This window comes from Cyprinus carpio, chromosome B22 (genome assembly GCF_018340385.1).
Source record: "Cyprinus carpio isolate SPL01 chromosome B22, ASM1834038v1, whole genome shotgun sequence".
Classification (NCBI taxonomy): domain Eukaryota; kingdom Metazoa; phylum Chordata; class Actinopteri; order Cypriniformes; family Cyprinidae; genus Cyprinus; species Cyprinus carpio.
This window is the reverse complement of record NC_056618.1, coordinates 26,595,465-26,739,643: the sequence shown is the minus strand read 5'-3', so window position 1 is coordinate 26,739,643 and position 144,179 is coordinate 26,595,465. Positions and strand designations below refer to the sequence as shown.

The 144,179-nt window shown below is 37.8% G+C and overlaps 1 protein-coding gene and 3 long non-coding RNA genes across 11 annotated transcripts; 2 read left to right on the top strand and 2 right to left on the bottom strand.

The window, feature by feature from the left end:
* Positions 1-27,412: 27,412 nt before the first annotated feature.
* On the top strand, positions 27,413-141,272 carry cfhl4 (complement factor H like 4). Of its 6 annotated transcripts, none has more exons than XM_042748770.1 (13): positions 27,413-27,569; positions 27,653-27,832; positions 28,012-28,117; positions 28,187-28,263; positions 28,590-28,784; positions 29,546-29,743; positions 30,822-31,013; positions 35,340-35,513; positions 36,611-36,784; positions 123,044-123,238; positions 123,318-123,491; positions 140,646-140,846; positions 140,994-141,272. In XM_042748770.1, the coding sequence occupies exons 1-13, from the start codon at positions 27,503-27,505 to the stop codon at positions 141,182-141,184; spliced, it is 2,124 nt and encodes a 707-aa protein (XP_042604704.1). In that variant the 5' UTR covers positions 27,413-27,502; the 3' UTR covers positions 141,185-141,272. The 6 variants fall into 6 exon arrangements, with proteins under 6 accessions (XP_042604704.1, XP_042604703.1, XP_042604705.1 ...); XM_042748769.1 differs by lacking the exon at positions 123,044-123,238 and adding an exon at positions 38,538-38,732; XM_042748771.1 differs by lacking the exons at positions 123,044-123,238; positions 140,646-140,846 and adding exons at positions 38,538-38,732; positions 123,698-123,889.
* LOC122141423 lies at positions 59,656-79,041 on the top strand. 2 transcript variants are annotated; one of them, XR_006157800.1, is made up of 4 exons: positions 59,656-59,815; positions 77,712-77,807; positions 77,901-77,983; positions 78,846-79,041. It is a non-coding gene; the product is annotated as an uncharacterized LOC122141423 (long non-coding RNA). The 2 variants fall into 2 exon arrangements; XR_006157801.1 differs by lacking the exon at positions 77,901-77,983 and having other exon boundaries at positions 59,657-59,815.
* On the bottom strand, positions 60,724-68,017 carry LOC122141422. Of its 2 annotated transcripts, XR_006157799.1 has the most exons (4): positions 66,083-68,017; positions 64,982-65,104; positions 64,781-64,881; positions 60,724-61,709 (listed from the first exon to the last, which is right to left on the bottom strand). It is a non-coding gene; the product is annotated as an uncharacterized LOC122141422 (long non-coding RNA). The 2 variants fall into 2 exon arrangements; XR_006157798.1 differs by having other exon boundaries at positions 64,982-68,017.
* On the bottom strand, positions 72,150-73,228 carry LOC109076670. The gene is made up of 2 exons (XR_006157797.1): positions 73,057-73,228; positions 72,150-72,977 (listed from the first exon to the last, which is right to left on the bottom strand). It is a non-coding gene; the product is annotated as an uncharacterized LOC109076670 (long non-coding RNA).
* Positions 141,273-144,179: the final 2,907 nt, after the last annotated feature.

Genomic DNA, 144,179 nt, shown 5'->3' with positions numbered 1-144,179 from the left:
TATCGTTGTTTATTTTCAAATGCTCTCTGTGTCATTTTAGCAACTGGTTCACTAAAGGAATTATGCAAATCAGGCAATGACAAAAACAGCCCCCCCCCCCAACCCTCACCAAATATCTGTGCTGAATGCAATTGGCATGCTGCAGAACCCCATCATTATTTGATAAATATTTGCTCCGTCAACACTAGAAAATGTACACAAATACTCTTTTAAATAAATTTTGTTTATCGCCTACTTTCTTTGAATTTCAAATAAAACGCAATAAATGATATGGCTAATTTACACAAATTAAAAAATGCCTATTTGCGCTCAAAAGAATAAGAGTTATTTATTTTAAATGGCTAAGCACTACAGCAGTGGTTGGTCTATAAAGTGCAAAGTTTTGAGCTGAAATAGGTGTGCAAGTGACGCAAACGTTGCGTGAGCTTGCCTCACAATTTTGTCATTGATGTCTTCAAAGGAAAGCTATTTATTCTCTCATTCTGAGGGTATGTTGTAAGCTAAATTTAATTTGCATTTCTCTCCAGTTGCCACAAGTCGTGTCTCCATTCAGTCCTAAGATAAGTCGAAAAATATTTAATTTCACGCCTTTTATGATGGCAAGAATAGAGCCGAGGACATGTTTCATCATTTTACGGCTTCACATCTCCGCTTTTGAATTTCTGTCGGAGTTCATTGTAGCGTTTCTCAGCTGAGTGTTTGTTCATTTCGAATGCACTCACTTCAGGCAGACGTCTGGATGCTTGAACGCTGCCATCTGTTGAGTCAGCAGCACGGAAACGTTCAAAATGCAGAGGCTGCAGCACACAGCTTGTCAACTGGAAAGCTCAGCTACGTTACGTCAATATGATTAGTTTAGAATCATTTCCTTTGGTAAATGTGGGACACCCTGAATGATTTACCTTTCGATTGCTCTATAATGAGAAAACAAGGTCTTCGCTGCCTGAATGACAATTGAAGTGGACCTCACTGAAAATCAGCACTACAGTAACCAACAACAATCAAAAAATGACTAAAGCACAATTAAATAATAATAATAAAAAAAAGATCACACATACATTTGATCAACACACTTTTCAAATTGATTAATACAGTATCAATACACTCCACTAGAAAAGGGTGTAAAGTCAGGTTAATTGTGACTATTTTCCCAGTCCTCTAAATGGCAAAAAGGGTCCCAATAAATCTGAATTAACCCTACATTGCTTAAATATCAATTTTACATTTATTTTCAATTTTAATTTTAACTTTAACTATAATTGTTTTTATAGCAAAAAAAAGACGTATGTGTTTAGTTTAGTTTCATATTTCACATCAGTTGTAAGCTATTGGTCTTATTTTTCCTCAAAAATTAACATGTCAGGCACACAGAATCAATCACAAGTAGAGATTAAAAAAAAAAAAACTGACTTTTTACAAGAAAAATCCTTCAAGAAATACTTTCTTCCATCAAACTCTGTTGAAATTTAATTAATAATTTTTTTTCATCCATAATTAACAGTTATCTTTGCATTTTTCTCTCAACAAGATGGCCACCAAAGGAATGCATCAGGGCTACTGTACAACAACATCAACAAAAACATCGCCATCTAGAGGAAAATAGGGTTACTGCATTCCTCCTACAGTCTCTGTAGACCCTGTCAAATTAAAGGTGCTACAAGTTCATATATATATATATATATATATATATATATATATATATATATATATATATATATATATATATATATATATATATATATATATATACACACTTTTTGAAGCATTTTTTCATGAGTTGAAATTGCACATACTGCTGTCGGTAAGCCACCTCCCCAGTGTTTGAATGCAGGCTATTAATAATGCATTGAATAAGACACCTTTGTTCATTAATTTATATGTTGTTGTCATGTCCTTTGGGATCAAGATTTTGATATTTTCTCAAGGTAACTCCATGTACCATGGACATGTGCAGTTAAACTGATCATTTTAGATGTGCAATTATAATCAAAATCAAAACCCTTATATGAAAATAATATTGAAGAGCACACCTCCATTTAGGCAGTCAAAAACAAATAAAGAGCAAACAGGTTTTTAACAAAATTTTTAGATACAAACAGTATTACCCTATAAAAAATAAATATACTAAAATTTATTTGAAAAACATTTATTTCATGCTAAGTATATTACAAATACATTTACATATTTATGTACTTAATAAAAATACCCTGCAATTGTACTTTTAGTAAACTAAACTGGTATACTTAAATTTACTGATATATTTTGGAAGCTAATTTTGTACTTTATGCACTTTAATTGTGCTGAAGTAGTGCCAAAGTCCAAATAAAGATATAATGAAGTATATTTGCTTGTGCTAAAATGGAACTATTGCAAGTATAATCTTGCATTTAAAGACTGACATTATTCAAAGATCATACAATCTTCATCAATAGTGACATTAAAACAGGTGTAATATTAAGAAATGTGTATCGTGCACAAGTGATAATCCAAATAAAATGCAATTATAATTTAAATATAATTATTACCAGGCTATTTTTAGATATTGATCCATTTGTTCAGATTGTTTGCTTTTATATTGTTGATTCCTTTTGTATTTTAAAGTTATTTAATTACTAAGCAGGCTTGAGTGATGTGCAGGATTTTTTTTTTTTTTTTTTTTTTTTTATGCAAATCGAAACAAAATCAAAAATGTTTTGCCTTGGAAACTAAATAGGTTATTCTTACGTTGATGCAATTCATTTAAATGGTTTTACTTCAGTGTAATAAGATTTGTTGTTTAAAGCTCCTGTTCTAAAGAAATTAAATCTCTTTCTGCAGGCATTTTCTCTTTTTGAATTTCCCTGCTGCTTTCATTATAGATTGCTTTAAAAAGAAAGTATTAAATGTCTTACTGCAATTATTCATATTAAAATCATAATTAGACAACTGTCTATTCAAAAGAAAAGAAAAGTGACACCACATAGAGAATCAATTAAAATAGTGGTTTAGGTATGGTTAGTTTCAATCTTAATAAAGTCATAAAAAAATTAAAAAATAACTTAAGTTAAAGTTAAAACTTAAGAAGCAAAATATTTGTAAAATAAACTTCTGTTTACAGTTTGCTTTAGGTACTAATAAACAATGTTAAAATGCAAATCATGAATTAAGCACAAGCTATAATGTTACGTGCAAAAATGCTGCACCATGTAGTGTATTTGCAACTGTGTGTCTTATTGATTTTCATTGATTTCAGTTTGCCACTTAACACATACCCCACACCCAGGCAAAACAAATATCCTGGACTAAACCCTTCTACAGCTGAGTCCTAGACTTCTTATTTGCAGTAAAGAGTCATGGTTCATAACGGGACCTTGTGCTAAACCATTCTTTGCAATGAGTCCCCCAGGGATTTGTACTAAGTCCAGTGTTGTTCACCTTCTGACCCTAGACTGCATTGCTCAACATTAAAAGTATAACAATCATTAAGTTTTCATTTCCAGAAGTATTGGATTCATCGCCCAGAGTTAAATGATGTCTGATGCAAGAAAAACTGCTGGTATCTTAATGAAAACAAAACAATAGAGATGATTGTTGACTGCACTACTACTGAATTTCAGCAGCGTGGTACTGGATGTGCACATAATGCATAGGGCACCAAAAGAAAAAAAAAACAATTTCTTTCAAAATAACAAAAGCTGCCAGGAAACCATCTCCTAACTAGAATATAATAACATTTCTGTAATTTATGTTGCTTGAAAAAAAAAAAAATACATGGATACTTTTTAATTACGATCAACAGAGAAAGATGCTTTTTGTCAGCATGGTGGCTTAGTGGCCCATACTAACTTTATACAGCAATTTACACTTGAAAAGACTCCTAGTGTGTTTTATAAATACACAATCATTTAAATGTACATTTTAAAGGTAGCGACAGAAAACACAGGCAACAGCAAACATAATTCCCAAGTGTCATTCATTGGTCAGATAAACAATAGCCCCACCCCTTAAGTCACGCCATTGGTTAAGCCAATGTCGCTGGGTTAAGTTGCTCCTAACACACAGAACAACTCAAATACCACAGTGTTTAAATTCAACTTAAAATCTGCTTACACTATTTACAATTAACTCTGCATATGAAATTGCCATAAGCATAAGTATTTTCTTTAAAATTATAGACTTCACCTTTTAAATGCTTGCGTTTAGGGCATTTTATCCTAAAAAGTAAACTAATTTGTCAATTAATTGTTTTGAACTTGCTGTGTCTTTTTGTGACAATAAAATGACAGAGATGCAGTATCTGAATCAAATAATATAACATATTTTGCACTAATTGTATCTTGGGAATATATTTCTTCTTCTTGGAGAATGCAATGATTTTTTGCTGACCTTCATTCCTCGTTTCCCTGAGCGTGACCTGTGATAATTAACAGCTACACGCAGCCCTCCAGAGACGTACAGATGTACGCTGTTGATTTCATGCTCTTGTTTTTTGCTTGTTCTATTGGTAGTGTGGAACAGGCTGTAGGCGGCCAGCAAATTAGAAATCCTATGGAAGCTCAATAATTAGCTGCACACCCTTGAACCTGAGGAAAACTCCTCTGTGACACAAATGAATTGAAGCTTTTTCCAGATATCTTACCCGGAGAGTGTGGTGCACTGCGAAGGAGAACCAAGAGATGTCAGTCAAAACTGAGCTCACAAAACATTTTAAGGACATCTGGACACAGCGGTATGTGCTGCAAATATGCAATATGGAACACATTGTTTTATTCAGAAGAATGAAACTGAAAATATAACCTTTAGTTAAAGCTTTAGAAGGATGCATTAGAAATAATCCAATCCTTTACTCTGTCAGAATGCTAAAGAGGGGATTTACAAAGCATTTGGCAACAATTTACACAATGTGTACATGAGAAATAAATGTCAAAATATAAGATTACACTAAAGGAGACATACTCAGAGTGGAAACACAAGTGGATTCCAATATAGAATTACATGAGGGAATGTAATGAGGGAATTTGTGTTAGGCCTACAGTACTGCAAGCTAATAAACTCAGATAAATTTTTTAAGTTTAATTTATTTGGTAGTAATCTGTGGGATAATTGATCAGATTGATAATTTTTTTGTTAGCCTAATTTAAACAGTCAGGCTGTTTAAACAGCAACCCTGTTCGCACCAACAATAACTATAAATGCTACTTTAACGGTAAACATATTAGCATCCAAAAACTAAATATTAAAAGTGCATTTGCAGCTTTAACTGCTTGGGGGCTTTTAAAATAGGGTGGATTCTGATTGGTTGTCATTGGCTGAGTTCATAATCGCCAATTATAATTGGTCAGTGTCATTTTATTTCACTGAATTTTAGCCAGTCTTTTGCTACCCAGTTGGTGGTCCATGTATTCCCTTAAAGCTTCCCCAGATTTCCTCAAGTAAGGTTGTTACAAATCACTTTTCCTGGCTTACCAAAATGCCACTGAGGCTTGCTTAGGGTTTTATTGTAGCTCTTCATCAATGCTGTCACTTTCAGATAGGTTCCTCTCTAGGTACTCGACACGCGTGGGAAGTGCACTACAGATACGTTTCCACAAGTTTAGGACTATGGAGTCTTTGGGTTGTTGATGGACAGGCCAATTCTGAAGTAGCTGCATGTGGTGGCAGAGAGATTATACTCTAACTGGTTCAGATCTTTACCAGGCAGCTGCCTGCTGAGGTCCACTGATCCCATACTAGTGAGGTCATCAGTTGCTATGTGTGTCCCTATCATTTATTTTTAGCTAAATTACAAATAATAGCATAGAACTCAAGAACATCAGTTTTGCCTTTCAGTGACGCACAAGAAACTCTTTGGATAATTCTCAAATCATGAAGGAAGACAAACTTGTTGAGTTTATGCAGCTCAAGTGTTCCTGTAATTAATAATAAAAAAGTAGCAAAACAAATACATTTAAAAATGCATGTAACATTTTCAATTCAATGATATCATTTGCATGAAATCATTTGTGTTAAATTAAAAAAAAGAATGCAAAGCAGTAGCATTTTGACTTGACTTTTGGATCCCACTGTAAATAAAAACACATCAATATGCTAAAAATATAAAAGATCCCGACCTCATGAATCTCTTTACTGCTGGAGATAAAGGAGCAGCTCGGCATCTGCGGCGGTGCTTTAGCTCTGGCTCTGCTGGGCCTTTTCATCTGATGCCATCACTTTCTAAATTGCACTGGCGATAATGGAAGCGGATCCAGTCATTTTCAAACGGACTTGCACTTATCATCGATAGTTTCGTTTGCTAGGGATGTTACTTCCTGCATTGTCATTCACCTCACGCGTCAGTCTGGTGGGCTTTTGATCACTAGGCTGTGGGCCGGGTCAGAGTGTGATTTAAGGTTTCTTTCATAGTTTAAGAACTCCCAGTACATTGGATTGTAGTGTGCCGAGTTCTTCTGGAGGTCATCCGTGTGAAAAACGTGGTGCATGTGTGCAGATGTATTTATGCCAGCTAACACATCATTAGAAATGCATTTCACACAAATGAACTTTGATAGATGGGTTTAATAAGCAATAAGCCACTTTAGGCCGTGCATTACAATGAATTTTACCACAGTTTAGTGTTGTTAAAAAGGCCCCTTAATTATGGTAAAAATCAATGTAACATACGGGTTCCAGTGTTTTATGGATTTCATTAAACGGAAGCAATGGCAGCATGATTAAAGACACCAATGTTCAATAAGCCATTCAATTTATTAATAATGGCAATAAACAATTTTTTTTTCTGCCAAAACGTTTGTTGGCATAACTCAAGGCTGCTTTTGCTTTCTACAGTATTACAATTTAATTTAATTTAATTTAATTTATTTTACAATAATTGTGTCAGTGATGAGGAGATTTTGATTATGATAAAAAAAATTATGCAATTATATAACAACAATAATAATAAACAAAATTGTTAACTTAACTTGATGGTTTGTGGTGAGATATATCTGCATCCAATTCCTTCTGGTAAATCATAGTATCATGTATATATACATATATATATAAATTATTATATATATATATATATATATATATATATATATATATATATATATATATATATATACCTATATACAGGTCCTTCTCCAAAAATTAGCATATTGTGACAAAAGTTCATTATTTTCCATAATGTAATGATAAAAATTAAACTTTCATATATTTTAGATTCATTGGACACCAACTGAAATATTTCAGGTCTTTTATTGTTTTAATACTGATGATTTTGGCATACAGCTCATGAAAACCCAAAATTCCTATCTCAAAAAATTAGCATATCATGAAAAGGTTCTCTAAACGAGCTATAAACCTAATCATTTGAATCAACTAATTAACTCTAAACACCTGCAAAAGATTCCTGAGGCTTTTAAAAACTCCCAGCCTGGTTCATTACTCAAAACCGCAATCATGGGTAAGACTGCCGACCTGACTGCTGTCCAGAAGGCCATCATTGACACCCTCAAGCGAGAGGGTAAGACACAGAAAGAAATTTCTGAACGAATAGGCTGTTCCCAGAGTGCTGTATCAAGGCACCTCAGTGGGAAGTCTGTGGGAAGGAAAAAGTGTGGCAAAAAACGCTGCACAACGAGAAGAGGTGACCGGACCCTGAGGAAGATTGTGGAGAAGGACCGATTCCAGACCTTGGGGGACATGCGGAAGCAGTGGACTGAGTCTGGAGTAGAAACATCCAGAGCCACCGTGCACAGGCGTGTGCTTTTGAACCAGAAACAGCGGCAGAAGCGCCTGACCTGGGCTACAGAGAAGCAGCACTGGACTGTTGCTCAGTGGTCCAAAGTACTTTTTTCGGATGAAAGCAAATTTTGCATGTCATTCGGAAATCAAGGTGCCAGAGTCTGGAGGAAGACTGGGGAGAAGGAAATGCCAAAATGCCTGAAGTCCAGTGTCAAGTACCCACAGTCAGTGCCATGTCAGCTGCAGGTGTTGGTCCACTGTGTTTTATCAAGGGCAGGGTCAATGCAGCTAGCTATCAGGAGATTTTGGAGCACTTCATGCTTCCATCTGCTGAAAAGCTTTATGGAGATGAAGATTTCATTTTTCAGCACGACCTGGCACCTACTCACAGTGCCAAAACCACTGGTAAATGGTTTACTGACCATGGTATCACTGTGCTCAATTGGCCTGCCAACTCTCCTGACCTGAACCCCATAGAGAATCTGTGGGATATTGTGAAAAGAAAGTTGAGAGACGCAAGACCCAATACTCTGGATGAGCTTAAGGCCGCTATCGAAGCATCCTGGGCCTCCATAACACCTCAGCAGTGCCACAGGCTGATTGCCTCCATGCCACGCCGCATTGAAGCAGTCATTTCTGCAAAAGGATTCCCGACCAAGTATTGAGTGCATAACTGAACATAATTTGAAGGTTGACTTTTTTTGTATTAAAAAACACTTTTCTTTTATTGGTCGGATGAAATATGCTAATTTTTTTAGATAGGAATTTTGGGTTTTCATGAGCTGTATGCCAAAATCATCAGTATTAAAACAATAAAAGACCTGAAATATTTCAGTTGGTGTGCAATGAATCTAAAATATATGAAAGTTTAATTTTAATCATTACATTATGGAAAATAATGAACTTTTATCACAATATGCTATTTTTTTTTAGAAGGACCTGTATATGTATATATACACACATATATATATATATTAAATTTTTATATTTATAAAAATTAAATTTTTAAATATATATATATATATATATATATATATATATATATATATATATATATATACATACACACACACACACACACACACACACACACACACACACACACACACACACACACACACACACACACATTGTGTTGGGAAATTGCATGTTTATTTCTCTCTTTTATTTTTCAAGGAACTATTTTTCAAAGGAGACACATTAGTTGTGTAAATGATATAGTTGTATATTTTATCCTTTTCATTCAGCCAGAGCATGATGGGAAATGTGGTTTAGTCTCAAACTCACAAGCTTGTCAAGATTATAAACAAGCTAAATTAGTATATTCCGGCAAGCTTTATGCCTATTCTTCATCAACAGTATACAAAATGTGTGCAAAATTATTCACAGTAAAACAATTTCTAATACCAGTTTACTTGACATTGCACACCCCCAACTCAGAGCAGCAATATGGTTACATGTGTCCTCAATTCATTTATAATATCATTCCAGTATTACTTAACCCGGACAGTTTTTAAAGAGATTCACTGAAATGTGTCCAGACTTCCTAATGGCAGGTCCAGAAGTAGAGAGTCTCTTTAAAGACAGCGATAAACAAAAATGTGAAGCAGCTTGGAGTAGGTTCATCTCAAGATGAAGTTTTTGTCATGCTACAGTCCATAAAGCTTCAGGGACGGGAAGCCCGATGAACTGCTCAGCAGGCCAGCATCACGTTCAAAGAGGAGTTATCTCACTTATGCTCTGTAACATGCTGTAAGTAGACACACAGCTGTCATCTGCTCTGACAGTAATCCCTTATAAGAGCCACTGTGTGCGTGTGTATCAGGAGCTACATATGTCAAATGGTAGAAACTCCCACTGTGCGTGTTTATGTTGCTGCAGCTCATGGACTCCACTATCACATCAAGAATTAAACCAATGCCCCTGGGCATAAATACTTGGAGCACCTCAAATTTTAATGCCAGCCAAACCTGCACGTGCTCAGTTAATCACATCAACAAAATGTTGTAAAGTTTTTAGACTTTTAGAAAAGGAAAAATCTGGATCAAATATGTTTTAAATGATTTTTTTATAGCAGTCAATGGGAGACAACAGCAAATATAATATTTGTGTTGCAAATAAATCCATGGTTTTTAAAAAAAAAAAGACAAAAAAAAACACCTTCGCACAGTGTTAACTCGTGTTTTGTAATTAATGATAATTCCTCATTTGTAATTAGTGTTTTGTAATTAATTAAGTTAATGTAAAATAAAATATAGTTTGTTAAATGTACAATATTTTACAACATCTAAAATACTACATTTACAGTGTTAGTAACTTTGGAAATGCATCCTAACAGTCCATGAATGAACAAAACTAAATTGAAGCGTTTTGCTGCTTCGCTTTGCCCCCTTGCGGGGCCCATGCTGGCTATTGGCAGGCACATTGGGCTAGGGCCAGCCCACACCAAACCTAAACAGGCCCAGTGCAGGCTTGCTCAGGCGAGGCCCACAGCATTTGGCTCACCCGGGCTCTCTGTGAGTAGCCCACGCTAGTGGACTGTCCACATTAATCCCATGATGGCCCAGTGTGGGCCAGCCCGTTCGGGCCCAGAGCAACTTTTGTATCCTTTGGGCCCATGCAGGTTTTGTGTAGGCAGCCCTGTAATGTAAAACTAGGAGAAAACTAACATTGACTGACCATTCTTTAGTCACTCAATTGAACTGGAATGGTTCAAACCAAAAGAGACCTTTTCAGAACCTGTTGTCTCATATAGGCCAGGGATCCTGAAATCTTTTTTATACACAAAGAATACTTTTTGTACACAAAGAAAACAAAAATAACAACATTATTCAACAATTCCTCCCCAAGGATATATTCTTTATGTGTATTTACGCTTTGGTTTGAATGAAAACAGCACATCGGCACAGCGCTACTAGCACAGAAGAGTTTAAGCCAAAAAATGGCGCTATACTGATTTGGAGAGACAAAGAGGAGATGAATTGTTGAATAAAGTTGTTATTTTTGTTTTCTTTGTGTACAAAAAGTATTCTTGTTGCTTCATAATGTTACGATTGAATCACTGATGCCTTGTTATTGTGACATGAAATTTAATTTTGAAAGTATTTTAGGCAAGAATGTAATTGTTTAAAACTCAAATCTGCGGTTTATTTATAAAGACAGCGCCCATTTGAAAATGTGCTTCGCCGATTTCGGACACGTGAGCTCCACATGATCAGCGGGAGCTCAATGCTCATGTTTCCCGACGAAAGCAGCATCAACTCGGCTAGTCCTTCTGACAGTTGCCGCTGGCTCTGATGTCTCTGTAGTGGTTAAACAAGATATAATTAGTTTTGGGTAAATCTAACAGGTAATCTTTGGAGAAATGTATGCAGACCTATTCTTCACAGTATTTTAGACCGCAATGGAGATGCAGGCAGCAACAGATCTGGGGGGAAAAGTTCCTGGGACAGATTGTTCCAGGTAATTTTGGTGGAAAAGCAGATTTTGTCCGACAAATAAACCAGACAGGAGAGTACATTAAAGCTGGTTGACTTGAACTTGAAAATGGTGTGTATTGATATCTTTCCACAGTTGAAAGATACCTTCTGATGTTCATTCATGTTTATTGCGCTATAACTAGTAGATGTAAAAAGATGATCGGTTCACATGCTACTTTAGCTGAGGTGCTACAGACATCTGTAACGACACACAGAAGAGCCACAAAATGGTATTTATTGTTTCAATTTCACAAAATGACACAATTTGAAAGCTGAGACTTGGTTTCATACATACAATAACCTGCTTTGACGTGTCTGTCGGCACATTGTCAGGTTTCTCTGTGCACTGCAATGTATTTTTCACTGCTGAGAACATGTGTTGCGTGAGAGCGGCAAGGGTTGTCGGACAGAGCAACAGTAACGAAAGGGGGCGGGTCTTTGCGAAGGGTCAATTCCCAACATTTCAATAGTGTACACATTAGAAAATGTTATATCAGGAGATCAGATTTTCATAGTAATAATGATTTTTCATGTTTCTATGTGTTTATCCTAGGGCTGCCCTCGACTAAAGCTTTTTCTGGTCGACTAGTAGTTGTTCATTTTAAGCATTAGTCGACTAATTGTTGTGTTTATTAATAAACCATTAAAATAAAATAATGATATAATAATAATAATGAGCTTTTAATTGCCTAAAGAGTAATAAGCGCACAAGCGCAAACATAAAGCTTGCCACAGCACACTGCAGAACTGATGATTATGAATGTGTCAGGAAAAACAGTAAGCATGCTGCATTAACATTTTAATAATGCATTGATACACTCGTGCTTTCTTTGTTTTCGACTTAAATGATGAAGTCGGCGACACCGACTCGTCATCTCCACAATAGTGGACGCGCTTGTAGTATGCATGTTTCATACGGATTACATAATCTGTGAATATTTGTTTTCTATTTGAGCTGGTTCATTTGAACCATTGACTCTTTATAGATATATTTTTCATATACACTATAAGAATACACTGAGTTTTCGTGCTCAAGTACACAGAGACCAAGACTGCAGAAAGCGCATCCTTCATAAACATAAATGTTTGGTTTTTCAATCATGATTTTCATCAACTAAAACAAGTAAATCTGACAAAATGTTAAGAATTTTGAAAATTGTATTGACTTTTTTTTTTCTTTGGTCCACTTACTAAGAAACTAAAAATAAACAGTTCCAACATGCTGTCATAGCAACTATTTTACATTTTGGTGAATTAGTGGCTAATTCATATGAATTTGAATCTCATATGTATGTTTTCACAGGATCTGTTTATGTCTTGGCGTTCGTTTTTGGACTGTTTCTCATTTTACTTAGATGTTTTTTGCTTGTCATAAAAAGCAAGGTTTTACTCAGAAGTAGTCTAAGTACTAAGTACCAGCAGATCTCTGTGCATTGTTTATAGCATTTTTTCATGCTCTCTGATGATTTTCCCATTACTGGTGAAAAGTACATCAGTGTTAAGCTGCAGTGGCATTTCTCCTGTACCTAGAATCAAAGGCTAAAACCATCCACAGAGGCCAATTCAACAGCAGGATGCAATGAGAGGATGGAAAGTGTCTTTTTTGAGCTTCAAGTCTGTGGTGTGTCAGATGGCCCTCTATGAGATCTGTACAAATGAAGCTGCTGGTAGTAGTTTTAGCATAAAAAAAAATGTGAATAAATGACAAAAAAGATGGATATTGTTCTGCTCATAGGTGCTGCTGATCTTATGCTCTTGAATATCACTGCAGCATTTACAGGAAAGGGTTTTAGATTAAGCCGAACACACTTTCAATGCCTACATGCTCATCAAACAACCTGAATCAAACTAGGTCATTTGCACAATATTTCAATTTCAGCGGTGCATGGGAAGTGTAGGAATAATGGTGGAATGCAAATGGACTGAATGGGACAGATTGAATTCAAATTGAACTTCTGTTTTAATGGTTGGTTAGAGCAACTCTTTCGGTTGCGTTCGAGCTTTAGACACGCACCGCAGAAGGAAATGAAAAGAGGTTGAACACAGCTGCTATGTCGTAGTTTATTGTTCCACATCCGTTTGAACAATTTGATCACATTAAGCTCAGTAGGTTGACCGAGGAGTTTTTAGTGAGCCCACATGAATAAAATTTCCTTTTTATGTGACCTAATAATTGAGTTTATGGCACAGACAGAAAAAGCACACGAAAGACTGTGAGGAAAAATTGAGAACTTTTATTATTACCTTATGCATCAGCAATCAAATGTGAACTTGAAAGAAGCCACACTTGCAAGTTTGAAGCAATCTTTCATTTTGATTCAAGTCTATTTCCAAGACATTTGTTGCATATTTAATGCATGTCCTCATTCTGAATGAGGGGAATAGCTAATCAGGATATGAATATTTAATTCCTTCAGTTTATTCACCTTGAATTACAATTTACAGGGCATGGGGGCATGGGAAGACACTGACACTGTAATAATTCATATAATTCCTGATTTTCTTTTTTAAAAGCACTTTGTTATATGACTAGGATGGGAAAATGAACAATAACAAAAAGCTATCAGGATACGTTTGTGCAAAACAGCCAGGTTACAAGCAGCTTTTCTCGTGCACCTGCTGTTTCCATGGTGATTGTGATTGGATAGGTAGTGGGTAGTTAGCACCAGGCCCAATCAGGGTCTATTGGCGGGGAGGGGTGCTGGAAGACAGTTAGCCAACACGGGGATGACACTCCGATAAATCAAACGGCGGGCAATCAGAAAACGATCTGGAACTAATTGCTCTTGGTGAGAAAGAGACGTGGAGGATCAATGATTTCGAGCCGTTGATGCAAAAAACCATGTTAGATCTAAGTGACATTAGCTTTGCATGATACATCTGACTTTACCATATACTTCATGTATATGCATTTAGCAGACGCTTTTATCCAAAGTGACTTACAGTGCATTCAGGCTATACATTTTATTTTTTATTTTTTACCAGTATGTGTGTTCCCTGGGAATTGAAGACTTTTTGAATTATATGATTTTGTTTTGTTTTATGTCATAATTATTCAACCCCTATTCAACTATGCATGATAGGATAAAAAAAAAAAAAAAATCACAAGTAGGATTTTGAATAATTTTGTACATGAACATTTAGAGGCAATTTGATTATTATTATATTTGATTATTATTATATTTGATTATTATTATTATTATATTATTTTTATTATTTTTTTTATTTTTTTATCAACTCAAATGTTTATTAATAAACTTTTATAATAGTTTACTGATGCCTTGGCTCCTTGGTTGAATTGTTTTCAGAAAATGTGGTTCATATCAGCAGAATGTCATTCAGATATTGTATATTTTTGAGATATATTTTTAGCGAATATATATATATATATATATATATATATATATATATATATATATATATATATATATATATATATATATATATATGTGTGTGTGTGTGTGTGTGTGTGTATGTGTGTATATATATATATATATATATATATATATATATGTGTGTGTGTGTGTGTGTGTGTGTGTGTGTGTGTGTGTGTGTGTGTGTGTGTACGCATAGTTATTATTATTAATAAAATTCATGTATTAACAATTCATTTTTATTATTTTTTGCCAGTATGTGTGTTTAATTTCATTTTTACGTTTTTAGTCTTACATGAAATGAACTTTATTGTAACTTTAATCTACATCATCTGATTTGATCATTTTAGGTAATGAGCAATAATGTTAGATGTAAAAAAAAAAAAAAAAAAAATGCAATGGTTCCAGTGACCATCCCTGATCAATTTAAAACCTGAAATCTAGTTGTTCCCCCATATCTCAAGAAAACATGATCAAATTATCCAGAGATCACTCCTGACAACAATTTCAGAAATGGGATGGAAATTATAGCTCTTATATAGTGGATATATTCATTGGCAGCCCCAAACAACTGATCTATCTCTCTCTCTCGATTCTTAATAAAAGAACACAAAACATTCTTTTATAAGCCTACAAATAAAACAGTAATAAAATGCAAAAATAGCTGCTATGGGTTTATCAGATCTGCAAAATCAGATGGTAGAGAGGCTCCTCTCAGCACAGAGAGACCGCTGAGCCATAGTGGACTCTGATATCACTATAATGACAAGCCTCCATGTCAACAGCGCTGGAGAGCACTTGACTGTGAGGGTGACCAAGAGATGGCCTCGAGGCCCGTGCCAGCACTGTTTTTCATTTATCTAAATGAACGGAGGATGCATTGCGCTCTCCGAATTTGCATTCCTGCCTCTCTCTGCTGTTCATTAATGGCTGATGAATGCAGCTGTGTACGAAAAAGGTTTGTTAAGTCCTTTAGCGTGGCTCATGAATACTTTCTGGGTTTCATTTTCTCTCTCCTCCTCCTCCTCCTCCTCTCCGTGATCTTGGCGGCATCTAATGTAGGTCATCTGTCAACCACCCACCCATTATTCTCTGTTACCTTTATGGCAGAGAGTGAAGCAGGAGTTTTCACTTTGCCTCCAGCCAAAGGAAACCTTTAGACCAGGTCTGGCTCCGAGGACCACTGTAGTCCAAACCTGCACAAATACCTCCCACGTCCACAGCTGCCTGGACTTTGAGGGAGCCATTAATCTTACCATGCATTTAGCATTTGGCCTTACCTTGCACTACTTGAGCCTCTGTTTGTTGGGCCAAATGTAAATTCATATAGACAAATATAACATAATCTTGGATTTGATTTTAAGTCAACATGATAGCAACCATAAAACAGGATATTCAGCAATAAAAATGTAGGGTGGAACTACATTTTATACTTTGAGAACTGGTTGGATCTTCAGTTGGTTTTCAGTCTGACAAAAATATTTCACTTACAATTAGTGCCTGAAAGAGTTGTTTTTTCTTTTTTCTGTCTCTATTATATCACAGATAATTTGCACACTCACACAGTAAGATACATCCACAATATAGCTGTATAAACTGTGGCGCATTTCATGACATGCTACTTTCTGTGGCACAGATACACTTCTTGTGGCATCTGGTGAATTTTTGTGAAACTGATTCCAAGTGTCACTTCTGCCTTCTAGTGGTGAATATAAAGTACTACAACAACAGAGATGGGGAATACATATAATTTAGAATTCCACATAGTGAATTCACAACAAATAAACATTGTATTTTGGATCCTTTATAATTGAAACATATGGAGAGAGAAGACTTTTCTTTAGGGGTCTTTTGGTGTGTCCAAAAGTCACTGAAAATGAGAGTACAAGTGAAAATGAGAGTACAAGTCATGTGCAATTTGAGGTGAGTTTCTGAATTTTAAAATGTAGAACATTATACGCTATATGCACTTGCAATACTTTTACATTACCCTAAGGGGTTTTAGAAGCTGTTGACTAGCACATCTTTTTGTGCGTTTGTTTGTGCTTCACAGCATGTCTTGGAGAGGATATTATATATGAAAACACAGAACCAGTTGCGAACATTTCATACACAGATGGTGAAACAGTAAAAGTGAACTGCATGGTTATACCGGCTTTTATAGGTTAATGTGTAAAAATGGACAATGGCTGACATTCATTGCCAACTGTCAATATGATAAGCAAGCACATATTTTTTTGTTACTAAATTAAAATTTGCACTTGAGCAGATTTGCACTTGTCATACTAACACTTGCTTGATTTCTGTAGAGAAAAGATGTGGTCACCCAGGGGAAACCATAAAAAATTGTGTTTTTAAACTTATTGAGATTTTTGTTTTTTCTGGTTAAAAATGACAGGTTTGTTTTTGCGGGTTCAATGTGGAATGAAAGGGTAGTATATTTATGTTTATGTGTTTGGATAATTCTGTCCATGTCTGTGAGGGTAGGCTTTCTTGAAAGTCTGTTTGCACTGTTGTCATTTCATAAATGAAGGTGCTGTAAGTGATTTTTATAGCATTATACACAAACACAATTCTAATCTCTGAAAGATATCACTGAAATAACAGTCTAGAGAGATTGTGCCATCTCTGCAACAGCCAAGTCTATGTAAAACAAACACATTGTTTAGCCATCCAGAAGGTTTTTGAGGCACTTTGTGCCTTACACATTCACAGCTGGCACTCTATATCCTATGAGTGCTCTTCATGACTTTGAACGTTACAAAATCTTCACAAACAACAGACATTCAGCATTGTGAGACAAAAGCTCTTAACTTGACAGTTAAATATAGGCTGTAGTCTACCTTGGTTGCGCCAAAATGGCAGGGTTGTAGAAGTAAGGGGCATATCTAAAACCGTGACAAAAGAGCTGCTATCATCACTTACAGCACCACAAGGGATGCCAGGTTTCCCAAAGCACAGCATAGCATGTTAGCAACATGCTTGTTGTATATAGGAATGTTTACACAACACCGTTTTCAACTAAAAACTGAAATTTTTAATGCGTTTTGGCCATTCATTTACATGACCACAGTATTTTGGGACCTGACAGCTCCCGTTAACAATGCGCTTGGGTTGTACTTAATAGTGAGTGGTCTACATGCTGGTTTGGGAAACATGCATTGCTCTAATGTTAAAATAACGACAGAGAGTGATTTATCAGGAAACCCAACCTAAATCAGTTTATTTATTTCACAGAGGTGAGATGGACTGTGTTTGATTCAGATGGGTGTGTGATTTGGTTGGGTAGGGAATTATTTATATGTTATTCACTTTGAGTGTGTATCTTCTGACAAAAAAGCTAGACGGAAGTAGTGTCATTTATTGTAAAGAGAATGGTGTTTGGAGTGGGCCTGTTCCACAGTGCATAGGTTAATACCACAGTTGATTTATTTAAGGGTCAGTTGAAATGCTCATGGAAACACATGCATAAATACAATCCGAGCTTACACAAAGCAGTAGGTCAGATGAATAGTCTGAATATGCAGTATTCATAAAACTGTAGGCAAAATTTTATTACAGTTTGACAATAATTTTTGACATACTTGACATTTATTTAAACTTAGTTTTGTGTTTCTGTCTTTACAGTAACTTGTCAGCTGGAGGTAACTGAACCTGAAGTAATAAGAACCATTCCATGGGGACAAACAGTTTTCAAAGCTGGAGAAACAGTGGAAATTATCTGCTCTGAAAAAAAAAAAAACAGATCTATAATAAACAGGAAACATTTACTTGCACAGATATTGGGAAGTGGGATTGCAAGCCTACTTGTGAGGGTAAGATAGTAGAGAAACACTTCCGGATTTACTGCTGAATTCTTTAAGTTTTTTGAGAAGCATTTGAGTATTTTTTGATGGATTATGTGTGAAGCTCCACTGAACCAGCATGTGTATCTCCCAAAATATTACTTTAGTGGAGATCTGAATTTAGGAGTAAAAAGATCTTACAGTTGTGAATTTGGACATCGTAAAACAGCATCAGAGGCCACATGTACGCGAGAAGGATGGACACCAAAACCACTGTGTGCTGGTATGTATTAAAATCTTCACACAATTGTAAATTATAAATTCTATGATTATGTGGGTGTTTGTTTTCTGGAAATGATGTGTGACCCACCAAAAATCCTAAATGCACAGATTCTAGGAGGTCAGAAACTGAAGTACAAAATCTCTTCAAGAATATAATATAAATGTCGTCCTGGATTTGAACCAGAGGAGCCTGTTCAAATCACTAGTGTTTCCCAGGGCCAGTGGACAGGCATACGGCAATGCACTGGTATGTTACAGCTTGATTTTATTTTATTGCATTGTAAATAAATACATTCTGATTGAATGATACATGTTTCAAGTCATAGTAGTTTAATTATTGACGTACAGTATTTGTGCAACTATAACCACACATCAATTGAATTTTATATTAGCATAATACCAGTAAAAAATACTATTGTTAATGTTGAGTATTAAAAAATAAATAAATTATCTTCTTCTATTAGAAATGTCCAACTTCCCACTTCTGAAGTTGCAATTATGAGTATGCTGTGTTTAAGTGCTTTATTGTTGGAAAGAATGGTGGACAGCCTATTCATGAGTATATTCTAGCCTGTTTCTTAAGTCCTAGGCCAAAATGTATAGAAGATATTTAGTCGATATACAACAGGTTTTAATAAAAAACATTCATTGGTAACCATATTAACATATAAATATTCATCCTGCTGGCATTTCTGCAATTTCAGTCAAATAAATGCTGTTTTCACTGAGTTACATACATACAATATGCATCAAATGTTTATTTATAGTAGCAAATATACATGACTGCAATGGCAAGAGAAAGCAATGTAGATGTTGTGGGGAAAGTGAATAAAACTTTGAGGTGGTAATGTAGTTTTTTTGGTGTATGTGATTTTTAATTTTTGTATATTTGTTATCTTGGGTATTGTTTTATTTTTTTGGTTTGCCAGTATTGGATACGACTTGAGAGGCCACTCATTTCCAATTTCTGACTAGAAAACTTGTATTTATGATAATTCCAAAATCACATGAAGGCAACATTAATCCTACTTTATAGGCTATTTCCTGATGTGAGGAAGCCTGATGTGTGTCGGTATATTAAGTCTGTGCATTAGCTCTTAAAGTGACAGCACCCTAGTATCCAGTACCTTCTGCTGTCTGTCATTTACGACGACAAAAAGAAAAATCACTCACAGCTCTTGGTTGAATAACCTTTGTAGAATTAACAAATATTGATATACATTTCATTTATAGAGTGAAGACTACATGTAGGGATGAAATTTAATCGCAAAGGCAATAAATCGAGAGGCAGATTAGGCAGAATCTGCGGTTGTCATACGTATCTTTCAGTGAAGCACAGTTCTGTGATCAGTAGTAAATCTCCATCCAAAGGCCAAAGGGCACTGTAGCACTGAAAATCCAAATATGCCCCGAAGAAGAAATCATTATCGTGAATGATTTTGTCGATTTCATAATCCTACGATTATATCATCTGTGATTATAAACGCAATTTTGCTTAGCTTGTCAGAGAACTACGGCTGTGTGTAATGCAGCTCCACCTGAAAGCCGGTGATGGAGATTTACTGCTAATCACAGAACTGGCTTTACTGAAAAAAAAAAAAAAAATTTACATGACAATTGCGATTAATCACGTTTGATTAATTGTGCAGCCCTACTAAACAGTGTTATATTATATCTGATTATTTGATTTCTGCATCTGAATACTACTATGAGACATACTTAAAAAATAAAAAATAAAAAAATAAAAAAAAAACTTAAAGGGTTAGTTCACCCAAAAATGAAAATTCTGTCTTCCAAACCCGTAAGACCTTCGTTCATCTTCAGAACACAAATTAAGATATGTTTGATGGAATCTGAGAGCTCTCTGAAAGTCCCATAGACAGTAAGGGTCCTTACACGATCAAGGTCCAAAAACATAGCAAGGAGATCGGTAAAATAATCCATGTGACATCGGGGGTTCAAACGTAATTTTACGAAGCTACAAGGATGATTTTTTTGAAAAAAATAAAATAATAAAACATTTCTAATTTGTCTCCGCGGCATTTTGGAGACTATCCAATGAACGCAAACAGTGTATGTTGTTCTGTGTCAGCTGTGGCACGCAGATATATAATATAATATAATATAATATAGTATAATATAATATAATATAATATAATATAATATAATATAATAAGACATCAATTTAAATCTATCCTTTAATGATTTATAATGTCTAATTTACAAAACCTTGGCAGATGCATAGTCACAATGGGCAGAACTGATTAGGAACGTTGACTTCTTTAATCAGGTAAATCATTACATGCAGTGTACAAAAAGGACTGAAAATGTGAAACTGGTTCTGATCTGTAATTGTCTCACTTTTTTCACCTCTCATGGGTTTTATATATATTTTATTATTACATATATCAATACACACTTCTCATAGGGACCACTTGGTGGTGCAGTTGTTTCATTTAGGGATTGGGGAACACTCAAACATTTTGACCCTATTCACTGAATGTGCCAAAACTCAGCAAACACATGAAAGCTATTTATATACAAAGTTAAAGACCTTTGAGTTTAACATATCAGTGTTTACCAAATGCCCACAATGTAAGATCCAGTAAATGATGTCCAGCTTTTACGAAAAAAACAAACAAACAACAACAAAAAAATAAAAAATAAATCAGTGCAAGATAAAGACAAAGTCTCTCTATCTCTGCCTCCTCCACTGCAGTAATGCAGTTGCAGTTAAAGATATATTTTAAGCTTGTACAGTATATTATGAAATTTCTGTCTTCTAACTAATTTCTGTAGTTTCTTTCTTTACAATGCCTTGTGGGATAGATTCATTTTTCATATACTGTTCTTCTTGAACTATAAAGTACACTAACTAGTGAAAAATATCTAACTGGTTTAACCTGTAGAGCACAGCAATGAAAACATCAATTATTTTGGAACTTACATTTTACTTCCTGTTTAGTATGTTACATAAATGTGATTTTTAGAAGTTTGACCTCTCAAACTTGTCTTTTAGGTTTGTCTAATGTGAATTGGAGGAAATATTATTTGTACGCAGAGAGGTCTGGGTTAAAAGAGATGTCTTTTTGCAGATCCGCAAGCATGGAAGCGTTTCAGAGACAAAGACCAAAAGTACTTCTTAACTGAACTCAAAAGTAGAGTTTTTGTAAAAATTGTTAGCTTTGTATTTAAGTTGTTTTTATTAAGTTGTCCACAGAATCAAGTCATTTTTTTAATTTTGTATGTCATTGTTCTTTTCAATTTGATTTTATTAATTTGAGTTGAAATGTTAAACATACTATAATGCACTTCCCAAAATGTAGACCCACTTGTGAAATACACTAAAAATTAATCTGTGAAAATGAAATACTATATACAGGAGGTTATCAGTGTACTTTGGTGTGTTCAGTTGATAAATGTAAACACCAAATTAATATAATCAAAATATCATTGTGAACGTTCATGGAGTGGTCTGATTTAAAAGCATCATCCTTTTGACTTAGAGAGTGTGGAGTGTAGATGGCAACATTATTTCATTAACAAATCAATGTTATTGTCACATGTATGTTTCTGTTTAGTTTCTGTTAAGTCTCGTTGTGTTCCAAACGGGATATATCACCCTCCGAAGGGCACTTCGGAGTGAAAACAATCATGGCCACCATATTGAAGGGTCGTTCCAAAATGAAGTGCTCAAAACTGGCCACTTCAAAGGGCCCTTTGGAATGAAGGATTTCGAAGGGTACAACTGATGGACACTTTGGGCTCCCATGATACTTTGCGCAGATTCTTTGCATGATGATGGCATTTGGACACGTGATGATGATGCAGAAGGGCACTTTTGCATCAAGAAACAGTTGTTTGGTCCTCTACAACCTTCAACCCTTCGAAGCTCTCACTCCGGAGGGTAAACCCTTTGAAGGGATTAGGGCATAGGGATGAGCCCTTCCGAATGGAACACAGGGACTGTCTGCCCTAATTAGGTTTAATTCCTGTTTCCTGTTCTCATTATTAGTTAATCATCATTTATTCTGATCACCTGTGTTGTATCAATCTTGTTTGCTTCTTAGTTTGCCTGTCTTTATAAGCCTTCAGTTTCTGTGCATTCTTTGTCCTGGATTAATGTTATTTTGACCTGCTGTAGCAAGAGTGGTCGTGGGGGAATTCCTTGCTCTTACCAACTTAGTGAGCTGGCATGACTCGTCACTTGGAGCGTGTTTCCAGCTGGGGCTGGACGAAGATATAATCCGCTGCGATCTCCCCATGTGTTAATTTCTCCTGATCGATCTGATTAATCTCATCCCCTATTTAAATAATTTCGACTTTGAGGTGGAAGAAATTCAAAAAAAATTCCAAGTCTCCTCGTCCAGCCCCCTCTGGGATGAGCCGTGTCTCCCCAGCGCACCTCAAGCCAGGAACCCCCACATACCTAGCCAATGGCTCCGACCACCTGCCCAAACAGAGGCATCCCCATGTTCTCCTAAGATCCTCCCTAGTCCTCAGCCCAGGATCGCCCAGGATCATCACTCAGGCCTGCCAGCTGCTGCGGGCTCAACACTGTTGGACATGGCACTTCCCCCGGAGTTAACAGCCCCTATCCTCTCTCCAGAATCCACTCTAGAAAGCTCCCCTGAGTCTCCTTCGTCTCCGCTGGTCCCATCCAGCTTTCCATTGTCCCCTGAGTCTCCTTCACCTTCGCTGGTTGTTGTCCAGTCCTTCATCTTCAGAGTGCCCCCCAGAGCAAAAAAAAAATCCTTTACTTCTACTCCTTCGTGCGCAATTATTACAACCACGACCACATGACAGTTATCATGTAAATTAAAATTGATTTGATTTCTGTAGGGGAAAAAATTTAGTCATCCAGGTGACACACCAAATCGTGGTTTTAAACTTACAGAGGGAACAGAGTTTGTTTTTGGAGCAACAGTGGTGTATACTTGCAAGAAAGGGTAAAAGTGCCTTGTGCTTTTTTTTTAATTCTTTTTATTTTTATTATTGAATGTAATGTATACTATCCTCTTGAGTTTGGCAATCCTTTTACTTGTAAAGAGTGGAAAACATTATGTTCACAGGTATGAAATGACAAGCGAAATCAACTATCGTACCTGCACAGCTTGAGGATGGAACAATACCGTCCCTGTCTGTGAGGGTATGGTTTGTCTTTTAATTTCTCTTATACCTTACACAGACTGTGATTTTAGCATTGATATAAGATCATTACAAATCAAACTGTGCAACATGAATCTAATAATCTTGGGTACGACATATATGTAGACTGAACGATGATGACACCTATTGAATTGCAGGCTACGATGCAAGTATAGAAGAATGCATTTTTATTGGCTAGTCAGTAGGCACAGATAACAGCAGCAAACTGTGAGACGGTTATCTTAAATTTCTAACACTGTCAGAAAAATATCACAGGCTATCTTTGGTCACAACAATGGCTGTCTTTGAAACTCTCTCACAATACGATGCAGGGCCAACATTTAGGAGCCACAATCAAAGATATCACAAACATTGTTTCACGTTAGTCATCTTTCATCTAGGACAGCCCTAAATCATACAATATACCGGACATTAGTCATACCATTTTTGTACTTATTGTAAAACTAATCATACATTTATAAAAGACAATCACAACTAAAATCTGTAGATTTATTAAAAAACACTGCATAAAATGGACTGAATGTGTCTGATACAGTTATTTGTTTAGGTAAAATCTGCCCACCTCCTCCTTATGTTGAAAATGGAGATTATATTATCAGGGATCAGGATGGTAAAGTTATTACAGAGATTTATTACATTTGCCAGACTAACTATGTGCTGAATGAGTGAAAGAAATATTATAAGTTTGAGTATGGGAAATGGAAATGGAAACTCCTCCAAAATGTCTGAACAAGTCATTCTTTTCCAAATGATTTTCTTGAATCACTCCCATCATGTAGTGTTTTGAACTCTGTGTGCAATCAGTTGTATTTTGTCTCTGTTAAAGAGCCATGTGCAATTACACTCGAGATTCTTGAAGCACACAATATTAAACCCCTCTGAGAAATGGACTATTTACTAAATGGTGACAATCATCAGGTTTACTGCAAGTCTAGATGGATTACTGGTGGTATTAGACAATCACATACTTTATATCATGTTCTGATAGGAAGCTATTGAACCATATGAGTTCATGTGTTTGTGCATTTTTATTCTCAAATGAATTAGCTGAGGTCATCAGATGTGCCTTCAGCGGATCTGGAGTCATCTTTACCATCCTGCTAATAATCACTCTTGTGTTACATACCTAATTTGCTGAGGTTTGAATTCATGTAGGTTTAGTTACAGGTAGTAGGTGTGTGTGTGTGTGTGTGTGTGTGTGTGTGTGTGTGTGTGTGTGTGTGTGTGTGTGTGTGTGTGTGTGTGTGTGTGTGTGTAAAAGTGTGTGTATGTGAGTGGATGTGTTGGTTTTGCACTCTTGATGTTTTAGAGTTTCACCCCATCATTGTTGTGTAGTTTTTTTCTGCATTGTGGCAGATTTGTGGATTGTACACACAAAAATTATCTGAATGTTTGTGTTTGTGTTTTTGTTGATTTCCCATTCATTTTCTATGGTCGTCATTTTTGACCAAAGTGTGACTATCTTTTTTATGAACATTTAGCCTGCTCGAATCATGTCCTCAATTGTTTTGAGTGTTCAAATTCCAAATGCTATAAAAGTCACCAAGTTTAATACCATTCTGATGAAGCTGTGATTTTTAAAAATTCAAAACAGGTCAAAGGTGACCGAAGAGCACCAGAGGTTTTATTGATTATTTTTAGCTCAATAAGAAATTGAAAACAAGTTGGAGTGAAACACTTAGGTGTGAAAATTAAACATGTTAACAGAAATTAAACAATGAAATTAAACATCTTGCTTATGTAACTAACTTTTTAAAATCACATTCAGAATTTATTTAGCATATTTGGATACAGATCCTGTATTATTTGTTGATAAGCATATATATATTTTTTTAATTACAACATTAACATCCACCAGCCTGCAACTCTGCATTTATTATTGTCATCTGTATTAACATTCCTCTGATGGATGACAATAAAGAGACACACTGCTGCACGAGCAACACACACACACACACACACACACAAGTTTGATGATTTGATCTATGTTACAGTAATATGACATTGTGTCAACATTGCTTAAAAATAAAGGTTGATATTCAAACACTATTACACTGAGTTTGATTTTACATTTGATTATTTCCATTTTGTTTACATATAGGAGTTTTACTAACTTAAGAGGGGGCTAAAAATAAAAAGCATACTACTTACGGTAATAAAAAGATCATGTGATCATCATAACTTTGATTATTTTATTCTATTGAGTCACAGTATTTAACATTTGTTTAAAAAAAAAAACGAATCTGCATTAGTGGAAAACAAATGCTTAAATAATGTATAGCTGTGTTTGTATTTTACAGCAATTCAGTTTTTCAACAATTCCACACAATCAGCCTCATGTGATTTGCTGATATGCAATATCTATAAATTGTGAAACAGCAGAACGTCTTAGCAAATGATTTTATTTGGTCCACAGCTTTGCCTCATCTACCTTCAAAAACATCAATTCCAGTATTTTTGTATTTGATCTTTTGTACAAATACAAAAGAGCATTCATGTTTGCACAGATTATTTGCTTTGCAGTGGTTCAGTTTGCTTAGTATGCAACATGGGTTACAACAGCAGTTCCAAGCTCACAATCATCAATGTTTTCAAGCTGGACTAGATCACATACAGGAAAAAAGCATTACAACTCCCTCATGTGTTGTTATTGCAAATTTTTTTTGTGATCTCAGACCTTAATTTTATTTATTTTTATTTATTTATTTTTGCATGGTACAAAAAAAAAATCTTAGATTGATTGTATACTGTCATTTAAGCAGTAAATCGTGCATTTGCATTTTTGAGGTGTGTATGCAGATGTCTACTGCTAACACATTTTATTTGTTCAAGTTTTTGCAGTACTTAATCTAAAGTTGAAACTATTTATCATTTGGAAATGTGTATAAACGTTTACCAAACATTTGCTGCTGTAACAAAGCGTGAGTAAAAGTTGATTAGTTGAGTGTATTTATATTATTACTTTAGACATAAAAACAACAAATAGTAACAACAAGAACTGTATTTTAAAGGAAAAAACTTTTACTAATGACAGATTTATGATACAATATGAAGTTACACTTTATTTCAGAAGTCCACTTTAGACACACATCTAGAATAAGATGACATACTTGCAAGGTTACCTATAGTCAGTAGAATGTCTAGAAAGTTATTTATAGTTTGTAGAATGTCTGAAATGAACACAATATGAAGTGTTACCAAATATGCCCAAACATTTACAAGCACATTATCTCATATTTGTAGCTATTTGAATATTTATTAACTAATGATCTGTTAAACATTACATGATATCTGTTACTGATTTAAACTGATTGAAAGTTATTAGAAAGTGTTACACTGTTCCTTTTTTCCCTGTTTGTTATTCCCCCAGTTCACTGTCCACTCAAATTGTTGATAATTACTGATAATTTACTTTGTGAAGAATTCCAAAAAAGGGGAAATATTCACTTGTTTTTACTAGAATTTTCACTAGATCAGACTTTTAAATCTCAATATACTGTATATTACTTTATGATCCATCATTTATTATTATTATTTAGACAAATCAAACATATTTTTTAACATACAATACAAATAGCCCTATGTGATCCCAAATAAACATCATGCAACACACAAATGTCCTGCCCAGAACTGTCAAATATTAACCGAGTTAAAGACTTTGTTTGACAAGCTTCTTCATATCCCATTGTGAACAAACAGACTGGGGAAAATGGAATCAAGTCTTGCTTTTTTGTGTCTTTGGATATGCTTCATTGTTTTTGCTTCTACATCAAATGGTGAGGCATTTCTTTTTGAAAAGATTTAGTAAATTATTACATAGAAAATTACAGCAAAGATGTCGTTTTCTAATGTCAAACAGGTTGCTCTGAGATCCCAGTGGTAGAGAATGCAGAGGTTTCTGAAAGCTCAAAAAAACCTCAATACTCTGATGATGATACACTTGACTACAGTTGCGTATCTGGCCACGTCTCTCCGAGAAAAATAATTTACAAGTGTAGCAATAATGAATGGATTAAATTGCGTGGGGATAAATGTACACGTGAGTATACAAGACACACACACACAATTTATAAATCTCTGAACTGATGTACAATACTTTTAAATCTAATTGTATGCATCTGAAGTAACCTGAGTAACTTTTTTGTCAAGTAATAATTTCCTTGGCCTTTAAAGGCTGAATTCTAAGAATTATATCTTTTGCTTCTGATTCATCGTAAGTCAAACCCTGTGAGTCACCTGAAGATATTCCAAATGGTCGTTACATTGTTGAAAGTGGAAGAAACTTTGTTTTTGGAACCACCATCAAGTATATCTGCAACGATGGGTAAGTATGTAAGTTCATATATAGACAGAGTTATTTGAAAAAGTAATCTTATGAGATGTATTTTTCAAGCTACCAGATTATGAGTCGATATGACACCAGAACATGTCGGGAGGGTGGATGGGACAATCAATTACCTGCATGTGAAGGTACTGAGAAAAATCGCCCAAACTCTTAAAAACAAAGATTTCACAGTTTTCACAGCGATGCCATAGAATGAACCATTCAGCTCTTAAAAGAAACTTTTTTTTTTTTCTCAATGTGAAGAATATTTTAATAATTGTAAGAATAACATAAAGAACGTTTTGTGTAATGGAAAGGTTCTTCATGGAACCAAAGTTTCTAATTGAAAAAAATCATTATATTTTCGACAAAATGCAGGTGACATCAAATATTTCTTTACATTATGAATATCCTGGGTGGACTGAAATAACCATAATAGCCATTTGAGCTCCTGAAACTTTTTTCTCTTTAGAGGTATCATGTGAACGAATAGCCCCAGATGGAAACATCAGAGTGGAGGGACTCCCTGACCACTCTGAGGACTTGATCCGAAGTGGACACAGGTTGACATTTTCATGTGTTGATAAAGGACTGATTGTACGAGGACAGAAAGAAATCATCTGCCAGTCAAATGGAGAATGGAGCAGCCCAATTCCTACATGTGTTGGTAAGTTCACAGATGGTAAACAACTCTCTACATTGCGAGTAAATCACACTGATGAAAGACTAAATTTCACGCTAGATGACAAAAAGTCTCTCTTTAGCCACAGAGTAATAAAACATTAGATTTGGCTCGCCAGGGACTGAGTTAGAGGCTAAGAATAAGTTTAGCAACCTGAATGCTCTAAGCATTTTAGAGGATGGTTTCTTAAGTAGTGGGCGGGAATACTGAATGACCAATAAAATGTCACGCATCACTACAATATAAAAATATATGCTTGACTGACTGATGCTTTCAGTTTTATACTTTGTAAATAATATTTTGCAATTGAATAATGTTCAATTTTATATAATTTTATGACATATTTCTAGAAAATATTGTTGTGGGATATTGTTTCTATTTTATAAGATTATGCATCCTGTTTTATAAGATTTCATATTTTTGTGGAATTTGTTTATTATATTGTATACATCATTTTCTAATACTATTTTGTATAATGCTACATAAAATGCAGTGCAGTAATCAGTTATGTAGCTGTGTTCTGATTAAATAAAACCACAGATTTTTACATGAGGTTATTAGGGAAAGATAAATACTTTATCTTTAACTCATCAAAAAAAAAAAAAAAAAAAAAAAAAAAAAAAACGTGATTATTATGCTAAATCACACTGGAAGTTGGTAGCACAGTTGCTCCCAAACACTGGAACACATAAAATTGTAAAAGCTTCTGAGTGGATAAAATGTGACCAATTGTCTGCTTTCTCTAGAGGCAACATGTCTTCCACAGTGGAGCACAACAGTGGGACACTTAAAAATTGAGGGACTTCCTGATATTGAGGGTCCCGTAAAACCTGGACACAGGCTAACATTTTCATGCACTGGAGAAGGGATGAAATTAAACGGACAGAGGGACATCACCTGCCAGTCAAATGGAGAATGGAGCAGCCCTTTTCCTAAATGTCAAGGTAAGCACACAGAAAATAAAAGCTTCTGATTGGCTAAAGATAGATCTGTGGTACACATGCAATATGCATGCTTCTTACACCAGATCACCAAATACACTGACTTTAAGTCAACTTTTTTATTGAAGAAAGAGACGTTATTAAGGAGCAATAATTTCAGGGTGACCCAAGGCCAAAATAACAAAAAAAAAATTTATATAAATAACCTAAGCAATGGAAACCAAATTACAGAAAGACTTCCCTGCCTCCCTAAAAATAAGGACAACAAAATAAATGGCAGGTCACCCCTACACTCCAAAAGCAATGAAATAATACACAACAAATGAAAGTGGTCAGTTCAAAGTTGACACTAAGCACAGAATATTTAAGGATCACAAATTAACACAATTATGAATAGCAAGTCACTTCTACAACATGATCTCTTGAGTGGAATATATATAGTAGCCTATAATGCAAAAAAGGGAAACCAATCTTTAAACCATCACAAAAAAATAGCGTGTTAGGGATCTGTCGCCGAGAGAAGGAATCAGGAGCTCTTCCTCGCCAAGGTTTTATTAGCAGCATTTGCAAGGATTATTATTGCTAACATAAAGTAGATGCTAAACTTTGGTAGGCTATTCATCAGCACCCAAGTCTCTTTTGATTTGGGCCATTGCTAGGTGAAACAATCACCTAGCAATGACCCAGAACAAACTAGCAACAACATAGATACACACTACCACCACGGTGACAAGTTGGCAGTGATAAAAGCAACTCAATTTTTCTTCAGAAAGTCTCTTTTGGATCTCTTATATAATATATATACACACACATACACAAGGTAACACAATGATACACAACATAGCTGAAGGATAAACATCCAATATGTTGCACAATATGTAATATCATGTTTGTATATCACATTTATTTTTAAAGCCTTTCTGAATTTTTTCATGAAAGTTCATTGACCATAAAACAGAAATGTGGTTCTAAATTTGAAGTAAAGTTAGCTGTCATTAAACTGCTCTGCTCTGATTTAATTCCAGTAAAACTATAACAGTTTTCTTTTAATACTGAATTAATTTTATTTCTTCATCTACAGAAATTGCCTGTGAGGAGGAACCACTCACCAATGTTGAAATTTTATTTGGACATCCAGTTATTGATTCACCTTATAAACCTGGACATATTTTACTTTTTCGCTGCATTGATGTGAACCTGAAGCTTAACGGACGTCGAGCAATTGAATGTCAGTCAAATGGAGAATGGGATTACCCATATCCGACATGTAGAGGTATGAAACACATATATATATATTATAATAATGTATATATATATATATATATACATATATATATATATATATATGTATGTATATATATGCAAAAAAAAAAAAAACTATGACAAGCTGGTACAGTTGGCCATTAATCAGTCATTGTAGCGGCTGCACAAAATTAACCTGCAAAGCTACAGTACTGTTAAAATTTTAGGCACTTGGATAAAATGCTGTAAAAAAGGATGATGTCAGAAATAATGTCAAAAACTAATTTTCTTTATCAGTTAACTTCTATTAAATAAATTAAATCATCATTTGGTGTGACCTTCCAACCCAGTCTTACAGCATTTTGTGACAGTCACAAATTTTTAATCTATTGATTTGTGTTCATGGACATGAATTTCTCTTTTTTTCATGCCGATATTGTGTGAATGCTCTCTGCACATAATATAAATTCTTTAAATTAATTTCAAACCAGCTGAATCTCAGCCAATTCAGAAGGACAGTACTTAGATATAAACCTACACATAGACTAGGAGTCTGATAAAAAATGTTAGAAAGATGTCAGATGAACTTCTTAAGATTTCTTGGGTGTATGCATATCATTCGCTCTCATTAAATGTTTTAAAATCATGCTTGTTTGTAGGACAAGTATACAAAAGCCTTACTACTATTAGTGCAGCAGGGAGGCCGTGCCAAATTAGACAACTTAAAGCTGCTGTGGTCACGCTGCGATAGCAGTCGTGTCCGTTGTAGACATTACTATCCATCAAGCAGGTAACATTATTATTACAAACATAGAGGACTCATCGAAAAATACATTGGCATCATCTGTATTAAAGAGAAAATTATCACTTCATCCGATGTTTAAGTGAATAAAATAGCCTTGACAGCCGAGTTCCACAACTATTTACTTTGTTCTCGTTCTCGTTTTTGACTCGTGTGTGTGTGTAGGTGATGCAGGGTTGCCAGGTTTTCCCAATAAAACCCAGCCAATTGCTACATAAAACTAGCCCAATCGTGTTTCGAGGGGGTTCCCCGGTAAAAATCACATTTTGGGGGTAAAATACACGTTTTTTCACATCAGCTTCACAATATTTCAAAATCTGCAGTAAAGCAGCTCTAACAAGACAATAGTGTCATTATACATCTCAAGTTAGTCAGTACTGTTTCCGTTCTGATTCCGTTCAGTGTACAACTGTGTAAAATTCATCAACTGTTTAGGGCTGTCAAAAAAAAAAAAAAAAATCTAAATTTGAATATTCTAATTTTAATTAACAGTCCGCATTTGCATGCAAAAACGTTGCATTTGAATTTTAGGTGTGCATCAGTGAGTGTTATAAGTTTGAATTTGGATTTTAGGACGATGTAACGGTAGGTGTCAATGCATTTTCATGCTTTTTTTTAGCCTATCAAGTTGAACCCACTGGATGTGGTACTGCTACATTGTTCATTCAAAATATTGGGGAAATACAGTGGCTGGGAGGAGACATGTTCAATTGACTTAGTTTTGTTGTGGCCACGACATATTAACTCATGGGAACATGATAATATGTCTTGGCCACAAAATATTAATTTGTGGGAACGTCATATTAACTCGTGGGAATGTGACATTAGGCCTATGTCGTGGCCACAAGATCATTTTGTGGAGGTAACGACATCCTTATGTCATGGCCATGAGATCCTATGTTTAGGGAACAATATCCATTTCTCATGGCCATGACTTATTTTGTTGAGGAAACAACATATATTTTCCGTGGCCATGAGTTTAATGCGTAAACAAACCTGTGTGGCCATAGCATAGCAGACCTATACCCGGGATTATCACAGATGGATAAAACATTTTTATGATTCATTCCTCAACGAAACACTACACATGGTATTTATAATTAAAGTCTATTAATTAGCCAAATTAAAATGAAATATGTTAAATTTAAACTGCATTCCAGTAAAAATTCCAGTCAGCATAATCAAACCTTTAATGACATGTTGAGAATTTACAGTAGGCTATTTACGAAACTATCCAGAATGTTAAGAGATCGAAATGAAGGGGAAAAATATAAACGAAAACAAAAATATAACCAATAATAATAGGCTAATAATAATAATAATAAAACAGATATTACGGGGGAAAAAGATCAGTTAATGGACTTAAAAGACTGTGGGATGGATAAAAATGTTTTCTTGTAGGCATTTTATTTTATGTACTTAATATAGCCTAACATTTATTCATGATAAACTTCATTCGAATGCTGTCTATTTCGTCTAAATACAGTCTGGTAGCCAAGGCCTATACTTAATGTACTAATTTAATAATGTAATAATTACTATAATGATGAATATAATAATTTCTTAATTCAAAATAAAATATTAATAAATAAATCTCTGATAATCCTGGGTTATGGAAAAAATCTGTAAATTCGAATATAATTTGAATATTCAGAACAAAAGAACAAAATTTGAATTTAGTTTAGTTTTTCAGCCATTTTGACAGCCCTACTGTATATGTGTATATGCATGTACAGTCATGGCCAAAAATGTCGGCACCCTTGGTAAATATGATCAAAGAAGGCTGTGAAAATTAATCTGCATTGTTAATCCTTTAAAAAAAAATTCACAAAAATCTAACCTTTCATTGGATAATAAGAATTTAAAATGGGGGGAAATATCATTATGTAATTAATGTTTTTCTCAAATACACATTGGACACAATTATTGGCACCCCTAGAAATTATTATGAGTAAAATATCTCAGAAAGTATATTCCCATTCATATTCACAATTTGGGGCACTCCAGGGTGATTATGAACATGAAATTATCCATCCAAGGCTTCCTGTTTTACAAAAATATAAATATGAGGGAAAACAAAGCCCAAATTCCCTTAATCATCAATCATAATGAGAAACACCAAATAATATATTTCTGATGTGCAGCAAAAGATAATTGAGCTTCACAAATTAGTGAAGTGGCTTTAAGAAAAGAGCTAGAGCAGTGAAAATTCCCATTTCCACCATCAGGGCAATAATTAAGAATTTCCGATCAACAGAAAATGTTATAAATCTGCGTGGAAGAGGACGTGTGTCTATATCGTCCTAATGCACAGTGAAAAGGAGAGTTTGAGTGGCTAAAGACTCTACAAAAACCACAGCTGGAGAACTGCAGAAAATGGTCTCGGGGTCAGAAAACCTTAAAAAATATTGTCAAACAGCACCTACATCACCACATGTTGTTTGGGAGGGCTTCAAGAAAAATCAGATGTAACTAAAAAATTACCTTTTTAGCAGCAAACACTCAAGATGGGTTTGGTGCACACAGGGATAAAAAGTACCCCATGTGTACAATGAAATATACTGCTGTATTTTTGATGTTGTGGGCCTATATTTCTGCTGGAGGTCCTGGACATCTTGTTTAGATACATGGCATCATGGATTCTATCAAATACCAACAGATAAAAAAATCAATAAGTGACTGACTTTGTTAGAAATCTTATAATGGGCCATGTTTGGATCTTCCAACCATATAATTATCCAAACACAAACCTCAAAAACAACACAAAAATGGGTCACTGAGCTCAAAACCAAGCTTCTGCTTGCTATAGCCATTCCAGTCCTCTGACCTGAACCCTACGGAATATGAGAGGAGTGAACTGAAGAGGAGAAGCACCAACATGGAGCTGGGAATCTGATGGATCTGGAGAGATTCTGGATGAAGGAATGGTCTCTGATCTCTTGTCAGGTGTTCTCTAACCTCATCAGGCATTATAGGAGAAAATTTAAAGCTGTTAAACTGGCAAATGGAGGTTTAAAAAAGTATTGAATAAAAGGGTGCCGTTAATTGTGGCCAATGTGTATTAGAGAAAAACAAATAGTTCATAATGATATTTCCCCCCATTTTAAATTCTTATTATCCAATGAAAGGTTAGATTTTTGTGAATTTTTTAAAATGAAAGATCAAAAGGACAATGCAGATTAATTTTCACAGCCTTCTTTGATCATATTTACCACGGGTGCCGATATTTTTGGCCATGACTGTATGTGCAAGTGGTATGACAAACTCCTGTGCTTCACTGCACTCTTAACAAGCAAAACACACACACAAGTGTTTTACATTTTTCACGTCTGTGTGTAGTTTGATGTGTATATGGCTAATTATTTTATGTTTGTGTGTAGAGTTACTATGCAAATATACCAGTTTAAATAGTTTTGAAAGAATTGTTTGCTTTTGCAAGATATGTGTGACGTTTTGCATGTTGTGTATGTTTTGTGTGTAGAGTTTAGAGAATGGAGCCATAAATTAAAAAAATGTGTATAAATTATTTATTTATTTATTACTATCTTGTTTCAGAGATTACATGTGAAGTTCCACGTGACCAGCATGTGTCTAGACCAAACTATTACTTCAGTGAAGACATGAAATTGGGAACAAAAACACCTTACCGTTGTGAGCCTGGATATCGTGAAACAGCAGCAGAGGCCACATGTACACGAGACGGATGGACACCAAATCCACTGTGTGCTGGTATGTTTTGCTACTAAATGTTAGTTTTTTTTGTCTGATTGATTCGTCTCCCGCAAAAGACAAAGCATTTACAGTAATAGTATTAACATTTTTCACGCTTCATGATGCAATCATTTACAACATTTGTCAAATTACATGAATTCTTTTATCACTTCAACACAAAAATTTTTAAATTTTATTGATTAATTAATTTAATTTGTTTGTTTACATACTATTTTCAAAACTGTAAAACTTAAGTTCAAAACATAGCACAGTACAAAAATGTAAAAGACAAAATTTTGCAATTTCTAAAGTAATATCATAAAGAAAAATATTCTAAATATAAAAAATCAAAGCAGTTGCATGTAGCTAAACATCTTGTGTTAGTGTTAGTCTTTCATACTTTTATTACCACATATACAAAAGTGGAAAAATTACAAATAATTTTGTACTGTAATGTGTAATGTTAGAATGACTTGATTTGAGACATTAAGAAAGTGTTTGGGTAGTTTTAGTGCATTTTGAATATGAAATGAACTGCTGTGTCAAGTTGAAAAATTATTAGGAGAACTGTGTGAAGAGTTTTGAAAAAGTGACTTTAGTATTTAGAAATGTGTCTTAGTGACTGTAACAAAAAAAACTGTAAATACCACACTTATTCACCCAGTGACATAATTTGTTCACTTAGACATCAAAACTTCGTGTTTTGAGAAGGAAATGATTTTAACCCCCTGCATTTCAGTGTATATAGTTATGATTACACTGTGTGTGTGTGTGTGTGTGTGTGTGTGTGTGTCCCCTGCATTTCAGTGTATATAGTTATGATTACACTGTGTGTTTTTTATATATATATATATATATATATATATATATATGTATGTATGTATGTATGTATGTGTTTTACATTATTCACATCTGTGTGTAATTTGACGTGTATGTGGCTAATTATTTAATGTTACTACACACACACACACACACACAAATTAGAAGAGTTAAAATTGTTTTGAAAGAAATGTTTGCTTTTGCAAGACTATATATATATATATATATATATATATATATATATATATATATAAACATATTTTTTTTTTTCAAAGATTACATTTTTTTTGTTTCAGAGATTACATGTGATGTTCCACGTGACCAGCATGTGTCTACACCAAACTATTACTTCAGTGGAGACATGAAATTGGGAACAAAAACATCTTACCGTTGTGAGTCCGGATATCGGAAAACAGCAGAAAAGGCCACATGTACACGAGACGGATGGACACCAAAACCACTGTGTGCTGGTATGTTCTGCTACTAAAAAATTTTACTTTTTTAAATTGATACATTTTTTATCTGATTGATTTTTCTCCCATAAAAGACAGTAATAGTTCCCACTTTTTCATGCTGCATCTCTTCTTGCCCTTAGTTCTGTATTATTATGTCTTGAACAGAAGTAACTTGTGAGCTGAAGTCAATCAAATTTTGAGCAGAAAAATAATGTTGCAGTTTTTTTTTTAAATTGTTTAGACACTAAAAAGTGGTATTTGACGCCCACTCAGTGAGGCATTCACTCATATACCAAAACTTTAGACCAAGTCTGCAAAACAACAAGCACATTGCATGCTTTAAACTCTGTTTGATATTGTAACTTAGTAACTTTTTGCAAAACTCTAAAAACAGTTCTCTACATTACACACATCATTCGAAACTAACAGCTCTTTTGTTTAATTTGGGAAACACTGCCATTTTAACACCACACTCATTTACTGATGACCTACACAGTGATCATGTGTGAAAACACTTCTACATATTTTGTTCATTTAGTAATGAAAACTGTTTTTTTTAGAAAGAAATAATTTTTACCTCCTTGCATTTCTGTTTTTTTTTTATTTTTTTATTTTTTTTAATCTATTTTGAACAATGCGCTTTAAATGTAAACTTTCAGAAATTAATTTTTTTATGTTATTTTTAAGTGTTTGTTTTTTTTTTATATGTATTTTTTTTGCTTTATACAGTATAGATTGTTTCACAGCAGATTCACATTAACGCCTGTGCTCCACTGCACTCTGAATAAGCAAAAGACACATGAGAGTAGTGTTTTACATTTTTTACATTTAATGGCTAATTCTTTTATATTTGTGTGTAGAATTATTATGCAAAAATAAACATTTTAGAATAGTTAAAATAAGTGTTTAAAGAAATTAAAAAAGAAGTGTTTGCTTTAGCAAGATGTGTGCATGTTGCGTGTAGAATTTTGAGAAATATAGCCATAGTTTCAAAAACTGTGTAACCATTAAAAAAAAATAAATAAATAAATAAATAAATAAATAAATGTCCAATGGACAAATGACAACTTCTTATGAGTATATATGAAGAGTTCAGATGCAAAACCCTCTAAAAGCCATCTGAAATTTTCCTTTAAAATTAGCATTTTTTTTCGGTTGCTGTGTTTATGTTCAGTAAATTCACTTTAATGTCATTGAATAGTTTCTCCTCATTGCCATTAAAGTGAAATAACTTAACATACTGTAAACACAGGAGCTTGATAAAAATGCTAATTTCTGAAGAAAATTTCAGATGGCTTTTAGAGGGTTTTGCATCTGAGCTCTTCATATATATATATATATATATATATATATATATATATATATATATATATATATATATATATATAAATAGTCCAGCTGGAGAATACCGCAATGACTGGTATTTGTTCTCTCTCTAGATGTTGCATGTTCTTTTTTCTCTTTTTTTCTTTTTTTAACAATCTCTCAGACTTGTTCTTAAAAGGTGATGTTATGTCTTCATTATTATTAATCAAGGGGTAACACACAGGTCTGTTGATATTCAAAACAGCAAAAGAAATTGATTTGTTAAAATAACAGAAAACACATTTTAGTTGTTTCAGTTCAAAATAAAAAGCTCTTATCTAAACACTGTTCTCTGACATGAAACGTCATACAAAAGTAAATGTAATAAAGTGTGTAATAAAGTAAAAAAATAAAAGTAGTCTGGGTTTAACATTTAAATACAACATAATTATGTATTTTGCAGAAATAACTTGTGAGCTTCAGTCAACCATATCTGGAGTAAAAAAGATCAACCCAGAGGGAAAGACTATTTTCAGAGCTGGAGAAAGTGTGGAGATCACCTGCTCTGAAAAAGGAAGGTCCTATGATACAAAAGAAACCAGCAAAACATGTACATGCCAAGAGAACGGGAAGTGGGATCATAAGCCTGTTTGTGAAGGTAAGATTATAGAGAAACACTTCTGGATTTGGTGATGAACTCACTGCATGTTATTAAAAGGATGTTGGTATTGTTTGAGTGTTTGTGTGTGAAGTTTTATATGGAAAGAATTTTTGTCGGCCATCTGATTACTTTAGAGGAGATATGAAACTAGGAGTAAGAAGAACTTACTATTGTGAGCATGGATATCAACAAAAAGCAGCAGAGGCCACATGTACACAAGACGGATGGACACCAAATCCACTGTGTGCCGGTATATTCTGTTATAAAATCTCACAATATGTAAATGAAAGAAATCGGGAGCAATAAATAAATAAATAAATAAATTGTATAGTTTTTATTGTATTTTTATATATATTTTAGAATATTTATTTATTTTTCTTAAACTTTTTCTTAAAATTGCTTTTTTATTGTATCAGAGATTTACTAATGCCACATTTTCTTGGTGATAACAGTCCCAGGAAAGTGTGGGCCACCACCACCAGTGAACGATGCAGATACAATAGAAATTCCGAAAAAGGAATACAATACAGGAGAGAGAGTTGAATACATGTGTTTTAATAAATACACACTGGATCTGCGTCACACTTTCTCCAGATACTTGACCTGTCAGCAAGGCGAATGGAGAGGGAATATTAAGTGTTTAAGTAAGTATGAACACGCTACACCATATATATATATATATATATATATATATATATATATCATGCATATACATCATGATGTATTCTTGTAGTTTGAGTTGTATGTTGTGATGATTAGTTAATAAATGTATACTGTGACACTGATGGGGACATGTTGGGTTTATTTCAGAGCCCTGTACAGTGACAGTGGAGGAAATGAATGAAAGAGGTATACAGTTGGCCTACCGTGATAAACAAAAGATGTTCGCACCACATGATGATTACCTCTCCTTTGTGTGTCAGAGGGGCAAATATTCAGTAGGTGCTGACTTCAGACAACAGTGTAATGATGGAGTGATGACTTTGCCTAGGTGTGTGCAACAGTGGAAATAAAACATAGATGAAGCATCAGCTGTACTATTAAGCAAAAACCAAATGAGCAGATCAAAATAAATATTTTCCCCCCCAAATCAGTTTGTCTGTTTTGGATTTCTTGAAAGAAAAAAAAAAAAAACTAAAGAAATACTAAATATAAAACTCTTTAGATGTGCATGTATGAAAATGATATTAACCCTTTTAAACCTTACATTTGTCCTAAATACCAAGGTGGAAAAAGTCATCTTAAATGTATTAAAATGCACTTGAAAATCAGATAATCAGTATATTTATAGTACAGTTGTACTCCTAACATGCTTACTTGAAGTGCATTAAAAATGTACTGTATTGCATTTTAATATATTTTTTAAAAAGTATAGTGCTTAGTTAAGAAATACATTTTTAAGAAATATGCTAAAACACAAGCATATTTATTGTGACATTTTAGTGCACTTACAGAAATCATACTTACTTAACTCTTACTTAAAGTATATTTTATGTTTACTTTGTGTAAGAACGTACTAAAATGATACAGCTTTTAGTGAATTTAAAGTATATGTATCTTATTTATAAACCACATATATACCTACTGCAATATGTTTTTGATTTTTATGTATTTATGATGTGATTATGTGTTTTTTAATGATTTAAAAAAAAACATTTTGAAAAGCATTTTTTAATTTTTTTTTTTTTTTTAATTTATTTTATCACACATGAATACATTATAGCTATTAAATATGCAAATGCATTATTATATTGTACCAACTTATGTATTATAAATACACTTAGTCAACAATACCTTAGTAGTAAGCATACTTAAAATTATTGTTGTTCAGTTTTACTTGTTTGTGAAAAATACTGTTTTGTAAAACAACTCAAATACATTTTAATTTCAGTTTAAAATTTCACTTCGTAACATGAAACATTACTTGTTACACTATTTAACTGTACTTTCCACAAGCATTTCAACATTGTATTATTTAAAGTGCATCATAAATCGTTTTTACCAAAGATATACTTAAAAACCCTGTTTATTTACTTTTTTATATATCTAAATTCCAACAAGCTCAAAGTACTGAGTGATGTGTGAAAACAAACCTCACTGGCTTTTGTGGTATGAGCGGTGAATTGTGCCTTTAAGGCTTAGCAAGAGAAAGAGAAGAAGCAGTCTACCCTTCCGTCAGTCCATGTCGATTTTTGAATGAGATTAGGCTTGTTTGAGATTAGCAAAATCTGAGCAGAACCTCTGCGAGATGCATGCCGGTTAGAAAAGTGTCTGAAGGTGCGATCGACTTCATTTTTTTTTTTTTTTTTTTTTTTTTTTTTATTGACAAAAGTAAAATAAACCAACAACAACATACAAAAACTCTCGTAGGGGAAAGAGAATACACATGCGCATATACAAATGTTGTCAATATACACAATGTACTAACCAAACAGAAAAAAAAGCAAAACTAAAAAAAAAGCCAAAAAAAAAAAAAAAAAAAAAAAACCAAAAAAAAGAGGGGGGAGCTTCTTCGAAATACATAAGTCAAAGGCAAAAAGGCTAAAGAAAGAAAATTACCATTTGGATCAGCACACACACACATACAAGGGGAGATTGATCAAAACAATAGTTTCCTAGATATGTCACTACACATTTTCCTTGCAATTTTAGTAGATTTTATCTTTTTCAGTGAGGTAAAAAACAAATTAAAATCATTTATAAACCCAACAAAGGAAGGCTTAGAACATCTTCACTTACTGCAATGAATATGATATTTACCCATAAGAATAATCATATTGACTAAATCTGATACCGATGAATCTACATTATCCATATAAAAGAGGATGTGTGGCAAGGTGAGAGTAGGGATATTATCAATCTTAAGTGACAGCCAATTATGTAACTCAGACCAAAAACTATTGGCCACGGGGCAAAAGAAAGAGAACATGTGTTCCAGAGTCTCATCAGCCATCTCACAAAAAACACAAGGGTCTACCTCAAATTTGAATCTTTTTCTAAGAAAATCAGAAACCGGATATATCTTATAAATTATTTTAAAGTGAGTCTCTTTGACTTTTGGGGAAATGGGCCATTTGATGAATTTAAAATGTGTTTTTTCTATGGACAATGCAATCATATTCGTAACCTGTACACATAATCCTCTGTTATAATCAAAAAACAATTTAGATTTCAAAACATCATTAATATATTTATTATTACATTTATAGTCAACTAAGCTACAATCATTAATAGCTAAATTTGGTAAAGTTGGTATGGGTCTTATTATTGTATATAACAATGTGCTTTGAATTAACTGTAATAATGGTACAGGTATTGCTTTACAGATCTTGTTATATTCTCTATTCGTACAGTTTAAATTATATTTGTCTATGAAAGCTTTATGATCAAAGAAGTTACCATTATCATCAATAATATCATTCACAAACACAACTCCATTTTCATACCAATCATACCTAAACAATGATTTCCTATTGATTATAATGACCCTATTGTTCCATAAAGTGGATCCATGAGGAGAAAAGTTGTGGGTGAATATCATTTTCCAATATTGGAGAATTTGTTTGTGGAAGTTTGATAATTTAACAGGAATTTTGGTCACCTCAAAATCACACTGCAAAAGAAAATCAAGCCCTCCTACTTTTTTAAATAGATGTCTAGGAATGTGAAACCACAAAGAATCTGGTTGTGATAGATATGTTTTCAACCAGTTGATCTTAAAGGTTCCAAACATTGATTCAAAGTCCAAGGCTTTGATACCACCCTTATCATACTCTTTAACGAGCTGAGATTTTCCTTATATAATGGGTTTTATTTTTCCACAGGAATTGGAAAATAATTGAGTTGATTTTCTTAATATTACTGGAAGAAACATACAGGGAGTGACATGGACCATGGATAAATTACTTTGGAAATACCTTCTGCTTTAGATATAGTAACTCTACCAAAGATAGTGAGGTCTCTGGTAAGCCAACAACTCAAAGATTTCTTCATATCTATTAATCGGTTAGAAAAATTAGCATCTTCCCTTCTGATAGCATTTTTAGATAAAACTATTCCTAGATATTTCACTTCAGATTTAACCTCGATTGAAGAGATGATGGAATCCGTTGATGAGTGAATGGGCAGTAGCTCACATTTTTTAACATTGAGGGTTAATCCTGAAGCTTTAGAGAAAATCGAGACTGAATCAAGGGCAACATCAACCATGAATTTATTCCTTAAAAGGATTGCTGTGTCATCTGCAAATTGACTAATTTTAAATTCCTTGTCAAGTATAGAGATCCCATGCAAATTGGGGTTTTTGATTAATGAGCATGATAAGCGATTGGGTGGCTAGAATAAAGAGTTTGGGAGAAATCGGGCACCCTTGTCTAATACCTCGGGGCACCTCAAACCTAAGAGTAATACCAGGAATCAGGGACACAGAACTATATATGTCAGTATAAAACATCTTAATTATTTTACAAAAATTGTTCCCAAAACCTAAAAAACCTAAGACTTCAAATAGAAAGGCATGTTCAACGGTGTCAAATGCCTTATAAAAATCGAGAAATAAAATAAAGGCATCAGTATCAATAAGATCTCGATAGTCAAGCATGTCTAAAAGCAATCTGGTATGATTATGTATATTTCTACCCCTCATGAAAGCTGATTGACACTCATCAATAATATGTGATAATCCCTCATTCAGACGATTAGCATAGACATGTGCCAATAATTTATAATCATTACATAACAAGGTAATTGGTCTCCAATTATCCAATAACAGAGTATCTTTAGACAAAAGAGAACTGGAGCGCTGCTGGAATCCCTTGTATCCTCTGGTGCTCTTGGAAGGGTAAAATGTAGAAAAAGATTTTGGAAAAAAATCCAAGTCCAGGCACTCAATAGGATGCAAAAATTAAAAAGCCTTTAATAGTTGGGCTAAAGCATTAAAACACCAACGCGTATCGGCCCATTGGCCTTTATCAGGGTGTTGGTAACAAACAGACAGAATCACGCAATACTTATAGTTGCATTGGTTTCAGGTGTGCCACTCTCTGGTACTTGCAACACAATTTTTGGCCACTAGAGGCAATAGTTCAGATAATGGCTAATACCAAAGGTCAAAAACCATACAAATACAAGATAAGGGATCTCCAAGTGGAAAAAAAAAAAAGAGTAACACCAATACAAACATCTTGTGTACTCCACACAATTATATCCCTAAAGTCAATAAATGTGTAGAGGCTAGTTACCCATCTTACTTCTGAATTCATTGTCAAGATAGTTCTAAAACAACAGGAGAAAAATATTATTATGGGCATTACAGTACATTAAAAGAACAGTCAACATTCACGGACAACAATTCACTGTCCCTATTGAGACACAACCTTTACAAAAAAGGTGAGAGATCAAAGTCTTCATTAAGACCTGGATGACTGGTGGCCCTCAAGGAATAGATCCAATATGTCTCCCTTTGTTTAAGGCGTTTGATGATATCCCCACCCCTGGCATCCAGGCGAACAGCCTCAATGCCCACTACTCTTAGGGTCGAATCACTCCCATGTTTTGCGTCTATATAATGTTTGGCCATTGGATAGTTCATATTTCCAGTCCGAATGGCATATCTATGTTCAGCTACCCTGTCTCTTAGTCTCCTTTTAGTAAGGCCTATATAAAAACAGCCACAAGTACACTCTAAACGATAAACAACATGGGTAGAATTGCAATTTATAAAAACTATTAATAGTGTAAGTCTTATTGCTAAAAACATCCATAAATTTGTCAGTTTTAGCAATATTCTCACAATAATTACAATAACCACAAGGAAAGTTACCCTTGGGTTGACGAAGCCAAGTTTCACGTTTAGGAGCAGGGAGGTGACTTCTTACTAGCTTGTCCTTAAGTGTGGGGGCCCTCCTAAAACTGATTCCAGGGGGTTCCGTGAATATTTTCCCGTAAAGTCGGGTCACATTCAATAATGTTCCAGTTTTTCTTTATAATGTGTTTAATCTGGACCGCCTCCTTGCTGTAATGAGTGACAAAATAGGGTTTCTGTGTTAATACTCTATTGGGTCTAGACTGAAGCAAGCTCTTCCTTTCAAGTGATTGGGCTCGATTATGAGCTTGAACAAGAATTTTTGTTTGATAACCTCTTTGTTGAAAACGCCGCTGCATATCCAAAGACTGATACTGGAAATCCTGATCTGAATCACATATACGCCTTAGTCTCTGGATCTGTCCAAAGGGTATGTTATCAATAAGCCATGGGGGATGAAAACTATTAGCATGCAGCAAGGTATTACGATCTGTTGACTTTCTGAAGATAGATGTATGTAAGAATCCCTCATTATCTTTTGAGATCCGTAGATCAAGAAAGTTAATAGTATGTAAATCATAGTCCAGACTAAATTTTAGGTTCTCATTTAAGCTATTAACATATACATGGAAGTCTACAAGTTCTTTTTCTGAACCTGAGAACATCAAAATCACATCGTCAATATATCTACCCCACCACAAGATTTTATCTTTAAAAGGGTTGACGTGGGGAAAATATATAGCGCTCCTCCCATAAGCCTAGAAACAGATTGGCATAGTTGTGAGCAAAACAAGCACCCATTGCAGTCCCCTTTTCTTGTCTATACAATTTGTCTTGAAAGAGAAAGATGTTGTTCTTTAAAGTCCACTCAGTAAGTTGCACTATAAAGTCACTGGGAGGCATCAAATGTTCAGGTCTGGATGAGAGAAAGTGTTTCAAAGCCTCTAAACCCTCGTTGTGTACAATATTGCTGTATAGAGATTCCACATCCATTGTGGCCATAATGCAGGAGCCTATGTTACCTATTTGTTCAATTTTCTTTAAAACCTGTGTAGTATCTTGAATATAAGAAGGTAAATCTGCCACAAATGGCTTAATAAAATAATCCACAAACTTGGAAGCAGGTTCTGTTATTGAATCATTCCCGCTGATTATCGGTCTGCCAGGTGGATTTTCCAGATCCTTGTGGACTTTGGGGAGCATATAAAAAGTAGAATAACGTGGGTGTTGACAAAGCAAAAAACTCATATTCTCTCTTAGTAATCCAATTATGTAATTTTGCCTCATTAAGCAATTGCTCCTGCTCTCTTCTTATAGTGTTCATTGGATTGGATGAGGGCTTTGAGTAAAACTGAGTGTTGTCTAGTTGGCGAAGAGCTTCACTTATATACTTCTTCTTGTCCCACACACAGACAGCACCACCCTTATCAGCACTTTTTATGATTATATCATCTCTCTCCGAAAGCCACTTAAGTGCTTGAGATTCATTTTGTGTAAGATTATGCTGGGTGATCTTTTTTGTTTACTGTAAAGCTTTTCTACTTCATAGGACACCTTTTTGGTGAAAGTAGTCAATATGGGATTTGTGGTACAAGGTGAAAAAGTAGACTTGGGCCGAAAAGAAGAGTTTACCGTGGTGGTTGAGTAGGTAGCTGCACCCTGTGCGTTCTGGGAGTACCAGGCCTTCAAATGTAGACTTCTATAGAATCGATAGAGGTCCACTTTGGTGTCAAATGGTCTACCTGAGTTTGTAGGAGAAAATGAGAGACCCTTGGACAAGACAGAAACGCAGTCATCAGAGAGGGGGAGGTCTGAAATATTGATTACTACCGATGCTTCAACCGGCTCCTTGTGATTGGTGGTTCCTGAGAGTGGGTTCCGCCACTTTCCACCCCTCCGCGTTTTCCTTCTTCCTCTTTTGTAAGGTTGGTTGTGCTGTCTGGGGCGAGATTCCAAAAAAGCATTTCTGTCATACACATCAGCAATTTTGTCACGGTCATTAGTGACATGAGTTTCATCATAGTTCTCATCATCAGTGCTTGGAAGATTAAAAGACACTCTTCTTTTTTGTCAGGTGTCCCTTCTTGCCCCAGCCATATATAGAACAATTACTATAGTCATTACGGTCTCGCTTAAATTTGATTATTTTGCCTTGTTTCAATATTGTTGACAGTTTATCAAGATCTTCTTTTAGTTTATTTTCAAAAGGCAACCTGTGTTCCTCTGATTCTGTCTGAGTGAGCTGAGATTTCAAATCCTCAATCTGAGATTGTACAACTGACTTCTGCTTTCTGGCTTCTTCAATTAACAAGAGGATTAAGTCTAGGGAGCATTTGTTGAGAATTGCTTCCCATTTATCCTTAAAATCCACATTATCATAGCCAAATGAGGGAAATTTATTCAATTTCAAACCTCTTGGGATCATGTCCTGCCTCCAGTAGTCAGATAGGGTAATGATATGAAGATTCAGCTTCACCTCTTTTTCAGAAAGTTTTTGAAGATCAATGTGCAGTTTACGTGTATCTGTCCTCTGTGCATGTTCCTGGTCAAAGTCCAGTTCCAGAAGAGTGTCTTCTACAATGATAGCTTTGCCCTCATCCTTAGTGTAGGAGAAAGATTTGTTGAAGACATGTTGATATTATAGTGGGTCCTCAACGTTCAAAAAGTAAAACGGAACTGCTCCTGTCCAGGGTCACCCAAAATGATCCTCATAAGACTAGACAAAAGAGAACTGGAGCGCTGCTGGAATCCCTTGTATCCTCTGGTGCTCTTGGAAGGGTAAAATGTAGAAAAAGATTTTGGAAAAAAATCCAAGTCCAGGCACTCAATAGGATGCAAAAGTTAAAAAGCCTTTAATAGTTGGGCTAAAGCATTTTCAAGACTTTGATCTCTCACCTTTTTTGTAAAGGTTGTGTCTCAATAGGGACAGTGTATTGTTGTCCGTGAATGTTGACTGTTCTTTTAATGTACTGTAATGCCCATAATAATATTTTTCTCCTGTTGTTTTAGAGAACTATCTTGACAATGAATTCAGAAGTAAGATGGGTAAGTAGCCTCTACACATTTATTGACTTTAGGGATATAATTGTGTGGAGTACACAAGATGTTTGTATTGGTGTTACTCTTTTTTTCCACTTGGAGAGATCCCTTATCTTGTATTTGTATGGTTTGACCTTTGGTATTAGCCATTATCTGAACTATTGCCTCTAGTGGCCAAAAATTGTGTTGCAAGTACCAGAGTGGCACACCTGAAACCAATGCAACTATAAGTATTGCGTGATTCTGTCTGTTTGTTACCAACACCCTGATGAAGGCCAATGGGCCGATACGCGTTGGTGTTTTAATGCTTTAGCCCAACTATTAAAGGCTTTTTAACTTTTGCATCCTATTGAGTGCCTGGACTTGGATTTTTTTCCAAAATCTTTTTCAACAGAGTATCTTTGTTAGGTTTAGGAATCAGAGTGATGAGACCATGTTTCATGGTGGGAGAAAGATTACCTTTTGAGATACAATCTAAATAGGCATTATAGAGCATTTCCCTAATATCACTCCAAAAGAAAAGGAAAAAAACTCCACGGTTAGCCCATCTATTCCAGGTGATTTCCCCGTTAGACATCTGTCGAACTGCCAAGTCTAATTCTTCAATTCTTAGCCCATCTTCCATAGATTCTTTAAAGTTATCATCCATTTTTTTTTTTAAACCCTTGAATCCTATTTAAGAAAAAACAACAATCTTCTTTAGAAAAAAAGGATTTATACAAATTACTATAAAAAACTTTGATTTTTTCGTTTACTTCTTCTTGATTTTCAACAATAACATCATTAATATTTAACTTCCGAATTTTTTTCTTCGTCTGTCTTTGTTTTTCCAGACTAAGAAAATAAGAAGAGTTTTTTTCCCCTTCTTCGATCCAACGAGCCCTTGAACGAATAAATGCTCCCTTGGCCTTTTCCAAATATATATTATCAAGATGGGACTGTAAATTGTCGAGCCCTAGTCTGCTCTTCCAGCGTCAAATCATCTTTACAGCACAACGTATTAATGTGACTAATGATGTCCCTTTGTCTTATCTTTTTAAGTGTTGATGATTGCTTACTTTTCTTAATAGCTATCTGTTTAACTTTGAACTTGAACCATTCCCATTTACTCAGTGAACACATTTCCAATTCACCTACTTCTTTAACCAGTTGTTTAACTACATTACAAAACTCAGTATCTTCCAAGAGGGTATTATTAAATTTCCATATGGGGTTTTTGTTATTCTCTCTTCCACCCGGAGAAAGTGTCAAAAATATTACACAATGATCAGTTAGGGGTGATGCTGAAATTTCACATCTATTTACCTCATTAACTAGATTGTCTGATATTAACCAATAATCCAATCTTGAGCACTGGCCATTATTAGATGAGTTAAACCAGGTAAATTGTTTTCTGGTTGGGTTTTTCATTCTCCAGTAATCTATTAGATTTGCCTTTGTGGTCAATTCAACTATTGTTTCATCAAATGTGTGGCAGTGTCTCTTTGATGGTAGGCGGTCTAACCAAAGATCAGGGGCCAGGTTAAAATCTCCCCCAATTATTACTCTATCCGTTGAAAAAAAGCATTTTCCATTCTTCTAAGCACTTACTTAAGGATGAGAAGATATTTTTGTTCTGTGCTCTTTTGTTATAACCATACACACATAATAAAATGTAGTTTATACCATTCATTTCTGTTGCGATCATTATCCAATAGCCGGTAGGGTCACTTTTATGGTCAATAATTTTCCCAGGAAATCTATTTAACAAAATCATAACTCCTGCCGAGTGTGATGTTCCATGACTGAAAAAGACAGAATCTCCCCATTGCAATTTCCAAAATTTTGAGTCAGCCTCAGCTGAGTGGGTTTCTTGCAAAAAAAACACAATTAGCCCTTTGCTCTTTACAGAAAAGAAAAATAGCCTTACGTTTTACCTTATCTTTCAACCCCCTAGTATTTAAGGAAATAAAGGACAACATTTTAGGTGATAAGTAGAAAACCTATAAACAATGCACAAAAGAGTGTTAACGATGCGCAGGAATGAGTCATTAGTCCTAAATCTACATGTTTAGTGTAACTAATCCTCTACACACTATAGAGGGAGTAAAGGAAAACTACAAACCGAACAACTATTGTAACAAAGGTCTATTTAAATATGGAATAACTTCGTCTACTTTGTTTGTGTTTTTTCCTAATTTTGGCAGCCATAAAGATATTGATAGTAGACTTATCATAACAAAAAAAAAAAAAAAAAAATTATGGGCAGCTTTAAAAACATTTAACACCAGGTAAACAAAAGTAAACATTCAATGTCTGCCATATGCTAGAGTTCATAAAAAAAAAAAAAAAAAAAAAAAATAAAAAAAAAAAAAGGAGGTCATTATCTTATCATTGACCATGCTCCGATCATAACATCAGGTTATTTAACCCCAGATGTTCAGTGATGCATTAACAAACAAAGTTCGGGTAGTGTTGATACTTACATATCGGAGCGTTTATGTCAACCAACAACAACAAAAAAAAAAAAAAAAAAAAAAAAAAATCCTCAGTCAAACATGAGTTCAGGCTGAATTTCTGATAGCAATTCAAATGATAGCAAAACAAGTGATCAATTGGGGTCCACTCTCCGGTTATCGATCAGCGTGTAACCTTCCTTTAAGAATGCCCTTTTACCCGTCTTTCTGGCTTCTTGGACCAGTGGCCACAGCTTTGCACGCGCCTCCCGGTCTTCTTTCGAGAAGTCTTCTTTGAAACGTATGTGCATGTCTCTACACACTCTCGCATCCTTCGACTTCTTCCAAACATCATCCCGCACCGTTCTCATCCCGAACTGAATGATGATTGCTCTCGGTGTGTTATTTGAGGTAGCGGCGTCGCCTTTCCTTCCCAGCCGGTGGACGGTGTCTACGGTGTCTCGCAGCCTCTCCACAGACATTGGAACAACTCTTGTCAGTATCCCGATGACAACTTCTCTCGTGTCCTCTCCATCCTTTTCAGGGAGACCAATTATCCTCAGATTCCACCTTCTTTTATATCGGGTTTGCTCTGCACATGCTTCTTTTAACAAGCTGTTTTCTCTCTGAAGGCCTCCTATTTTTTTTTGAAGCGCGCAAATTTCTTCTCGGTTTTCTTTAGTTGCGGTTGTGTTAGCTTCAATACGTCTGTCGAAAAACTTTTCAAAAGTTCCGTCTGCTTCGTCCTTTTTTTTTTGTCAGAGCTTGTACTGCATGAAGAATTTCAGCGCCAGTGTTCACGTCGTCAATTTCACTTTGGTGTCTCTTTTTCTTTGGATTTGGCTGTTTAATCGGGGTATGTTCTTTGTTAATTTTGTCACCTTTGGATGAATGTTGCTCTGCTTCCATTTCACCCTCAATGTCAAAATCATCACATGCCTTGTGGAGAGCAGCCAAATTGTAGTTGTGGTCTGACATGATTCCAAATAACAAAGAAACAAAAAAAAAAAAAAAATAAATAAAACAAAGAAACAAAACAAACAAAAAAAAAACATATTTTGTCCCTTAATTTTGACACTACGTTAAATATTTGTTTTTTTATCACATTTCAAGGACTAAAAATAAACTTTTTTACCGGAGCCTGCAAAAGTGCTACCACTCACTCCGCCATCTTGAAAAAAGGAGCCTGTATGAGTTATGTCTGACTTGCTCTGATGTCATGCCGACGTGTGCCAAAAAAACTTCTTTTGAAGGTGACTCTCGTGATGGTGAGGCGGGGGTGTGGTGTTGGGTTGGGTTGATTTTTACGTATGGAATTATTTTTGTGTCTCTATTATTCAGTAAAAGATATAACTAATTATTTTGTAATTACAAAATACAAGATCAAAAAAGCAAAAAAAAAAAAAAAGTCTTCTTAAGACTCAAAAATAAAGAAACTTTATAAAAGTCTGTATAAATCTTTTAAAATCTTTTACTTTTTATTGCATAACCACAAATGTTGCTCTCTTTTCTTTTCTGCCGTAAAAAAAAAAGTTTTTTGCGGGTCTAAAACTTTTTTTTGCGAGTTGAAAAGTTTTGCTTGCGAGTTAAGCTGTCTCTCAGTGGGCGGTCTGTATGGGATCAGAATCCCGCCAAATGTATTGCAGTCATAGATCGAAAAATAATAAGCATAAATAAAACATTTAAAAACACATGTAAAATAATAATGCACAAAACTGAAAAACAAATGCATTTTTTTTTTAAATAAAAAAAAACGCGGTCATTGATCGTAAAATAATAAGCGTGAATCAAAAAATTAAACACATTTAAAATTATATTGCACAAAACTGAAACATGAATTCAAAATTTTCCAAATCGCAAACAAAATCAGGTTTCCTTCTCATGTTATTTTTTTGTGTGCTTATGGTCTTTTCCCCTTTGCTCTTGTTTCCACGTTCTGTGCTTGCGTTTCTAAATGTTGCGGTTAGAGTTTCATGTAAATCAGGGCGGGCTTCAGCGTCACCATTGGGCCACAAGTTCTAGATTGACAGCTGCTCCTCTAGCCAATCAGTCCAAGGGGGAGTTGACGTCACTCCGATGCGACTCGTGGCTGCTGTGGCAGGTGTGTGAAGCTGGATAACCAGCGTCAGCAGGCAAATCCCGGACGATCTCAGGTAATTAGCCATAAATATTTTGTTAATGGGTGACAGAAACATTCCCTTTGTGTGTTTTGATATTTTCTGCAAGCTCTGTGTAGTCCGAGTAGGCCGATATGTAGCCCGCTAACACGTGTCTTGTTAGTTTGGTTTAGTGAGCAATACTTTATATTTTAGGCAGTAGGGCTGCACTATAAATCGCACGCTATATTTGATGCGCAGCTTGTCAGTAAAGCCGGTTCTGTAATCAGCGGTAAATCTCCATCACCTGCGCACTTTCATGGAGCAGCATTTACTACACAGAGCCGTTATGCTGCTCCATGTGAAAGCGCGCAGGTGATGGAGAATTACTGCTGATTACAGAACCGGAATGCAATACAGTATTTTATGTGTTATATTTTTGGTTGTAGCTAGAAGGGATACAGCTACAGGAAACCAACATTAAATTTTTTTTCTACCAATTAGATTGTGTTTTTATTAAAGTTAACACCTACCCCAACCCCAAACCTACCCTTACAGTAATGCAGATACATTTAAAATCATTGTTTAGCAGAGAAAAATGACGCGATATTGATGTCCGTAAAACCCTGGTAGGAAATGACAGGACACCGCCTTTACTGACAAGACGCACATTAAATATCGCGTGCAATTTATCGTGCAGCCCTACAGTGCCTAAAATATAAAGTCTTGCTTACTAAACCAAACTAACAAGACACCTGTTAACGAGCTAGATATCGACCTAGTCGGACTACACAGAGCTTGCAGAAAATATCATAACACACAAAGTGAATGTTTCTGTCACCCATTAACAAAAATATTTATGGCTAATTACCTGAGATCGTCCGGGATTTGCCTTCTGACACTGGTTATCCATTCTCACACTAGATCTTCACACTATTAATCACGGGATTGGGGACGGCACAGGAAAAAATGTCAGCGGGAGTGGGCGGGACCGGGAATCGTAATAACACTTTGATCCCCAACTTTGTACAAAAATATAGCCCTACCTTAAAATAAACTATAAACTGTAGGCTTATATTTTAACTTTTAACTCAATTCTACTTCCCCTGTGTCTTATGTCTCTCCTCCTGTCTGCTTTGGTGTGGCTGGTTCAGTGACCTGCGCGTGAAGGACAGATTGTTAGCTGGTCTATGTGGTAATACAGTAGCTACATCGGTCAGGACGAATCCCAAAAGCCCAGCTATCATCATAGACCCTCAATATAGCTTTTCATCTAAAATATGTATGTAGTCACAACTTTACATGGCCGCTCAATCTAATGTTAACCCACAGAAATGTGCGCTATTGAAGTGCTGTGCGCAAACTCTGAAACAGCAGCGCGCGCTCAGCAGGACATCTGGAGGCACCGGTGCACTCCCTGCTCTTAAAATACTCAGTACTCTTTGGTCATACAGATAAAAGTAATAAATCTTTCGAATCACGTATACGTTCATTGTGTGCCTCAGAATACAACGAACGGGTAGGGGTAAAATAAATAAAGCAAACGTGTGGTTTCTGTATGTCTGTCATTTACACTTAGCCTAATTACTTCGCACTTCTTTGTATGAATTTTAAATCTATAACGTGAATGTCTCTTTTTCACTTTGGATTTGGCTGTTTAAATCGGGGTATGTTCTTTTGTTTTTATTTTGTCATCTTTGGATGAATGTTGCTCTGCTTCCATTTCAACCCTCAATGTCAAAAATCATCACATGCCTCGTGGAGAGCAGCCAAATTGTAGTTGTGGTCTGACATGATTCCAAATAACAAAGAAACAAAATAAATAAATAAATAAATAAATAAAACGTATTTTGTCCCTTAATTTTGACACTACGTTAGATATCTGTTTAGTAGAGGGGTTGTTACACTAGTTTATCACATTTCAAGGACTAAAAATAAACTTTTTACCGGAGCCTGCAAAAGTGCTACCACTCACTCCGCCATCTTGAAAAAACCCCCGTCTGAGTTATGTCTGACTTGCTCTGATGTCATGCCGACGTGTGCCAAAAAAACCTCTCGTGACGGTGAGGCGGCGGTGTCAGATTGGGCGAATTATTTTTGTGTCTTTATTATTCAATAAAACATTCTGTGTTTGAAAGTATAACTAATTATTTTGTAATTACAAAATAAAAGATTGCAAAAAAAAAAAAGTCTTCTTAAGACTCAAAAATAAAGAAACTGATACAATTATTTGCAGTCTGTATAAATCTTTTAAAATCTTTTACTTTTTATTGCATAACCACAAATGTTGCTCTCTTTTCTTTTCTGCCGTCTTTTTTTGCGGGTCTAAAACTTTTTTTTGCGAGTTGAAAAGTTTTGCTTGCGAGTTAAGCTGTCTCTCAGTGGGCGGTCTCTATGGGATCAGAATCCCGCCAAATGTATTGCAGTCATAGATCGAAAAATAATAAGCATAAATAAAACATTTAAAAACACATGTAAAATAATAAAGCACAAAACTGAAAAACAAATGCAATTTTTTTTTTAAATAACAAACAACGCGGTCATGGATCGAAAAATAATAAGCGTGAATCAAAAAATTTAAACACATTTAAAATTATATTGCACAAAACTGAAACATGAATTCAAAATTTTCCAAATCGCAAACAAAATCAGGTTTCCTTCTCATGTTATTTTTTTGTGTGCTTATGGTCTTTCCCCTTTGCTCTTGTTTCCACGTTCTGTGCTTGCGTTTCTAAATGTTGCGGTTAGAGTTTCATGTAAATCAGGGCGGGCTTCAGCGTCACCATTGGGCCACAAGTTCTAGATTGACAGCTGCTCCTCTAGCCAATCAGTCCAAGGGGGAGTTGACGTCACTCCAATGCGACTCGTGGCTGCTGTGGCAGGTGTGTGAAGCTGGATAACCAGCCTCAGCAGGCAAATGCCAGACAATCTCAGGTAATAAGCCATAAATATTTTGTTAATGGGTGACAGAAACATTCCCTTTGTGTGTTATGATATTTTCTGCAAGCTCTGTGTAGTCCGAGTAGGCCGATATGTAGCCCGCTAACACGTGTCTTGTTACTTTGGTTTAGTGAGCAATACTTTATATTTTAGGCAGTAGGGCTGCACTATAAATCGCACGCTATATTTGATGCGCAGCTTGTCAGTAAAGCCGGTTCTGTAATCAGCGGTAAATCTCCATCACCTGCGCACTTTCATGGAGCAGCATTTACTACACAGAGCCGTTATGCTGCTCCATGTGAAAGCGCGCAGGTGATGGAGAATTACTGCTGATTACAGAACCGGAATGCAAATACAGTATTTTATGTGTTTATATTTGTGGTGTTGTAGCTAGAAGGGATACAGCTACAGGAAACCAACATTAAATATTTTTTTCTACCAATTAGATTGTGTTTTTATTAAAGTTAACACCTACCCCAACCCCAAACCTACCCTTACAGTAATGCAGATACATTAAAAATCATTGTTTAGCAGAGAAAAATGACGCGATATTGATGTCCGTAAACCCTGGTAGGTAATGACAGGACACCGCCTTTACTGACAAGACGCACATTAAATATCGCGTGCAATTTATCGTGCAGCCCTACAGTGCCTAAAATATAAAGTCTTGCTTACTAAACCAAACTAACAAGACACCTGTTAACGAGCTAGATATCGACCTAGTCGGACTACACAGAGCTTGCAGAAAATATCATAACACACAAAGTGAATGTTTCTGTCACCCATTAACAAAATATTTATGGCTAATTACCTGAGATCGTCCGGGATTTGCCTTCTGACACTGGTTATCCATTCTCACACTAGATCTTCACACTATTAATCATGGGATTGGGACGGCACAGGAAAAAATGTCAGCGGGAGTGGGCGGGACCGGGAATCGTAATAACACTTTGATCCCCAACTTTGTACACAAATATAGCCTACCTTTAAAATAAACTATAAACTGTAGGCTTATATTTTAACTTTTAACTCAATTCTACTTCCCCTGTGTCTTTATGTTCTCCTCCTGTCTGCTTTGGTGTGGCTGGTTCAGTGAATGACCTGCGCGTGAAGGACAGATTGGCTGGTCTATGTGGTAATACAGTAGCCTACATCGGGCAGGACATCCAAAAGCCCAGCTATCATTCATAGACCTCAAATATAGCATTTCATCTAAAATATGTATGTAGTCACAACTTTACATGGCCGCTCAATCTAATGTTAACCCACAGAAATGTGCGCTATTGAAGTGTGTGCGCAAACTGAACAGCAGCGCGCTCACAGCAAGGACAGATAGAGGCACCGGTGCACTCACTGGCTCTTAAAATACTCGTGATCTTTGGTCATACAGATAAAAGTAATAAATCTTTCGAATCCGTATACGTTCATTTGTGTGCACTCAGAATAACAACGAAACGTTGTGCTTCTGTAAAATAATTAAAGCAAACGATGTGGTTTCTGTCGTCTCGGTCATGTGAATTTGAGCGAGAAACTTCGAAACTCTGTATGAAAAATAAATCTATAGACAGTGAAATGTCTACGCTCAAATAAAAAATAAATAAATAACATAGAAAACGTGTGTGTTAGCATGGATGTTTTACATTAAATGTAATGTGTGTGCAATGCACAATGTGCATTAAGATGGCTTTCAGTTCAATGAAATATCAAAAAAACTACATTTTGAATTTTTATTTAACTAAAGTGGGCATGCTGTGATCTGTACTGTATTTTTTTTTTTTTTTTTTTTTGTGACAGATTCCGGCCAAAAAGAAATACACAACATAGTGGGAGGGGGAACGTGAGTCATTCTTCCGGGATTGAAACGGGAAGGGATTTTCTCCCAGTTTTTTGTGTGTTTGGGACGGGATGGGATCTTATTTTGCGGGAGTGGGACGGTAGAGATTTGAAAATCCACTCCCGTGTCGACCTCTACTTCCCACACCTGCCACAGCAGAGTCGCATCGGAGAGACGTCAACTCCCCCTTGGACTGATGTGGCTGCTGTGGTAGGTGTGTGAAGTAGAGGGTGCCACGGGAGTGGATTTTCAAATCTCTACCGTCCCACTCCCGCAAAATAAGATCCCATCCCGTCCCAATCACACAAAAAAACTGGGGGAAAATCCCTTCCTGTTTCAATCCCGGAAGAATGACTCACGTTCCCTCCCTGTATTTCTTTTTGGCGGAATCTGTCACAAAAAAATAAAATACAGTACAGATCACAGCATGCCCACTTTAGTTAAATAAAAATTCAAAATGTAGTTTTTTTGTTATTTTATTGAACTGAAAGCCATCTTAATGCACATTGTGCATTGCACACACATTAAATTTAATGTAAAACATCCATGCTAACACACACGTTTTCTATTTTATTTATTTATTTATTTAGTTATTTTTTCATTTGAGCGTAGACATTTCACTGTCTATAGATTTATTTTTCATACACAGAGTTTCGAAGTTTCTCGCTCAAATTCACATGACCGAGACGACAGAAACCACATCGTTTGCTTTAATTATTTTACAGAAACACATTTCGTTGTTATTCTGAGTGCACATGCACAAATGAACGTATACGGATTCGAAAGATTTATTACTTTTATCTGTATGACCAAAGATTACGAGTATTTTAAGAGCCAGTGAGTGCACCGGTGCCTCTATCTGTCCTGCTGTGAGCGCGCTGCTGTTCAGTTTGCGCACACACTTCAATAGCGCACATTTCTGTGGGTTAACATTATTGAGCGGCCATGTAAAGTTGTGACTACATACATATTTTAGATGAAAAGCTATATTTGAGGTCTATGAATGATAGCTGGGCTTTTGGTTGTCCTGCCCGATGTAGGCTACTGTATTACCACATAGACCTGCCATTAACGGTCTGTCCTTCACGCGCAGGTCATTCACTGAACCAGCCACACCAAAGCAGACAGGAGGAGAACATAAAGACACAGGGGAAGTAGAATTGAGTTCAAAGTTAAAATATAAGCCTACAGTTTTTAGTTTATTTTAAAGGTAGGCTATATTTGTGTACAAAGTTGGGGATCAAAGTGTTATTACGATTCCCGGTCCCGCCCACTCCCGCTGACATTTTTTCCTGTGCCGTCCCAATCCCGTGATTAATAGTGTGAAGATCTAGTGTGAGAATGGATAACCAGTGTCAGAAGGCAAATCCCGGACGTGTCAGAAGGCAAATCCCGGACGATCTCAGGTAATTAGCCATAAATATTTTGTTAATGGGTGACAGAAACATTCACTTTGTGTGTTATGATATTTTCTGCAAGCTCTGTGTAGTCCGACTAGGCCGATATCTAGCTCGTTAACAGGTGTCTTGTTAGTTTGGTTTAGTAAGCAAGACTTTATATTTTAGGCACTGTAGGGCTGCACGATAAATTGCACGCGATATTTAATGCGCGTCTTGTCAGTAAAGGCGGTGTCCTGTCATTTCCTACCAGGGTTTACGCACATCAATATCGCGTCCTTTTTCTCGTGCTAAACAATTATTTTTAATGTATCTGCATTACTGTAAGGGTAGGTTTGGGGTTGGGGTAGGTGTTAACTTTAATAAAAACACAATCTAATTGGTAGAAAAAAAATGTAATGTTGGTTTCCTGTAGCTGTATCCCTTCTATCTACAACCACAAATATAACACATAAAATACTGTATTTGCATTCCGGTTCTGTAATCAGCGGTAATTCTCCATCACCTGCGCGCTTTCACATGGAGCAGCATAACGGCTCTGTGTAGTAAATGCTGCTCCATGAAAGTGCGCAGGTGATGGGAGATTTACCGCTGATTACAGAACCGGCTTTACTGACAAGCTGCGCATCAAATATAGCGTGCGATTTATAGTGCAGCCCTACCGCCTAAAATATAAAGTATTGCTCACTAAACCAAACTAACAAGACATGTGTTAGCGGGCTACATATCGGCCTACTCGGACTACACAGAGCTTGCAGAAAATATCATAACACACAAAGGGAATGTTTCTGTCACCCATTAACAAAATATTTATGGCTAATTACCTGAGATCGTCCGGGATTTGCCTGCTGACGCTGGTTATCCAGCTTCACACACCTGCCACAGCAGCCACGAGTCGCATTGGAGTGACGTCAACTCCCCCTTGGACTGATTGGCTAGAGGAGCAGCTGTCAATCTAGAACTTGTGGCCCAATGGTGACGCTGAAGCCCGCCCTGATTTACATAAAACTCTAACCGCAACATTTAGAAACGCAAGCGCAGAACGTGGAAACAAGAGCAAAGGGGAAAAGACCATAAGCACACAAAAAAAATAACATATGAGAAGGAAACCTGATTTTGTTTGCGATTTGGAAAATTTTGAATTCATGTTTCAGTTTTGTGCAATATAATTTTAAATGTGTTTACATTTTTGATTCACGCTTATTATTTTTCGATCCATGACCGCGTTGTTTGTTATTTAAAAAAAAAAATTGCATTTGTTTTTCAGTTTTGTGCGTTATTATTTTACATGTGTTTTTAAATGTTTTATTTATGCTTATTATTTTTCGATCTATGACTGCAATACATTTGGCGGGATTCTGATCCCATAGGTCTCTACCCACCAGGATGAAAGGCCTTTTCCTATTGGTCACTCTCGATTAAAGTCACAGGTTGACCACGCCCACTCCGTTTCCCCGGAATCCCTGCCACTGGCGCCGCAGTCTGAGAGAAGAGCGAGCGAGGGTGCATCATGATGAGCAACAGGTCGTGTAATGGGTAAGATAACTAACTTAACATCTTAAACTCAGTGACAAGTCAACTTAATTATTATCTCCTCTCATGCTCTCCCATCTAAATACGTAACGTTAGCTAAGCTCGTTGTAGATTTGATTAGCCAACAGTATAGCCAGCTGCAAGAGCCCCCAATAGTAAAGCATCAGGACAATATTTTCAGAGATTGTAGATTATTATAGCTCCAGGGAAGTAAGGTGAGTAACGCACATCAAATAACTAGCTCATTTGGCGGGTTATGATTCATAAATTATGACCGTATGCACACTAAAGCACCCCACAGCTGTAGTCTGCCATCAAGTTTTCTAAAATACAACGATTTGGGACTGATGTCTGTACATTCTGACTTCACCCTAGTCTACAAGACTGTGTATTGTGCATTTTAATAACAGGTTTGTTTTGTTCTCTCTTTAAGACCTGTGCAGTGACAATTGCCAAACTTATTATTTCAATAAGGACTGATATTCAGGACTTGCCAGCCAGTACCACTGTAGCCTTTTAATGAACTAACTTCCACATTTCAATATGCCCCTGACTTCTAAGGGGTGTTTGTGTTTGCACTGTAAAAAAGAATTTGCTGAGTCAACTAAAAATACTTTGTTACCCCGCTGCCTAAATTTTTATTTTTATCTTGACAACATATTTCTCATTGAAACAACTTCCCATTAGAGTGGAATTAGTCCAGGTAACAAATTTCTTTAAGTTGACTTGACCTAAGTCCACCTTAACCTTAGTCAACCTAAATCATGTTCTGTCAACTGGGATTTTTTTTTTTTTTACTTGGATCAATAATCGTAATAAAATGTTACCCCACTGCTTAAATTTTAAAATAAAGATGACAAAACACTTTTCTTTAAATTTCATTTATTTAATGATAGAGAAAATACTTTCATTCACATTTAAATTGAACAAGCAATTTGCTGTCAACACATCAACTGACAATTGAAAAAAAAAAATGCAAAATACAAATACACACACACACACACACACACACACACACACACACACACACACACACACACACGTCTAAAGATCTGAATCGACACCTGAGTGTGATGTATAATAAATAACATTGGCATGGGATTGAGAAACATAAATAGTTGCTTTTCAATTCCTCAGATCAAAACCACAGGGATTATTTTTAATTTCATACCTTAATATGAAAATCAGAAGGTTAAACCCTGCACAAGTTCACATGCACTCCCCCCACCATAATGCAAGTTATTGGTCAAAATGAGAAGCCAAGATATTATATGTATATATAAGGCAAAAGCAATCAAATTTAGTTACAAAAAAATGAGTGTACTGTACTCCTGTATAATAAAATATGAATGGAATGCACATGGAAGTACAAAGATCTAAACCATCAGATTTTACATTTCATACCACAACATAACCATAAATAAGTGTTAACATCAGAAGGATCTTGAAAGTTTCCAAACTCTCCCCCATCATAATGCTATTTAGTGGTCATAAAACAAGAAACAGAAGAAGGAAAGCAAAAGCACTTGTCAATTTGAAGGAAATGTGTACATTACTGTATAGGAAAATAAGACGTGAAACATTTGTTTAAATGAGAACATGCATATTCCAAGTCATAACATGATACAACTTTAATCTGCATTCTAAAAAGTAGTGAAAGGCTCAAAAGAACCTAAAGTTCCTTAAAAAATAAAACCCTACTTTTTATGAAAGAGCTTGCTGTGGAGCCGATGAACACATCATGAACATTGAAAAGTGAAAGTGAAAGTGACGTGACATACAGCCAAGTATAGTGACCCATACTCAGAATTCGTGCTCTGCATTTAACTCATCCAAAGTGCAGAATCAGAATGCCCTCTTCAATTTCTTTCACAACATCCTTAATTTCACCGGATGGCTGGGAAAACACAAAATATTACATTACTTATTAAATTTAAAACAACTGAACACACATATGTATGTACACTATTAAAGTTGTGTGTTACCAACTACCAATAAATTAAAATTGTCATTCACCCTCAAGTGGAAGATATTTTGAAAAATGTTTGTAACCAAACATGAAAGTCAAAACTATATGGTGCTCCTCAACTGTTTCAGTTACAAACATTCAAAATAATTTCCTGTATTAAACTGTTAAAAGCCTGTAAAAAATTCTGTGTTCTGCTGAACACAAAGACTTTAAAATCCCAATGGGAAAATAAGTGGAAAATACACCTCCGGAACCAACTAGGATAAAAATCAAACTTTGCGTGATTGGATTTCTGTTTGATATTTAGTATAATTTTTATAATGATTTTAATATTTATTTTGTAATGTATTGGTGTAAAGAGGTATTCCTTTGTTGCACTGCATGTTCCAGAGTAAAGCATGACTCTTAAAGGGTTAGTTAACCCCAAAACTGCATGTTTTACTCACCCTCATGGCATCGTAGGTGTGTATGACTTTCTTCTTTCAGACGAATCCAATCGGGTTATATTAAAAATTATCCTTGCTCTTCCAAGCTGTATAATGGTTGTTATTAAGTGGTGTATTATGGCGAGTCAATATGTGGTAAAAAAGTATCTCACATGAAGTGTTGCTTTCGTCAACGAAAATTATGACTAAATATCGTCGTCGACGAACCTTTATCATGTGACGAAAACGATACGAGACGCAACGTAAATGCTGATCGTGTGACGATGGCTATAATTAAATGTATAATGCAATATCGTTGATGAATAAAAATGAGACTAAATGTGGTTTACAAAATAAAAACTCACATCCCTTAGGTTCTGCTTACCTCCTTGTGACCCACAATTCCTCTTAGCCCTGCCTGCAGGTGGGGGAGGAGCGCGAGTCGCGACACTAGCCTTCTGTGCCCGTTTTTGATCCTCAGATCGAGACTGGCCAGGAACCCTATGTTGTTCGGGCTCAGACCTGGACCTTCGTGGAACGAAGGATCTGAAAGCAGCTGAGTGCGCCTTCGTCTCCCCGAACTTCTTGATCATCGTCTCAATGGAAATACCGAAAAGTTCAGAAGGCGAAACCTGAGCATCGAGAAGAAAGCCTTATCTTTCTTCCCGACGTCTGCCAGGTTCATCCACAGAAGTCTCTCCGCCACCACCATGGCCGCCATAGTCCTGCGCTTGGCAGAGGTGGCCTGCTTGGTAGCCCGGAGAGAGGCCTGTGGTGCGACGCAGCTCGGCTACCTGATCAGGAAAAAGGCCTTCGCCTTTATCCAGGTCTCTTAGCAGAACAGTCGGATATGCTTGAAGCATTTATTTTGTAATAAAGCCACAGCCTGACCTGCTGCTGCGTATGCCTTGCCATTTAAGCAAGATGCATTGCTTGAAGGGGCTTAGATGGCAAGGAGGGAGATTAAGAGAGGATGTCTCCCCTGCAGAATGAAAGCTCTTTCTACAGGAGCATCCTCTCATAGCCGTTTTTGCGCATCGCCTCGATGTCGGCAAAACTCTTATGCCGAAACCGATAGATGCGAGAAGAAAACGGCCTCTTTCATTTCCTTTCGATCTCTGTATGGAGATCAGGCAGAAATGGAAGACTCACCTGAGCTGGAGGGCTATGGTCGGAAAGATAACGCTCATCGAGGCGCGATCCATAAACTCCAACAGCTCATCGAGGCGCGATCCATAAACTCCAACAGCTCTACATACGCAGGGCAGGAGAATTGAAAAGGCTCAGCCTCAGCTTCTTCACCATCCTCAAATATCTCCTGCTTTTCCTGGGTAAAAACCCAGCAGAGCACTTACCTCATATATCACCTCAGTATCAGAAAGTGTTAAAGATATAACATCATCCTCCCGAGGCTCTCTCTCGTCCGCCGGCATTATGAGCGCGAAAGGGAAAGTTCTCAGCGTTTATTAGGCTGTGACAAAAAGGCTGTGTTTATGATGATATACTGATGTAGTTTTCTATATATTGGTCGACAAATATGAAAGAAGTCAGTTTCCGCTCGGAACAACCTTTTTTACAGTGGAAATACACGGAACGGTCCGAGAATGGATACAAACCGGGAACCCGCAGTGCGACCGCCGACCGCTGCTCTCTGTGCACACGCTTGCGCTTCATGTGCGCTGCACACAAACAAGGCACAAATTCTTTCCGTTCCTGCACTTAATAGTTTTTAATCAAATTGAAATGCGAACGCAGGAATCGTTAAGCAGAATTGAAATGCACGCGTCTTATTGAATACCCGGTTCTTGGAAATTTGGAACCGGTTCTAAAATGGAACCAGTTTTCGATAACCAACCCTATTTAAATATGGATATTTTTCTTACGAAAACGCATCGATTTGCTACAGAAGGCCTTAATTCACCCCCCGGAGCCATGTGAGGCACATTTTATGGATGGGTAGGTGCACTTTATTTGACTACTTTAGGACTGTTGAAAAAAAAAACCTGCCTACTGCCAATAAACAACTTGGAAGAGCCGGGACAATTTTTAATTGAACTCAGATTTGATTTGTCTGAAAGAAGTAAGTCATATACACCTAGGACGCCTTGAGGGTGAGTAAAACATGGCCTACTTTTCATTTTTGGGTGAACTAACCCTTTAAGCAAAGTTGCTAATGGCCAATATGCCAGCACTGCTATGAGCCTGAACATTTTTCAGGATTCACAACAGCATTCAGCAAAATAATAAAAAATGTTGATGTACATAAACAGGGTTTCTGCTGGTTTTATGAAGATAAATTCAAGACTTTATAAAGACCTTATAAATACCAATTATAGAAAATTTAAGGAATATGTTCTCTAAATTTTGAAGCTGTTTTCCAATGCAAATGTCTAAATTTTCTTAAAGGGTTCACTCAAAAAAAGAAAAAAATTAAGAAAATTTAAATTTACTAAACCTCAAGCTGTTCTAAACCTGAATAAGTTTTTTTGACAAGTCCCAGATAGTCTAACACAGTACACAACCCCACAATGTGTTACAGCCCCAGATCACACAGATTTCTTCTTCTTCTATTACCTGGACCACATCACTGCAGAATGATGGTGCTTAGTTTGGACATCCACAACCATAATCCCAACAGTCATGTCCTTGATGAATTCCTGCGCAGAGCCTGTGTGCTTTAATAAAAACAAAAGGAAGCATTAAAATGTGCCTTACAATCGTAAAGCTTATAGACTCCAATAAATGTGCATTTATAAAGTAAATAAATTTACTTACAACTTTGTCCAAGCTCTACAATGTGAATGTCATTTCCATTATGTCTGCATAGCATTTTGATGGATAAAACTGCAAAAGGACTTGCTGTGGTCCATCCACAAGATTATTGAATTCTGCGCTGATCTTCAGCCATTCCAAAATATCATAAACATGAAAAATACAGAAACATGTTAAAACACTGTAAAATAATAAACATAAATATATTAAAAAAATCTTTACAGAGTTTGTTTTTTAATTACCAAAGCCCAACTTTACCATCCAGACGATGCTTCTAAATTACACAACACAGAATTGTAACAGAATAAAAGGAACTTTAACACATTTGTGTCTATGCTTATTGTATGGCTATTTATACAAGATATAGCTATGCTATTATTACTGTTATTCAAAAACCTATAGTTTTGAACGTATGCAATTTACTTATGACCGTATATTCACACAGCATTACACTGGGTCTGGTGAGGCACTTGAATGACTTCAGAAAAAAATTAAAGAAGAGTTTAAAACGTTACCTTCAGAACTTCATCTGAACCAAGCTTATGTCAGCAATATCAAATGTAATTTAAGTTACGTGCTGCAAAAGAACTCTGAGGGAGGTGCTCATCTATGGTGCTTCTTCGTTTCCCTTATAACATGCAGAAAAGAGACAGTTCGAGTAGTCATCTTGTTTTTTCCCGAATTTTTCATCTGTGTATATTCTGACGGATGTCTTTACGCTGTCAGGATTAAAGCAGTTCCTTTTTTAAAAAAAATACCCGCCGTTCTAAATTCATTCAGTGATCCGTTGAGCTCCGTCTCGCGCTCTGTTTGAACGGTCTCTAACGCAGCTATGGGCTCAAGCCTCAAATAATACATACCACACTGTGTTTTTTATCGTTCTCCACGTAAGTTCAGCTCAGTACAGCATGGGAGAACATTTGTTTTAATATTTATATGGAAAATACTGTGGAACCGCCTGTATTTTGAGGCTTTAGAGTGCCGCGAAATGAATATTTGCATTCATACAACTAGAAAATATGACTCTTTAAACCATACTTGCTCTTCTTAGACAAAAAATGCAATTTTACATGTTAAGCCAATAAATACAAATATTTTACTTACCAAAGTTGTATTCTGAGAAAAATTCTTTGTGAAGAAGCTGACCTGGATGGCTGACGACTGTTGTAGCAGTTGATTCTGTTCCCCTCTGGAATTCCTGGGGGGGGGGGGAAATATGAGGATTTGGCAACAATGCAGCATGCAAATACACCAAACACAACTGGATGTAAGGAAGGCAAAAAGGGACAAATGTCTTGCTACACTGCAGCATAGTAAAATGATTATCACACTCCAATTAATGTTCTATGATTTTTTTATTCATCTTCCAATTGTTCCTTTGTTTTGTCTTATGTCCGAGTTTTTGCAGTTTAATTTTTCCATTGCAAATTAGTGTAATCTGTCCGTGGTGACGTCCAAACTCAGGGCATAGTCTATTACTGTTTCCATATAGAGCAACAGTACATTTTAACTAATATTCTGTTTGATTAATCTGTTTACCTTCTTACTGATACAGTGGAATATATTTAATCTGAACACTTATTCAAACGTTATTTATTTTTATTTTTTTCACAAGAAAGCCTTGCATACAAGATGCAAGTGTGGAACATAATGTTGTAATTGTAATTGGCATACAATCTCAGAGTGCACCAGATAAATCAGTCAATCAATCATTCAAAATAGCTCAGTTATAAATTAGTGAGATGACCACAAAATGTTGTAACTTGAATGACTTGTTGGCATATGAAAGCAATGGATCCAAACCTATATGAGAAAATTCTAAATTACAAAACTCAAGGTGTTTATCCATTTTTCATAAAAAAAATGTTCCTCCAGTTTCCAAGTTGATGGTAAGCAAAGTACTTTAAGTGATAACTTTTCCTTTTCAACCTTGCTGTGAGACATATAAACTGATGTTATGGAATGCATTTCTCATGTGCTTATTTCTGAACATTGGGGTTTTGCAGTGTGCCCAGTGCCAGTTTAGCAGACTGTCCATCAAGCAATAGCCCAAGTACATCCCGATATGTGTATGTAAACTTGTCCACAGATGTGCATGGGTTTTAAGATAGGGAAGTCATGAGTTTACAAAATTGAAATGTATTAATGTTGCTATTTTAATTTTAAGGTGGACAAGCCTCTGGAACAGCTGGGGATGAATTTAGTGGGGAAAGTCACCAGGACCGACAATGTAAAAAAGTACATTTATTGACTATTACACAAAATAGCTATTCTGACTAAATATGAAGCAGTTGTGTACTGCATTAATTTATTTCACAGGTTTGGGGAACCAAAAATAATTCTTACTGACCCAGGCACAGAGTCTGTTAACCAGGTTTGTAGTTTCACGAGTTCACACTTACATATAATTAGCTGAAGTATATAATTCATATTTGGCGTGCTGTCCGGGGAAGGGCTCCGAGCTCGGGAATGGCCCGAACCTAGAGTACCCCCCAAAAAGGCAATAGCAAAAGGACAGCCGCCAGACTAGGGACCCCCCCACAATAGCATTGAGATCTGGCGGGGGCTGATATTTGGAAAGTCAGCTGGTTGGCAGGCCGGAAGAGCCTACGTATTCCGACGGGAGTGACTTATACATTTGGAAAGGTAGGCCCTACTGGCTGCTGGTATCGGACTACGTGATTTGGGGCGCCCGGACGGGAGGGCTCGAGCCGTTGCTCAACCGGAGCACCTCACTGCATTGGAACGGATGAGCCCTACCGGCCGATGCAGGTGGAGCAGCATGATTGAATAGCCCGACCAGGAGGGCCCGAGTTGCCTCGACTGGAATAGGTCACAGTGTTGGCGTATGGGCCCTACTGGCTGATGAGCCCCTGCTAATCAGTGGGCAACCAGGTCAGATAACTGACCGAGAGGACCCATGAAGCCTCCAACTGGAGATCGAGACTCAGGACGACGGACGTGTAGGTCCTCTCAGTTGAGCAGATAAACAGGCTTTGGGCCGCCGGCAAAGAGGACTCTAGCGACATCCAGCGGGAGATTAATACTCACGGCATCAGATGGATAAGACCTGTTTGTGGGCAGCAAGTAAAAAAACCCAACTGGGAGCACTCTCGACGACATCCGACATGAGCACAATACTCAACGGCATCAGACGGGTAAGCCTCGCCGGCCGGGGAGTGGGAAAAGGCAAACCCGACTGCGCGGGCTCTCGCGGCATCCGATGGGAGGTCAGGACTCAGGGCATCGAACGGGTAAGCCTCACCAGGCGGGGGGGGGGAGATTTGGACAGCGTTTGGCAGGAGGTCGAGACTATTTACGTTGTACGGCTGAGCATCGCCACCCGTCAAACAGGAACGAAAAGTTAGGTGGCCGTGAGACTCTCGCCGATGTCCGATGGGAGCTCAATACTCAATGCATCGAATGGGTAAGCCTCTCCGACCCTAGCATGGAGAAAGTAAAGTTTATGTGGCTGGGAGACTCTCGCCAACGTCCGATGGGAGCTCAATACTCAAGGCACCGAACGGGTAAGCCTCGCCGACCGTAGAAAGTAAAAGGTATGGTTGTCTAGCCGGGAGGCTCTCGCCAACATCCGATGGGAGCTCAATACTCAAGGCATCGAACGGATAAGCCTCTCCGGATACAAGACGGAAAGGTGAAGTTGTGTTGCCAGGAGGCTCTCGCCGACGTCCGATGGGAGCTCAATACTCAATAGCTCAATACCTCTCCGAACATAAGACGGAAACGTAAAGTTGACTGGCCAGTATTTGGCCAGACAGTGAAGGTTTTTTTATTTTTTTTTAAAGTAAGGGAGTGTAGCCGGGAGGCTCTTGACGGCATCTAGTGGGAGCTAAATACTCACGACACGGTCTGGTCAGGTTCGCCGGTAGTCGGATGGAAAGGCCAAGATCGCTTGACCGGGAGGGCTCTTGCAGCATTCGACGAGAGTTCAATACTCACTGCGCAAACGGCTAAGCAACACCGATAGTTGAAAGAAAAACATTCACTCGACCGGGAAAGCTCTTGCAGCACCTGCCAGGGAGTTCAATACTAAGAACAATTTGGGTTGTCTAAATGGGTAGACGCTATGAGATTTACTTTGTGTAACTGTTTAAAAATCCGATGAGCTGCTTCCGATAACGTGTCAGAAAATCTTGGTGCGGTCTTTGCATTCGAAAGTTAAGCATACAAAAAAATTAAATAAATAGAATTTCCTGTGCCAGTGTACCCAAAATAAGTGCTATGAATCTGGATGCATAGGCATAACTCTGAAATCTGAGGTGATGTCGACTTTTGCCAGCCAAGTGCTAAGAACCATGAAATATATAAGGGTTTTTGTTGTTTTTTTCTCCCAGAATTTCAGAAATCATCAAGAGTAATCGAGGTGATTATGTTTCAAACGGCAAGTTATACGGAGCTGACGGATTGATTAGGAGTTTCTTACCCCAGAATTTTCCAAGTAGCTACTCCAGTGGCTAATGCAAAACTGAGAAGGCGGGGCATCGAAAGGGCTGATCGTCAATGGGTATGGACCGGTATGATAGCCTTAAGCCAAAAATATCACTGTTTTACAGTATTGTTTTTTGTTTTTTTCAATATATATAAATGACTGGGTAAGTCATTTGATTTGTTTCTTTGATTTGTTTCCTAAAAAGGAGAAGGAAAAATAAATAAATGAAGACTGACATCTTTATTTAATCTAAATATGTAATTACAGTTAATTTCAGAGCCGGACAGTAATGGAGTACATTTACTTGAGTACAGTACTTAAGTACAATTTTGAGGGATCTGTACTTTACTCGAGTATCATTTTTGGGGAGTACTCATGACTTTACTGAAGTACATTTGAGAGGCAAATATTGTACTCTTTACTCCGCTACATTTCTATCCATAACCGTAAGTACCCGTTACTTCTTCGGCCCCGTCCACACGGAGCTTACCCCAATCCGATCTTTTTTTTTCTTCGTCTCAAGAAATATCCGCGTCCACACGAAACCGCAAAACCATGTAGTATACATGTCAGACCAGCATGTGGTGCTGTAATTCTGCTGCAGAGATACAGTAAAAACGGAGAAGAAGACTTGGACTATGCTCGTAAACCTTGCGAGTGGTACACAAACGAACGTGGAACAATACATTTATTAATCTGTGTTAATGTTAGTTAATAAAAAGACAATCGTTCAGTGTTTGTTCTTGTTTTTGTTGCTATTACGTGACATAGCGGTGTCTGATTAGGGCGAGACGTGGGCTGATGACTTCATTTCAGAAAATATACGGATTCGCCGTCCAGACGGAAACGCAAAGGCGGAATTTTCAAATTTATCCCATCTGGGACCCCGTTTCAAAAAACATAGTTTCACTCTTCCAAAAAGCCGGATTCTGTGTGGACGAAACGCCTATCCGATAAAAAAAATTGTGCGACGAAAAAAAAAGAAAAAACTCGTAAATTTGTTGTTTCCCTCTCAAACGTGATTGGATTGTGCAGGCGCCACTGATTGGGACACAGCCTATCAGCAATCACATTCAGCTATCTGCCAAAGACTTCATGACATCTGATTGAATTGAAGTACAGTACACACACACACACAGAGTTGTCACACATAGATTGTGTGTGTGAGAATGGTGTTATTCAGCTGAAAGTATTTTCTCCTGCCTTTGCCTGTATGTCAATGTGAGAGAAAGGTGCTCAAATTAGCTGAATTTTATTTTTCCTTCTTTGTACGCTGAAACACAGCTGATTAGCTGATTTTCTTTAATCATTATTATTTTCTCTTCTATGCTGCGTGTATAACACAGTCAGGTTCAGAGGTGTGTCAGAACATTGCTATATTGCCTTCTTTGCTGGTTTAGGTTTATTGATTTGATTGATGAAAAAACAGAGAAACTCACATGTACACACAATTCTTAGCTGAATTTTCTTTTCTGATATTACACATTAATGTAAGCTGAGCATTTTCTTTGATGTTCTTGAGTATGCGGTGTGTTTAACACAGTCAGGTTCAAATGTGGGTGCAAAAAAGTTTGTCAGAGCGTTGCCATTGTGCGCAAGTGAGAAATGTTAAATAAAGCAACATGGTAAAAAGATGAAAATGACTTGATTTTACTTTCAATTCCTTTTAGATTCTCCAAGGTATTAACATTAACATTTTTCATAACTCCATGTAGGACGTTTCTGTACATAAATGTAAGCACTGTGGCAGTAGTAATGCAATATTTAGAAAATGTACTCTTGTACTCTTGATACTCAAGTACTTTTAAAAACAAGTTTACTTAAGTAGACATCTGACTGTAGTACTTTTACTTGTACTTGAGTAAAATTTAGCAAGGGGTATCTGTACTTTTACTCAAGTAATAAAGCTGTGTACTCTGTCCGCCTCTGGTTAATTTTAGTAATATAATTAATGTACATATCATTTCATATCATTTAGTTATATAACAATAATCATACACATAATCTGATTTAATAACCCAATTTGAAGCAAAACCAGAATGTTCTCACAAGCTTTGTGAAATTATACCACGTAAACTTTTTATTAGACAGTCAGCTCCTCTCAGAAACACGTTCATATAAACCCCCAAATTAGTATTTGGGATTTTCCTCCAATAGTTCGCGCATCATGAACAGTGAGTGATCTGCCTGCTACAGTAAGTCAAAAATTATTATTATTTTTTATTTTTATTTATTTATGTTTTATTTTTATTTTTTTAACACATCAGGAGGGCTCGCATGAAAAATGGCAACTTTTGATGTCCACATTCAAGGATTTATGATTGCCGTAGCACCTCTGTTGTAAAGAATTGTTTAAAAATTCAAGATTAAGTGTACATTTGAATTAAATGTTTAGCCAAACGAGGATTAAATTGCACAGTGACATGGAGAAACAATCATCAAGTTGGTGCCCTTTGAAGGCTTTTGACAATGCATGTACATTATATTGTTTAAAATACGTTAAGTTTGTTCAATAGAACAGTATTGTTAATTGCTTTTCATACCTCATGTGGCCAGATGGCAGAGGGAAGGTATGACTTAAGTGAACTTAAAATCGAATTAAGGACCCAAAGGGTTAACAATGCCTGACTACGCCACCCTGGGAATCTCACCCAAGGAATTTATTAAAGATACTATACACAGGTCCCCCACTCTGTGGCAAAATAGACAATGGAGACAGAGGTACTGGTATAAAAATAGAACAATTTATTTTAAATTCAATAACAGAAATTTAAAACACATTCACTGAAAAGAGACTGGGACCACAATTACACAAAAGGTCCAGGAAAGACAACAATGAGGAGCTGCAGCCTGGGCTACATGACCGGCCGTACAGGCCTTTACTCTAAGTACACTGCACACTCACACCAATCCAAAAGCCCCAGTGCACACGGCAAATCACAGCACTCTGTGAGGAAACACCATCACCACCTAAAGGAAGACTTCAGCCCTGCTCTCCATAAAAGGTCTGCAGCTCCTGTAAAACAAAATAGCACACACACACACACACACACACACACTCAAACACAACAAAAATAATTAACACAAGATTTAGGCAGGCAACACAGCTGACACTTAATGCCTGCCAAACACACAATAACAGAATTAACCAAATTAATTCAAAACACAACTGGACCATATAAATGCAAACAAAAGCACTCCCACACTCAACGGATTCACAACCGTATTAACACGAAATTCATGAATGTTCAACCAGGAACAAGACAGCGGTGACGTCACTACGTGCCCCTATCACTCTACAACACAGGGGAAAACTAGTCATGTTAACCAGTCACCATAAAACATTTATGTAATAAAACCCACATGAATTAGACCTACCAGATAACAGGCACAGGGACCCGGGAGTCAGTAGAAGTGAAGATAATACTCCATAGATGCAATGCGAAGTATAGTTTCGGTTTAATCACTCAGCCGGTGGAGCTCAGGATACGCAAGGAAAATAACTCTGCATATACAGTCGTCATCCGCCCATACACAGCATTATATTGACTATAATAAAAGCATGAATTACTAACGAAACGCAAGCAAATCCACACACCATTACAGCCATTAAAACGCATAACGTTACCTGAATGTGGTCGCATATGCAGATGCGAGACACACGCCGCCGCCAACAATAAGTCAAAGCCACAATATCTGCAGCCACGGAGATAACTACAGTTGCCGCAATCGTCCTGCAAAACCAAAATCACAGCAGCCCTCAGTCCATGAACCAGAAGCGAAACGGGATCCCAGGAAGTGACGCTTATCGCAAGCCGTTTTAACATTTAAAACTTGTTTTTGACTATCCATAAATATAATTTCGGATAGTCACAATTGTAATTCCAGATATCTATATTGCAATTATGACTCGTCGTAATTGGAATTAAGATATCTACAATGTGATTATGACTAGCCGTAATATGCATTGAAGATATCTACAATGTCATTTTGACTAGTCACAATACACATTCCAGATATCTACAATGCTATTACGACTAGTCATAATCTTCCATTGGCTTCCATTGAAAAATTTTTTGCAGATATCTTCAAATTAGTTTTGACTAGTCGTAATTCCAATTCAAGATATCTTTAAACATGATTTGCCTAGTCAAAACTCTAATTAAAGATATCTCAAACTACAATTTGACTAGTGATAATTCAATTAGAGATATCTTCAAATGAGTTTTGACGAGTCGTAATCCCAATTCAAGATATCTTTAAATATGGTTTGACTAGTCAAAAACAATTTAAGATATCTTTAATTCAAAAATTGTAAAGAAATCCAAAATACATTTGTAGATATCTGCAATTCATTTATGACTAGTCAAATTACAGTTGTAGATATCTTGAACTGGAATTTTGACTAGGCAAATCATTTTTAAAGATATCTTGAATTGGAATTATGACTATTCAAAACCCATTTAAAGATATCTGCAATTTAATTATGGATATCCAAATCAGATTTTTGACTAGGAAGAACTATATTTAGAGATATCTGCATTTAGCTTTGTGACTAGGCGTAATTGCAATGTAGATATCTGGAATTAACAATTTGACTAGTCAAAATACGTTTATAGATATCTACAATGTGCATGCAAATACACCTTTGTTGAGCTCCACCTTATACGTTTTATTTAACCAATCCAGGCTTGGAAACTGTTGTCATCCGCAGTTTTGTCTAAGAGTTGTATAATAAAAGTCCTGCGTCTTTGGGTGATTTTAAACTGTTTTATACAGTAAAGTAATTCAAAAGTATGGAAATAAAAATGTAGCTGAAGCATGTGTAAAAGTGGTAGGCTATACAGAGAGGACTTAAATAGGCTTTTGAACCTGTTTTATATCGTAATGTTGAGACGTGTGTGCTGTGGATTAAATTTTGTTAGTCTTTATTTACAAACCAACACATGTCAGCCGTTGCAACATTTAATATAATGTTAAAAGAATCAGTGTGTATTTACACTAAGTGCAATCCTGCCTTGTTGTCAGAGGCTAGTTACACTATCGCCCACCAACATGTGATTTGAATGGTCAATACTCATAACGCAGACTCAGTATCAGTTGAAATGGATTAGTAGTTAAAGTGTGTGCTTTTTGACGCAATCGACCCGAGTTCGCGTCCGCCTTTTGCCAAATATTTTTGTCCTTTTTCAAATCTCATATCGTATCGGAAAGGCATTTATTTTCAATAAAAATTAAGGAAATAATTAAAAGGTTGAAAATAAATATTTGGTAGGGTTAGGGGTAGGTGTAGGGAGGGCTTTATTGTCCCAGTAAGGTTGCATCTATTTAAAAAATTGAATTAAAATGATAATTTACACTCACCAAGTTATTATTGTGTACTGTTTTATAATGTACTACAATACTGAGGTGCAGATAATTGCCATTATTTGAAATAAGTAGTATAAATAGCAGAAAATCTTGCTATTTTAACATAGTGTAAATATAATCTATAATTATTTGCACTTAGTGTAAATGGCACATCGTTAAAAAAAATACTGCTATTTTCTAGAATCCATTGCTATTTTCACTTAGTGTAAATAGCATCTATCGCTAAGAAAATATGCTATTTACACCTAGTGCAAATAGCCGCTGCATAAAAGAATACATTGGCGCTCATCACTGAACACACAGCAGAATATCATCATCATGGACCTCTTGCTAAAATACAATACAATACTCCCACCTTGTGGGCTATTTATGGAAGCTCGTTTCCGCCACTACATAAAGAAATTAATTAATAAATTAATTAATAAAGAAATAAAGAAATAGCTACTTTTTATCTCAGTTATATATATATCTGAATGGTAAGATAAAATCTGCAAATTAGGCCTACCTTCATTTTTTTAAAGGTAGGCCTATCTTTCTTTAAATAAATAAATAAATAAATAAATAAACATTGTTTTTCATTGTCTAAATATATAATAAATAAATTCAGACGAGCAGTTTGTGATTTTCTGCCTTTATTGAACATTGTACTGCATTTGGTCTGTTTTGCAACATGATTCAGTTAAAACACAGCGCTACATGCACGCTGGAGACCTTTTACCACACAAGGCTGCATCCAGATTTATTTAATCATCCACGAAGCACTTCATCCGGTATCTTTTCTCTCCGTGACAACAAAAGCAGATTTTTATTATGTTGTTAGCAGTTAGAGGAGTAGGCGGGGAGGAGCTGAGTAAATTTATTCTGACGTCACACAACAGCATTTCGACTAGGAGCAATTGCGATTCAGATATCTTAAACTATAATTGTGACTAGTCGAAACTGAATTAGAGATATCTCTAATTACATTTGTGGATGTATGACGCGTCTATTGAAGATATCTATAAAGTAATTACAGATATCTTAAATGGAGTTTTGACTAGTCATAATGTATTTAGAGATATCTTTAATCCGATTTTTTACTAGTGCAATTATAATTGCAGATATCTCTAATTGTCACTGTGACTAGTCGAATTATAATTATGACTATCCGAATTAGAATTGTGACTATCCGAAATTATATTTATGGATAGTCAAACCAAGTTTTAAATGCTAAAACGGCTTGCGATAGACGCTCATCTAAGTCACACACGCATGTTATTTATATACACATAATCCAACCCCCTCTATCGGCCCCAACCAATGAATAAACTAATGCCTAATGATGAACTTACCGATCTCTACCTGCCACAGTCATTTAAACCGATCACCAAGGTCTCATTGCTATTATATATGCATTTCAGGTAATTTTAAAGGCTATTGTTTGATAAGGGCCAGGTATTTTTTTTTTTTTTCTTTCTTCTTCTTTCTTACTCCTTTCCTTGGCTTCTGTGAAAGCGTTCGCTGCAGCAGTGGAGAAATATAGATAGAGGCTCCTGCAGGAGCAGACACTGCAGCGGCAGTGGAGAAATATAGATAGAGGCTCCTGCGGGAGCGAGAACTGCAGCGGCAGTGGAGCGATATAGAAAGAGGCTCCTGTGGGAGCAGACACTGCAGCGACAGTGGAGAAAATAGGGAAAAGCTCCTGCGGGAGCGGACACTGCAGCGGCAGTGGAGAAATATAGATAGAGGCTCCTGCGGGAGCAGACACTGCAGCGGCAGTGGAGAAAATAGGGAAAAGCTCCTGAGGGAGCAGACACTGCAGCGGCAGTGGAGAAAATAGGGAAAAGCTCCTAAGGGAGCGGACATTGCAGCAGCAGTGGAGAAAATAGGGAAAAGCTCCTGAGGGAGTGGAGACAACTGCAGTGCGTTTTTTTTTTTTTTTTTTTAACCCTGCAACTTTAAGGTTATTAGGTTTGGTTTAAAATGTTTTTATTATTATTATTACGAAGAAAAAAGTATTGAAAAACTAGCCGATGCGCACGTTGGCTAGACTTGAAGAGAGGTGCCTAGTAATACTTATGTCACATGTGCTTCTTGCGCACGCTAGTTCTGATCGTACGTATGGTAACTCGGCAACTACGCTAGAATTGTAGTATGTTTGCACGTACGTATGGTAAATTTGCAAGGGTGAAAGTGTTTGCTGTTAGTATGTTTTCTGTGTGAAAATGCATTTGTTTGAGTGAAGGGATATAGGGATAATTGATGTTGAGAACGTGATATTGCTATTGAATTGATGCCGCATTCCAGGCAACCTGTAACCCGTGTTTTTCCAACCTTCTACCCGTGAAAGTGCACTGGAACCGCAGTCAAACACGTGACTTCCCACCCATGAACTAGTACTAGATCGATGTACTCCCAGTTCCGAGCTCTGACGTCACATAGCCTGCGAAACAACAATATTAACCTATGGATAATATTGCCTACGGATGCAGTGATTATGCAAGTGGTATACGGTAGAAATAGACTTTAGGAAAATATAACGTTGCAATAAAATTAATAATCTAGCTACAATTCCTTGCGCTCAGGCAGTTTGGCGTGACTTGCCTTGAACACTACAAATTTGTGAGTGGTGGTTTGTAGTGGTTAGTTGTTTGATGTCGTGACTTATGGGCTCAAAAACCTGCCTGTAACGCAGGATTAAAGAAGAGAGGACAAATAATCTAGTTCATTCAACTTACAAACGAGTTGAGACAGAGAAAACTTAACATTTTAAGTTGAATGAACAAATCCAGTAACTGCAAGTTGTGTCAACAAAAAAAAAAAAAAAAAAACATTAATTGAATCAACTAAACTGCTAAATAATTTTTTACAGTGTACTCCAAACAGCCTAGAATTCTATCAGTACAACATCACATTTTTCTTTTCTGTTTGCAGGAAGAAGATTTGGTGTTGATGGAGGAGGCAACATCTTCAAGGCAAAACCTTAGACCTGATGCAACATCATCCAATGTCACAGTCACCCTTTAGGAGGTACACAAGCAAAAGCTAAACTGAACATTGTCAATTATCAATCCCTATTTTACAAAATTTGTCCCGCATACCATTTTTATCTTTAATGTGTAGGCACTTGATGCCCAATATGCACAGGAACATTTCCATTGTCAGAACTAGACCTGCCATGACAGCTTTTGTGGAGACAGATAATGGTAACAGTGACTCACATTGAAGCTTAAAAACAATTTAAAGGTGCTCTGAATTGGATCATACCTCACGGTAACCTACCTGACTATGTTCATTATATTAGTTCAAAACAGTACATTGCAAAGGTCATAAAAAAAATCGTATGAAATGTATATATACATATATACACACACAGTTGTTTGGAAACATTACATTTTTTTAAAGTTTCTTTTTATCAAAGCTGCATTAATTTGATCAAATATATAGTAAAACAGTATTATTGTGAAATATTATTACCATAACTGTTTTCTATTTGAATACATTTTAAAAATGTAATTTATTCCTGTGATCAAAGCTGAATTTTCAGCATCATTTCTCCAGTCTTCAGTGTCACATGATCACTCAGAAAGCATTCTAATATGCTGATTTGTTGCTCAAAAAATATTTATTATTGTCAATGTTGAATTATTTTTTTTTTCTTTGATGGATAGAAATTTATCTGAAGAAAAAACTGTTTATAACAGTATAAATGTCTTTTCTGTCACTTTTGATCAATTTAATGCATCCTTGCTGAATAAATGTATTATTTAATTTCTCCCCCCCAACAAAAAAGTCTTACCTACCGCAAACATTTGAACAGTACTGTATATTATTACAAATTCTTTCTATTTCAGATAAATGATGTTCATTTTAACTTTCTAGTCATCAAAGAATCCTGAAATTTTTTTTTTACAAAATTGTTTTCAACATCAATAATGTTTGTTGATCAAAAAAATAAGCATATTGTTATATTGTGACACCTAAGACTGGAGTAATGATGCTGAAAATTTTGCTTTATTGTTTTTTTATACTGTACATGTATATAATTTTATTTATTTATTTTTACAGTGAGGAGGATGTGATTTGTCATGCAGCAGCACAGATAAACACCACAAAGACATCTGAAGTCTGTCACGAGATAACCCGTCTGAAGTTGTGGAAATGTTGAAAAACAGGAATTCCAGTCAATCCCTTGAAAATCACCTTCCTTGAAGAGCCTGTAAAAATAAATCAATAAAATTATATGTATATAAAGCTAAAAACAATAAAGCAAAAATTATAGTTTCATTTCATTTTTTTTTGCACTCTCAAACAGCACTCTCAAACACTTTTGGGTTGAATCTCTCAACATTTTACAACAGTAGCCAGGTGGTGAAGACAAGAAAAAAGAAACTAAATTACGAAGTCACTTACAATCAGCATGTGTACTCTCCGCTACCTGCGACGTCACTTGCAATTGACAAATCGTGCGTGTTGCCAATGAAGACAAGACGCTGTGGTGCTTAAACGATTAAAACTAATCTAGTACTATAAGTACAAAGAACAAAGAACGCCCCCCGCGAAAATATTACTAATCATATTTTTCAAACCACTGCTTTGATCAACAAAAAATTATATCATTTGAAAGCTTAGAGTTTGAGCTTCACAATGCATGTAGCCAAAGTAGTACCAAGTTATTTTTTGATAAATGAAAAAAAAAATCATAATTTACAAAATATCTTTTTTGTGCCATGTACTCTAATATGTCAAAAACATCATACAGCTCAGAAATCATGTGTCATATGCCATTTGAAAGGTCTCATCAAGTAGAATAAAACAAGCATAATTGTTTGGGGCTTTGAATAAACTTGAGCGAATTTTTGTACAACAAGTCACCCCCAGACCCATATGAAAATAATATACTGATATCACCATTTTGCTCGTAACTTTATAAAACATAAAACAAAAATAGACACCATTATTTACAACTTCTGATTAAAAAGAGCCCAAAATCACTATAATCCGTCATTATCTAAAGATATTCCTCATGAATTTATAACACACATAAAACTGCATGTGGTTATTTTGCTCGTAACTTCATGAAACATGCATATATCATAGAAAATGGCACTCATTATTTGTAGAAAATTCTCCCGATTAAAAAGAACCCAAACTCCATAATCCGTCATTTAGATATAAATATCTCTCTCATAAAGCTATAACACATAAAAATTTATCAGGATATGTAGCTTATCAAAAAAAATCCCAAATTTACCATAATCTGTCTATCAGATCCATAGATATTCTTTATATAGCACAACACATTAAACCAGACAGGGGCATGTATGGCGCAGCAAAGAAAAACAGCGCTATGCTTCAAATTGCATTTTTATTCATAATTTCACGAAACATGCATATAATTGCATGTCAATATTTTCAGAATATTCTCCCAATTAAAATGAGCCCTAAGTCACCATAATCCATCAATAAGATCCAAAGATATTGCTATAACACATAAAACCCAACAGGCGCACTTCAGGCACAGCAGGACAAACTGTAGTTCCCTCTCAGTCGGTCACTCTTGACGTCATGTTGGTGACCGACGAATTGGAATCTCACTTTGAGAGACCAATCTACTTTGAGTGTAAACTAAACAAGCCAATGCACATTGGCATGCAATTATTGCATCCAGCTGCAGCTGATCTCAGCATGAGCATAAAAAGGCAGCAGGTGCAATGTATACCAGGTTTTTTGAGCTTCGGAGCCGGGCGACAACATCGTTCTGCTCCATCCAGTGTCTTCGAGTGAGCTACGTGTTCAACGCGTAAGCTTCTGGTGTTGGTGGTACGGCGCATCAGCGGTGGTCGTTCCATGTCAAGTGGGTTGCACACTTCAGGCTGCACGACTCCCTGTTGTGCTGCAAGTGGCCATTTCCCCTGTGCGCCTCAGCGCTAAAAGAGCATTTCCCTGAAAGAGCTCCACGATGCCGATTCACCCATGCGTTTCTGGATGCGGTCGTTACCTGGTGCCAGGTGATGGTCATGATCACTGCCTCACATGTCTGGGCATTAAACACGCTGAGGTGGCGTTCGTGGATGACTCATGTTCCCATTGCAGGAAGATGACCATCTCTGCAGACCAGGCTTCGCTACCTCCAGGGGGGCGGTGTTCTGTTGCCTCTGCCGTGATCTAAGGCTCGTCCTGGTGGCTGCCAGGCGAGAACTGCTTCCGGCAATAGCACAGGTGGTTTGAGGGTCACAGTGGTGGCAAACCCCTCAGGGAACCAACCCTCGGGGGCCCACCACTCCTCTAGCACCTCCGATCCAGTTGAGAAGCTAATGAAATGTGCTGGGCCCTCTTCAAAGAGCATACCAGCGGTACCCTGCGGGGCTCCTCCCGATGACCGGATGTCGATCACTGCATTGGAGGGAGAGCTCTCTGAGGAAGATTCAGCTGTGCTGCTGCCCTCGGGATGGTGGCAATGCCTGAATTGGATCCAGAGATGACAGCTATGCTTTCCTGTGCCGCCGAGAAGGAAGGGGTCAAGTGGAAACCTCCACAGCGTCCTGAGCCTTCCAGGCTGGATGATTGGTTTCTCGGGGTGGCCCATGATGGTTCTCAGTGCCCCGCCCGGTGCCTTTCTTCCTGGAAGTGCATGAGGAGCTCACCAGGTCATGGACGGCACCTTTTACTGCCAGAAACCGGCCTGCTGGTTCCTCCTCCCTCACGACCCTCGACGGTGGTGCAGCGAAGGGGTATTCGGCGATCCCCCCAGTGGAGCGGTCGGTAGCGATGCAGTTGTGTCCTTAGTCTGTCTCTTCCTGGTGGGGAGACCCGTTGCTCCCTTCCCGGGCCTGTAGGCATTCGTTTGGTCTAACCGGCAATGTCTGTACAGCTTGCAGATAAAGCAGCTTCCACCTTACACACTATGGCATTACTGGAGGTGCACCAGGGCAAAGGCACTGAAGGACCTGCATGAGGGTGGTCATGATGTGGAAGTTCTGAAAGAGCTCCGAACCGCCACTGTCCTCGTGCTCTGAGCGACGAGTGATTGTGCGATGTCCAGGCTTGTGGTCCAGGAGTGCCATCTCTGGCTGTGTCTGGCTGACATGAGGGACACCGACAAGGTATGGTTCCTCAATGCCCCTGTGTCCCAGACTGGCCTCTTCGGTGATGCAATCAAGGGCTTTGCCCAGCAGTTCTCAGCTGCACAAAAGCAGACGGAGGCGATCCGACACATCCTGCCCCAGTGGGCTGTTGCTGCCTACACCCGTCCATCAGCCACAGTGCCCAACTCTGCCCGTCGCTCCCGCGCAGCATCCGCAGCAGCCTCCAGCCATGCAACTTCGTGGATGCAGACTTGTTTTGTTTTACGCCTCTGTTGTCTTTTCCGTGGAGGATACGCAGATTCTTGAAGAAAGGGAGGTTTTTTCTCTCTCTGGGTCCCAGGAGGGCATGGAGAGTCGGGGACGGCCCAACACCGGACCTCACTCATCCTCCTCCTTCTCTAGCCGGCAGCAGCGGGTGGTTCGACAGCATCAAAAACGGTCCTACTCACGCACCCTCTGCCAACATGTGGAACCAGGTAAGTGTTGCACCACACATTTAGACCCCTCTCCGGCCCGCTCACAAGCCGCCTGAGTTGGGTACCTGCATTTCACCTTGCTGCCCCACTGCAGGTACAGCAGTAGTTCTGTTTGTCTCGCTTGCACGGTTTCTGGGTGCCTGGCTAGCACTACCCAGCCCATCTCGCTGGCTTCTGTGGACCATCTGCCTCAGCTATGCGATTCAGTTCACCCGGCGTCCCCACAAGTTCAGCAGCATCCGCTTCACTACAGTGAAGGCAGCCGATGCTCCTGTCTTGCGTGCGGAGATTGCAGTCCTATTGGTGAAGAATGCGATAGAGCAGGTTCCTCCAGCCGATATGAGAATGGGGTTTAACAGCTCTTACTTCATTGTACCCAAGAAAGGTGGTGGGTTACGGCCAATCTTGGACCTGCGTGTCTTGAACCAGGCCTACTTTCATGTGTCGATCCTTCCACGCCACAGATCATTTCTGCTGTTTGCGTTCAAAGGACGATCTCGACTACTGGCTTATAATAGCACAGTCTCGGGATCAGTTGTGCAAGCACAGAGACCTGGTGCTTCGGCACCTCAGCCTGTTGGGTCTTCGGGGTCAACTGGGACAAGAACAAACTCTCCCCGACGTAGAGGATCTCTTTTCTCGATATGGAGTTGGATTTGGTCGAACAGACAGCATGCCTCACAGAGGAACGTGCGCAGTCGGTGCTGACCTGCTTGAGTCTGTTCAAGGGCAGGACGGCAGTCCCACTGAAACTATTTCAGAGGCTCCTGGGGCATATGACAGCTGCAGCGGCACTAACACAGCTAGGGCTATTGCATATGAGACCGCTCCAGCACTGGCTTCAGGACGGGATGTGGAGGTTCTTGGTGACCTACACCAAGATGTAGTGGACACCATCACTTCGGCGAGAGCACCGTCTAGGATTTTTTTGGTGGATGTTTTTTGTGTGGTGTTCCTCTCATCAAGAAGACCCTCAGGGATGCCGGATCAGGGTCGTGCTTTTCTTTTTGCAACAAGGGCTGAAGCGAAGGGCTCTCTCCACCCTTAATATCTATGCCGCTGCAATTGCTGCTAACCATGACCCCGTGGAAGGGAAGTCAGTAGGTAAGCATGACCTGGTCATCAGGTTCCTTAGGGGGGCGAGAAGGTTAAATCCTCCCCGGCCCCCCTCCATACCCTCTTGGGACCTGTCTCTAGTGCTTGAAACACTAGAGCAGTGCCCATTTTAGCCGTTACAGTCAGTCAACCTAAAGTTTCCTTCATTGAAAACTCTACTCCTGAGGGTTGGGGACCTGCACACATTTCGGTTGACGATTCGTTCCTAGAGTTTGGGCTGGCTGATTCCCGGCACGGCTTTATGCCCAAGGTTTCCACTACTCCCTTCAGGGATCAGGTGGTGAACCTGCAAGCGCTGCCCCCGGAGGAGATAGACCCAGCCCTAGCTTTGCTCTATCCTGTCCGAGTCCTTAGATGCTACATAGACCGGACACAATGGTTTAGGACCGCAGACTAGCTCTTTGTCTTTTATAGAGGCCAGCAGAAGGAGAATACCATCTCTAAGATGAGGATGGCTCACTGGATTGTGGATGCCATCACACTGGCTTATCAGGCACAGAGTGTGCCCTGCCAACTCAGGTTGTGAGCTCACTCTACTAGACCAGTAGCTCAGTGATCTTCATAGTTGAACTGCGTGCCAGAGGTACCGCAAAGAACACTCAGTAACCGGCAGTCAATCGGCAACCGCATTGAGCATCAACAGTTATAGGTATGCAGGTAGATCAACCAGCGTTCAAAACCCGCAGAATCAGCGTGGATACAGAGGTCAGACTCCTTAAAATGATTTAAAACAGTTCATAGATGCATCCATGCATTCATAAGTGCAGGACGATTTTGAAGCGCTAAAAGTTTTAAAATTCTCTCCCTGAGCAGCGGCAGCTAACAGTGCCAGCGTTCACCCGGAAGTTTGTCGCAAGTGGCAAGGTACGCCATCCAATTACCTCATTCTCATATTAGAGATTCACTAATGACATGCTTTATTAGTGATGAAAGTCTCAAGGACATGTGGGCCAACACCACATGTGAACAATGCAGATACAGTAGAAATGACAAAAAATGAAAACAATAGAGGAGAGAAAGTTGAATACATCGGCTTTAATAAATACACATTGGATCTGCAACGCCCTTTCTTCAAATACTTTATGCATTAGCATTTACACCACCGGCCTCGCTCCATTCCCACAGCTCTCCTCCCCGTCCCTCTCGTCACATACGGTGAATGGCAATGGCTCCTCCGGGTTCGGTGCAGCTGGCAGGAGTCCACCGTTCTCTGCTCCTCCCCATCATGGCGGATGGCAGCAGGCTCTGGCCTCAGGCGAATGGCGGTGACTCCTCCAGTAACTCACGGACAGCAGCCGTCCCTCCACATCCCATCTAAGGATCTGTGGGTCTTGATGATTCCCAGATGTTAAAGCAGACCCTCCCCCTCTAATGACTTGTCTGCTTGGGTTAGTGTCGTTGAGTCTAGTCAAGAAGAGGCCCATCTCTGTATCAGTTCTTGCGTTCCTTTCTAACTCTCTCATTTTATAAATTTATGACACCAGAAGCCCACAGCTTCACAGATGTGTATAAAGATGTGTAAAAGTTTGCAGAGTATACATGTATATAGAATGTCTTAACACTGGCATCAACGTCTACCAAATCCATTCAGATCTAGTTTTGCATGGCCATATTTAGACAAATTACATAACATCTTGCCAGAATGATGCATCCGTAATGTTCAAAGTTGTGCCGAGGCCAGCCAATCAGATTGAAATCACCCATTTTGCAACAATGTTTGGCAGTTTTCTTGTAACATACATCAGACTGTCATTGAATGAACTGTAGGTGGTCCATGAGGTTTGCTGTATTAGGCTGAGACTGTCAATTACTAAACTGCTTTAAACTACTATTTCGGAACCATCAAAGCAGCTCTGCAGGCTTTGCCCAAGGTGGGAGCTTAGGTGTTACATCAATACACCTTACAAATATTTATTTATTCCTGAAAGAATAAGAAAGACCAACAAGCAAGGTTAAAAAAGGGTACTGTGTTTGAGTGTACTGGCAAGTGTGAGTGTACTGTGTACTTATTGTTGTTTGCTATTTTTAGGCTGTATTTTAAATATGTTGTAATCAAAAGCTTTTTTTGTGATTTAAAGAAAACTGCAACAAAGCCATCCATCGAGAAGGATAGCCAGCCACGCCGAGACTGATAATGCTTGATAAAGCAGACTTACCTATGATTTTGAGAAAGGTTTGTGTTTTCCATTTGGGGATATGCCTTTTAATTTGTACTTGTTTTACAGGGAACACATTTCTCTCTCTAACAAAGTGAATGGTGAGCAGTGAGGTAAGGAGAGCCTACATTTTGGAGGAGCACCTGGGTTTTGCCATATTCTTTGGCTGCTTCTATATTTTCAACATAGGATACCAGCCTACCTGTACCAACACAGAAACTCATACACTGGTTTTTCTCCACATATTACTGTTAAATCAAAGTTTATCTTGCATGTTTAGTTGTTAGTTTAACTTAATCACAAAACTATAAATATTATAATATAGTTGCTTTATTTTCTTGTGTTTTACAAGTGTTGTTTTGTTGCACTTTTCCAATTATGAGGTAATTATATATAAATAAATAAATAAATAAATAAATAAATAAAGAGTTCTCTTAATGATCACGGGAGAAAAGGGCACAGCCAACACAAATCTTCAAACCATAGTATACAACATTAATAGCGGACAAAGGAATAAAAGGAGAACACAGACATTAAATAGTGAACGTAATCAGTGGGAAACAGAAACAGGTGTGGGGCTAATTAACTAAACAAGAAAAGGAACATGACATTATCTTATTAAACTAAGGACCGAGGTGGAGTCCAGGGCTCAGAGGCTGGAGGTTGAGACAGGGAATCCTCACGCCAAGGCGGAGCTGGAGACTGGAAGTCTCGCGGCGAATCATCACGCCCAGATGGTGCTGACTGAGGGTGAGCCGAAGGACTGACAGGCACCAGCGGAGATGGAGCAGAGGAACTGACTGGTCTACAAGGAGGCGGGAGAGGGAGGCTGGGAGGGAACACAGGAGGATCAGGGCTGGACAGAACCAGCGGAGACACAGGAGGACTGGGAGTTACCTCCCCAAACCAGTCTATTAAATCCATTTCAAAAATGTCCACAAGTTCCTCTATAATTTTCAGAAACCAGTTGCAGCTCACCCTCAGTCGTAGGAGTGTGGGCAGGGCTTTCCTCCACACCCTCGATCTCCACCAGTAATCCCACAACGTCTGTGTTGCCGGCTCACACACCTGGTCAGTCACACTCTCGAGTCCTAGCTCCCGGAGAATGATTGGCTCCTTTATTATGGACGGCTCGGGCTCTGCGGCTGCGGTGGGCTCTGGCTTTAGCTCCATGTAGCAGGATGACGGCTGGCTGGACTCTGGTTCGGGAGTGGGGCTGGAGATATCCTCTTCAGCGGGACAGACGGTGAACGGGGATCCATTTCTCCAGGACCCACTCCACGAAAGTGGCGAAATCCTCCCTGGGACCCTTCACTGGCAGGCATGCCTTACACCGCTCGCTCAGGCCTGTGTAATAAAAAGTACAGAGTGAGCGGTCTGGGAAATCAGTAAGGCACGCCAGATCAATAAAGTCCCTGGTGTGGTCCTCCAGCGAACGGTCAGACTGCTCCAGGCATAGGAGCTGGACAGCTTTGATATTCATTCCGGGAGAGGGGAAAAAAAAAACAAAAAAAAAAAGAAAGAAAAACGCCACTAAACTCACTTTTTAGGTCCGCTGTTCTGTCACACGTGCTGGTGTGTTAAGCAAAGCGCAGTGTGTATGATTTTTCATGTGTGTGTTTGTGTGTCTGTAAGTGTCACACGAATTGGTGTGTAAAACAAAGCAAGTGTGTATAATACAACATTTATAGCAGACAAAGGAATAAAGGAGAACACAGACTTTAAATAGTGAACGTAATCAGTGGGAAAACAGAAACAGGTGTTGGGCTAATTAACTAAACAAGAAAAGGAACATGATCAAATAAGGATAACACAAAAGGAACAGAAAGTCCATAGCTGTGTCTGAAATCGCTCACTCGTTCAGTCATTCACTAATCCCTATATAGTGTATAGCAGTTGAGTGGACTATAATCAGAAAGGAGTGAACGGAATAAGGTGAACGGATTCGGACGGTGACCTGTTTTATACAGTCTTTTGACGGTGACGTATACACTGCGCGTGAGACTTGGAGCGGTTGCAAAAACATCGTCACATATGCAATTTTATATTACATGTATATACTATTAATACCAATTACACTCAAAATTACTTTATTGTAATTATACATACCTCCATGTCGGCTGTGTGTTTTCATTGATGGTATATTATTTATTTGTTTTGTAATGCTAAAATTTATGTTCATAAACCATATTATTAAAATACTGAGAACAAAAATAAAAACACACATTAACACGTTCATAATTTTATGTAATTATTTTTTTTACTATCCTGAAACTCTCCGGAGTATTTTTTTGGGTTTTTGTGGGTTAGTTGTGGTAGTGGTCGAAGAGGACTCTTCCGAGCAGCTTTTTGAGGCTCAGATAAGATAATGGTCGAAGAGCGCCCTCAGGCGACCCATAATTCTACATTTTTAAAATTTTTGTAAGTTAACAACGATGCCACCTCGGTAAATAAGTAAAATATTAAACTGAGTTATTGCCTACATAACATATTTAATATAAATGATTGTATGAAATAAACGTAACAGAAATGATGTAAATGTCATATCATTCAAACTCGCTCGCTCCCGCTCTCGCTCCCAGCGCGACACTACTCCACGGTTGGATTGTGGGAAATAGTGCTTCAGCGAGTGTACATCGGTTGTACACTCGAAATCAGAATGAATTGTGGGTAATAAGTAGTGAACGAATGTAGGGAATGAAGTCGTTCACTCAGAATTCGGACAGCACTACAAAATGGCTGACACCCGATATAGTGCACTATATAGTGGATAGGGAGCGGTTTCGGACACAGCACATGACTGTGACAATATCTTATTAAACAGTCTTTGTATAATTTCCATAAATTTGTCTAGTAATCGTCTAAACATAGCATAACACAGATGGACTTGCCCTGGAGCCATATAACCACTTTTCTTTAAGGCCATTTTCAACTCATGCGTTGTGAATTCCATGTGTAGTGTTGCTCCAAAGTGTCCTTTTTCCTTAATACATCAGAACATTTCCTAATAATATTGTCTTTTCGTTGCTTATGCACTTCATCTAAGTGACTTCCACTATGAATACTTGCCAACTTCTTACCTAATAAGTCAGGTTTCTCCTTGTTTGTTATTGCCAATTATTCTCCATCTACCAACACAGGGTAATAAGTCAGCTTTCTCCTTGTTTGTTATTGCCAATTATTCTCCATCTACCAACACAGGGACCATACATCATTCATATCTATTTTTCTACCAATAGCTGAACATGACTGTCTCCATACATTCTTCTTTGATGACTTAATTATTTTAAGCTTAACTTAGCTTTCCTTTCTTTGGTAATCAATCAAACTGTCTTGACTCAAATGCTTCTTTAGGACTCTAAATGCATGATTTCTTTCTTTTATTGCATTTTTACATTCATTATTCCACCATTGGAACCATTTTTCTTTTTCCATTCACTATGCTTTTTGGTATACAGGTTGATGCAGAATTAATATTTGAAATCACATCACTGCACTAGTACAGCTATCTGCATCTCCCTCCATTGATATAGTTTCAGCAGATTCCTTGCAGCATACTCTAAATTTCTTCCATTCCACTTTAGAAAAACATTACGCTTTTAAAAAAAATGAATTTTCATTTTTTTGTGGTGAACGATACCTTTAAAGTGACAGACACATCCATGCTTCTAAAAGTACAGGGCTATTGTTTTATTAAAATTTGGATAGTCTGTTAATAATATTTCATGCATAATCAGAGCTTACATTATTATTATATTTTATATATTATAAGACAGATTAATGAATAGATTATAGGCATATTTTATGTTAGACGCTATTTATTAATTTATCATTTATATTAATCATAAATAAATACATAATAAATAATCATGTCATTTGACATTTAAAAATGTTTAAAAAAAATTATTTAGATAAAAATTGGACTGTAAATAAATTCTGTAAATAATTACAGAATAATGTAGTCCTAATTTAAGCAAATGAATAAAAAAATAAATAAAACTTATTTGCTTGTATATGCTTTTATTTTCCTTTAATCCAGATGGTGATGTCTGTTGTTGTCTTTTTTAGGAAATATGTTTTTAATGACTTTTCGCAACAGTTTGGAGATGTAATCGAATCACAGGACCACTTTAAGTGCTGCTTTTTTTCTTAAGGCCAGTTTAGTTATATCTGTACTTTTTTTCTATCTATACCATAATATTACAGACCCATACCAGCCAATACCAGGCCAATTCCAAAGCAACACATACATGTTTGAGGTAGGTTCTTTTAATATATTATGAAAGTGCATGAGATGATGTAATGAAAATTCTGCTGTTGTTATTTAGGTATTGATCTCAGGCATTTTGAATTCAATTCGATTCAAGTTTATAGGTATAGCGCTTTTTACGATACAAATCATTGCAAAGCAACTTTACGGAAAATTAAGTTTCTTCTTCAATATTTAGTAGTAGCTTATCAGTGGTGACTGTCAGTTTATGTGCATACGGCAGAAAATGGTTCGGAAAAATCAATAAAAAGACTTTAAAGACCATACAAGTTAGCACTATTAACAGCAATTATGCAATCAAACTTATAGCAAAATGTGGTAGTTCTGTATGTTGTCTCTGGGTTAGCATCATCTGAGGTCCTCTGAGGGGTTGGCATCATCTCTTCTCAGGTGTTCTGTATCCAGACTGGAGCTTTTGTAAATCCTAGTTACAACAGGATGTAAATCACGTGGCAAAACAGAGAAACAAATAGAGACATAATTAGCATAGCTGCTGTTCCAGCCAAATAAAATTAATTTGTTTAACCCATGCTAAATAACATAATGCTCAATTATAACTTGCAGTCCAAAATTATGAGATGCATGCAATAGTTGAATGCTTGGCCAAAGAGGTGTGTTTTTAATCTAGATTTAAACAGAGAAAGTGTGTCTGAACCCCGAACATTATCAGGAAGGCTATTCCAGATTTTAATCTAGATTCAAATGGAAAAAGCTCTACCACCTTTAGTGGACTTTGCTATCCTAGGTACTATCAAAAGTCCAGCATTTTGTGACCTTAGGGAGCATGATGGATTGTAGCGTGGTAGAAGACTAGTTAGGTACGCAGGAGCTAAACCATTAAAAACCTTATAAGTAAGTAATAATATTGTGTAATTGTTGCAGAACTTAATAGGTAGCCAGTGCAGAGACTGTAAAGTCTAGAGTCTAAAGTCTAGAGGTCATGAATGCATGAACAAGCTTTTCTGCATCAAAACAGGTAACATGTTTTTGTAGCTTGGCAATGTTTCTAAGATGGAAGAATGCTGTTTTTGTAACGTGGGAAATATGATTTTCAAAAGACAATTTACTGTCTAATATAACCCCAAGATTTTTGACAGTAGAGGAAGTAACAGTAAATCCATCTTATTGCAAATTGTAATCTACGAGATTCTGTGTAATGTTTTTTAGTCCAATAAGTAATATCTCTGTCTTATCTGAAATTTAATAGGAGAAAAATTATTGGTCATCCAATCTTTACATTTTTAACACACTCTGTTAGCTTAGATATTTAGAAGTTTCATCTGGTCTCGTTGAGATATATAGTTTGAGTATCATCAGCATAACAGTGGAAACTAATCCCGTATTTTAATGATATTACCAAGGGGCAACATGTATATTGAAAATAGCAGAGGACCTAGGACAGATCCTTGTGGCACTCCATATTTTACTACTGCTAAATGAGATGACTCCCCATTTAAATAAACAAAGTGGTAGCGATCGGACAGGTAGGATCTAAACCATCTTAAAGCCTCCCCTTGGATACCTGTATAGTTTTGTAATCTATCTATGAGTATGTCGTGATCAATGGTGTCAAACACAGCACTAAGATCAAGTAAAACTAGCAATGAGATGCAGCCTTGGTCTGATGCAAGAAGCAAGTCATTTGTAATTTTAACAGAGCAGTTTCTGTGCTATGATTGGGGCCTGAAACCCGACTGAAATTCTTCATACAGATAATTTTTCTTTGCAGGAAGGAGCACAATTGAGCAGAAAACAACTTTTTCTAAAATTTTAGACATAAATGGAAGATTTGAAATGGGTCTGTAATTTGCCATTGTTTGCATACTATAACTAATTCCATTTCTTTTTCTCAAAATCTCTCATAGCCGGAAAAACACACTTCGGAGAAGGTGATGAGCCCTGCAAGTACAGGAAAAAGCAGCCCTTCTTGGCTGAAAAAAAATAAACTTTTTTCTTCTTTCTTTGTTTCTACAGATGGACACAGAGACTTAGTTCAATCAGAAATGAAAAATCTGTGGTTTACTCACCCTCATGTCATTCCAAACCCATAAGACTTTCACTGTGTCTACACTGGATGCGAGCGGCGCGGTGAGGTGTGACGCAACAACTGTCGCACCCGATGTAAACACGGTGTTTGGTTCATCTTTGAAACACAAATTAAGATTTTTTTTTTTATGAAACTTGAGAGAATTCTGTCCATCCATAGAAAATTTAGGTGACAAAAACTAAGAATATCCCAGAATGTCGTAAAGGTATTTTAAAAGTATTCCATATGAATTGAGTGTTGTTGTTTTGATTTTTTCTTGTGATTAGATCCAAGAACTTTATATGATGAAATGATTTAATTTAGGCTTTTATTCACACACATATAAACATACAAACATTTCATATGGAGACATTTTATTACACCTTCATGAGTTTTATGGATCCTCTAACTTTTGGCTACATGGACTGTCACTGGAGGGAAGGAAAGCTTTCAGGTTTCATTAAGAAATATCTTAATTTGTGTTTTGAAGATAACCAAAGTCATTGGCTACATGGACTGTCCTTGAAAAATTAAGCAACAGATGTGTTGTTTTTCTAGGGAACTGATGTTTTAAAAAACACCAAATATCAGAATTGTTGTAAAATCTATTGGAAATCTGTAAGGATTTTACAATGTTGACCTTGCATTCTAATGTATTTTACAAATGTGTCCAAATGTGAGAAACTGTCCTTTTTTTCCTTTTCTTTTTCCTTTTCTTTTTCTTTTCTTTTCTTTTCCTTTTCTTTTCTAAAGTTTAATGCAAGTTCATCTGGAATGTGAGTGTTTTTTTTTCAATGGCACATGGATGTAAAAAATTATTGGATGAACGTTCTATTCTGGAATGTTATGCTTTTATTAAGCCATGCCGTTTTAAATCATTTTCACTATTAAATTGTAAATTCTTCCTCAAATTCCAAAAGTGGAAATTATGTCAAAGAGTGTTGAAGATTTTAATGTGATGTAATAAACATTTTAAAATGTTTGACTCTCGAGTGTAAATTCAGTAAATCAGTGACATTTAACACAGTAAAATCAAATTCTGAAGGTGAAGAAATTGCTTAATATGTAGAGTTTGGATTTGTATTTATCTAGATATTTGATCTGTAAAAATAAATAAATAAATAAATAGGTCGATCCAAATCAATTAATATTGATATTTTGATATATAATTATATAAAAAATATATTGAGTAGAAAATGATTTTTATATTTATTTATTTTTTCATTTGCCTATAAAAAATAGATTTTGTTAAACTGTTTTTTTTTTTCAGTTGAGAAAAAGTGAACCGATTACATGTAACAAGTTGATGTAATTTAAGTTTTTACTTTATAGTAAAGGTAAACCGCATTTTTTGTGTGTTTGTTTGTTTTGGTTTTTAAGAAAGCCCTGTTTTGAAAGTATTCATTGATTGTGCCAAGAGTCAGCTTAGCGACAATCCAACCATTTTGCACATAGAACTAAAGACCTTTGAGTTTTCAACATATCAGTGTTTACCAAGTCTACACTGCAACTCTAGTAAAGGACATCCAACTTAGGAAGGTTCAACTACAAACATTTTCTTATTTAATTGTGAGATAACGAGGATCAGCTAGGTCATCTAGGACCGACAAGATCATTTGAAGCGAAAGACAAACATGTGATCAAACTCTCATCGTGCTCTTCTGTCTTTTGTTTATCAGTTCAAAAGATTGCTCAATTCTAATAAACACATTTCACAGTATAATGGCAGATGACAGATATTTTGCAATGGTTGTACTATTGCAGTGTTTAAAGGCTTGAATGTGTTGTGGATCTTCTCTCGTCTCTCACTCATTTTCTAATGGGACAGATTCAATTCATTACACGAATGTTCTTCTTGAATCAATCACATAAGTACAGTAAACAGTTAAAAACATCGGAGCAGGATTAAACAGGATTAAGCTGTAACATGACACAATTATTTTGAAACCGGCACTTTGCATTCCTGTTCATACAGTATGTTACATACCGTTGACCTGCAGAAAGTTTGATTTCTCTTAAGGTATTTTTTGGTGGGTGGCCCAAAGGACAAACATGAGTTCTGCTGCATCTAAGTTGGAGATTCAGGTTATGGATGTTAGGTATGATGTAGGGGGAAGGGAAATATTGGCTTGGTGCACAGATGAGGTCTAGGTGTAGAGAAAGCCGGCTTCTTTGACATACAGGAGGGAATTAATCTACACGGGTGCATCCCCAAAGCAGGCAAGAGGTTGCAAGGCAGCACCCAAAAAACATAACGAAAAAGAGGTACAGGACTTGGCTCTGAGCGCCAATAAGGTCCTGTAAACCCTCACCTTTACTTCTTTGTTACTTTTCCCGAACATGGTCCCAATGTCAGGCAAGTAGGGTTCGGTTGCTGCGATGTCTTGTGTGAGTGGAATGGGGTTGGATTAACATGGTTGACACTGGAAGGGTAAATGTTATAGTGAGTTGCAAACAGTGAGGCTACCGGAGGGACTTGTGGAGAGTTGGTAATAGTGTGTGTGCGGGAGGAGTGAAGAGACAAACAGGTTTCTGGTGGTGGTTCGTCGCTCAGAATGTCGCTCCAAGGACAGTAAGAGATGAAACACCAACTAGCTGCGAAAGCAGCATACGCGGAGAGTGACAGGGGAACTGAACAACATAAACGGTCGATATCGGCTTGTATAGACAAATAAAGATAGTGAAAAAAAAGGGAGGAATGGAAGACAGCATGAGCGGGACCCGTGTGCAAAGTAAGAAAAAATAGCAACGACAATGGCCGCAGAAGTGTTACGAGTCGAGTAAATACACACATGTAGCATTTAAAATGTAAAACTGCATTGGTGAGTCTACTGGCAGGAGGAAAGAAATGTAGTTGAAGCCGGCGCTATACATAGCACATGGTGAGTTGTAGAAACTTGTCAGAGGGAGACGTGAGGTTTGGTTCGTAGCAACCGTGGTGTAGATTGGCAGAACGGGAAACAGTGGCTGTAGCCTGTGTGACAATTCTCTTTCTTTATTGGAGGAGAATGTAGACTGTCCTCCTCAGAATGGGTTTTTACTCCGTACGTAAAAAACAGTGGTTGTCACAGATATGAAATGACAAGCAGAATCAGCATTCGTACCGGCACAGCTCAAGGATGGGACAACATACTCTTGCCTGTTTGCTGGAGGGGATACGATTTCTGAAAGTCACTGTTCTTTTCCTTTTATATTTATTCTCAGTGGCAATTCGTAGTTTTCTGTCAGAAGAGTGCACACAACTCATAATTTATATATTTATTTATATTTCTGAAATAAAAACTCAATATTATTTTTGAGTGATTGGTTTGTTGGTTCATTTATTTTCAGAGGCCATAGGGGGGCGCGGCTATAAAATGTCCAGCTAGTCGCGACCAGGACGGAGATGTACAGCAGCAGGCAACCAGGAGAGGACGGGGGAGGCGTGAGGGTGATGTTATTCACTGTGAGTGGATATCTAGCTAGGACAAAAAAGATAGACGGAAGTAGTGACCACTTCTCACGGCACAAGAGACTGGAGAATGGAGGACCTTGGTTCCATACTGGCAAAGGTAGCAGTCCCGACTGTTTGAGGCGGGTGTTTATCTGCTATCTCGGCTCATTATATTCCCTGTGCTGTGATGCAAAGCACCATTGGAATTGAGGACCGGTTAGAGATAACATGTACAGGCACCGGGTCATAGCAAGGTGGACACGGGATTTTGCAGCCGAATGCCCAGAAGAACAGAAAGGTGCCAATATTCATATCACAGACAGTCAATCCATGGTCCAAGCTTCAGAGAAGGTATCCCCAGAAGTCCTAAATTTGGGTGGACGCGGGGGGGGGGGGGCGGACCTCGAGAATGTGATGGTAATCCATCAGCTGGTCAATAATTCAGGAAGGGAAATCGCACGCAAATACTGCCTTTAATCTTTCACACTTTGAAAAAAAAGTGTCTACACAGTACCTGAAACTAAAAAAACACTGGAAAAAAAAAAAAAGGTTTCATTCATCCAATTTAAAAAAAAAATTTGGGCAATGATTCACATCTATATTTTTTTTACTTGAGTCACTGAAAATAAATAACTTGGCTCCTCAAGTAATAGTTGTCTATAGGCACCTGAACCCATTTGAGACAAACCTAGGCAAAGTATAGTTCTCTTGTTGAAGAAAGGCAAATTAATTGTCTACCAAATTATCGATGAAAAAAAAAAAAAATGCCATTGAAGAAATGTTTATATAATAACGTTCGCTGCTGTGTCTAGCACAGTATGAGGGGCCTACTAACCGTCCAAGCATCGCAGGAGTCAAGTCCAAAGGATACGTGTTCTTGTCATGCACGCGAACAGCTGAGGCCGCAGTAAACTAGACGCGTTTCTGCCCGCCAAGTGGCTACATAGACAAATGCTCGGTGCAGGAGGGTACAAGTTACTGAAAGGGGTGGGTGTGGGGGCACCGCATGCGTATGGCTGAGGAGTACAGTGATGCAGTTTAAATTGTCTGAGAGAGAGGGAAGGGGGAACCCTGAGGATCTACTACAGCGGGACCGCACGCGTCTGCTGCAGGGGTCGGGGCGAGCTGCGACTGTGCAGGTACAAAACCCAACAGTGATCAGCTCTCCTCGGGATCGCTCTCAATAGTCCCTCTGTAGAATGGTGAGGATGGGGGGTGGGATATATGGCGTTTTGCTATCCTCTAGAATTCGTAGGAAGTACAGACGCTGCTGTGCTTTCGTTGCCTGTTTTTTTTGTTTTGTTGGTGTTGCGAGACCAGGTAAGGATCTCGCTCGGTGCAAACACCAAGGACATTTGTTGCCTGTTCATGACTACCTCAAATGGGGAGCCATCACGTCTTCGTGGGAGGGTATTGTATCTGAGGAAGGATTGTGTTGAATCTTTTGAAACTGAAGTCGATGAACAGCATGTTCTTACATACTTTGTTTTATTTTACAGGTGGATAAGAGCTAAGAGGAATGCGTTCGAGGTGGGTGATGGGCGTCATCAGTAGAGTGTTTGGGGTGGTACGCAAACTGAAAGGGGTCCAGGTGAGGGGGCAGCCGAGACTTGATGTGCCTCATGACCAGCCCTCTCCCAAGCACTTCATTGATGATGGGTGTTAGTGCGACGGGCCAGTAGTAGTATTGAGGGCAGGACAATGATTGACTTCTTAGGCACAGGGGCATGATGGGTCTTGAGACACGTAGGTACACAGTGGAGCTGATCATGGATGAGGTTAACAGTGTCAGTGAAACAATCCGCTAGCTGGTCTGCATACATCCAGTACTCTGCAAGGAATGCATATCTGACCAGTAGCTCCTGTACGTGGGTTAACTCTGCGCAGAGTTTTTCCTCCCAATCATTCGTGACAAGAAGCAGACTGGCATTGGGAGGGTTGGTGATCTTCTTTGCCACTGTGTTGTTCTGGGCAAAACGTGGGCTATATGAAAGTGTTCATGCGGCAGTGCCGGTAGGGATGCATCATTGTCAGCAGTGCAGGTTGGTTGTTTGTTGAGTGTCGTGAATGGCCTGGATCCTGCCCTGTCCACATGGCCCGTGTGTCTCCAGCTGTCCTCTGAAGTTGAGTGTGGAAGTCTTCGGGCCCTTTGCTGCACACGTTTTGCCTCCTCTGGACAGGACAGGACGTTTTGGACATCGCTGTTGTTAGAGCAGCTTTGTTAAATGTGTCTGAAAGGCAGAGTTCCGTGGGTTTGCAGTCTACGCGTGGCATTCACTTCTGTCGGTACGGCATCCAGCGCTTTTGGTTTGAGCCATGTAGTGATGGTGGCTGCAGTTCTGCAGTTCACTAATAGCCTCCGAATATAGCGTCAGCCTGGGGCTTCGTTAGCTCTAGCGTTAGTGGCTCGTGCGTACCTAGGAGGGAATGTACACACGTTGACTTATGAACACTGTTGTGCAATTCTCTCTGGTAAATAAAACAGTACTAAACTGACGGGTCACAAACTCCACTGTGCGGACGCAGGGCTCGAAGAGAATAGCACAAGAACCGAATCATTCACACCATTTCGTGTTGATGTAACAACACAAGCCACCTCCACAAGTCTTACCGCTCAGGGTTTTATCTCTGTCAGCACGAAACGCGGTGAGTTCGTCGAGCCTGAATGGCCAGCGGTGTCCAAAACTCCAATTCGCTGAGCATGGTTCTCCACGTGAAACACGATGCACAGCAATCCCTAAAATCACTCTCGATTACGTTATGTGTTGAGTGAAAAATGTAGTCCCTCTTATCGGTAAAGAGAGCAAACGTTTGAGAGCAGGAGAGATGGGAGAGCCAGCCGGCTAGAGTTTGTTTTTAGCCTAGCATGGACCCCCGCTCTCTTACCTCGCTTATGCTTTCTCTCACACCACTTTCAGGGTCCCCTCCCCCGGTCACTGGCATTGGATGACGCTGGGGACTGGGATTGTCTGATGATGATAGACACGGACAGTAGATGGTTCCATGCTGTTGGCCGCAGTCCAATCTTACCAGAAGGATTTCGGAAAGATTCGCTTCCATTTATGGCGTCCTTCAAAAAAAGATTAGTCTCATTATGATGGGCTTTGGACCTAGATCAGACACAGAAGGTATATTCATCCGTTTTTTTATTTATAACGTTAATTGATTTAAACGTACTCTTTGAAACAACAGCCATGTCTATTAAATGTGGTCGTTAAATTATTGCACTCACCATATTAGCCGTCACCATTGTCTCTCTTGTCTTTTCCGCTGCACTGAATATTCGGCTGGAAAATAGCAAAAAAGTAATAAGTCCAAATATAAGTGAAACAGGGCCTGAACCTGATAAATATGCTACCAATACAATCGACCCTAACGCAGGTCATCCATATATAGAGGCGAGCCGCACTAGTAATTACACTATCATTGTGCTGAAATGTTTACTCATCAGTTGCTCAGTAACGTTATGTCTGTGAGGGTTTTTGTTAAAGGCATGTGGACAATGTGATATGTGCTGAAAACAATAACATCTCCCATAATTTCGTACTCTGAGCAATCATGGTTATCCACACCTCGTCCCACCTTCTGCATGCTGTTTTCAAAAAGAGCAATGAGATCTTTCCTGCTAGGTGTATCTGCCATAAATAAAAGCTGAGAAAACCCATCAAACAACTCCCATCAACATTCAAAAATTCGAGTAGTGATTGTAATTTTACTGGACGTTCTGTAAAATAAAAATAAAAAAGACACATAATAATGGATAATAATTAATTACCCCTACCACAGCTCTATTAATACATTTATCTATAACATTCCCACACATAGTGTTACAATATCTGGTGATCTTTAATATATTATCAGGTTTTTAGATAAAAGAAGTCCTCTTCTGCTCAGCAAGGCTTGTCTTTATTTGTACATGTAAAAATTAACAGGCTAGATTCAAGTCCTCAAAAATGCGCCACAAATAATATTATTTTACTAACTTGATTACGGAATTTTAAGTTTTAATTTGTTGCTAGTTGTTGTTTTATTAAATGTCGCGGTGAATGTAAAAAAAAAAAAATATTATATCTATAGATATATATAAAATATATATTATATATATATATATATGCCATATCTATATATATATATAAGATATATTTAAAGTTGTTGTTGTATGTAATTGATTTTTTCCTTTGGAAAAGCAGGACAAAAAAGTAATGTAAAAAAGCACATTTTGAGCAATTTAATCAAGGCAATGGTGAAAAAACACAAACACATGGCAAATAGGCCTCATGGGGAAAAATGTGAAAAAAAACATGTTCGTTACTTCGGCCTTTGGCCCAGTGTTTCATTTTGTTCGGTTTCGGCCAAGAATTTTCATTTCGGTGCATCCTTATTGAAAAACTTTTTCAGTGTAGATTAAACTTCCATTAAACTTGCATCTAAATTCTACAAATTACAACTACAAATTAGGCCTAAGTTAAGATAAATATATTTGTTTAATCTTACTAATGAATTCTAACTAGTATGATGGTTTGTTTTACAGAAAACATTTGTGCACCACCTTACATCCCAAATGCAGAGATCGTGGGAGGTCAGAGACCAAAGTACACAATCAATTCAGGAATAGAATATAAATGTAGTCCTGGATTTTTGAACCAGAGCAGGCCTGTACAAATCACCTGTGATTCCCAGGGCCACTTGGACAGAAATACAGCAATTGCAACTGGTAAGTTACAGTGGTTGCCCTAAATACGGAGTTGCCAATGTGTGATATTAATTATTTTAGTTTATTTTCAATCAAATTATTAATGCTATATGTGTTCTGAAGAATTCTAACTAGCACGGTTGGATGTTTGTTTTACCAGCAATGTTGTGGCAGCACCTTACATCGCCAAATGCAGAGATTGTAGGAGGTCAGAGACCAAACTAACAAAATCATTCAATAATACAATATAAATGTAGTCCTGGATTTTGAACCAGAGCAGCCTGTACAAATCACCTGTGATTCCCAACGCCAGTGGACAGAAATACAGCAATGCACTGGTGTGTTACAGTGGTTGCCTCTTAATTCCATTGAATGTTGTGATATTATTATTATTTTTATTTTCAATCAAAACATTATCTATATGTGCACTGATTAATTCTAACTAGTATGATGGATATTTGTGTTACAGCAATGTGTGCACCACCTTACATCCCAAATGCAGAGATTGTGGGAGGTCAGAAACCAAGCTACAGAATCAATTCTAAAATACAATATAAATGTAGTCCTGGATTTGAACCAAAGGAGCCTTTACAAACCTCCTGTGATTTCCAACCCCAGTGGATAGACATACAGACCTGCACTGGTGTGTTACAGTGGTTGCCTCTGAATTCCATAGAATTTTGTGATATTATTTTATTTATTTATTTCAATCAAATTATTATCTGTATGTGCTCTGATGAATTCTAACTAGTATGATGGATATTTGTGTTACAGCAATGTGTGCACCACCTTACATCCCAAATGCAGAGATTGTGGGAGGTCAGAGACCAAACTACAAAATCAATTCAACAATAGAATATAAATGTAGTCCTGGATTTAAACCTGAGCAGCCTGTACAAATCACCTGTGATTCCCAACAACAATGGACAGAAATACATCAATGCACTGGTATGTTACAGCCTATTGACAATTTTTAATTCCATTGAATGTCGTGATACAACTTAAACAACATAATTCCCCAGACAATTTTGTGGTACTGAAGACAATAATTACAATATCTATTTGCTTTGAAGACCCAGTGAGATTATCAGTTTTAGCCGTTATCTTTTTTTAAATACTTATTCTCTTATTAGAAAAATCACAGAAATACTGATGATTTATCCTGTGCTACACAAATTTTTGTCCAATCAGATGGTCTCTAGAATCAAAGGCAAATTACTGTTTTAGTGCTACTGTCTTTTCACCTGCTTGAAGCCAATGGGAAGAGGGTTGAGTGATTTTTTATTTTTGTCCAATCAGATGGTTTTAAATGGTCAGAAAACGTGAAATTGCAAAATAAAACAGGGATGATAACACTCAGTCTCTCTCCTCATATGTTTTCTTAAGAAATTATAGGCATTTAAATGTCTTAGCGAGTTGTTCTGTTCCTAATGATTCTCTTGAATCACTCATCACAAAATGTTTTGAACTTTGTGTAATCAGTTGTATTTTGTCTTAGATACGTGAAATTACACCTGAAAATCCAAATGCTAATGATTCTCTTGAATCACTCATCACAAATAAAAATAATTAAAGCTGCAAGCAGCGATGAAAGGGCTCTCACACCAGGGCTCACCGCCACCCGGTAGCCATAGGAGAACAGCGAACATTGGGCAATATGCTTATAAAATGGTAAATATTTGTGCCAAATTTCCTGCTGCCAACAGGTGGCGCTATGATTATAACTGAATATTGGCATGTAGATGTCTTCAAGTTTGGGGCAGATCGGACATTGCACGTTTAAGTTAGTTTAAAACAAGTAATTTTTGTCCTGTTGCCAGCAGTTGGCGGTATGATTATAGCTGAAATATGTGTTTTGGGATTTGTTATGGTCGGGACTTTTTTATGGTGTTTGGATTTTTTTGGGTATAAGTCTTAAGATGTACGTTTGTTTAAGGTTCCGTCGTACCCAAGAGAGACTTTTTTTTAGGTAATGGTTTGTTACACGTGTGTACCGATTTTCGTGCATGTATATAAAACGTAGCTCGAGGCGCACTCTGTTGACATTTTACAGGTGGTGCTATCGAGCCATTTTGCCACACCCACTTCTGAAACCCATACCAGATGTAAATTTTCACCAGTTCTGATGCGTGTGCAAAGTTTTGTGAGTTTTGGAGTATGTTTAGGCCCTCAAAAATGCGAGTCACTTTGGAGAAGAAGACGACGAAGAAACGGAGCAATTCCAAGAGGGTCCTCGCACCGCGGTGCTAGCGCCCTAACTAAATCAAGACATGAACAGAAGCACTTGAACATGAAAACACAGACCTGAAAAAAACTGATAAAATGATCAAATGCTTTTGAATCAAAAGCAAATTACTGTCTTAGTGCCAATATACACTTACTGGCCACTTTATTAGGTACACCTTGCTAGTACCGGGTTGGACCCCTTTTTGCCTTCAGAACTGCCTTAATTCTTCATGGCATAGACTCAACAAGGTGTTGGAAACTAGAAGAAGAAGAATTAATTCTTCGTGGCATAGATTCAGAAGACAGAGTTGCTGCAGATTTGTCGGCTGCACATCCATGATGCAAATCTCCCATTCCACCACATCCCAAAGGTGCTCTATTGGATTGAGATCTGGTGACTGTGGAGGCCATTTGAGTAAAGCGAACTCATTGACATGTTCAAGAAACCAGTCTGAGATGATTTGAGCTTTGTGACATGGTGCATTATCCTGTTGGAAGTAGCCATCAGAAGATGGGTACACTGTAGTCATAAAGGGATGGACATGGTCAGCAACAATACTCAGGTAAGCTGTGGCATTTAAACGATGCTCATTTGGTACTAAGGGGCCCAAAGAGTGCCAAGAAAATGTCCCCCACACCATTACACCACCACAACCAGCCTGAACCGTTGAGACAAGGCAGGATGTATCCATGCTTTCATGTTCTTTACGCCAAATTCTTACCCTACCATCTGAATGTCGCAGCAGAAATCGAGACTCATCAGACCAGGCAACGTTTTCAAATCTTCTGTTGTCCAATTTTGGTGAGCATGTGCGAATTGTGGCCTCCGATTCCTGTTCTTAGCTGACAGGAGGGCACCCGGTGTGGTCTTCTGCTGCTGTAGCCCATCTGCTTCAGGGTTCGACGTGTTGTGCATTCAGAGATGGTATTTTGCATAACTTGATTGTAACAAGTGGTTATTTGAGTTACTGTTGCCTTTCTATCATCTCTAATCAGTCTGCCCATTCTCCTCTGACATCAAAAAGGCCTTTTTTGTCCACACAACTGCCGCTCACTGGATATTTTCTCTTTTTCGGACAATTCACTGTAAACCCTAGAGATGGTTGTGCATGAAAATCCAAGTAGATCAGCAGTTTTTGAGATACTCAGACCAGCTCGTCTGGCACCAACAACTATTCCACTTTCAAAGTCACTTAAATCCCCTTTCTTCCCCATTCTGATACTCAGTCTGAACTTCAGCAAGTCATCTTCACCACATTTAGATGCCTAAATGCATTGAGTTGCTGTCATGTGATTGGCTGATTAGCAATTTGTGTTACCAAGCAATTGAACTTGTGTACCTAATAAAGTGGCCGGTGAGTGTATATATAACAATATAAAAAGAACTAAACCATGACATGAACAGGAGCACTTGAACATGAAGCACAGACCTTAAAAAAAATTGAAATTGACTTATACAATTATAAAATATGTGCTTGTGGCAATGTTTCTTCAGTAGATATATTACGTACCTTACTGCATGTTTTGCGGCAGTGTCAAAGTGAAATGTCCAGTCAGTGGCACTATAACGCATGTTCCTTACGTGACCGTGGCTACATTTGTATAATGTTGGTACAGGCACGTATTGCTATGTTTTTAATATGCTGTTTAGGTACGTATTGAAGCGGTAAATCATACTTTATGTGAAAAGGAATAAAAGTTGTTGTAGTTTTACTGCCTCTAGTGTCCATTTCAACTGGAAACTGCAGCGATTTGTGCATATAGGTACTTTTTTTTTAGTTGAGTTTTCAGTTTTGCAGGTTCAGGCATGTATTACCAATGAGCCTGGGTAGCACACAAAACTAGACCAGAGACTAAAAGTTTGTTTCTTTTTTAATTGGGTGTTTTGTTTTGTGGGCATTTTAAGTGCGATTGCATCACAGCGTCACGATGTAAGCTGTCCCATTTTTTATTTATTTATTTATTTATTTATTTATTTTTATTAAGTACAAACCCTGGATACAACAAACTGGCATTAATTAGTATGGAAGGCTCAATACAACACAGTCATAATAAGCTCCAGAAATATAACATATAAGAAAACATTCCAAGAAACATAACATATAAACTAAAAATAAATAATAAAAAAATATATAATTACAACAAATTAAATAATACAAACTAATTAAACAGTTTTACTGCTTTTGGATTTTTCATTTGACTAAGGGCATCTGAGAAGTATTTTAGATCAATTTTAAATACAACAAACAAAGAAGGGGATTTAAAATATCTACATTTATGTGAAAAGTATGTTGCTAATCATATAATATTATTAATCAAATCATACAAAACAGAGCACTCTTTGGTTATTCCGTGCATTACATCTTGTAAGGTTAGAGTGAAACCATCAGCAACCAAACCGTTATCTACCATCCAGTCCTGCAATGCTTTCCAAAAAGACTGAGACACACTACATGTTAATATGTGTGTGTATATATATATATATATATATATATATATATATATATATATATATATATATATATATATATATTTACATGTATATATATATTCTGCATCTTCAACTAAATGTCTGCATAAAACAAGGCTCATGTTCAAAATTTAATTTTGAATGTAGAAATTTATTGGAGGGCTATATCTCATTTAATATTTTAAATTGTATTTTGGGGAGAACAGGAAATTTTAGATAATTTCTTACATTTATATAGCACTTTTCTGGGCACTCAAAGCGCTTTACATAGAAGGGGGGTGTCTTCTCATCCACCACCAGTGTGCAGCATCCACCTGGATGATGCGACGGCAGCCATAGTGCGCCAGAACGCCCACCACACACCAGCTTATTGGTGGAGAGGAGACAGAGTGATGAAGCCAATCAGTAGATATGGGGATTGTTAGGAGGCCATGATGGTCAGAGGCCAATGGGTGAATTAGGCCAGGATGCCGAGGTCACACCTCTACTCTTTTCGAAAGACATCCTGGGATTTTTAATGACCACAGAGGGTCAGGACCTTGATTTAACGTCTAATCCGAAGGACGGTGCATGTTGACAGTATAGTGTCCCCATCACTACACTGGGGCACTAGGACCCACACAGACTACAGGGTGAGCACCCCCTGCTGGCCTCACTAGCACCTCTTAGATAGACTTCTGAAATATTTAACAGTGTTTTTATTAAATGTATGATCTAATTTATTTCTTAATATTTGACAAGGGTAGCATGACTGGATGATATATTGTCTTATATATTTGTTAGTGCAGAGTTTAATCATCTCAATCTTAATCTCAATATCACCAATATTTAATAAGGAAAGGACTGCAGTAATTTTAGATTAGGATTAGATTTGTCATTTTAGATAAGTGAACATTTCATTAACATTTTTATAACCGAGGTAATTGCATTAATAATAGTAAAGAATTGCTTTGGATGACAAGCAAATCCAGGTTTTAAAGTAAATGAATTTTAATTTAACATATTACCAGTCTCATCCATTAAATCCAACACGACCAAATATTTCTATTTACCCAGAGGGATTTGTCAATTTCTGTGTAGAATATATTTGTTATTCCATATAGGAGTAATGCGGGGTGTAAAATTGTGTGTGTGTTGTGTGTGTGTGTGTGTTGTGTGTTTTGTGTCAATTTCAAGTTTTATAAGGATTGTAATTCATGGTTACATTTGGGTATGATTATTGTATATGGATTTGAAGTTTTAACAAAGTATTCATACTCTCAAATTCAATTATATTCAGACCACCTTCTTCTTACCCTTTGATAATATCAGATTTTCTAATATAGCGAGTTTCGTGCCTCCAAATACAGTCATACATTTGATTGCTTGTTTTATTATAACCGAAGAGGGAGCTAAAGCAAGAGCTGGATAAATCAATCTAGTTAGATATTCAACTTTAGATAGAAGAATTCTACCGAAAATTTATATATCTCGCTTTACCTGTCACAGTATACAAAGGACAAGAAAAAGGAAGATGCAGGTAAAGTAATCTAATCTTTAGTAGAGTCTGCATAAACTCAAAACAAATGAGATGTCTCTGAAAGGGCAACTGAAAATACTGCAGAGAATGCAAGGGGACAGTCTTATCTGCAATGCTAGGTACCAGTCCACAGTCCAACAATCCCATGAAGATAAGCAAGGTCGGAAGAGCACAGGTAAGTGTCTAATAGTCCACAGAGCCGAAGAAGGGAACACTGAATGAGTAACCTCAAGACCAGCCGATTAACTAGAGGAGTGAGTGTGCTCTTATAGTGCTCTGGTAATTGAGTGCATGTACAGGTGCTCTATACTCCGGTGATTGAGGGCGTGATTCAGTGGCTGGTGTTTTAGTGTCTGTGACTGGTGCATCAATGACATAATACCCTCCTCCACGATCGGCAGATGTCTGGGAATGACGACAAGGCTGACCTTCGGCCTCTGGGAGCAGGATGGTCTAGGTGGAGCTGGTGGTAATCATCACATACTGAAGGGTCGAGGATGTAGTCTCGGTCCACCCAAGATCTTTCTTTGGGACTGTACCCCTCCCAATCAACAAGGTATTGTACACAGCCGCCTCGTCACCTGGAATTTACAATTTCGTGGACCCAGTAGATGGTGTTGTCGGCGTCAACCTCGGGTGGGGGAGGAGGTACTTCCGGTTCTGTGGAAGGAAGGAGAACAGGATCAGTGACAGGTTTGTGTAATGATACATGGAAGGCTGGTGAAATACGGTATTGTCTGGGAAGTTGGAGTTCATAAGTCATTTCATTAATCTGCCTCAAGATGGTGGAATGACCTATGTAGCAGGGACTCAGCTTTTTGCAGGGCAGTCGCAGGTGTATGTCTTGAGTTGAGAGCCAAACTCAATAACCCGGATTGTAGAGAGGTGTATCACAACGACAGACATCCGCCTCTATCTTCTGACGTCAGACTACCTGCTGGAGATGGACGTGAGCTGAGTCCCATACTCTCTCACTCTCTCGGAACCAATAATCCATGGATGGTACTTCGGACAGTTCTCCTGTCCACAGGAATAGTGGTGGTTGGCAACCGAGTATACACTGAAAGGGGGTGAGGCCGGTGGACTCCTGATGAAGAGAGTTTTGTGGATACTCGTCCCAAGGAAGGTATTGGCTCCAAATGTTCTGTTGGTTGTGACAGTAGGCCCTGAGGTAGCGTCCGACCTCTTGAATCTTCCGCTCAGTCTGGCCATTCTTCGGTGGGTGTTATCCAGAAGACAAACTAACCGACACTCCCAACAGTCGGAAGAATTTGCGCAATACCCTGGAAATGAATTGAGGCTCTCTATCTGACACTATGTCCTCTGGAATGCCAAAGTGTCGGAAGAAGTTGTTGAAGAGGGCCTCTGCTGTTTCAAGGGCTGTAGGCAGACCTTTGAGCAGGATGAGTTTGCAAGCCTTGGAGAATCGGTCTACTGCAATGAGGGTGGTGGTGAAGCCATTTTGAGGCAGGTAAGTCGGTGGCAAAGTCAACTCCTAGGTGGGACCAAGGTCGACGTGGAATAGGCAGTGGTACCAGTTTGCCCTCAGGCAGACAGCGAGGTGTTGAAATCATGCCACAGACTGAGCATCCCTTCACAAATCGGGCAACGTCCTGGACCGTGCTGGGCCACCAATACCTTTCCTAGAGGAGTGAGAGGGTCTGCTGCCTGCCAGAAGGGAAATTCCTATAGATGTTGGTGCATATGTTCTACCTTCTGGACCTCTCAGTGGAGCAGGTTCTTCTTCAGTGGTGGCACGGATATTGTCGTCGAGAGACCAGATTATGGGACACACAAATAGGTCTGGAGGGAGAAGCGTATTCCAGTTGTTGAGGTTTTTGGTGGGTGAGTTGATTCTGAATAGAGCATCTGCTTTAGTATTTTTATGTCCGGGACGGTAGGTGACTGTGAAGTTGAATCAAGTGAAGAATATTGCCCATCAAGCCTGTCTGGAGTTTAAGCGTTTCACTTCTCTGAGTTTATTTTTTTGTCGGATATTGTCTGCTACACTGCTGCTACTGCTTCAGCAGAGGAAGTACCAAGACTTGCTACCGCCAATACATCCACAACATGCTGCTGTGAGCATGTAAGAAATACTGCTGCTGCAAATATAATATACATGAAATAACCCCCCACAAAGCAGGAGACATAGAAGGGACAATACACAATACATCAACAACATGCTGCTGTGGTGATTTTGGAAAAGGTCACCAAGACATATGTACTGCTGCTGCTCCGAAGAGCCATGTGAACCGCATGTATTTCAATTTATGTGTGCCTGGGCTACCACACCGACCGGCTTAATGCTAGTGGCCTATGGCTATGTGAGCCTTGGCTACCACGCCGACCGGCTTTACAATAGTGGCCTATTGCTATGTGAGCCTTGACTACCACGCCGACCGGCTTAACAATAGTGGGCAATGACTATGTGAGCCTGGGCTACCACGGTGACCGGCTTAACTCTAATTAGACACGCACTCTGTGTAATGTTTCATTAACAAAATGCATATACGTTGCAATCTGACAGATAAGACCCCAGCACCCACCTGAGCAAATATCATAATTTAGTAATTTGATAACTACTGTTAATTTCTCCACTTCATCTGTCCCAGTGGCAGTGTAACAGCTTGTTAATTCATATTCGTGCAATGATGAGATGGACAAAGCTATCAGATGCATGCCATTTTACTCTGTCATGCAGATAAAAGTTGTCAAAGTTACATTGCGCAAAAACCCCTAGGTGGACAGACCTGAATGATGTGCTTTCTCCATTTCTGAATTACACGGCACAGCGAGAGCACACATCGCATGAGCAAATTTCTCTGAACATCACTACCCGTAATGCATTTCACTCGGAACTAATTGATTCAGCAACCGTAGATTAGGGCTGCACAATTAATCGTATTTTAATCTTGATAACAATATCCACCCTACTCAATTAATTAAAACAAACGTCACAATATTGGCCTGCTCGTTATTTATCCTGAAAAGGTTTTTTTTTTTTTTTTTTTTTTTTTTGTTTTTTTTTTATTTATTTTGGATTGGTTTTATTGTTTTTATTTCTGTTAGTTATTTATTATTGAAAGGGTTTTTTGAAGAGCTTTAGTCCCCAAACAGAGCTTTTCTCCTTTAAGGATGTACTTTCTGCTCTGTGTGGTTTACTTAATCTGTGCAATCTGTGCAACTGTGTCAGCCCATGAGACCATTAAAGCGGCAACCAGACACATTCAACCTATGGCACCTGGACCGGTAGTATATTCCACACCATCCCGCAGTATTGGCTCTGCACAGATGGTTTTAAGTCAAGAAGTGCTGGATAAGCAAGACAAAATTAGTGAAGCTGTGTTGGCAATAAATAACACGTTAAAAGGAATAAATGCAAGCATACGAGAAATATGTGATGCAATTAAACATGAAAAAAATAAAGTTTACAGAAACTATTTTGTGTGCTTGTTTTTAATTGCATACATGCACTCTTAGAAATGTTGAATTAGTTCCTGTCGCTTTGCAACTGCAGCCACAGGTAGGACCATGTTTCAGATAGGTGACCTCGAAGGTACCATACCACATTCAGTTTTAAGTATATCTTCTGAGTCTGGCAGACCATGTTCTACAGCAATGTTGTGTAGAACACAGCAGGCCAGTATTATTTTGCAAACTTTTTCTGGTCTGTAATAGTGTACCACACGATGTGTCCAAACACCTCCAGCGTCCCTTTAAGATTCCATTTGTGCGTTCAATAACTGACTGAGATTTTGTGTGTGCTTCATGTATGCCAGTTCCTGACGGTTTGGGGGATTTATCAAAGGGGTCATAATCCATGGTGTCAGGACATGACCACTGTCACTGTCAAGTGTGAGGGTGGAGGGAAAAATTAAAATAGGCCAACAGTTATTTTTAAAAACAGGGTTAACATACCAAATAGCCATCCATCTTCAACTGCACCACTGTCCAAACGTCTGCCAACTGGGCTGCTCCGTAAGATGAAACTATCATGAGTTCCACCTGGCCAGCGGGCCACTACATTAAGTAATGGACATTTAGCATCACAAATTAGTTCCACATTGATAGAATGATAGTTTTTCCTGTTCAGAAATGCAAATGCATCGTTTGATGGCGCCTTGATGTAAATGTGTGTGGAGTCAATTGCCCCAATGATGTTTGGCAGGTTTGCAATTGCAAAGAATCTCTGCTTTACTTCCAACTGATGGACTAGGTTATAGGAGAATTTGGTAACACTTTAGAATAGGTAACACTTGTTAACTATTAACTACGACTTTTCTCTCAGTAAATTCTTAATTTGCTGCTTATTGATAGTTAGTAAGGTAGTTGTTAAGTTTAGGTATTGGGTAGGATTAGGGATGTAGAATAAGGTCATGTAGAATAACGCATTAATATGTGCTTAATTAGCACTAATACATGGCTAATATTCTAGTAATATGCATGCTAATAAGCAACTAATCGATGTAACTGTAAAATAAAGTGTTACCCTGAGATATTCCTGACCTGTCTGCAATCTCCCGCTGGAATGTTCCTGTTGCCAAAAAAACCAAGCACGGACAGCACCTACAAGTGTGCAGGAATGCTGTAGGATCTTCTGGTTTCCCTTCTGAGTTTGGGCTCCGATATACTGCATAAAAACAAAAGAAGTGGTCTGGGTAGTCTGAAACGATTAATTAATCAGTCATCATTCTCTGCAAGTAAGTCTGCAAGGTCTCTAAAAATAACTCTTTTATGAAGCGCTCTGTCTGCCAAATCTAGCTATAGCACTATATCAGCCATAGGAAAGGTTTATTGTTATACCTGATTCTGGCCATTTTATAGAAAACCATTTCCGTATGTTTGTGTATCAACTAACATTTGAAAATACGAATACTTTCATGAATCCGAAAATTTATGTCAGAACAGCTTTAAGAAGGATTTACACAAAAATTTGTTCTGCTCGTGTTTCATGGATAACGCTCATTGTTATTAAAATCAATGTTATAGCATCCTGTAAATGTACAACAATACTGAGGTGCAAAAAGTATCTGCCACTATGTATTAGTATAAATAACATCTAATTAGCTACTTTTTACACTTATTGCAAAGATCTGCAACTTTTACATAACGTAAATAGAATGGCTGTTTTCACCTAGTGTAAAATCATAACTCATATGCGTTGTAATTTCTTTAGCGCACCGAAAACGGAAGAGCGCTACTCATATTAAGTGCGCTGCACATATCATAGCTCTGCTCTGCCTAAAAACAGCGCAGCACGAGCTCAGAACAAATGCATTCACTCACAGGTCTCGAACACAGCACTGTGAGAAGCATTTGCGTTTGGAGCAGAGCTCGCCTATACAAACCATGTCACAACGATTTAAACTAGTTTAAAGGCAGATGAAACCAAGCTGCCATTCTCAACAACACTGATGTGGAAAACAGGAGAAATGTGTGACAACAATGCAGTTAGTATAGGCTACATTTCAATCCACAAATTTTCACAAATATTTACAATGGATTTACTGTAGTAATACTAAACCAGTACCACCACTCCCTATACGCAGAGTACACAGTTTGCGTAGATACAATACATACATGCAAGCACAGTTTTACAGCTTTAATCAGCATTTTGGTAATTTCGTGAAATAACTGACGATGTATGGTCGTAGTTTCTTGTGCAGTTTATTGATGATGAAGTGATATAGAGCGTGTGCCCCATATTCAAGGTGATTCACAGTTGAAGAGTATGCGCCGTGAGCATGGTAAAACGAGACAGGACAGGAAAGTTTGTTTTACTGGCATAACAACATCTCATGCTCTCAAGCTCATTTGGCACCTGCTCCTCTTCCGCACTTTTTTGACTAGCGCACTGACGGTAAGCTGAAGTGCGCATCTGAAAAGTCTCCCATTTCTTGTGGTCATACAGAGATATGACCGTTCCGCGTCTTAGTAAATTTAGAATAAATACATTTTTTGAAGTCATTAGAAAAGCTAAAACCCGTTTAACAAAAATGTTTCATTACATTATTTTTAACAATTAAGCTTTTAAATTATTTATAACGTTTTATTAAAAAAGATTTTCACAGAATGATTTTGGGATAATGGCGCCCCCTATGTGCGGCGCCTCTATGCAATGCATATACTGCATACCCCGTTTTTGCACCACTTATTGCTGTTTATTTTAACTCTGCCTCATTTTGAGTTAAATATATACATTTCTATTGCTGTTTTTGGGTCCTCCCTTGCCAAACCCTGACATTTCGATTATAAAAGAAACAGCACTGAGATTCGCTACGTTTGAACCAGATACTAAAGCAGTCACGTGGGGCAAACAACGTTTTGCTATGGTTTCCGTGTTGAACAAAATGTTTCCTGTAAAGCGGTGAGCAACAGGTTTGAGATGTGTTTTCTCTTGTTTGGTGGGTGTGTCAAAATGTCAGCCCAATCAGCAGCAACATGTATATAAACCACGTGGTATTAAAGATAAAGCTAGCACAATGTGTCCAAGTAAAGTCGTTTACAAATGTGTCTGCTGCAGCTCGGTATATGCAACAATTTAAGATATTAGAAGACATGTCTGTCGTAAAAGTTTTATAGTAAAATAGCATATCAACAATGTTATATTTTACTATAAAACTTTTGCGACAAATGATGATGTACAGGTAGTTGTTTATATTTTTTAGCTTCATTGCAAGGCAAGTTTATTTATATACCAAATTTCATTCACAATGGTTGCAACTTCATTATTACAAATATAATATATAATATGCTATACACAGTATCCCCCAGAGTTAGATAAGTCCATACATACCTTTTTCATTTCTGTGCGTTCTGTAAGTGTTATTTGACGCACCCACCGCTAGCCTAGCTTAGCACAAAGACTGGATGTGAATGGATAATGCTAGCATAGTAATCCCAATAAGTGACAAAATAATGCAAACATTTTCCTATTTACATGTTGTGATCTGTATAGTCACAGCGTGTACAAATAACAAGGCTATATGAGACAGAGACCATTTTTAATCGTATAAATACTGGGAACTATATTCTCACTAGGCGTAGGAGCACAGCTTACGTTACTTGGGCGGAGTGGCTACTTGGGCAGAGTGATTAGCACAGCACACGAGATGCCCTGTTGATGGTTCCGTAAACAAAGCAAACGTGACTAACTAGCTAGACGTGACTCGTGATCATGGCTGACTTTGAGCAATTGTCAGACTCAGAGGAATTTTACTGTGTATCAAACCAAGATCCAGAACCATTTAGTTTTGAGCCAGGATACACAGACGAGGAGTTACAAAGTGCTGTAGAAAACACTCATCTCATCCTGATTAATAATTATCACAGAAAATGTATAAAGAATTATTACAGGAATTGATATATTTGAAATGCAATTTATTACAGCTGACCAAATATTTTCAATAGCATATAATACAGTAATGTTAGATAATTGCATTACAATAGCCAAGAATATGGGGAAAGTAATAGCAAAAGGCAAATAGTTTTTGCACAATGAACCCACAGACAGTAACGTTAGCCTACTATTTCACAAACCATTTTCTCAAAAAAGAAAACTGCCCATCCCCCTCCAATTCATTAGCAAGTTGAATGTATTAGTCCTGAGAGTTACATTTAGCGCCGCTCATTTGTTATTGAGCGATACAGTGTCTTCATGACAACACAATAATAACAATAAAGCGGATACACGGAGCCCCTATTCACGTAATAGTGTCACTACTAAGGTTATATTACATTAGCATGGCACTGTTACAGTATGGCTAATGTTAGTCATCTCAAAACATAACGGAACACTTACCGCAGCAACAGGTGATCCAATTTGTCCTGTCTTTATTATCGATGGGATGGCTGTACTCCTTTAGCACACGTTTCATGGTCCATGTGGCAACTTGCATTTTTTTCAAAATAGTCGTCTACAGTAAAATGTTCAGAGCAAACGAAAATACTTCGTGATGGTGTTTACAGGTGTGTTTGTAACTATACCCAGAACAAGTAGCCATCGATTCATCAGGTCAGCGTTTTTGGTTGGAATTCTATGAAACATCATAGTATTACCTGGTCTCCCCTGTTTATTGTCGCAGCTCTTTACAATACAGCGAACACCCATGACTGTACACTATAAATGTACCATCTAGTAATTGCTGACTCTATTACTCCAACTCTGAGCGAACTCTCTGCTCCTCACCACGGCGCGTCTAGAGTGCTGCGCTAATCACTCCGCCCAAGTAGCCACTCCGCCCAAGTAACGTTAGCTGTGCTCCTACGCCTAGTGAGAATATAGTTCCCAGTATTTATACGATTAAAAATGGTCTCTGTCTCATATAGCCTTGTTATTTGTACACGCTGTGACTATACAGATCACAACATGTAAATAGGAAAATGTTTGCATTATTTTGTCACTTATTGGGATTACTATGCTAGCATTATCCATTCACATCCAGTCTTTGTGCTAAGCTAGGCTAGCGGTGGGTGCGTCAAATAACACTTACAGAACGCACAGAAATGAAAAAGGTATGTATGGATTTATCTAACTCTGGGAGATACTGTGAATAAGCTAAAGTCCCAAAAAGTCGGAGTGTTCCTTTAAAATTTCATTCACAATGGTAAAAAGTGAAAATACAAGGTATTAAAAAAGTAAGAACTAGAAATTAAATAATTTAAATTAGAATTGATTACCAGGAGATAAAAAAGATAATTAAATGGGGTGTCTACATCCCTATGATGCTGTAAAGTTGGTGAAAATAGCAGCATTTTTAGTGATATGCTATTTACACTAAGTGCAAATAGCTTTAGATTCTATTTACACTATTTTAAAATAGCAGGATTTTCTGTTATTCATAGCTACTACTTATTGCAAATAGTGGCAATTATCTGCACTTCAGTATTGTTGTATTTTATAAAACAGTATGCAATAATAACTTGAGTGTACATTTTAAATTTAATTCAAATTATTAAATGGATGCCACCTTATTGGGACAATAAAGCCCTCCCTACACTTACCCAACCCTACCAGTTACTTTATTTTAAACTTTTTGATTATTTCCTTAATTTTTATTTTATTTTATTTTTTTATTTTTTGTAAAGAAATGCTTTTATGATGTGATTTGAAATTTGAAAAGGGAGAAAAAACTTTTTGTTTTTTTGATTAATTTTTATTTTATTTTATTTTTTTAATGGGATGAGACCTGGTTGAGCTGCACTAGAGAAGGCAACGAGTGTTATCACTATGTCGGAGACATGCTAGCTTTCCCAAAGCAGATGAAATAAGAGTGGTTACAATCATCAAGGTTTAAATCGTGCTCAAATTTATTTGATTTTGACTCAATATTTACACTGAAGTTCGCAGGCGGCTATGGTAAGGGGCATGACATTTCCCGACCAGGCACCGAGTGGTGCCAATCACAACACACACTGGCCCAGCTAACCAATCACAGCACATTTCGTATTTCAGAAGGCGGGCCTTCATTTGATACAGGAACTATTCGAGCCGTTCATTAGTGATGGGAAGTTTGGATCATTTAACCAACTCGGATCTTTGAGTCTCATTCAGCAAAATGAATTAATCTTTTTTTTTTTTTTTAACATTACGTTCATTCTGTTCAATTTAACAAAATGTAATTAAAATGTTACGTGTTACTTCCCTAACACATCTACTTACGCAAACATTGATCACACTACAAACAAGACAAAACTATAATTCTATAAGAAACAGAAAATATTAATTAATTGTTGACCTGGATGTTTAGTCTATGCTAGCTCACCTTACTTATTTTATGAGTATTCTTTTTTTGGGTGTTTGTTCTTTGCTTGATAGCCTCAATTATTTTATGAAATGTATTCTGAGCCGGAAAGAGAATTGATTAGTTCACCTTTCGAGTCTTTCGAGTCATTCGTTACAGCAACCTTCCCAGTCCTCACAAACGAGTGCAGTTATTATTATTATTATTATTATTTACTCTTACAGTTACGTGATGCATTTCTAGTCTCAGTTTTTGTTTTATTTTTATTTATTATTGTTTATATATGTTTTGTTTTGTTTTTTGATTGTTCTTTTCCTGTGGTAAAGGTAATAAAGAGTTGGTTATGCTTTAATTTTTTTTGTTAATATGATGGTGAAATCACTTTATAGAGGAGATACTTGTTTTTTTTTTTTGTTTGTTTGTTTTTGTTTTTTGTTTTTTGCATTTGTTAAGCTTATGGGGGTGTCTCGTGATGAATGAATGACTCGAAAAACCTGTAGACTCAAAAGGTGAACTAATCGATTCTCTTTCTGGCTCAGACTGCATCGGTTAAGCTTATGGGGCTGTCACATGATAAACGAATGACTTGAAGACCGAAGACTTGTAACAGGTGAACTAATTCCAGTACAGAACCCATAGAATGTTGCACATGCGCAACTGAATTAATCACTCCCCGAGACGACTTGTTCTTTCCAAGTCACATTTAAGATGTTTCAAAATGAACGAATCGTTCAAGAATGACCCATCACTACCGTTCATGCCAGACAGGGGAGAGAGGTGTTGTAATAATGTAAAATATGTGAAAAATAATGTGTTTTTTGAACAACCTAGTATGAGAGCCTGTTCTAGTACACCCTCAAAACAAAATCAAGACTTTGTAAAAGAGCATAATAGGACCGCTTTAATCTACTCTCCTACCTGATTTGTGGTTAAGGCTTATAAGGGATACAGCTGTGTCTACTTGGCATGCGTATTTACATATTTTCCGAGCCAACATTATAATGTGATAACTATGAAAATGGTTTAAAAAAACACATGGCACCATAGTTTCATCACTTTATAGTGTTGCAGTGATGGTCTTTTTGTAGTAACGGACCTGTCATAGTTTAATGAGAGGGAATATGATATAAACGTGAGGTTAGCATAGTTTAATGAGAGGGAATATGATATAAACGCCAGCTCCCGATCGGGGCAAAGTTCACGGGATTTTGTCCACAGAATTATAAGAGCACATTTATGAGATATATATAGTAAAACAAGCAAAATGTAAATTGTTTTGTTATATGCCATAGCTACACAGACAAACGTTCATAGGTTTTGGGGTGGGCTGGCAATGCATTCTGGGGTAATCTTAATTTTTTTAATAGTAATACTTACATTTTTTGAGTGCAAAATGATTAAAGACCCAAAGAGATCCAAAGACGAGATCTTCTAGCAGCTGATTGACGCAGATATTACAAATATTGCACACACTGAGAAAAATCATACTAGGTAGGGTTGTGGAGTTACTGATGCTGTGAGGTGTTAGTGCACCTGTCCCTCTTGTGTTCAAGGTCGGGGAAAGATGGTTCTATCTTTGAACAATGAACAATCATAATGACAAATATCAGAAAACATAAATAAAATGGGTTTGCATGCATAATATGAGATTATATACACAGAAAATAGTAACGGACCTGTCATAGTTTAATGAGAGGGAATATGATATAAACGTGAGGTTAGAAAAAATAAAAAATTTGTTATTGTCATTTATACGCCTGAGGGATGAAACAAGAGAGTTGAATTTAAAAAAGAAAAAAGAAAAAGAAAAGAAATGTGATTTAAACCGGTTTTGCTTGTGGATTAAAAGTTTTGTACATAAAATAAAGTAACAACATATCCAAAAAATAATGATTTTGGGATTTAGTAATAAAAAATTATATATTTAAGGATTAAACTGTGGGTCATATTAGATGGGTTTAAAATATAAAAATTTAAATCAACCCAAAATGTATTGGTTATACTACAGTCACAATAAAAGGGCAGCTGTTTCTTCAACAAGACCACAAAATGAGCAAATTTCATAAACATCAAAACATTTACATATAGATTAATTAAACCTGTCTCTCGTATCTTTTAAGTTGTTGTGCTTGTTATAACGTCTTAAGTCACATGATAACGTCAACATGGTGGATGATGCCTGGATCACATTCATAGGCCTACTTAATGAAATTTGGCTGTAGAGTACCTACTCCTTTACCGCTTGTTAAGTAAGTACTTATTGAAATTAAGTATATACTCATTGAGTAGGCGGTTTCGGACGTTATTAGCCGGTACAGGAAAAAAAATGGACTTAAAAGACTGTGGGATGGATAAAAATGTTTTCTTGCAGGCACTTTATTTTGGCAGTGTAAAATAAAGTGTAAATAGCAGCATTTTTTAAAGGGGTCCTATTATGCTTTTTCACTTTTTGAACTTTAGTTAGTCTGTAATGTTCCTGTTTGAGCATAAAAAATATCTGTAAAGTTACAAAGTTCAAAGTCCAATTCAAAAGGAGATTTTTTTTGGCAGCGGCTATTTGCACTAAGTGTAAATAGTGATAAAGGCTATTTACACTAAATGCATAAGTGATAGATGGTTTTTACACTAAGTGCAAATAGCGAAGGATGCTATTTACACTAAGTGAAAATAGCAGCATTTTTAGCGATATGCTATTTACACTAAGTGCAATAGCTGTAGATTCTATTTATATTTTTAAAATAGCAGGATTTTCTGCTATTTATACTAATTATTGCAAATAGTGGCAATTATCTGCACCTCAGTATTGTAGTACATAATAAAAGCACATCACTGCCACTGGACCCTTGCGAAAGCTGCAGTATGCAATAACTTATTGAGTGTAAATTTTAATTCAAATTGTTAAATGGATGCCACATTGGGAAATTTATTTTCAACTTTTTTATTATTTCCTCAATTTTCATTGAAAATAAATGCTTTTCTGATGTGATCTGTATCTTCTATTGGGAGAGGGAGATTGAAATTGGGTGGATTTGGATTTGGTCGTGGTCGATCGTGTTGTAATGATTTTTTTAAAGGGTGGGTTTACCATCTGCGCAACTAGAGATGACAACTGTCTTTTATAGTGTTGACTAGCCGAATCACACGTTGGTGGGCGGAATTAGTGTAAAAAGCCTCTGCCAACAAGGCGGGCTGTTTGCACTTAGTGTAAATAGACACTATGTTTTAGTTTATGTACTTTATGTAACATAACATTTATTCATGATAAACTTCATTTGAATGCTGATTACATCATGCACAATACAGTCCGGTAGCCAAGACCTATAGAGAATGTGAAGCTACGTTACGCCGTGTTGTATGCTGGGGCACTGCCACCATTTTGAGAGGCTCAGCCTCTGAGTCTGCTACTTATGCTGAAATTAATACTGATACATGCTTATCTTTTGTTTTGTTTTTGCCTTTAAGTCAAATATTTACATTCTTCATTGGATCATTTGCAGGGAATAGAAACTAGTTTTCACTTACATTTTGTAGAATTTGGTTTACAATGTTAATCTGATTAGCATAAAAACAGTGTCACCCTCTGGACACTCGCTGCTGCTTCAGCTGTCATATAGTAGATTATCCAAATAAAGTGTTTGTTCAACAATCTGACAGAAGTCGATCCATTTCTTTGTTGGAAATGTTTTAATGACAAAGTATAATTGTTGTCATTGTAAATATTCATTTTTCCATGGCCACGGAGGAGAATCAGAGATTGTGGGTCACATCAGCAGACAGACACAAGCACACTGTATTTTATATTCATTTCAACATATGACAACTAAAATTAAATCCCTGAAAGCTTGTGAACAGTTTTGTAGCATTTTAAAATGCTGGTTTAATGTAGTAAGACAGTAATACTAAAAGACATGCATATAAGCCCAGAATCTTAACTAAGAGTGTAACTAAAGTAAGACCTGGCCCTAATGATCGTAAGAATCACCGCCTAAGAAAATCATAATGAAGAAAACACTTATGCATTAAGACAGTATTTAAAGTTCATTTTTGGGGGGTTCATCAGTTCATCAGTTTTTCTGCACATATTATGCTTTGTTTGCAAGTTGTGTACAGATTTTTTTTATATCACTGCCTTGGTACATTAAGTATTCTTTTATATGAGAGGAAAACGTGTTGCGTTCACATTTAGGGCTTATGAACTTATCTGCACGTTGATGCTTTACAATTTTGTCTTTATCACTATCTTTTGGTATTTGGTAATTTTTAAACCAAACAGAATCAAACCTTTCAAAAACACACAGCAATATGAATCTTTTATTGAGTAACAGGCAGTGGGTTTAATCGGTGACATTGTTAATAGATTTACTACCCGCGTCTTTTCGTCATAACCGCAAGCTGCTTCCCTTGGTGTTTTTACACAGAGAATAGGCAAAAAAAAAAAAAACAACAAAACTGCATTGTTCAGTTTTCTCTCAGGATGGTGGGAAGGGTAATTGATTGATTTGTGGTTGTTGATTGGATGACATACAATGGTGACATTTTCCACAGTCACGACAGAAAATTAAAATACTGCCCTAAACTCAGTAGCAGAATGGCAGTGTGATCCTCTCAGTATGGCGATAAACAAAACAGTTTCTCAACGCAGCATGACATCAGCTTCATATTCTCTATAGTTAATATAATAATATAATAATGTAATGATTTATATAATGATGAATATAATAATTTCTTAATTTTCAAAATAAAATATTAATAAATCCATCTCTGATAATCCTGGGTTATGGTCATGCAGGTTTGTTTACGGATTAAACTCATGGCCACAAGAAAAGTATGTTGTTCCCTCAACATAAGAAGTTGTTGCCATGACATAAGGTTGTCACCTCGACAAAACGATCTCGTGGCCACGACATATTATCACGTTCCCATGAGTTAATATGACGTGGCAACGACAAAACTAAGTCAACCGAACATATCACCTTCTGGTCTCCGTACAGAAAAGATGTTCATTGCATTCCAAACAGGATATATCACCCTTCGAAGGGCACTTCGAAGTGAAACATCATGGCCGCCATATTGAAGGCTCATTCCAAACTGAAGTGCTCAAAACTGGCCACTTCAAAGGGCACTTCGGAATGAAGGATTTCGAAGGGTACAACTGAAAATTCTTTGCATGATGATGGCGCCTCCGTGTGGGCATGGGATGATGACGCAGAAGGGCACTGCAAGAAACAGTTGTTTGGACCCCTACACCTTTCAACCCTTGGAAGCTCTCACTCTTTCAAGGGATTAGGGCATAGGGATGAGCACTCCCAAATGGAATGCAGGGGTTGTTTACATCAAAACTGAAACCAAGCTGTTCACACAGAACATATATTTATCGCATTTTCTAGAGGGACATCTATCACCGTTGCACTCATGTCTCAAATAAGAGAGCGGCATGTTTAGAAAGCCATATAAAATTAATTTAAGTTCAACTTTTAAAAACATGTCTCGAGACTTTATGGTGGTTTTTCCCCATATCACTGCATCTCATGTTTTTAAATGAAAAAAATATTACTCTTTGTGATTGGTTTTCCATCCTTTGTATTAAACTGTACATACATGATGCTGTTTTCTAATTGTTTAAGCAACTTAATTAATTATATATGGTTTTAATTATAGTTTATTAACATTATTTGATAATGTTTATTTGTGTTTTTTGTAAAATTGTTTTTTTTTGGTTTGTTTTGTTTTTTGTGGCCTCAGGAGAGAACTCAAAAGCTTTTTGTTCCCCCTAACTGAAATTATGACTTTTTTTTTTTAACTGCTTACACACATTTTCAAAACTTACACACAAATCCAGTAATTGCACACACAAAATGCAAAATGCCTCACATCATAAGGGAGAAGTCGTGGCCTAGTGTTTAGAGAGTTTGACTCCTAACCCTAAGGTTGTGGGTTTGAGTCTCGGGCTGGGCAACACCACAATTGAGGTGTCCTTGAGCAAGTCACCGAACCCCACGACTGAGGTGCCCAACTGCTCCTGGGGTGTGCCCACTGCTCCGGGTGTGTGTTCACGGTGTGTGTGTGTGTGTTCACTGCTGTGTGTGTGCACTTTGGATGGGTTAAAAGCAGAGAACGAATTCTGAGTATGGGTCACTATACTTGGCTGTATGTCATGTCACTTATCTCTTGCAAAATGAAACACTAGATTCAAAACACCACAAACAAATCTCAAAAGCAAACATTTGCAATCACCTTTGCCATAATATTAATTCCTGTTAGATTTATGTGTGTTACATAGAGAATTGCGTGTTGTGTTTTGCATATATACTGTATACAGTAGTCGACATTTGACATGGATCAAAACCTTTCATCAAAGATGTCTTAGGAAGACAAGACACGCGAGAGTAGTGTTTTAAATTTTTTTAATTTAATGGCTAATTATTTTATATTTGTGTGTGGAGTTACTATGCAAAAAGAGTTAAAATAAGCCAGATGTGTGTGATGTTTTGCATGTTGTGTGTGTGTTTTTTGTGTGTAGAATTTTTAAGAAATATAGCCATAGTTTGAAAAACAAAACTGTGACCATTTAAAAAAAAAAAAGAGAAAATAATAATAATAATAATAATAATAATAATAATAAAATTTTTAAAATTTTTTAAAACTGACGAATGACAACTGCTTATGAGTAGATAAATAAGTCCAGATGGAGAATACCGCAATGACTGGCATTTCTTCTCTCTGTAGATGTTACAGGCCCTTTTTTTTTTTTTTTACAGTCACTCAGACTTGTTCTTAAAAGGTGATGTTATGTCTTCATTATTATTAATCAAGGGGTAACACACAGGTCTGTTGATATTCAAAACAGCAAAATAAATTTATTAAAATTAAAAATATGTATATTAAATTAAATAATTCAAAATAAAAAGCTCTCATCTAAACACTGTTCTCTGACATGAAACGTCTTAAACTGAAAAACCTTCATACAAAAGTAAATAATTGTGTAATAAAGTTGTTTTTTAAAGTAGTCTAGGTTTAACATTTAAATACAACTGAATATGTCTTGTGCAGAAATAACTTGTGAGCTTCAGTCAACCATATCTGGAGTAAAAAAGATCAACCCAGAGGGAAAGACTATTTTCAGAGCTGGAGAAAGTGTAGAAATCACCTGCTCTGAAAAAGGATGGTCCTATGATACAAAAGAAACCAGCAAAACATTTACATGCCAAGAGAACGGGGAGTGGGATCATAAGCCTACTTGTGGAGGTAAGATTATAGAGAAACACTTCTGGATTTGGTGATGAACTCACTGCATGTTATTAAAAGCATGTGAATCTTGTTTCAGAGATTAGATGTGAAGTTCCACGTGACCAGCATGTCTATCTGCCAACTGAGTACTTTAGAGGAGATATGAAACTAGGAGCAAGAAGATCTTACTATTGTGAGCATGGATATCAACAAAAAGCAGCAGAGGCCACATGTACACGAGACGGATGGACACCAAATCCACTGTGTGCCGGTATATTCTGCTATAAAATCTCACAATATGTAAATGAAAGAAATCGGGAGCAAAAAATAAATAAATTGTACAGTTGTGAATCTAATATATATAGTATTTTAATATATCTCTTCGACACATTAAATCTTTTTCTTAAACATGCTCTTAAAATGACCTCATTCTCATATCAGAGATTTACTAATGCCACATTTTCTTGGTGATAACAGTCCCAGGAAAGTGTGGGCCACCACCACCAGTGAATGATGGAGATACAGTAGAAATTTCGAAAAAGGAATACAATACAGGAGAGAGAGTTGAATACATGTGTTTTAATAAATACACACTGGATCTGCGTCACCCTTTCTCCAAATACTTGACCTGTCAGCAAGGCGAATGGAGCGGGAATATTAAGTGTTTAAGTAAGTATGAACACGCTACACCATATATATTATGCATATCATACATCATGATGTTATCTTGTAGTTTAAGTTGTATGTTGTGATGATTAGTTAATAAATTTATACTGTGATACTGATAGTGACATGTGGGGTTTATTTCAGAGCCCTGTACAGTGACAGTGGAGGAATTGAATGAAAGAGGTATACAGATGGCCTACCGTGATAAACAAAAGATGTTCATACCACATAATGATTACCTTTCCTTTACGTGTCAGAGGGGCAAATATTCAGTAGGTGCTGACTTCAGACAAAAGTGTAATGATGGAGTGATAACTTTGCCTGAGTGTGTGTGACAGTGGAAATAAAACATTGATGAAGCATCAGCTGTACTATTAAGCAAAAACCAAATGAGCAGATCAAAATAAATATTTTTTTCAATTTGTCTGTTTAGGATTTCTTGCAAGAAAAAAAAAAATAAATAAAAATAAAAATAAAAAAATTATAGTACAGTTGTACTCCTAACATGCTTACTTGAAGTGCATTAAAAATTTATTGTATTCCATTTAGTTGTACTCCTATATATTATATATATATATATATATATATATATATATATATATATATATATATATATGTTTACTTTGTGTAAGAACATACTGAAACGTACTAAAATTACTAGAATTTAAAGTATATGTATCTTATTTATAAACCACATATATACCTACTGCAATATGTTTTAAATATTTATGAAATGAACATGTGCTTCAGCCTGCTTTAAAAAAAATAGATGTCTTGAAAAACATTTTAACATTTTAATATATTTTATAAAGTACATTAATTCACTCACACATGAATATATTATAGCTATTAAATATGCAAATGCATTATTATATTGTACCAACTTATGTATTATAAATACAATTAGTCAACAATACCTTAGTAATAAGCATACTTAAAATTACTGTTGTTCGGTTTTACTTGTTTGTGAAAGAATACTGTTTTGTAAAACAACTCAAATACATTTTAATTTCACTTTAAAATTTCACTTCGTATAATGAAACATTACTTGTTACACTGTTTAACTGTACTTTCCACAAGCATTTCAACATTGTATTATTTAAAGTGCAACATAAATCGTTTTTTTTTTTTTTTTCTAAAGATATACTTAAAAACCCTGTTTATTTACTTTTTATATATCCAAATTCCAACAAGCTCAAAGTACTGAGTGTTGTGTGAAAACATGGCTTTTTTGGTTTTGTCGGTGAATTGTGCCTTTAAGGCTTAGCAAGAGAAAGAGAAGAAGGAGTCTACCCTTCCTTCACTGTCAGTCCATGTCGATTTAAGAATGAGATTAGGCTTGTTTGAGATTAGCAAAATCTGTGCAGAACCGATCACTGCGAGATGCATGCCGGTTAGAAAAGTGTCCAAGTTATTCTGACGTGTGTCATAACTTTCAGTGAGGTCCCTGTGTCAGATTGTGCAGTCGAGCGTAGTTGCTCTCCACAGACTGTGCTGATCAAAAGCATGATGGGAAACAACTGGCTGACAACACAGCTTAATGCTCACTGGTTCAAACAACCATGATGTTGCGTTCTCTTCTAAAATGTTTGATTTTTATTTCTGATGTCATGTGATTATGTGTTTAAATTATGCATGAATATTCCCAAACACTACGACAATGCGATCTCTGTGTGAGATATGTGATTGTTGTCATATTTCTATAAAAATCTAAAAAACATGTTTGTATTATATTATCATCCATTAAAAATGGATGATAAATACGCCATTCATATGGATTTAAATACACTGGAAAAAAAACAAAAACAAAAAAAAACGTTTCATTCATCCAATTAAAAAAAAAATTAGGGTAATGATTCACATCTACATTTTTTTACTTGATCCAATGAAAAATAAATAACTTGCCCTAAACAATATTTTCTGTCTATGAAAACTATTTTATAAAACTTGGCACAAAGTATATTTTTCTTGTTGAAGAAAGTCAATTAATTTAAATTCTATTTTTGATCTTAGCAAAAAAATATAGATTTTATCAAAACAAAAATTCTCATTTAAGAAGTTTATTTTTATAGTTTTTATAGACAGAAAATATTGTTTAGGGCAAGTTATTTATTTTCCATTGGCTCAAGTTAAAAAATATAGATGTGAAATCATTACCCTCATTTTTTTTATTTTTTATTGGATGAATAAAAACTTTTTCAGTTTAATTTCCAAGTTAAATCTATAATATGTTTTATTTTTTTCCAATTCCAAGGCTTGTCGTTGACAACTTTTCTGTGAAGAGCAAACATTAAATTTACAGTCTTTACAAGAGCAGAACTGAAATTATATCATTTTTTTTAGTAGTACCTGCTCCACTTGTTACGCTTTGAGAGATCAGAAGTGTCTTGCCTGCACTTATTTCACTCCTCCTCCCCAGCCACCTACTCTTGAGGAGTTTTGTATTTTTGTAATTTTTATAATTGTTACGGCGCATGAGTGTGTGTAAAGTAATGTTATTTTAAACAATGAGTATGATGGTGTTAGTTATAAAAATAATGCATTTTTAGCCCATGTTTTACTCACCCTCAAAGCATCCTAGGTGTATATGACTTTCTTCTTTCAGACGAATCCAATCGGAGTTGCATTCAAAATTTTCCTTGCTCTTCCAAGTGTTAGAATGGGAGTAGGTGGGTGTTTTTGTTCAACAGTCCAAAAGGAGTCAAATAAAGTGCATCCATAATAAAACGTGCCTCACACAGCTCCGCGATATCCGCCATTTATCTCATAGGTATCTGCTCCACCTCGAGAGCTCAGAACTGTCCGTCTTGCCTGTGTCAAGCAGCAACCCCCCGCTCTCTCTCTTAAAACCAGCACGGAAGTGACTAAAACTGCAATTCATCGGTTGGCCGAAGGGAGTCAGTCCCATAGACCTCCCATGTTAAAATGGCCAACTTTACAGCAGAAAAAAAAATACATTTACAGCCTGGTAAAAAAAAGTGGTTTTAGTCTATATAGGTAATTGCCCTTCATGACAACTGTGAGGGGGTGATTTTTTTTATAAATCATCCGTTTAAATTATATTAATTTTCATTTTGGTACATAATTTGGGGTGATTTTTTTTTATTGAGTGTTGGATTTGTGTGTAATTGAGGGTGTGATTTTTTGAGTATATGTAAAATGTAGGTGTTACGTTTGGGTTGTGTTAGGGATTAGTGGGAATGGAGCGGGGCCGGTGGAGTGATTGGGAAATGAGCGACACCTGCTGCACTAACTGGTCTCGAGTCCCACGGAGGAGATCGGGAGGATACAAAAGAGGAGCGACGACAGTGAAGGACGAGAGAGGACCAGGCCTGGGTTTTATTTTTTCTTTTTTTTTATTTAACAGAAAAACCAAAACAAGGGGGAATAAAGTGTCCAAAAGGGGAGAAGTGTCCAAAACAAAAAGGGAATCTGGTGTCCTCGTTGTGCTGCGGGGTTCGTGGGGGTCTGGCAGTGTTCATGGAGGAAGGGTCGGGGCGGGGTCCGGCGGCCGCACGCGCTCCCCTCTTCGGTCCGGGGCGCGAGGGGCGGCGGCTTCTTCTAGCGGCTTCATCCTCCTCGCTGGCCGCGGCGCTTGCAGGGGATGGACGGCCCGGCATCCTGGCCCGACGGCCGTGTAGACGGGTGCGGTTTTCGACCGGACCGCGGGTCCGGCAGCTCACGTCTCTGGTGGCGCGGGAGTCCCTCAACGCACCCCTTCCTGGACCCACGAGGACACCAGTGTGCATGCACGGGGAAAGAGACCGGTCCCCCGAGGAGAGGCGCGTTGGGCTTTTAAACAGCGGCGGTGATGAGGCCCCATTTCCTTCAGGTGTGCCCCATCAGACGCCGCCAGCCCTGACTCGTCCAGCGCCCCTCCTCTCTCTCCCACACCCACTCCTATCGGGAGCCTGGTGAAGGGCGGTGATTTAGGACGGGGTGCCGGTGATTATCAGGGAGGAGGCAGCTGACTCGCCACATTCCCCCCCCCCAAGCGACATCCCCGTCCTCAGGGCGCAGCCCACACGGGAGTGCTACCTTCCTCAACCAGGCCCCAAACGGTCGGAGTGGGCGGGGCGGGGATTCCTCTCGGGCAGTCCTCCCTCTCGCAGCGCGCCGGAACAGGGACAGAGAAAACGGAATTTAGTCGACAGCCTCAACCAACCACAGGGTAAAATGACCGTAAAAGAGAAGTCACTTACCCCTTTGTGTGGTTGGGGAGGCCGTCTCCTCCGTTCCCTCCGTCCCAGTCCGGGTACGCGCACTTTTGCAAACGAGAGGGAGTGACGTCATCAGGTGTTTCCCAACTGCGCTGTCTAGGCTCCGCCTTGCCCGCATTCTCCACCACTGTGACGGGACGAGCCAACGACAGACACAGTGGGCTTGGCGTCAGGCCTCGGAGAGATTTTTTATTTAACAGAAAAAACCAAACAAAGGGGGAATAAAGTGTCCAACAGGGGAACAGTGTCCAAAACAACAGGGAATCTGGTGTCCTCGTCGTGCTGCGGGGTTCGTGGGGGTCTGGCAGTGTTCATGGAGGAAGGGTCCAGGTAAGGGGCGGAGTCCGGCGGCCGCACGCGCTCCCCTCTTCGGTCCGGGGGCGCGAGGGGCGGCGGCTTCTTCTAGCGGCTTCATCCTCCTCGCTGGCCGCGGCGCTTGCAGGGGATGGACGGCCCGGCATCCTGGCCCGACGGCCGTGTAGACGGGTGCGGTTCTTGACCGGACCGCGGGTCCGGCAGCTCACGTCTCTGGTGGCGCGGGAGTCCCTCAACGCACCCTTCCTGGACCCACGAGGACACCAGTGTGCATGCACGGGGAAAGAGACCGGTCCCCCGAGGAGAGGCGCGTTGGGCTTTTAAACAGCGGCGGTGATGAGGCCCCATTTCCTTCAGGGTGTGCCCCATCACCCCCGCCAGCCCTGACTCGTCCAGCGCCCCTCCTCTCTCCCACACCCACTCCTATCGGGAGCCTGGTGAAGGGCGGCGATTTAGGACGGGGTGCCGGTGATTATCAGGGAGGAGGCAGCTGACTCGCCACAAATGGCTTTAAAGATTTTTATTTGTCCATATACGTAGGACACTGGAAATCTGGCAATTAGATGTTTAAATGAAAATGATCTTAAATTTGATTTTTACCGCTATTTTGAAGTTATTGTACTCTGCCTTTGCATTATCTGCAAATGTCATTATACAATATTTGGGCGCTGGTCACCATTTACAGAATCATTATAGTAACATCTGTATAAAATCTAGTGGCTATCTTACAGGCTATAATAACAGTAATGTGATTACATTTTTTTTTCTGACCATAACAACCAGACAAAAGTTAAACGATACTGTTTTGCAACCAGTTTATTTGCAATGTTTGCTAACATTAAAGGATGCAAGACATACTTGCCAATTGTTTTATAGCCCAACCTAACAACTATTGGATTGATGTGAACACCAGCAAGTAGGAATAATGCTCAGAAGAATGATTGTGAATTAAACATCTATGATTACGTTCATTGCCTTGGATTTTATCGTATGTACCGAGTTAGTAGGAAGGGTATTTAATTTATTTATTTTACTGATTTTATGTGTAATACATTGCTATGCTATCACGGCATTAATTTGAGTGACGTCACAGACACTACGTCCATGTTTTTACAGTCTATGGCCTGCACTTATTTAACTCCTCCCCTCACTGCAGCTGCTTACTCTCACCTATATTTCAGTCGAGGTGAGGTGCATCTCAAACAGGTATGTTGGTTCCAACAGTGACGCCACCGTGACATCACTGCCAGTCTGTCATCTGCCCTCCCTTTCAATAGGCTTGTTTGAGATGCACCTCCCCTCACCTGAAATGAAGGCAAGAGTAGGTGGCTGCAGTGAGGGAAGGAGTGAAATAATATTTGGTTGAACTTTTGATCAACGCACTTAACGCAGTCGGTGGAGAGCAACTGTGGCCGACTGCACAATCTGACACAGCCATGTTTGCCTATGGTTATTAACAAAAGTTTTTCGCACCACATGATGATCACATCACCTTTAAGTGTCAGAGGGGCAAAATTTCAGTAGGTTTTAGCAAAAGACAAAAGTGTCATGATGGAGTGATAACTTTGTCTGTGTGTGTGAGACAGTGGGAATAAAACATTGACGAAGCATCAGCTATATTTCTACGCAAAAACAAATGGAGCGGATCAAAATAAAACATTTTTTTCCCTATTTAGTTTGTCAGTTCTGGACTTCTTGCAAGTAAAAGCAAACAAACAACTAAAGACATACTAAATTTATAATTCTTTAGATGTGCATGTATGAAAATGGTATTAACCGTTTTAACCCTACATTTTTCCTATATACTGCAAGTCAGTGCATGTTTTCACTTTATGTGATTCACTTTAAGGATTAATTTTTCATTTATGAAGATTTCATGAAGAAATGTGCGTCCTGGTGGAAAACAAAGACTTTTAAGATGAAAATGACATGAAATGACCATTATAACCAGTAGATGGCAGCAGAAGATCCCTTATTAGCTCAGTTCAGGGTATCTGCAGGATTTTTAGGCTCAAATTTAAGACTTTTTAAGACCTTTTTAAAGACCTGCACAAATTAAAGGGGACCTATTATGCAAAGTTCACTTTTTTAATCCTAATAAATCATATGCACTGTCTCCCAACTACCTGTTTTCTGACTTGGTGCTAATGTGATGTCACATTAGCCACAGGCCCCACACACTGGGGTTTTTGAATGGTACAGTGCTGTTTGAGTTGAAAGGGAGTTGTTTAGTTTACAGCGAGTTGTATACAGTCCACCATTGCTGCATTTTTGAGAGTTTTTCTTTAGATTTTTGCAACAATCCACATTGCTCTCTCCTTACTCCCGAAATCTGAATAATTCACAGACGGCCTCCATAGCCATTACAGGACTGGCAAAGGGATCACAGACTGCCTTCATAGCCGTGACAGGTCATGCAGAGGCATCCCAAACTGCCTCCCTGGCCGGAACAGAACAGGACAAGAGTTTATAAGTGGATACCACTGACACCTCTGGTGATTCTGCAGTGGATGCTGCCACCTCTGGAGGTTCTACAGCCGTACCATCAGGAAACAGGGAAAGTTCATGAATATTCTCCTTAACAATACAGGCACAGAGTTCAGCAACGATTCCTTCAACCATAACATGAAAGGCTGAAAGTGTATTGCTGGGCATCACCACCATACCAGGATCCAAAGGGAGCGCCGCCACATCGGAGGGTTCTGCAGCCTCAGCCGCCACCTCTGGAGGACCTGGAGTAAGCACCGCCATCTCTGGAAGTTCTGTGGTAGTGTATGCAGCCCAAACACACCACAAAGCGAGCCCCATCATGGGAAGTGCTTTAGACAGGGGAATCAGCTCAGGAACAGGAGGGCTAGAGTGAGTGGGTTTGGGGATACCAGCTGCGCGTGCAGACACCAGCGGTACATTCCTCACACTGGATACCAGTTTGTGGAGTCACTGATGCTATGAGGTGTAAGTGCATCTGACCCTCTTGTGTTTTTTTATTATTATTATTATAATTATTATTACTGCAGAACTTAGAATTACATACAAGCTCAGGGAAAGATGGTTGTATCTTTAACAATGAACAATCATAATGACAAAAAGCAGAAAACAAATAAAATGGGTTTGCATACATCATAGTATGTATAAGCCAGTTTTGCTTGTAGATGAAAAATGTTGCACATAAAATAAAGTAACAACATATTCAAGAGATAATGATTTTGGGTTTTAGTAATAAAAAATAATATATTTAGGATTAAACTGTGGGTCATATTAGAAGGGTTAAAAAAATATGTATTGGTTATACTACAATCACAATAAAATGGCAGCTGTTTCTTCAACAAGACCACAAAATAAGCACATTTCATTAACATCAAAATATTTACAGAGAGATCAATTAAACCTGTCGCTCTTATCTTTTAAGTTGTTGTGCTTGTTATAATGTCTTAAGTCACATTATATAACGTCAACATGGCGGATGATGCCTGGATCACATTCATACTTAACGAGATTTGGCTGTAGAGTACCTACTCTTTTAGCACTCGTTAAGTAACTTATTGATTTTAAGTACCTCATTGTGTAGGCGGTTTCGGACGCAGCCACTGTCTGTGATTTTCTCAAGTTTGCTAACACGCGCTGTGGAGGTGCTTTCCCTTAACACTACAAAGGCAGTTCACCTATCAAAATAAACCATGTAACGTATAATAAAGGTGTATCAATGCAAATTTTCTGCCATTCCTGTGTGAACTACGGCATGCAAAGTTTGGGGTAACGTTAGCTAGTCTGCTTGTGTAAGGAAGCAGTAGCGCTCTTCACAGAGCTCTCGTTCTTAAAGGGACCAGCATCATTTTCATATTAAAGTCCCCATGAAGTCAAAATTAAAGTTTTTGGGATGTTAGTATCAATATCGTAGTCTTAAGGTTCTCTATAAGCCAGTGTGCTCCAAAACAGTGACAAAATTTGTATTTAAAAGATATAAGCATTCAAAGCTTGCAGTTCGTCCCTTCCGCAAAACGGATCAATTATTTTTTTGACGTCACCTCGTACTTTAGCTTTTCATTATATCTTCTGACCAATCAAATGCTCTCTAGAATCCGAAGTGCCCGTCCCCTACAGTATAAATAGATGCTTAAGCTGCAGCTGATATCGGTCACTTGTTAACATGTTGTATTTCCTGTACAGTGATTGGCACTTAGTGCACAATGTAGGTCATAGGGAACGATTCAGATAGTGTAAATATGCTTTTGATTGGTGCAAATGAGGTCTGGTTTCACGTTGTGTCATGCGAACCATGGCAGCGCACACAGGTGTTTGAAATATTTTAATGAGCAATGTTTTCTTCATGACCTTGCTACTTATGATTGGGAAAGGATTTCCCTCATCCCCGATGTCGAGTCTGCTTGGAAATATTTTTATGATGGACTTATTTCGGTTCTTAATAGGCATGCACCAATTAAGAAATTTAGAGTTAAAGGCAGGAATAACCCCTGGTTTTCTAATGCATTTGTCTACTCTTATACGTGAGCGGGATATTGCTTGGGCAAAAGCTAGGCAATCTGATGTAGATTCTGATTGGATTTGTTTCAGACAGCTTCAAAATAAATGTACAGTCGCCATCAGGAATGCTAAAGCCGACTACTTTATTGCTAAAACTACGACTAATTTAAATAATCCAAAAAAAATTTGGCAGAATATAAAATATATAACAAGGAACAAAAAATCATCCGATTTTCCTTCACGTATAAATATGGATTCCACGGTCATCTCTGATAAAGAGCAAATACTTAACCATTTTAATAAGCATTTTATTGATTCTGGGTCTGTATTCGAGTCATACAATCTTTGGTCCTCAAATAATGACTTTGTTAGTGCAGAAACTAGTCTTACAAAAGAAGAGTTCTCTTTTGTTCACATCAAGAGTACTGATGTCCATAAAGCACTTAAATCGCTTGATATAAACAAATCTCCATGCCCTGACTGTGTGGAAACTATTTATTTGAAAATGGCAGCTGATATCATTTCGACACCTTTAACTTATCTGTTTAATCTTTCATTAGACACTGGTGTTATTCCTGAAATCTGGAAATCAGCTTTTGTTATCCCCTTATTAAAAGGGGGAGACTCTACTATACTAGATAATTATAGGCCAATCTCTAAGCTTTGTGTTCTATCCAAAATTTTAGAAAGTTTTATTAGTGATCAAGTGACTTGTTATTTGAATGTTCACAAAGTTCTATCTAGTAATCAATCTGGGTTTCGCAAAAAACACAGTACCACTACAGCCATTATGAAAGTTTTAAATGACATTATTGGATCAATTGATAAAGGTGATTACTGTGCTTCTCTTTTTATTGATTTATCAAAGGCTTTTGACACAGTGGATCATGAGATATTGCTGCATAGATTAAGGAGTGTTGGCTTATCAAAACATGTTATTTTTTGGTTTAAATATTATTTAATTAATAGAACCCAATGTGTTCAGGCTGAGGGCAAATATTCAGGACTATTGGAGATTGTTAAAGGAGTTCATCAAGGATCCGTGTTAGGGCCCCTTTTTGTCACGTCCGGGATACAAGGAAACACGGTGAGAGCTCCAAATGCGAGTATGTCTTTTATTAAGGGCAATCCAAAGAATAAACAGTCCAGGCAGGGGTCAATACCAAACAAACAAGGACACAAGGCTAGATCACGACAAGAGACGGACGAGAATAAACAAGGACTCCGTGACACATACTAAGACAGACCGGTATAAATACACAGGGACATGACAAACGCTAATGGGGAATTGACTGTGTGCAATGATTACTAATCAGTGACAGCTGAGTGCAATGAGGAGACCGGGATCGTGGGTAATGTGGTTCATTAAGTGACAGACACCGTGGGGAAGGAGGACATCTAGTGGTTACCCAGGGAACACAACCCAGACACTGTGACATAACCCCCCCTCTACGGAGTGGCTACCAGACACTCCAAGACTACAGGGACAGGAAATGGAGGGAAAAAAACACCCCAAACACAACAACAACCAGAAGACCAGGAGGGAGGTGGACTGGTGGAGGTAGAACAGGGGGAGGGATGGAGGGCCAGGCCCATGTAGGGGAACAGGGACAGGAAGCGATGGCTCCACCGGTAGCCAAGGTGGATCAGTCAGTTTAGGGGACCAGGGTGGACCCGAAAGTTCAGGTTGTGCAGACGGCCAGGGAAGAACCCACCATTTGAGCGGCCAGGACGGAACCTGCCACTCCGGGGCCCCTGTGGGGACGTGAAGGTGCTCTGGACGGCCTGTGGGGACGTGAAGGTGCTCTGGACGGCCTGTGGGGACGTGAAGGTGCTCTGGACGGCCTGTGGGGACGTGAAGTGCCTTGGCTTCGGGCACCATCTCGGGCACCGCATCGGACACCGCCTCGGGAATGGCCTCGGTCACCGCCTCCGGCACAGCCTCGGGCACCGCCTCGGCCTCGGCCTCCGGCACAGCCTCGGCATCGGACACCGCCTCGGCCTCCGGAACAGCCTCGGCATCGGGCACCGCCTCGGCCTCCGGAACAGCATCGCGCACCGCCTCGGCCTCCGGAACAGCATCGCGCACCGCCTCGGCCTCCGGAACAGCATCGCGCACCCGCCTCGGCATCGGGCACCGCCTCGGCCTCCGGAACAGCATCGCGCACCGCCTCGGCCTCCGGATCAGCATCGCGCACCGCCTCGGCCTCCGGAACAGCATCGCGCACCGCCTCGGCCTCCGGAACAGCATCGAGCACCGCCTCGGCATCGGGCACAGCCTCGGCATCGGGAACAGCATCGGGCACCGCCTCGGCCTCCGGAACAGCATCGGGCACCGCCTCGGCATCCGGAACACCGCCTCGGGCACCATCGGGCACCGCCTCGGCCTCCGGAACAGCATCGCGCACCGCCTCGGCCTCCGGAACAGCATCGCGCACCGCCTCGGCCTCCGGGCACCGCCTCGGCCTCCGGAACAGCATCGGGCACCGCCTCGGCATCGGGCACCGCCTCGGCCTCCGGATCGAGCACTGCCTCGGGAACGGCCTCAGGTACCGCCTCGGCATCGGGCACTGCCTCGGGAACCGCCTCAGGAACCGCCTTGGCTTCAAGAACCGCCTCGGGCCCCGTATCGGCCTCTGCCTCAGGCGCCACCTCCGGGACGGTAGCGGGCTGCTCGGGAACCTCCTCCGGGCCGGCAGCGGGCTGCTCGGGAACGGCCTCCGGGATGGCAGCGGGCTGCTTGGGAACGTCCGCCGGGCTTTGAGGAACGGTAGACGCCTGTCCCCTCCTCCTCCTCCGCCCTCTATGATGGCGAGTCGTGTCACCTTGTCTGGAGACTCAGGCGTTGATTCGGCCATCTTGTCTGGCGACACAGGTGCAGATTCGGCCATCTTGTCTGGCGACACAGGTGCAGATTCGGCCATCTTGTGCTGTGGCGCTGGGCTGGCGGCCATCTTGTGCTGTGGCGCTGGGCTGGTGGCCCTCTTGTGCTGTGGCGCTGGGCTGGCGGCCCTCTTGTGCTGTGGCGCTGGGCTGGCGGCCCTCTTGTGCTGTGGCGCAGGGCTGGCGGCCCTCTTGTGCTGTGGCGCTGGGCTGGCGGCCCTCTTGGGCATTGGCGCTGGCTCCGCAGCCGGGACGTGAATACTCCTGGGAATCTCTAAGATCTGGTTCAACATGGAAAAGTAATCCAACAATGTCTCCGCGGCCCTCTTGGGCATTGGCACTGGGCTGGCGTCCACCCTGCCTCGTGGCGCTGGCCCTGCGGCCATCATGGGCAGTGGCGCCACCATGGCGGACCTGCGCTTCTTTTCCCCTCTCCGTCCGCCATGGTGAGACAGTGGCTCCGATCCGTCACACACGAGCCCCGGGTCGAAAGGGGGCCATGGTTGAGAACGATGTTGAACCTCCTCTCGACCACTCCCTCCTCGGCGACCTCCCCTGGTTCCCCCGGAAGACCACCAGGTGAGTTCCCTCAAAACGGCTCCTCTCCCGCTCTGTGGCTGGGGAGGAGACGTGAGCAGACATACCGCTGGATCTCAAGTTTGACAGAGTCCTTCTGTCACGTCCAGGATACAAGGAAACACGGTGAGAGCTCCAAATGCGAGTATGTCTTTTATTAAGGGCAATCCAAAGAATAAACAGTCCAGGCAGGGGTCAATACCAAACATAACCAAACATAACCAAACATAACCAAACATAACCAAACATAACTAAACATAACTAAACATAACTAAACATAACTAAACAAGGACACAAGGCTAGATCACAACAAGAGATGGACAAGAATAAACAAGGACTCCGTGACACATACTAAGACAGACCGGTATAAATACACAGGGACATGACAAAAGCTAATGGGGAATTGACTGTGTGCAATGATTACTAATCAGTGACAGCTGAGTGCAGTGAGGAGACAGGGATCGTGGGTAATGTGGTTCATTAAGTGACAGACACCGTGGGGAAGGAGGACATCTAGTGGTTACCCAGGGAACACAACCCAGACACTGTGACACTTTTATTTACTATCTACATAAACAGTATCGATCATGGTAATCAAGACGTTAATTTACATTTTTACGCAGATGACACTGTTATGTATTGTGGTGCACCTTCAAAACAGCAAGCCTTGATTAAACGTCAAGTGGCATTTGATGTTTTTCAGTCACGGCTTCATACACTAAAACTTGTTCTGAATGCTGATAGAACTAAAATCATGTTATTCTCAAGCTCGAAAAAGGCGGTAGACAACTTTATTCCTCTTCAGACTTTGCAAGGTAATGTGATTGAGTTAGTGAAAGAATATAAATATCTTGGTATCACTATCGATGATAAATTATCTTTTGGGTCTCATATAACTTATTTAACGAAACAATTAAAAATAAAGCTTGGGTTTTATTTTAGAAATAAGTTCTATTTTTCATTTAATGTAAGAAAGAGGTTAGTTTCTGCTACTTTCTTACCTGTACTCGATTATGGTGATGTGGTTTATCAATATGCTTCTTCTCAACTTCTTTCTTCTTTGGATGCTGTTTATCACAGCGCTTTAAGATTTATATTAGATAGTAAACCTTTAACTCATCATTGTATATTATATAATAGATTATCCTGGCCATCTTTGTCTATTAGAAGGAAAATTCATTTTTACTTAATCATTTATAAAACTATTCTGGGGTTGTTGCCTTCATATTTAGGTTGTCTACTTCAAAAGAAAAGTGTTGGGAAATATTCCCTCCGGTCTGATAATTATTTTACTCTCTCTGTCCCATTTGTGAGAACTGAACTGGGGAAAAAGGGCTTTTATGTATGCAGCTCCGTTTGAATGGAATTCAATCCAAATGAAATTGAAATTACAAACTCTGTTGCCTATGGAACATTTTAAATCTATTACTCGGTCACTCGAAGAAGATTCACTGATTTGTAATTGATTTTAGTGTTTTAAGTTGTGTATTTGTTGTTGTATTTGTTGTTTTAATTTGTAAGTGTGATGTAACTGCTGTCCATTCTTGGCCAGGACTTTCATGTGAAAGAGATTTCAATCTCAGAGAGATTTTCCTGGTTAAATAAAGGTCAAAAAAATAAAATTAAAAAATTTGTTTTACTAAGAGTTTCATATTGAACCTAGGGGCTAATTTATCTGTGGCTTTACCGAGCTCAACAGCTCTGACCCGAGCAGATAAAAACAATAATCTATCTGTGGCTTTTTCAAATTCAATAAACAAAGATATAAAAACTAACCCTGTCTTCCTGTTTCAGTTAAAATTATGTCACCACATAGAATAACGCTGCGAGTTTAGGCACTTCAGGGGAACTTTAACACTATTTGTTACTTTCATTTAGTTAAAACGGTGACAGCATGAAATAAAAATACAAGTTTAGCACACAAAACTATATAATAAATATAACTAATTTACAGTTCTAAACTCTCTAGTCATGTATTATAAATCCAGAGTAGTAGAGCAGGAGAAGAATTGGAGAAAGCCTGCACACTGTACTCTGTGATGTTTTCTGAACAGATATACACTTAATGTTTAAATGTCTGCAAGTGTTGTGTGTTTCTTGGGGTAATTTTGTATCTTTTACAACATGTACAGTGACTAAAATAAGTCTTTTACCACAGTAAAGTGACTTTTACTTCTGATACTTGACTGTTGTGCTTTTATTTTCATTGCCTCTCTTTAAACCAGTTTTTCTGTAAATTCTGTTCCTGAAAATCATGGTGATCAGCCAATATCAACTATAATAGGTACAATTTCACCATGTGGTGGGTTTTCCTAGATTGCGTCACATTTTTGGGGGCAATGAGTCCTGTTTGGTAAGGCAGAGGGAAGGGGACGGTTGCTTTTTATCTACATTTCACAGACTTCAGGGATTCATATCACCACTGCTCTTAGGAGTTCATGAATAATTCTTTTGGAAAACAGGTAATCAGAGTTTTTCATCATTTACTCATTCATGTTTAATTCTGGGGTTATTTTTGCATTGATTTGTGTTAAATAAGGAAAGTGAATTAGCCTTTAAAGATGAAATGTTTGGTAGATGATTCAGTCAATATTGTTATGCAGATTATTAGCTTTGTAAACTGTATTAAACCATTTTTACAGCTTAAAATGAAATATTGTGAGATATTTCTCTTTCTTCTATCAACGATCATAGATGTCTCAACAAATGCTCAAGGTAACACAATGATACACAGTGTAGCCAAAGAATAAACAACCAATATGTTGCACAATATATAATAATATCATGTTTGTATATCACCTTTATTTATTACACTGGTCTGATATATAGTTTTTTGTTCATTTTCCATTAAATTTCATTGATCATAAAACCCAAATGTGGGTCTAAATTTGAAGTAAAGTTAGCTGTCATTAAACTGCCGTGCTCTGCTTTATTTCAGTAAAACTATAACAGCTATGTTTTAGTAATGATTGAATTTTATTTCTTGATCTACAGAAGTTACCTGTGAGGGAGAACAACTCAGCAAAGTTGACATTTTATTTGGACATCCAGGTATCATTTCACCTTACAAACCTGGACATATTTTACTTTTTCGATGCACTGATGTGAACCTAAAAATGTATGGACATCGAGCAATTGAATGCCAGTCAGATGGAAAATGGAATCACCCGTATCCGACATGTAGAGGTATGAAGCAATACTGTAGTGATATATTTGCTTTAAATATTTAAGAATTATTTTTATATATTTGCTTTTGTTTTTTATGTATTGTTTTTTGTTTGGTGGTAATGGTTTTCTTGATACAAAATAGTGAGAAAAAAAAAGGTAATGACAACGGTGCTATAAATTTTTTTGGTCCAATCAGATGCTCTTTAGAATTAAAATTAATTTAGTATTTTAGTGCCACTGTGCTATACACTCCCTTCCATCATTTAATTAGTAATAGATTTTTTTTTTAATCCCTAAGATTTACTTGTTCTTAAAGGGTGAGGTTTTGTCCTAATTATTATTAAAGAAATCAAAATTTAAGGGTGATGTCTAATGCTATTCAGATTAAAAAATAAATAAATAAATAAAAAACTCTTATTGTTCCACTGTTCTCTGGCATGAAAGGTGTTAAATACAAAAACTTAAATACAAATACTTCATACAAAAGGAAATAAGTGTGTAATAAATAAATAAATAAATAATTTAACACTTAAATACATCATAACTTTGTCTTGTGCAGAAATAACTTGTGAGCTTCAGTCAACCATGCTCAACCCAGAGGGAAAGATTATTTTCAGAGCTGGAGAAAGTGTGGAGATCACCTGCTCTAAAAAACGCCTTTGGTTTTTGAAAGAAACCAGCAAAACATTTACATGCCAATATAATGGGGAGTGGGATTATAAACCTGTTTGTGAAGGTGAGATTATAGAGAAACACTTCTGGATTTGGTGAACTCACTGCATGTTATTAAAATGTGAATTTTGATTTAGAGATTAGATGTGAAGTTCCACGTGACCAGCATGTGTTTTTATTAGAATTTTAATTTAGAGGAGATATGAAACTGGGAGCAAAACAAAATTACTATTGCGAGTCTGGGTATGAGAAAATGGCAGAAGAAGCCACATGTACACAAGACGGTTGGACACCAAATCCACCGTGTGCCGGTATGTTCTGTTTTTAAATCTCACTATGTGTGTAAATTAATGAAATTGGGAGCAAAAAAAAAAAAAAAAAAAAAAAACATTATAATTACTTCATTCTCATATTAGAGATTTACTAATGCCACACTTTCTTAGAGATGACAGTATCAAGAAAATGTGGACCACCACCACCAGTGAACAATGCAGATACAGTAGAAATGACAAAAAAGGAATACATTACAGGAGAGGGTGTTGAATACATCTGCTTTAATAAATACACACTGGATACGAGCCCCCCTTTCTCCAAATACTTGACCTGTCAGCAAGGCGAATGGAGCGGGAATATTAAGTGTTTAAGTAAGTATGAACACACTACACCATATATATATATATATATCATGCATATAAACATGATGTATTCTTGTAGTTTAAGTTGTATGTTGTGATGATTAGTTAATAAATGTATACTGTGACACTGATGGGGACATGTTGGGTTTATTTCAGAGCCCTGTACAGTGACAGTGGAGGAAATGAATGAAAGAGGTATAGAGTTGGCCTTCGCTGATCAACAAAAGTTGTTCGCACCACATGATGATCACATCACTTTTACGTGTCAGAGGGGCAAAATTTTAGTTGGTTTTAGCCTAAGAAAAAAGTGTAATGATGGAGTGATGCCTTTGCCTGAGTGTGTGTGACAGTGGAAATAAAACATTGACGAAGCATCAGCTATACTTCTAGGCAAAAAGAAATGGAGCAGATCAAAATAAAACATTTTTTTCCCTATTCAGTTTGTCAGTTTTGGACTTCTTGCAAGTAAAAGCAAACAAACAAACAACTAAAGACATACTTAATTTATAATTCTTTAGGTCTGCATGTATGAAAATTATATTAATCCTTTTAACCCTACATTTTTCCTATATACTGCAAGTCAGTGCATGTATTCACTTTATGTAATTCACTTTAAGGGTTAATTTTTCATTTATGAAGATGTCATGAAAAAAATGTGCTTCCTGGTGGAAAACAAAGACTTTTAGGATGAAAATGACATGAAATGACCATTATAACCAGTAGATGGCAGCAGAAGGTCACTTATTAGCTCAGTTCAGGGTATCTGCAGGATATTTAGGCTCAAATTTAAGACTTTTTAAGACCTTTTTAAAGACCTGCACAAATTAAATTAAAGAGGACCTATTATGCAAAATTTACTTTCACATGGTGTTTGGACATAAATGTGTGTTGGCAGTGTGTGTGCACAACCACCCTATAATGATAAAAATCCACCCACTCCTTTTTTTTAAATCACAATAAATCATAAGCAGTGTCTCCAAACTACCTGTTTTCCAACTTGGTATTAATGTGACGTCAGTAGTGGTTTTTGGCGCGGGCGAACCGGGCAGTTGCCCGAGGTGGCATTTTTTCATGATACAAGGGGGACGGCACGAGCAGTATAGAGCAATACTCTAATGGAATTAATGAGCTAAAGTCAGTCACACCTCGACTTTCTTCCAAATAACGCACATTTCATTCATAATATTATAAACACAGGCCTATAGTTCCTGCACATTTGTGTTTTTCTGAATTGTGTGAAATGGCTGATAAAAATAAGTAATACAAAACGATTGTGTGGTCACCAAGGTGAATTTGTTTAGTCTTGACTTCTGGTCGTGAGTGACAGTGTTGGGGGGATGGGAAATCTTTGGCTTTAAATCGGGCTACTTTTCAAATTTCATAAACCAACATCTCAGATGTTATGTCAAAACGTTATCGGGTTTCAAATCAAAAAATTACTCTCTGTTACAGAACAGGGTATTGATTTCATACATGTCCACTGTAGAGGACATCAGGACTCAAATCATGTTTATCAGGCATTTTGGGAGACTAAAATGTTCTAATGAAGGATTTGTGCAATTGAGAAATTTAATTGTCTCTTTCACTTATGTTGCTATAATAAAATATAACTGTTTGTGCAGAATTTTGTGGGGGGTGGCACTCGAAGGGGGTCTCGCCCAGGGTGTGATCGTCTCCCAAGAGTTTTAGGTGTTCTGTAGCTGGATGTATGAACACATAGCTCTCTCCTTACTCCCGAAATCTGAGCCACTGAAGACAAGGTGGATTAATTTTATTTTCGAAGAAAACGGTGCCATAACTCTACCGAAATTTGTTTATGTCTGTGCGAATCATCTTACACCGGACTGCTTTGTGAATGAGTGTCAGTATAAAGCAGGTTTTGCACAAAAGTTGCTCCTGAAGGATGGAGCAGTGCCAACTGTTCATGATCCAGCTACACAGAAGAAGTAAGTATAACGCGTTAAGTTTTCCAAAATGCCTTTCTGAAAGAGCTTCTTGGCACTCTGTAAGGCTAATGTTGCTAAAGCTACCATTGTCTGTCTGTTTTCACTGATGCTGCCTTCACGTGCTACCAGAATGATCGTTAATAGGAATGTGGGAGTTAAAATTGCATATGAAAGTCGACCGCTGGAATAAGTCGAGCTCATAATCACAAGTGGGGTTTATAAAGTTTGTAATAGCATGCAATGGCACCATGAGTTATTTTTATCGCGCTGTGTTCTGCAACTGCGTAGTTCATAAAATGCATTTTTTTGAGGCACAGTAGAATCAGATGACTGACTTTTAAACCGAGTGTGTTTTCTGTAAAGATAACAGACTTGTACTAATATTGGAGGGTTTATTTGTAAAGGCTAGCACCAGTATTGCCGGAGCTTGAGCTCTTGAAGCTCCGCCCTCTTCTCCGGGATTGCATTTAAAGGGAAAGACGAAAACGGCACGTTTTGGCTCATACCCTAAAAGTGGCAATTTTAACAAGCTATAAAAAATATCTATAAGGTATTTTGAGCTAAAACTGCACACTGGGGACATCAGAGACCTATTTTACGTCTTGTAAAAAGGGGCATTATAGGTCACCTTTAATACCATATATATTTTGGGTCTTGTGAGAAGTGTTTTTATTGTTGTAATTTGGTGCATTATAGGTGAGGTTTATTTCTATGTTAGCATATTAAACTGTAAAATGACCAACAGCTCTGGTCAGAGGAGTATTTACCAGCCATGTAAAATGTTCACATTCAAGACAGTTTGCACATTATTTCTTGTTGACAAGGTCTAAGTAAAATAAATCACCTCTTTTTATATGCTTCAAATCCTGATGTTGTTCACATATGTTGCCAAGGGAATCAAAAGATTAAACTGCATAACTTCAGGTTAATATTAACACACAAACATGGACAAAGCCACAGGGTCCCCCAGGGACAAAAGTCCTCTGTGTTTTTTTTTTTCACATTAGTACATGTTTTGGGGTGAGCATGTTTTGGGAAGGTTGTTTTATTTGTAATCCCACTTGCAAATTCATATCACTGCTTAAAAAATCACTTCTGCTTAAGTGTGTTTAACTACATCTTTTGGAAAACAGGTAATCAGAGTTTTTCATCAGTACTTTATGTTAAATACACAAGAAATCTTTGCATTGATTTGTGCTAAATGAGGAAAGTGAATCAGCCTTTAAATACAAAATATTTAGCAGGTGATTCAGTCGATACTCTGTAAACTGCACTGAGCCATCTGTTATGTTTTACAGCTATTCTTAAAATGAAATATGTGAAGTATTTCTCTTTCTTCAATTAATGTTCATGGATGTCTCAACAAAAGGTAACACGATGAAATAAAATTAGCTAA

Coding starts and splice junctions, on each gene's coding strand:
- cfhl4 (XM_042748770.1), top strand. CDS start 27,503: ATGGAATCAAGTCTTGCTTTTTTGTGTCTTTGGATATGCTTCATTGTT. Junction 27,570..27,652: donor TTTTGCTTCTACATCAAATG/GTGAGGCATTTC, acceptor AATGTCAAACAG/GTTGCTCTGAGATCCCAGTG. Junction 28,264..28,589: donor TCAATTACCTGCATGTGAAG/GTACTGAGAAAA, acceptor TTTTCTCTTTAG/AGGTATCATGTGAACGAATA.